At 39.5% G+C, this 144,179-nt stretch overlaps 1 protein-coding gene and 1 non-coding gene across 4 annotated transcripts; both read left to right on the forward strand.

The window, feature by feature from the left end:
* The first annotated feature begins 31,312 nt into the window (after positions 1-31,312).
* On the forward strand, positions 31,313-116,963 carry LOC142423798 (sodium channel protein type 3 subunit alpha). 3 transcript variants are annotated; one of them, XM_075528878.1, is made up of 27 exons: positions 31,313-31,576; positions 40,054-40,172; positions 41,869-41,958; positions 48,685-48,813; positions 49,469-49,560; positions 50,597-50,869; positions 51,073-51,136; positions 55,372-55,513; positions 56,440-56,646; positions 59,013-59,015; positions 63,734-64,021; positions 72,966-73,313; positions 74,304-74,436; positions 76,755-76,993; positions 82,485-82,658; positions 83,717-84,073; positions 85,911-86,381; positions 97,413-97,533; positions 98,597-98,751; positions 101,208-101,381; positions 106,792-106,914; positions 109,767-110,039; positions 111,005-111,058; positions 111,853-111,990; positions 113,072-113,176; positions 115,064-115,334; positions 115,774-116,963. In XM_075528878.1, the coding sequence occupies exons 1-27, from the start codon at positions 31,313-31,315 to the stop codon at positions 116,961-116,963; spliced, it is 5,997 nt and encodes a 1,998-aa protein (XP_075384993.1). The 3 variants fall into 3 exon arrangements, with proteins under 3 accessions (XP_075384993.1, XP_075384994.1, XP_075384995.1); XM_075528879.1 differs by lacking the exon at positions 59,013-59,015; XM_075528880.1 differs by lacking the exon at positions 59,013-59,015 and having other exon boundaries at positions 72,966-73,166.
* Positions 65,715-65,858, forward strand: LOC142425271 (small nucleolar RNA SNORA48). The gene has a single exon (XR_012779620.1). It is a non-coding gene; the product is annotated as a small nucleolar RNA SNORA48 (small nucleolar RNA).
* Positions 116,964-144,179: the final 27,216 nt, after the last annotated feature.

Genomic DNA, 144,179 nt, shown 5'->3' on the forward strand with positions numbered 1-144,179 from the left:
AGGGCAAGCATATGTCCTTTAGCTGCGAAATGGCAGAAATATTATTGAGAGTATGTTTGCATGTCCTTGAATACTATATGGGCTCAAAGTTGTAAAATTTATTATAGATATACGCCAAAAATTACAGTATACTATTACACTAGCATTGGAAGAGGCGCTAGTATAACCCACAACCAAACTATCTTCTCTTTATTGGTATAAAACTTGGGTAGTGTTGCAGGAGCATACAAGTAACATAAACGTACCTGGTATGAAAAATTTGGGATCAGAAAATGGAAACGCAAATAGAAAAAAAATCTGAATTCTGTATAAATATAAATAAATGAACACACACATAATGCGTTATGAAAACACCACTGATTAAACATGATGGGAGAGAACACAGCTGCAGGGGGACAAGATGTGCAAATATCCAGAGGTCAAACTCGTGTGAGCTGCTTCAGCAAATGACCCGCTCCTCTCCCTGCACCTTAGGACCACTGGAGGCAGTGCTTGGCCTCACTTCACATCAATTTTATTAGATCTTCTGGGACTTCTCCCAGAGAGAGGTATTTGTTTAAAAGTCTACAAGTATAATTCAAATGTGAAGCCAAGTTTAAGAACCAATGAACTAGAGGAAGGCAGAGAAAAATCAGGGAAGTTAATAAATGATGGGCTAGCAAAGGAAGAGATTGCTAAGAACTAACTTTCAAATGTTCACTTAAAAATGAGGGAACATGTATGCTCATAAAACATTTAAAAGAGACATGTGTGTTTCCCCCTTAGTGAAACAAGGTAGGACTTGGTTTATATTACTTTTGTATTAGTTTAAGCTGTTTTATATTTTACACGATCAAGTCTTGACCCTTAAGTCTGATCCAACAGCAGCTATGGCATCTTTTGTAAAAGGATGACATAAACAATTAGGTACATTTGGAAATAACCATCCATCTTATGCAATTTGGACCCACCAGAGATTCGTCCTTCATTTTCTTCTACATCTGATACATTGTTCCCTTGAGATTTAAGTTTTAACCAATCAAGAGTGTCTATTAAAAGATAATTCTTTGAATGTCTGGGTCATCCGGTTGGAAACCAAACACACAAACCTTCCATTTGTTAATTACAAGGATGGCAGACTTTGGAAGAAAGGCAGGTTCTGGAAATGAACAAAAAATGTGAACGTCAGACTGCATGCTGAGAAGTATTTTCAGAAAATGGCATGTCTGCGACAGAAATGGGTTAACCTAATAGCTTGGTGGGATTAATAATTAATTGCATTCCTTAAAAGTCATTCCATTATAAAGGTGAATCAGATTTTTCAGCTCTTTAAGGAAACATTTGGTAGGCTAACTCCCCAGGGGCTTCTCCTTGCCAGTGTCCCACATCCTGTACATAGTTAGGGAGGACCCAAGGTAGCCATTTTTAAAACAATTCTCTGTGAGCTTTGGGGCAGATTACGTTCCACAGTCTTTCTTCAGGAGGACAGTCATGCAGTAGGACTAACTGATGCTTTCTTCATGACCTCTACTATTCTGCCCCCCTGGTCACTCAAATTATGTGCCAGAGGGAAGATCCGGGAAGACTGAGGAGAAAGACACCCATCATTTGAAGCTGTGGCTGTTGCTTCTGTCATAAACAGACGAGAGACAGTGTCATTTTGAGGTCAGACCCATGAGGGACATCCGAACTAGTGCTTGGGCTTACCAGCAGTGATTGGATCATTTGTTTCTTCAATATGGACATTCTATCTTTACATGCTATGCACCTGGGCAATTAAGAATAAAAATAGAGGTCATTGAGCAGTAAGATTTTAAAGGATGAATGAAAACAGGGAAGGAATATTTTTGTTTGTTTCTTTGTTTGTTTTTGCACAGAAATCACCATAACACACTTATCCAGCGAGAGACTGAATGATTTCCAGTTGAGTGAACCAGTCCCTTCACAACTCAGTAACATGAGAACTACCTTGGTTCTGTTGGGAAATGAATCCCCATTTGCAACTCAAAAGCATTTAGTACATTTTGAAAAGGGAAATGGTTAAGCTTGGGACTAAATGAAAACTGACCATGATCATCAAATCATGGTGTAGATCTGCAAACAGTAACACAAGAGATTTAAGATATAAGATCAAAACAATGGTGAACTCTCTCTTACATGTTTTCTACTCCATCTCTTAAAATTATCCTTAATTATTGAAAACCATTTTTCAAAAATATCCTATTGAGTATGCCACAGTGGGGTCAAGTGTTACACAATACTTTGAGGTCAATTGGATCACAAAACAATGCTCATTTTCCCTAAGAATCCATATTCCTGAGGAAAACTACATTTGAGGATTTTTATACCTGACCAAATACTTTCTATTTATTCTCTTAATTATTCCTGAATTAAAAAGCTGAAAACCAAAAATTTAAGATATTGAGAAGGGGGCACTTGAAGAACCTATGGATCCATTGCCCTATTGTCTTCAGGCAATTTATCCGACTCCCATTTATCCCTGTGTCTAAAACGATAATTCAAGTGCTGTACCTGTCACCTTGCAGAGACTCAACAAATGCCTGTTCTGTCTCCACTGTCTCCTTCCTGGGCTCTCAGAAAGCTCTGCATCGCAATCGTGCCCTTGTCCTGCCTGCCTCGCCTCCTCATCCCCCGTCATGGAGAAGAACGGAGAAGACACGTAGGCGGGGCCACTCTTCTCGCTTACTCTGAGCACTGTGGGCATTGCTGTCCTTGTCTTAAACACAATGTTGTATTACATGTAAGTTTCTCTTACCTGTGTGAGCCCATCGGTCCTTCCCTGTAACCTCTTGAGAACTGAATGCTGAAGCACCCTCCTCCGAATGCAGCCACCTCCCGCTGGCTGGCTCCGCTGCAGTAAAAGGTGCCATCAACACCTAAACCAGGGCGGGCATTGCAGTCCCTTGCTCTATTTTGGCGACACTGATGTTCTCAGCAACTGAAGGGGGGTGGTGGGTGGGGGGAAATGATCCTAAGAAAGCACGATTCCCTTTCTTTTTATTTCAGAAGACCCTGTTTGGGGAAGGGGCGCTACAACCATGTGACTTCAGATTGTGTCAGAAACCATATAGTTATGTGGGTTGGTTCAACTGTTTTTTTATACAATCTCTCACATCAGAAGACTTTTATATGAGCATTTCAAGAAATCATGCATATAGAATTGAAAATCTAGTTAGGAAGGATTCAAGAGGATAGTACTTTTAGCAACAATAATTCTTCATGTTTACCCCAAATATTCATCCTATTCTTTAATCATCATTTATTTTTGAGCTGGAGAATATCATTGCAAAATCCTAGTTCACTGAAGAATTCTTTTAAAAAGTCAGTATCTTGTAATAGGTATTGCAGAGCCTGCCTCAGTAACGCTCAGTGTCATGACCCTCGAGCAGTCAGCTGCATTGCTATTGCTCTGCCCTAAAGCCCTTCTCTCTCAGGACAAACATCTGCATATGCCTAGGAGAGTGTTCTAGAAGCTGCACACGAGTATTAGAGCATTCGAGACCAGAGTACTGAGGAAGAAACTAGTCAGCTTCCCTTCCCTCCCCTTTTTTATACAGATGCGGACCCCGAACCTCGGAGCCATGGAGTGACTTTCTCAGTGTATCACAGGAAGTGGTGGGAGAAGCGCGGCTAGAATGCACATTGCTTACATTGTACTTGCCATTCTACTGTGTCTTCCTCCTCTCTTCTTCATCTTTTTATGAAACCTACTTCTTGGCAGTAGTGGGGGATGGATCTGTCTTTTGGTTGGTTTTGTTTTATCACCTTACAGCGTCTCTTGTGGATATGCCTCAGGTAACCAGATGCCCCAGCGTTATCACCCTAGGTTCCTGGGGGCAGGTTTTGCCTGAAGAAAGAATCACTTGGCAGACAAAGTTCAGCCCCAGGTCTGTGCTCAAGTAGAATTTATCACCAGCACAGATCTGAAGGCATTGATTAAAATATCTGTGCTCCAGGCTAGAGAATCTCCAATCCTCTGTACTTTCAATTTCAATGCAATGCACATAAGAATGTAAAGAAGACAGATTATAAACACTATCATTTTGAGGTAACCCAAGTCGTACCTCAAGATCACCATCCTAGTTCCTTAGGTTGCCAAGAGGGGGGAGGAAAGGCATCCGGATGCTTAACACTCGGTTGGTAAAACAGTAGGCTGTCATTTTGATTACCGTCAGTAAACAGTCTGTGTTTGCCTGGAAGGAAACTGCCTAAAGCATACAGTATCCGCGAAGAGATGTGACTGAGGCAATTCAATGGCTTTCTATTTTGGCTGGAGCAAAACTGATGTGGAAACATGGCTATGGAGGATTGGCTATTCATCTCAGCTTGCTGTTTGCCACATAACCAGTTGATTTCCAAACAGCTAGCCTGTTGTCGTCGTTATATTCAAATTTGCATGTGTTTTCTGTTGCACTTGCACACACAAACACAGAACATGGGCTTGTGGAAAGTGGTACTTTTTCACTGTCATGATATTTGGTCCAAAATATCTTTGACTTAAGGACAAAAACAACCATCTGAACATGTAAAATAGAAATAAAAACTACCTACTAAGAGAAGGTCACTCCTTTAAATCTCAGAAATCTCAGAAAGCTCGGAATAGGAAACAACTGCCCTACACTTACTTCCTCCATTGATCATTAGGGTTGATCACTTCCAAGGGGGTGACGAGATAGGGGCATATTATACACTGCGCCAGGGTTACCTAATAGAAATACAATGATATTAACATACGGATATCTTAAGATGGCCAGATGCCAACAGTTTTTAAAAGGGGGCATGTAAAGATGGGAAGTTAAATTTATTAATAAAATATCTTATTTAATCACTCTACCCATAATATTACTAATGTGACATTTGGCTTTGGCCACACTTCCTGTCTTCAAAAGCTACTAATATAGCAGCAAGTGGCTACCATATTGATTGGGGGCAGCTCTAGGGTTGTTGTTTTAATGTAGTATATATACCAACAGATACCTAATAATTTCCTATTTGTAGTAGTGAGTGCTCAATTAGTCCTGAACCTCAAGGAATTCAATAATAAGCATGGCAGAAGCAAGAGGTACAATATTCCAGAACCTGTACGAATTTCAGCCACAGTCTGTGTATCCAGAGAGGTGAAAGGAAGACAGAATCACCAAGCCTAGCCAAATTGGGGTCTAATGAACTTTGAAATCGAGGTAAGATTTCAGCAGGCAAGAACGGGTGATGAATGATATTTCTGGCAGGGAGATTTTTTAGATCCAGAGATGAGAGAAAGGGAACTTCGGGAGAATGACAAATAGTTTGACTAGACTCACTTGCCTGAGAGAATAAAGAGGGAGCGGTTGATTGATAAACTATTTTTAGAGAAACTTTATTACTTTTCCCAAAGAGAAGGGTGGGGGAGCCTTTGAACTGGTGACAGCATTTACTAGCTCCATGACCTTGTAGAAGTTCCTTATTCTTCCTGACCCTTACAGTTTACTTATAACCAAAGCGATAATCATAGTATTTATCTCATAGGGTTGATGTGAAGATTAAATGAGCTAATCAGTGCCTGGCAAGCTTAATCAATGTTTTCTATTATCATTGGTATTACTTGTCAAAGATCTTACCCGGTTGGGAAACTCTCTGAATAAAACATTTGGTCCACAACTTGCTCCTTTTTAGAGAAAGTCTAGGGCGCTTCTTAGCATAGTTAACACAGAGATCTTTGAGCTAAACAGGATGGCAGTTCATGCATGTTGGTAAACATTGAATAGGAGAGTGCTATTGGGAAATAATACGGAGTCTGGAGGGCTGCTATTTTGATGCTATCCATAGGGTTTTGTTTTTTGTTTTTCTTTTGCCCATAAGAGTGTAAGTGGTTAATTCCTCTAAAATGGACAGCCTATTCTTTCTTAGTCATCTGTTCGTAGTCTGGAAGCTTTGCTGAACCTCGCTCCCTTTGTGTGACCCTGCTGGTATTTGCAAGGCCAGTGACATAGCACCCAGCCTCACAGCGTAGTGCCACAGACTAACAGACAAACAGCGGCTATTTCAGAGTTTTCCCTAGATATTACTAAAATAACAGTTCCTTCTTGACTTTCTAAAATCCTTGTGGGCAGATGTCTAAATATTAAAGCTGAATAAGCAAAATTTTATGAAACCTTTCATTTATTAAAAAAACATTTTTGAAGTTTTTTGAGCACTGTCTTAGTTTTGTAAGATGACAGGTATTGTAGTTACCTAGTGGGCTGCTTGCCAAAAAACTCAGTAGGTAAAGCCCATCAGGTACTCCAGGGGAGAAGGAAGATGCTCTCCAGGCCCATCAAGCTTTACAGCCTGGGAATCATTATATAAAGTCACTCTGCCTGGGGATCCATCAACAATAATGAGTTTTGGTACTTGGTTTGAGTCTTAGCTATCTATCAGTGCTCTTATAATAGAAATATCACAAGCGAATGGCTTTAATAAATACATTTGTTTTCCCAGTTTAGAAGACTAGAAGTACAAATTTAGGGGGCAGCTCTGGGATGGGGCTTTCTATTTCTGGGGGCTTTTGGAAAGGCTCTGTCTGCTCAGGCTGTGTCTTGGTTCCGGGAGGCCCCTGTGGTGTAGCGTCTATTGCTATCACTGCTTCTCGGCCTTGCTGGTTTCGTCTCTTTGATATCTCAGAAGAGAATGAGGAGACATTTACCCTATGTTGGTCCTGCTTCATTAACATGACAAAAGCCCACTCCTAAATGGGATTATAACCACAGGCATACAGGTTAGGAATTAAAACACTAGTTTGATTTTTTTTTATGTGGAGGGTCACAATTCAATCCATAGGAAGCACCTGATATTAGAATCTCATAAAATAGTTGCCATAACCATTTGAAGTAACCTTTATGACTTGAATTTAACTGGCTCAGTAGATCCTCTTGGAAGCTACTGATTTGATTGGACTTTTTATTTTGAAGCACTCTATTAAGAGTGCATGTTTGTAGTTCTCCCCTGATCACAGAGATATGTTTTAATTTAATTTAATAAATGTTTAAAGACATCTAATTTGAAATAAATCTGTGCAAGTATTAATTGGAACCCAGATAGCAATACTTTTTGGCTTACCCGCATCTATGCTCCCAATAAAATAAAATAAAATAATTAACTTTGGGTTCTATACACCAGCTTCTGAGGCGTGTGGGGTAGCAGAAGCAGCGGTATTCTCGATGCACTCGTAAAACTGTGTGTATTCAATAAGTGAATTAGTAATTCTGGGGTGGCCTCAGCAAATTGCTTTAACTAGTCTGCCACATGATTTGGATACCAAATCTAAACTATCACTAATATAAACTCTAGATTTGTGAAACTCAGTGGCCTGAAAGATCTGCTCCAATTCCAAATCCTTTGCTTCCTCATTCAGTTTATTTATGTTATAGACTTATATATAGTCTTTGAGAAAAATGCTTATTAGAATTCTACACTGCAGTTTTAAGAACAAATGAATCTTACAAAGTCACACGTTTAGAGGGGTTTGATTTTCATTTATTACATCCCATCCTTGTAGAAAAGCAATATAAAGTGGTACCTACGTCAAAACCAAAGACATTGCTGTCCAGTTGATTCCAACTCATGGGGACCCTAAAAGATCGAGTAAAATTGCCACCCACCGTGTCCCAGGTTGTGATTCCTTACTGGCAGGTGCCCTCTAGAAAACCCTGTGGGATCTTCAGCAAGTGGCTTTGGATCTGTCTGTTCGAGCTCTTGCATAAACAATGTGTTTCCTAAGTCCCCAACGTTTTACATTCTAATACGTGATAGAAAAGTTTTGGACTGGAAAATTCGGAACCAGTTATGTACAATGAAAAAAGTCATTGAACCAGATAGTAAGATTAAAAAACATGTAGCTCCATTTAATGCAGCCAGGTGAGCCCCCTAAGTTGGAAGACACTGGAAATACACAGTGGCCCCAACAGTGGACCAGCTCAGGAACAACCGTGAAGACAGTGCAGGACAGTGTCTGTGTCCACGTTGCAGAAGTTTGCCATCACTCAGGGTCAATTCCACCGTGATTCGCAATATTAACAAGATGAAAAATAATAATAATGGGTCTACATGATCTTAATAAATTGTCAAGATAAAGTAACACAACACAAAAGGGGAATAAGAATAATCAAGCCCATCACTAGAAAATGATATTGTTTATATACAGTTATCTTTAATGAAATTAATCCTACAAATAGAATGGGTTAATCACAACACAATTTGGGCAACATGTTCTTGAAGGGCCTCAGTTGGCGACATCTGCACTCAACAGAGGAAAATCCTTTTCATGCTTTCTGAGCTGCCACTGACTTAATTTAGAATGAAGTGTCTCTTCATTTCACATTTGCTGGTCTAATTCTTATATTTGTTAGTCCCAAAATAAATTTTCTGAGCCATCTCAGCCCCTTCTAAGAGGACTTTTTTTTTTTTTACTGTCTCGCCAACTGCAGCCCATGTATAATGTGCACCAATTTCACTTGGCAAGCTTATTAGAAATGTGGGTCCCTGGACCTTGGCCCAGACTTGTTTTTTCAGAATTCCCAGCGAGTGACTAGAAATTTGCTTCTTAAACAAGGAGCCCAAATGACTCGTAGGCCCACTCAAGGTCAGAATTACTTTAAATAGTCCTCACCCTCCTCTTAACTCAATGAGTCCAATTTTTATCATGGGTAATCTGTAAATCATGACCTCTTTTTAAAGGTGAATGACCTAGAGAGCCGATTAACCGTTAATGGACTAAACTGGAGCGTGCAACCCTGACCAGACTCTACAGCTATTTCCCATGGCGACTGGAATGAAAATCACAAACCCTCTCCCATTTAGAGCCTAGGGCATAAGATATAGTGTCCCTCTTCTGTAACTCCATGATTTTCCTAAATAAACAATGACGAAAGCTCAAGCAAACCAGAAACTTTGGGATGCTTTCTGAACTTCAACGCTTCTGTCCGTCCTCGGCTTCTTCCCCTCCCTGCATTCCTCCTGCGATATCCTGTGCTCCATCCCCAATGAAAGCATTCAACTGTTTGGACGCAGTGTCTACACGGATGTTTGGGCCATTTGACATAATGTTCTCTGTTGGGCTGTACACTCACCACACCAGACCCCTTGCTGTCCAGTTGACTCTAGCTCACAGCAACCTTATATGACAAAGTAGAATTGTCCCACAAGGTTTCTAGGACTGTCGTATTAATGGAAGCAGATCTTTCTGTTTACAGCTAAGTACCGAATCCCTGTGCCACCAGGGCATTGAAAACCTTGTGTGTTGTGAAGACAAGTGACTGGAAATTTCTTAACTTTTGCTGGTGAATTATCATCCACTGAACGGCTATATATTTATTTGGAGTGCTGATAGCCTCATGGGCGCATGTTGTGTGGCTCACCGCAAAGTCAGCAGTTCAAACCCACCAGTCCCTCTGCAGGAGAAAGATGAGACTTTCTGCTCCCGTCAAGACCGGCAGCTTGGAAAACCGCCGAGGTGGTTCTCCTCTGAGTAGAGGGTTGCTGTGAGCCAGACTGAACTCTACTGCAACTTCTTTTTGTATTGGATATGATTATTAATATTATTGTCCTTTTATTAAACAAGATCATTGCAGTTCAGGTAGTTAAGTAATTTTCCAAGGTCTCACAGTGTTAATTAAAAGGAGATAGGATATAAGATGAATTATTATCGTATCATTTTACTAATATTATGACTATCTGTCATTATGACAGAGGGAGGCAGGTAAGACTGTGTGCTCCAGCGCTGATCTCTGTACTCAGAAATCTTGGCCACTGTGTGTTGGAATGGACTAGATGGAAACAGGTCGTGTTACTACCACTAGTAACACCCAACACCTCCTTTTATAGGAAGTCACAACTTTTGGTGCAGTGGTTAATGTACTTGGCTCATTACACAAAGGTTGGAGGTTCAATTTACAGCAGTCTATGTAAAGACTCATCAACCGCTCTGCAGATGAGAAAGACCAGGCTCTCCGCGCCTTTAAAAAGACTTAGAGCCCCTGAAACCCTCTATGGAGCTGCTATGTGTTGCAATCAATTTGATGGCACTTCCATTTAAATTGGCAGTCATGGAAACTCTATGGGGCTTCCATTTATGTCTTATTTCATTCCAACGACAATTTGCTTTGTCTCAGTTTAATTCTGGCAACAAGCCTATTCTGCTGCTTATGATAATTTTCATCAACAAAATGAAAACAAAAAACTGGATGGTCTAAGGACCATGCTTGGTAGCAGATAGTAAGTGAAGGGCAGAATCATGGCCATACTGCTGGGTAAGAGAGGAGAGGTACTTGAACATTCTTCCAAAGTGACTGTAAATCATTGAGAGCCAGCGCCAGATTTTAATAAAGGTAGGGTATATATTTTAGGAAAGATCATTCTGGGAGCAAATAGAGAACAGACTGTGATGTAAGAGAGACGATTCATCTCACAACAAATAATCGAATTGATTATGTGTGAAATAAAAGTAAATTTTGAAAACTGAGTTCTAATGGTTTGGGTGACTTGCAAAATGAAATGTATCTTGGTGAAAATCCTTGAGTGGTTTGGTGGAGAGCATTGCCTAAGTGAAGTGGATAAAGACCATTTTCAAGGTCTTGGTGCTAGAAGCATACATACGTACATACTTACACACTTTAACTGGGCTGTCATTGCTAATATGTACAGGTGAGTGGAGGAAAAGTCTAATTGTTATGTGTAGGTTAGTATGATACACCTTAGTTTAGTACACTTAACTTTTTGCCTTAGCTTGTCTGAAATGTACTTTTAAAAGTCATTGAATATGACCGACCAAGCACGCTTTTAGGTAGAAAGAAAACTGGAATAGTCACGGAACTGGAAACTGACCCACAACTCCAGCACCGAGCACATGTGCCACACGTCTGCTTCTTTGGCTTTGGGGGTATTTGGGGAAAAGAAAGAAAGAGGAAGAACTGAAAAGAGCAAAAGAAGTCGGAAGTGAAAACAGAGAACTTCTTGGAGCTTCAGAATGAATTCCGAAATGAGTCAATGCATCAAGGTTGTCAAAGAAAGGAAGAGACACCCACCCAGCCCCAACCCCACACCCCACCCACCACCCTCACACCAACAGAGTCCCCACCGCCGCTCCCATCCTCGCTGATGTCTGCAAGGGAGCACTCATGTAAAGAATCAAATATCTAGATATGCAGTTCCCTTGCTTTCTTGACCTAAGGCTCTAAGTAAAACAAACAAGCAAAAATAGTACTGAAACTTGGATGTCCACTTCATTCAAAATGCCAAAGCTGCTTGACTAACGTCACCTTGTGTTCTCTTTCTGCGCAGATCATGGAGCAAGGACGCAGTCGGGAAGCCCCATCACAGCCCCTGAGGGACGAGAGCGAGATCTGTCAAGGATTTGTGGCGGAGTGAAACACAAACCATCGAAAACACACAGAATCTCTTCTAGGGATATTACACGAGCCAATGAGCTCATTCACGGGAGGGGCCTGGCACTTTTCCTGAAGAAGGTGCTGTGACTCTCTAAGGTACCAAAGCAGCCACGGAGTGTGCACTTGTGTCTACGAAACGGGAACGAAATCTCTGCTAGCTAAGGTGCGCAGCTGTGCTAGAACGAAAAAGAAGGCATTACAGTGATTCCCTTCTCTCTTCATTCATCTTTTCCTCCAAAGAGGTAAACTTAGTGGAGTTATGGGGAGGATGACCTCAGAGAATGGAATGATGCCAACGAAAGAGAGATGTTATCCCACATGTTTTTCTTCTAACGGAGTCATCCATCTTGTGCGTTTAGTAAATGACCCACGATTATATGTACTTTAAATTTCCTTAGATGCTTTTGGAAATTGGATGCGCAGCTTACCTGTTTGCATGGAGTAAAAGACATCAAATATGTAGGTAGGATTTGGGTGTGAGCTGAGCTCCGAACTGACCAAGTGCTTTAGACAATCAAGGAATACTTGTTTGGTGTAACAGCTGCAACTAGCAGAAAAGCTTTCTAAAAGTGTTTTTGTCAAGAAAGACTTTCATTGAGCATAGCAAGCAGTGCAGAAGTTGTTTGGGTCCAATGGCTGGGTGGTCCATCCAAATGCCCAAGGGTGGATGTGTCTGCGGTCTGCCACACGCACAGCCTTGGCCCTGTCCTCCGAGAGGCTTCCCTTGTGGCTTTAAAGATGCTGAAGGAGTGCTGTGTATCAATACATCATATCCTGACGTGGTAGGGGCCAGAGGCAGCATGCTCGCTCCTTTACCATCTCTTTCTTAGGAATGAGAAAGCCTTTCCGTAGACACTCAGTTGGCAGGAGTGTCGTTCCTCTTGTGGGCCAGAATTGGATCACTTGCCTATTCCTTAGCCAGCGACTAGAAAGAAGTTTAAAGGAGGCTTTGAGAGAGGAGACGGGGGGAATCAAATACGCAACTTATGTATGCGCAAATATGCAGTAGAAAAATATACGGTATAATAAAAGCAATCATGAGATTTGTTTATTTCAAAGTTGACTTAATTGTTGTCATTAGTTAGCAGTTGTCTCTCTGAGCTTATAGCTGTCTGGTAAAGACAAAGCCACGAAAACACCATACCCTAAAAGCAAATTATTATTTCCAAGACAGAAAATAGTTTTTAAAACAAACATGAGCTTTGCACTTAGCTATTTCTTTTCAAAGCATGACATTGGCTCCAAGTTATTAACTTGGTGACTAGATTTTAACATTGGTAAAGCAGGCCACCAGCGGCACACCATTGATAAAAATAATATTCTGGAGAAATAGCCACATGGCAGCTGAAAACCGTATACCCTAGGTTGTCGTGCATTCTTTCCAAAAATCGGGACTTTTTTGAAATGCCGCAGGACACGGGAAAAATGGTTAAAAATCGGGACTGTCCCTCCAAAAGCGGGACATCTGGTCACCTTATTCCTGCTTATCAATTAACAAATAATATTTTATATAAAAAACAATGGAAGTTAGCTAATAGGAAAAGACCAGGATAGGGAAATTCTAAATAGGCTTTCGATTGGAACGTGGCACAGTTTCTCTGTGCTATGGGTTTATTTTCCAGTTCATTGATCCAGCAATAAGGTCGCAGACTATGGCATTCCTTGACAAGAGGCTGACAGCACGAGGTCTAAGGCACAGGTGAAACTAGCCTAGGCTTTTTAATATCCCTTTACGTAACTTCAATGTGCTAAACATAGATCTAGAGGTTCTGGTTGCTAGGTGCGGTCCAATTGGTTTTGACTCAGAATGACAGAGACACCGCTGAATAAGACACAGCTTGGTCCTGCACCCGCTCACAATCGTTTCTTCACTGGAGGCCCTGGTTGAAGTCACGCCAGGTACCTCCTTGAGGGCCTTCCTCTTGTTTGGCAGTCTTCAACTTTACCAAGTATGACGTCCTTCTGTAGGGATAAATGTCCAAAGCGCTACCTTTTTAAAAAGGCAGATTCGTTTGTTCTGTTAGCAGTCCATGGTCTATTCAAGATTCTTCCCCAATACCACAATCCAATTCCTGGGTCGCTTTACTGTCTTCATGGTCTAGCTTTCATATGTACCCAACACAGTTAAAAATACCCTGGCTGAGTCAGCAGCACCTTAGTCGTCCCAGTGACGTTTATTGCTCTTTATTTACTTATTTGTTTGTTTGAACCTGGCTTGTCTGTCACAAAGGAATGCAAGCTGGTTTCAATTTTACTTGTGTCACCACGCAGGCCAGCGTTTAGATGTGAGCAGTACGGAATCTGGAGGATTTTCACCTTTCTCTCTCTTTAAAAAAAAATGCTTACTCACTGCATTCTTATCTTCCTTTTTATTGGCGGAATAGAAGATGTCGACACAAACATGCACCACATCGTGTGGCCCAGCCGCGCTCCTCAGAACAGTGACGGGGCTTCAGATGCGAGCGTCCAGCGATGTGAGCCTTTTCTTCTTCTTTCTCCTTTGCTTTTCCCGCCAAATTTCCTTCCTTTCCAGCTCTTCCTTCCCCCTCCTTCAGTTCTGGCTTTAGTCTTCAAAATCTTTCCCTGTGGAGTGAAAAATCATTTTCCTTGCTTACTTTATAATAATGGTATCAGAAAATATTTACCTTTCTGAGCTGGACTAACCTTGCAGAGCAGAATCCCCTCCATGTCATGAGGTGGTGCACAGCTTTGTCACTGTTTCTTAAGAGTGTATATTATCCCAGTGTGGATACTTTTGCTTTTTAAAGAGAATTTTTGAAGCAGATTTTCCCGTTGAAATACATAGTTTTTTGTTTTGTTTTTTAATGCTACTTCCATGTACATGGGTGATGGATGCAAGTTAAATGGAATCCCTAATTCAATATTTTTTCTCTTTATTAAGATGTTATTTGTTGGTCCAGTTGTGAGGATATCTGTTTGCTTTAGGTTGAGCTGTAACCAATACTGAAGGCTGTAGTCTTCCCCCTTTCTTCATCAGCAAGCGCTTCAAGTCCTCCTCACTTTCAGCAAGCAAGGCTGTGTCTCTACAAGTCATAGGTTGTAAATGAGACTACTTCCAATCTTGATGCCACATACCACTTAATGTCATCAGATTCTCAGATAACTCACTCAGCATAGACAGTAAATAAATATGGTGAGATGATATACCCGATGCACATTGTTCCTTGTTCGAAACCATGCACTATACCTTTGTTCTATCTTATGTACCGTGCAGATTCCACATGAGCACAATTAAGTCTTCGGTTCTGGAATTCCCATTCAATGTTACCCAAAATTTGCTATGAAAGACATCGTGAAAGTACCCTCATATAGGCAATAAAACACAGGTAAACATCTTTTGAGGATTCTTTGCTTTCAGCCATGATCCATCTGACCTCAGTAATCCTTCTATCGCCTCTTCTGAATCTGACTTCATTTTTGGTGATTCTGGCTCAATGTACTAAGGCAGTCATTTTAAAGTAATCTTCACCAAAATTCTTCTTCTGTGTAATATTAATAATATAAATATAGAGATGTATAGGTATATAAATATGCCAAAATCATATATATTATTGTCTCCTAATAAGGTTGTTGACTCTATCATAATTTTATTTTTGAAAATATATACTTAAATATTTTATTTTTATAGGTGTGCAGACTCCAAATTTCTTGTCAAACCAAGTTTAAGTATTTATGTCTTCACTTACTAACTTTGGGATTTAGGCAAGTGATCTATCTACATGTACCTAAGTTTCATGATCTGTAAAATGAGAATAATCATGCTAACTTCATAAGACTATAATGGTGAACAAAAGTGCTAATATGCATTAATTACTTCGTGGCATACCTGACCACTATTGGGTGCTGTGAGGTGCTGTTTAGGTGGTTCTGACTCACAGGGTTCCTACAACAGAACAGAACACAGCCTGGTCATGCACCATCCTCACCCCTGTTCTTAACTTTGGGCCCATTGTTGCAGCCACTCTGCCAATCCATCTTGTCCGGAGTCTTTTCACTGCCTCTCTATTTTCCCAAGCATGGTCTTTTTCTCCTGATAACATTTCCAAAGTATGTAAAACAAAGGCGCACCATCTTTGCCTCTAAAATGTATTCTGCCTGTATTTCTTCTAAGACCTGGCACTTTCAGTATTCTTCGCCAGCCCTATAATTCTAATTTATCAGTTCTTCTTTGGTCTTCCGTATTCAATGTCCAACTTTCACATGCATATGAAGGGATTGAAAGTACCCTGGCTTGGGTCAGGCACACCTTAGTGCTCAAAGTAACACCCTTGCTTTCCAACACTTTAAAGAGGTTTGTGCAGCAGAACTGCCCAAATCAACGTGTCCTTGGTTCTCTTTGTTGCTGCTTCCATGAACATTGATCAGGATCCAAGCAAGATGAAATCCTTGACAACTTCAAACTCTTCTCGAGTCATCTTGATGTTGACTATTGGCCAACTGTGAGGATTTTTGTTTTCTTACCATTTAGTTGTAATCCACACTGAAGGCTGAAATCTTCAATCTTCGTTAGCCAGGGCTTCACGTCTTCCGCACTTTCAGCTGGCAAAGTTGTGCCATCCGCAGAGTGCGAGTTGGAAATAAATCTTCTTCCAATTCTGATGCCACTTTCTCCTTCATATAATCAAGATTTTCTGAATATTTGCTCAGCACACCCTCTGAATAAGTATGGTGAGGGCCTACAACCCTGACTCACACTTTTCTGTCTTTTAGACAATGCAGCTCCCATCGTTCTGCCCTCACAACAGGCACAGGCTCCACGTGAGCACAACAATGTTCTGGAATTCCCATTTTTCTCGAGGCTAACCATGTATGGTGTGGTTTTCTAAAGACCCACACAGTCGAATGCCTTAGCACTGTCACTGGAACACAAGCCAACACCTCACTGGCACTCGCTGCTTGCTTTCAAGATCCCTCTGACATTAAAAACAATGTGCCTTTACCACACCCTCTTCTGCACCCAGCCTGAATCTCTGGCACCTCCTTATCAATGTCACACTCTAAGCATTATTGCATGATCTTTCACCTACGAGTGATATCAGTTATGTTGTTTTACAATCTGCCAATTCTTCTGTGTCACCTGCACATATGGATCTCTTCCAATTAGTCAAGAAGCTGCCTTCCAAATTCTCAGCATACACTAGTGACTCACCAGAGGGTTAAAACATTTCTATTGGTATTTTATCAATGGTTAGAGTCTTGTTTGGGGGTATTTCTTTCAGTGCAGCTTGGACATCTTCTTTCACGAATATTCATTCTTGATCCTAAGCTGCCTCTTAAAACGGTTGAAGGTTGACTGGTTCTTTTGGTACAGGTACTCCGTGTAGAGAGTCCTGGTAGTTTGGCTGCTAACCACAGGGTCAAGAATTCTAAATCAGCAGCTGCTCCATGGGAGAAAAAGGAGGCTTTCAACTTCTCTAAAGAGTTACAATCTCTGAATCCCATGAGGGAAGGCATGCCTTCCTATAGGGTCCCTCTGAGTCCAAATCGACTCAATGGCAGAGAGGTTTTTGTTTGTTGGTTGGTTGGTTTGATGCTGTGTATTTGGTCCAAATTCTTTTGATGCTTCCTGCCTCATTTCCATCCAATCTTTTAATATTGTAACTGGACGCTTGAATTTTTCTTTTGTTTTTTTCAACATAATATATGCTCAGTCTGCTGTTCATTTTTGGTTTTCTAACTTTAGGACTTTGCAAATTTCTTTGTAAGATTTTACTTAGTCTTCTCCAGCTGCCCCTTGAAATTTCTGTCCAGTTCTTTGGCTTCATCATTTTGTCCATTTGTCTTACCTACTCTATGTTTAAGAATAACTTTCGGAGACTCTTCTGATACCGCTTTGGCCTTTTCTTGTGTTTTTAGTGACATTATGTTTTCTTCTGTGTGATGTCGTCCCACAGCTCCGCAGGTCTCTGTCAATAGTGTCCAATGTGTCGAATCTGTTCGTGATATGTTCTTGAAATTCAGGTGGGGTAGACTCAAGGTCATATTTTGATTCTTGAGGACTTGTTTCCATTTTCTTCAGCTTCAACTTGAACTTACATAAGAAAAGTGATGGTATGTCCAAAATGAGCCCCTGATCTTATTTCCACTTCTGATGTTGAGCCGCTCCATTATCTCTTCCCACAGATATAGTCAATTTGGTTTTTTGGTATTTTATCTGATGAAGTCCATCTTTATAATTGCCTTGGTATTGTTGAAAAAAAAGTTTCTGCAATGAGGAGGTTGTTGGTCTTGCAAACTTCTAGCCTGTGATCTCTAGTTTCATTTCTATCACCAAGATCATATTTTGCAGCTACTGTTCCTTCTTCCTTGTGTCCAACTTTTGTATCCCAATCATCAGTAATTATCAATGCAGCTTGATTGCATGTTTGATCTATTTCAGATTCAAGATGTTGGTGGAATTCTCCATTTTCTGCATCACTAGCTTTGGTGGTTGGTGTGTAATAGATGTATTGACTGGATTTCCTTGTAAGCAGGTAGATGGTATCCTATCACAGACAGCATTGCACTTCAGGACAGGTCAGGTGGTCTTTTTAATGATGCACACAACACCATTCCTCTAGAATCTGTCCTTCTTGGTATAGAAAATAATATGATTGTCTGATTGAAAATAACCAATACTTATGCATTTCAGTTCAGCAGCATCTAGGAGATTGAACTTTATGCACTCTATTTTATCTTTGAAAACAGTTATTAATCGATGTTTGCGTCTGTTTCTTCTCATTTTGACTTATTAGCAAATGAAAGTCCCCAAGATTTGACTCCTGTAGACGCCACTCCCTCATGGTCACCACGGTTGACTTTGCTTTGAGAAGGCGGCTCTTCCTCGTCAGAGTTTGAGGGTCTTCCCACCCAGGGCCCACCTGTGGCACTATTTCTGACAGCGTCCTGCTTGCTGTTGTTAGGCCTTGCATACATAGCTGCAATGGTCCAATGCTCTCGATAAGATTTTCAGGGCCTAATTCTCCAGTAGGGGCAAGCCTGTTCCTTCTTCACAGTCTGTTCTTAGTCTAAAAGCTCTGCTGAGACCTGCTGGCATTTGAAAATCCCGGTGGCACAGCTTCCAGCACCACAGCAACACACCAGCCACCACAGCATGACACACTGACAGGCGAGTGATGGTCTGAGGGAATAATCGTTATAAACGTGCTATGTATTATTTTATTACAAATTTTAATTAAACCATTTTACTGGGGGCTTGTACAACTCTTATCACAATCTACACATATTTCCATTGTGTCAATCACTTTACTACATTTGTTGCCCTCATCATTCTCAAAACATTTGCTTCCTACTTGAGGCCCTGGTATTTGCTCCTCATTTCCCCTCCCTTCCCGCTCTCCTTTCCCCCATGAACCCTTGATAATTTATAAATTATTGTTATTTTGTCATATGTTATAGCTATGTTTTATTCTTTGATATTCAAAGCTAACTGAAAGTAAGCACACAAACCAGGTATCATCATTTCAAGACTCTCTTAAAATCAGAAAATAATACTTAGTTTCTGCCTTGAAGATTGTACAATAGCAATCTTTATAATATATTAAGTATTCTAAAAATGCCTTAGAAAAGTTATATTTGTTATATATACCACCTGAGAACATATAATAAACATATCTAATGATTATCCCTAAATGAAAAATTCCTTGGAAAAAAATCAATAATTTTACCCAACAGAAAAATAATTAATTGCCCTATCATCATGTCTTTTAAATAATGCAAATATTAAAAATCCATAGAATTTACTTTCCTCCCTCAGAAATGGAGTCAGTTCTTCCTAGATAATTCCCAGTCTCGTCATCAAGGACAGGAAATAGCAGATTTCTTTTTCTTTCTTTTTTTTTTTTAATTTTCCCTACTTTATCAAGTTGTGTGACAAAGATCAACCATCTATCCTTGAAGATGGAAAATTTACAGCCTACTGACATCACTTTGTTTCCATGGGAACAGACCAGAACAAATCAATTTTGTCTGCAACATACTCATAAAAACCCCTACAGGGAGTGAGAGACTATTTGTATTAATAGGTTATAGACTGATACAATGCATGAACTACCTGCTATTCCAGAAAAATATTCAGGATGAAAGCACATCATCTAAGGAATAGAAAAATAAATTCTTTCTGTCTTTGCCTCTGTAATGTTACAGCATATTCTAAATGTTTAATATGTCATTTTATCAAGTTTTGATTTCTTAAAAATATTGGTTTTGTATTTATAATATTGGTTGGCATTGTATAGTTTTATAAACCCTTGTTAGTGTCACACAAACTGTTGTGTAAGCCTAGGAATCTGAATTGGGCTATAAAATCTATTTTCTATATTTATTCCCCATAGACCATTGATTATTTAATTAAAAAGTCATATAATAGTAGTTTCAAAAGTGAGGAGCTCTACAGAAACATGAAGTTGGTTCTAAATAGAATGCACTGAGAGAGTTTCCCTTCAAGGGAACCATTTGTCAGTAGACATTTCACTGATGATTACTTAGCTTCTTCGAGACGGGTTCCTCCATTAATTTAAGGACAGAGAGCTGCACTAAATGTCACATCCAAAGCATGCCTTTCAATTAGCATCTTGGAAATGTCCCTTTTGACCTCCATGTACTATAATGGTTTCATTTTCCAATATGTTCTGTGCTCATTTACTTAAAATATTGCTGGTCATAAGAATCCTGACGTCACATCTCTGCCCCACCCCTGGCAATAGCATGCATATTCTAAATTTCAGCTTCAACCACTGACCCTTAATCGACATTTCCCCAGCCCAAGCAGCTTTCCTGAGTCTCAGACTCACATTTCAATTACATACCCACATATCTTATGGTCAAGTAGAATGCATTGTTTCCCACGTCTCTATTTAAGCCAGACACCTGGGAGTGAGTTTAAGTTGTTATTCTTTGGCATCCATCAGATCACAAAATCTCATCAACTTCTCGCTCTGAAGTGTGCGTTGAATATATTCCTCTGGCATCGTTTGTTTTCTCCATAACTTATTGAGACGTCAGGCACTGTGCTGAATCGCTGGGACACTTTCTCTCTTCAATGTCACAGTATCTTTGAAGGATGCACTGCCTTCTCTTTCACCAGCTCCATCACACAAATACCTCCTCACCCACAGCCAGTGAGTCCGTTCTGACGCATGAGTAGATTCTGACTTACACATGACCGAGAACTGTGCATAGCGCTTCTGAATTTATAAATCTTGATGCAAACAGTTCATCTTTCTCCAACAGAGCAATGTAGGTTTGAACAGCTGACCTTGCTGTTAACGGAATAATGCTTAATCCGTTTCTCTATTGGGGTTCTTCTTATACAGGTAGGGACTCTGAATGCTTTGTCTAAAATCCACAGCCATCCAGTCCACTCCTCCTCCTCAGGATCTGATGAATCAGAGAAGAGCTGACCAATCAGGTTCCAAGGCGATCCTCTGTAGCGAAACAGACAGTCACATCTTCCTCCCATGATGGGTTTGAACTAGTGGTTTTTCTGTTAGCCACCCAGTGCTTTAACCATTGCACAACCAAGCCTCTTGAAAATTATGAAGTGCAAGTGAATTGTAGGAGCCTCGATGGAGGCAGGTGTTGAGGTATTTGGCTGCTAACAAAAGGATTGGTGCTGCAAAGCCGTCAGCGGCTCCTGGGGGAGAAAAATGAGACTGCGCCCACACAGATTTACCGCCTCAGGAGTCCTATATAGGATCGCTGTGATTGGAGTCGACTCAGATGGCAGTGGGCATGGGGTTCCATAAGTAGGACTTGATGTCAGTGGGGCTTTAAAATGAATTGCCCCAAACTAGACTGCCAGAACACAGCAAACGCAGTATGAAATTCCAGCCCTGACTCACGCCATGCTCTTGTTGTGATACACGCAGCCTGGAAAACCCACACAGGCAGTTCCACCCTGTCCTCTAGGGTTGCTTTGAGTCTGACTTGACTCTGTGGTATTGGATTTGTTTGGGTTTGGGGTTTGGTCTTAAGGAGAGCCGGTGACACTGAAGGGTAAGTACTGGGCTGAAAATTGCAACGTTGGTGGTTCGCCCACCAACCTCTCTGTGGGAGGAAGAAGAAGCTGTGTTCGCCCGTAAACAGTTACCGTCTCAAACAGCCCATGTAGGGTAGCCGGGAATAGGATTCAATGGCAGTGGAATTGGGTGAGCTCGAAACTCTTTTCATTATAAAAACAAAATCCATTGCTAACAACTCCATTCGTATTCAGGGCAACCCACGTGTGGAGCAGTGAAGCCATACTCCTCAGGGGCTTCCAGGCTGGAAACTTCTGGAAGCCAATCTTTTTTTTTTTTTGAGGTATCTTGAAATGGATTGGAACTCCCAATCTTAAGATTAGGTAGCCAGGTACTTAACTGTTTGCGCCAATCACGGACTTGTTCTCATAGTAATATGGGTTGTTCTGTGTCGTTCAGTCTATTTCAAATCGATGCTCAAGGACAGACTATCGCACCCTCGGAGGGTTTTCTAGAGTGCAATTAAAAAAATCATTTTATTGGGGACTTCTACAACTCATAACATTCTATACATCAATTGAGCATATTTGTACATATGTTGCCATCATCATTTTCTAAACATTTACTTTCTATTTGAGCCCTTGGTACCAGCTCCTCTTTTTTCCCTCCCTCCCCCTTCCCACCCTCATGACTCCTTGATAATTTATAGATTATTATTGTTTTCGTGTCCTCCACTGACTGCTTTAGACTGCATATCTTTAAGGGAACAAATTGCCCGGTGTTTGCTCCCACGGAACCAGGGATGGGTTCAAACTTTCAACCTCTCAGTGAGCAGCCAGCATTAACCATGGTACCACCAGGGCCCCGTTGTAATAACACCAAGATGTGGTTCATCTTTCTTTACTCTCTTGGCATACACGTGATAGTATAAAAGGAGAGGGGTACACTGGCTCGTGCCTTACCAGGAATTGAGACGATGCTGCCACACTGTAACCGTAGCCCTTGTATTTGTCACAGCCATACACCATCATTAAGGGGGGAAGGGCTAGTGGGGAGGAAGAGATACCAGTGTCACTTGGGTTCTTCTTTGACGATGAGGCAGTAAAAACGATACATGGAATTTTGTGATTTAATCTCAGCCCTGGAGAACATATGTGTTTAATGCTGTGTAAGAGCAATGGGAAGGCTACAAAAGCATATCTATTGCAGACTAAGCACAAACTTGTCTCAGGGAAAAGTACTATGCGGTTATTTAACTCAGGAGCTAAACAAACCACTTATTTTACACAGAAAAGTGCTCTGCTGAAAGAATGACTGGCAAACTATGGTTATTCAGACTTTGATATGTGGCAGGTATTTCCTTAAAAAGCAAAGGAAACGTGTCACTTGAGGCAAAGCAAATGACACATTCATTCCCAGTGATAAAATTTGAGCTTTCAAGTGGAAATCTGAAGTTTAGAAAACTTCTATCTACCACTGGGAGCTTGACATCCTCCCAATACATGATCTTTTCTGGTGAGATCAGTAGTGATATGGGCAAATGTGAGTTTTAGATATGAGATCATTAAATTTGTCAAAATCTAAAAGAATCGCAGAACATTAGATCAATATTTTCTAAATGATCTATACATAATGGTATAGATCAAAATAATGCATGTTTAGAATATTCACTTAAAGGGCAAACTCAAAAGCCCATTGGTATGGTTTCAGATTCCACATTTAAATTAACTTCGATGTAACATCAAAGAAGAATATTCACAAATACCTGATAAAGTAATTAAAATATCTTTAAATCATTTTATTGGAGGCTCATACAACTCTTATCACAATCCATCCATCCATTGTGTCAAGCACATTTGTACATTCATTGTCCTCATCATTCTCAAAAGATTTGTTCTCCATTTAAGCCCTTGGTATCAGCTCCTCATTTCCCCTCTCCCTCCCCACTCCGCCCTCTCTCATGAATCCTTGATAATTTATAAATTATTATTATTTTGTCATATCTTAAACTGTCTGACATCTCCCTCTCTTCATCCACTTTTAAGTTGTCCATCCCCTAGGGAGGAAGTTATATGTAGATCCTTATAACTGGTTCCCCCTTTTCACCCCACCCTCCCTCTCACCACTCGTCCTGAAAGGATCATCTGTCCTGGATCCCTGTGTTTCTGGTTCCTATCTGTACCAGTGTACATCCTTGGGTCTAGCTGGATTTGTAAGGTAGAATTGGGATCATGATAGTGGGAGGTAGGAAGCATTTAAGAACTAGAGGAAAGATGTATGTTTCATTGTTGCTATACTGTTTTCTTTATATACTTAAATCTAAACAGGTCACCACAGATTGACACAAAAGTAAGTATGTTATAGTCTCATTAAATTATTTTATTTTGGAGTTGTATAATTATTTTATTGAAAATATGTTTATGTAAACATTCAAGAATTTATAATTTTAAGTAAATTAGTAAACCCGTTACATATTTTTTAATTAATGACATATATGAGTAGAGCAATTCCTCCATCAACAAAGGATTTTGTATTAATAAATAATTTCTAAGAGTTCAAAAGGAGCCATTATACTTGGATTTTTCCCACCTGTCCACTCTTTATACTGATACCAAAACCTGCTAATCAAATTGATTATGTTACTCCCCATTAATGCCTTTTATGTTGTATGGGAGCTTTGGTCATCAGTATCCTGCCTAGCTTTTCAGTATTACCTCTTACTACAACCTGCTGTGCAGGCTGGTCTCCATAGTGAATCTCTTTTCGTTCTTTTCAAACACATTATACGATTCTTTTTTATCTCTTTCGTCATGAACATAGTGTTTCCTTGCCTAGCATGCCCCTTACGCTGTGCTGTTCCATCAACTATCCTCTTACTACCCCCATCAACCTACTCTCAAGTTCTAGCTAAGCTACCAAAAAACCTACTTCATATCACTTCACTAGGGAGCCTCTACTCTTCCCCTGCGTGTACCTCATACAATCAGTTATAGTGTAGAATCTCATGTAATTGTTTATGTAAACAGTTACGTCTTATTAGATGATTTCTGAGATCTCTTTCAGTTTTCAATGTCTATGGTTCCGTTTAAGCCATAACCTTTGTATTGATTAGGAGAGGGACTCATGGACTTGCACATATTTAGGTTCTTTGGTTTGAACCAACGAAGCACAGTGAACAATCGCTCTGATTTTATTATATTTTTTGGGGGTGGGGTTTGTAAGGATCCACTGCCCTCAAATCAATTTCAACTTATATCAATCCTATAGACTTATATAAATTTGGAATGTCAAATTGTATGTATCTAAATAAATTACAATGGCTACATTAATTAGTAAGATATATTCCACACCAAGGCGTTGGTAGGAATTTTTAAAAGACTGTTCTAATATGGATATGAAATTATGTAAGAGCTCTCTATAATAAATTCATAAGGATCAAGAGAGCAGAGGGGGGAGACAAAGTTGAAATGGAACTTCCAAAGATCTCTGAAAGGTTTCTTAGCAGCAGTGTGTCAGCAGGCTTTGGGAAACAGTGCGCAGTGTATTCTTTAATGTCTCACTTTCTGCAGAAAGTAGACCTACCCCAAGACCCCGCCACAAGGAAAAGGCTGCATGGCACGCACTAGTCTCTCTTCTCTGAATTTAGAAAACTTAATATGGGGAAATATTATAGATAGTTCTTTAACTCCCTTTGACCTAGATTTAACTTCTTTATTGGAACTATTAATAAGTGAGCCAGAAGTTTGAAATAAATTTATCCTTAAACAAAGTATATTGATTTGATGATGTTACCTGGTTCCAGGTCTTTAAGATCTATAACATTATCTCTTGATAATCTGGTTACTTTTGAAAATGTGGGGACCAAGAGACTAGGTTAAATGAAGCATAACAAGAGTTATTTCTCCATAGTTCAATGTTAGCACAAATATGCAAAACTACTGAAGGACACTGAGGTTGAGGGAGGTTACGTGAGATGAGCAGTTACAGACTCAATATCAACACAGATCTCTGATTCCAATTACTGTTTATATTTTTCATCCTCTTGTACATTTCAAAAACAAAATGTGTTCAAATAAATGCTCATGTACAAAATTTACCTCTCTTTTCCTCTAAGAAGGCAAACATGTCCCGTATGATTTCTTTATGACATGTTGGTCATACTGTTTCCTTTTTATTTGTCATATTTGTAGAACCCTAACCTTTAAATTCAAGACAGGTGGTGTGAGGAAAGTGGGTTAAATATCTCTGGGCATTTAAAGTTTAGAAATAATGTTTAAACCTTCCCACATTCCAAAGTATGAAAGTTATGATTTTACCACACAGCCTGGAGCTGATCAACTATGTGACCATCAAACTGGACATAACATGACTGGAAACATTCATTCAACTCTGTTGCCATCTGCCATACATTTATACAACACAAAATAAATGGTTGATTTTTTTAATTAAATAGGAAAAAAATTTATATCCTTCTTCTAGTTCCTGGATGCTTTCTCCCCACCACTACCATGACCCAGTTCTGCCTTACAAATCCAGGTATACTGGAGTACACGTGTGTTAGTCTGGGTAGACTAGAGAAACAAATTCATAGACATTCATATGTGTATAGGAAAGAGCTTTATATAAGGAGCAATTGTACATTAAGAATACATCCCAGTCCAGTCCAGATCAATATCTTAAGTCCGATGTTAGCCCATATGTCCACTATCAATCTATAAAATCCTCTTCAGACTCATGCAACACATGAAATGATGCTGAATTCATAGGCTGGTGGTTAGAAAATCTTGTGGATCCAGTGATGGTAGAAGCATCTCAGCGTTGGTGTGGGGCTCCACATGACTCCTCCAGCTCAGGGCTCCAAGGCTCTGGCTCTCAGCTTAGCTTCATGTGACTCGTCAACAGGAATGTCTCACAGAGAGAGAGAAAGAGAGAGAGTGTGTGTGTATATATGTGAATGTCCTGCCACCAGCGAACTATTTATCTCCTTAGCACCACCAAATGAGGTCTGTAACCTGATTGACAGGCTAAACTCCATCCCTTCACTCTTAAGAGTCTCAAGTTGACACTCAATTATGTGATTACCACAGACCACCATTTATTACCTTCACATATTCAAACAACTTTTCAGTCATATGTAATTTTCAAACAAACAACAAGATCATATCTGTATCTAACAGGTTAAAACTAAAATGCATACAACTAAAATATGTCACCCCTACTTAAATATAGCATTCTATAAGTGAACAAAACAAAAAATATTCTATACTTATATGAACACCTACACCATAATCCTACGAACATAATCCCCCAGCTATGAAAGTTTGTAAGTCAGCCACTTCATGCCTTTATCGACCCCATTCTGGGTATCCCATTTCTATACTGCCCACTACTTACATCAACCCAGTGCTCTGAGGAAACAATCATTATCTGATGAGAAGAATCTTCATTCTAGTTGGAACTGTGTAAAGTCTGCATCCATAATCAAAGTCAAATCAGGACAGGTCATCCATAAAGTCAGCAACAATATGCACCAATTCACAGGCTCAAAAATTGCTTCATCTGGTCAGGTTCTAGTCAACTCAATGTGGGCTGCCTCACTTAGCCTCACCAGGGTTTCCATTGGTTGCCTTAGGCTAGGTCATGAACTTCAGACCAGTCAACCCACTCTCGTTTTCTCCTCTAATCCCTGTGAACCAGGTCCATGGGTGTCAGTAGTCAGACTCAACCCGTCTCTTTATTGCTGCATTTCTCCCACTTCCACTCTAAAAGTGGATCCAGGTGGGCACCTAGCAAGCATTTCAGCCTGCCCATGGGTTCCCTTTAATGTTCAGTCCTACAGAGGTATTTTCTTCATAGTTCCAGATTTTTTTTCCAGCATCTGACAAAAACTACTATTTCAAAATTCAGAAATCCAGAGTTTCTTCTTTTCTTCAATCATCAACAGCCCCCTAGGCAAGCCTCTTTACCTTTGAATGTCCTAAGCACTCAAGACACTGGGCGGGGTTTAGCTTTTCAGAGCCTTTGCAGGCGTTTCCTAAACCCATTTAAAGATTTCTTCTGGTTGAAGGCAAGGCTTACAAACTCTTTATTTTCATAAATACCCCAAAATAATTTCTATCAATCATTATTACAGCAATAGCAGAAGAAATCAATATAAGCAAAGTAGAATCAGATCCTAAACTCCACTGTTAAAACAGTCAAATTCAATTTTATCTACTTTATCTTAATCCTTATCTAAATTATTCCATTAATACAAAATGTGGTCTTCGGTCTGACTGCATCAAAATAGGGTGGGGCCTTCTGTCAGCCATTTTGACCTTCTGTCAGCCATTTTGACCTTCTGTCAGCCATTTTCACTAAGTAGATGGTCTCTTAGAAATTCAAGGGGTGTTTCTATTCCTGAGCCCAAAATAAATAGTAACAACATTCATTTTCACCATTTCAAACAGAAATAACCAGACAATAACCAAACAAAAGAATCAAAACTGTAACTTTCCATATTCTTTCCAGAAACAACCCGGTAAACTGCATGGCCATTTCTGACCTCCAGCTATCCAAAGAAAAAAGACTTCCATGAGGCAGGGGTCAAACAAGCATCCATTCTCCATCTTTATGATTTGTTTCCCTAGTACCCCACTCCTGGTACCATAGTATGTTAGTCCAGAAACACTAGAAAAACAAATCCAGAGAGACTCATGTGTATAAGAAAGAACTTTATATAAATAATAATCGTATGTTAACAGAACATCTCAGCCTAGTCCAGGTCAAGTCTATAATCCAATATTAGCCCATATGTCTGTTACCAATTTATAAATTCTTCTTCAGATTCACACAGCACATGCAATGATGCCAAATGTAGGAAGAAAGATCACAGGCCACTGGGAGGAAATTCTTGTGGATCCAGTTGTGGTGGAAGTCTCTCAGTGCCAGTCTTCATGTGGCTACTCTAGCCCCACGGCTCTGGCTCCATCACTGTAGCACATCTGGCTTGTCAGCAGGAGGGCAAAACAGAGAGAGAGAGTGGTGTCTCTTCTCCAGTGAGCTATTAATCTCCTTCCTGCTTCCAAATGAGGCCATCAAGCTATAACTTGACTCACAGGCTAGACCCCACCCCTTTGCAAGTTGACAGGAGATTATGAAACTACCACAACACACATTGGTACAGATAAGAGGTTCTGACACATGGAATTCAGGATAAAGCCCTCAGGAAAAGTAATGGGAGTAGCGGGATCATGAGGGTAGGGAGATGGGGGGTCAGTGGGGGGTGGTAAAGGGGAACCCGTCACAGGTTGGATACATAGTCCATCCCCCAGGGGAATGAATAGCAAACAGAAATGTGAGTGAAAGGGGACAACAGACACTGTAAGAGATGAAATAATAACAATAATATATAATTGATCAAGGATTCACGAGGGTAGGAAGGTGGGGGAGGGAAGGAAAAACTGAAGAGCAGATACCAAGGGCTCAATTAGCAAGCAAATGTTTTAGAAATGTTGATAGCAACCTATGTACCCGTGTGCTTAATACAGTTGAATGATGGCTTGTTGTAAGAGTTGTAAGAGCCCACACTAAAATGATTAATGAAAAATTTTAAAAAGAACAAATTTTCTCAAACACCTTGATCTAGGCACTACTTCATGCAATAAAAGAAAAGAAAAAGTCATGCCCCAGCACAAAACATTTCTGTAACAGAAATAATAGAAGAAAATGATTAATTTTTGGACAAATCTGATGTTTGTTTTTTAATTTATTTAGAACATACATAATAGTAGCAACAAATATGCTAAATATGTCAATGATATTACAAATAATAATCCAATGAAAAGGGACACATATAAAAAACATGTATTCATCAGATCAGGCCAGATAAATAGTAATTTAGGTTTAAATTCAATAAACAGGCACTTGTTTATATAGTGTTCCTTATGTGTCTAAAACATCCAGAAGCTCTCGTTCATAAGCTCAATATAGCCATGCAAATAACTGCCAAGAATTACAAGGACATTTAGGGATAAACGACTGTGGAAGTAGAAAAGGTGTGGGCGCAGGGATCAGGGGAGTGTGGGCAAGAAGAAAATGTCACAGCGTACTCTGATGTTTACTCGGGGAGGCTGATCCCTCCCCAGCGCGACGGAAGTGATGCACGCATCCTATTTTGTTTTTCTTGTCATTTCTATTTTCCATCCTGATTTTTTTAAGGGTGATTTTTGGGCACAGAACAAAATAAGAATAACTGTCACTTACCCTTTCACAATTTATGTAACTGAGTCAATTGCTTTTGACAGTTCTATCACATTTCCTAAAGAAAGAGGTCTCCTTACTTCCTGGGCAGTGAAGTCTACCTTCCCCCTCCTCTCCCAGCCATGTGAGCGACACACGCACGTGACCCTGTGCTCTGCACTTCTCAGTCAGTTCCCAGCGTTGTGTCCAACTGCGGTGACAGCAGGCGGGGAGCTTGTTGAAAAGGGAGTGGTTGGAATGGTGACAATGTTTGAAACCCGACAGGAGAAACAAGGCTGGAGGAACTGAGGAAAATTCGTTAAGGATTGATTGTAAAACAATGCCTCGTGTATCCCGGGAAATTCTCTAAACGCTTGACGTAAATCAACTCATGTCTTTCTTACAGCATGCTTGGGAGACACGTTTTATCATGAGCTCCATTTTGCAGATGGACATTTGAAGCCCGGGGATGTAAATTGTCTGAGGTCACATAGCAAGGGCAGGGTTTAGAACAGAAGTGTACCTTGACCATCATGCTCTTTCCCGCTGTGCAGTGGAAGACACGGTCAGACTATAATAGTGACCAGGGAAAAGATGAAGGACAGCAGGCCAGAACAGAAAATCAGCATATTGTGTCAGGCCAAGTCATGGTGGTCCCATGGAGCTCAGAGTACAACTGGCCTCATGGTGTTTTCAGTGGTTGATTTTTTTCTTTTTTTGGAAAAAGATCAGGGAGCCTTTCTTTTTCCCCAGACTGTTCTGAATGGACTTGTGCTTCCAACTTTTGGGCTACCAGACCACCGCCTGACCTGCAGCACCAAGGTGCTTTGTAAGGACGCGCGCTGAAAACTGAAGGGAAACAAAGCCTGGCGCCCTGGGCGCACAGGGCATCTTGGCGAGAGGGTCTGGGGTCAGAGCCCACTGTTCACCTGTGGCCACCCCTGCTTTAGAGAATCGATTTTCTGCGATGGTGACAACCGTAGTTTGGTTCGGTCACTTTCAGATTTTTATGAGTCAGAATTAAGCACTGTTTTTCCATAGTCACCAGGATTCTTTATTTGGGGGAGCTAGTAAGTGGTGTGGGTGGGGGGGGGGTGGATTAGAAAGAATGAGCTGTTACGCAGTTTCTTTGTCAAGTGTTATTGCCATTAACTTTTGACCAAAAGTATAAAGCGAGTCCCCGGTGCAATAAGGGTTACCTACTGAACGATTACCGCAAGGTTGGTGGTTCAAGGCCACTGACAGGGGCTTGAAACTAAGGCCTGGCCATCAGCTCCTTGGAATTGACTCGATGGCTGCTGGGTTGGTCCTTTTTGTTATATCTTGACTATAAAACCTCAGAGCAGGTTTACAACAAAGTTGTAAAATTGGCTCATTCAAAATTAGATTGCATGGTGGTTTCCAAGTAAAAATAATGGGGTGGGGAGGGGAAAACTGGAAAATCTTCATGGGGAAAAAATTCCATGATATTGTCATGCCGTTTTTCCATGAGCCCTTGGATGTCTCATCACAGGTGGTGCGGGACTAGAAGCACCCCTTGATGTTCACTCGCTGTTTAAAACGCCCCAAAACCCTGACCGCTAGGAGAGGCACCGAAGGGGAGCCTGCTGACTTTCTTATTCTCTCACTTGCTTTCCTGTCATGTCTTTTATCTTTACTGTAGGCAATTCTTATGCAAGAAGCTAAACGTAATTAAATGTGCAGGATGAAAAGATGGCACAGGCCCTGCTGGTACCCCCGGGACCTGAAAGCTTCCGCCTTTTTACTAGAGAATCTCTTGCTGCTATCGAGAAACGTGCTGCTGAAGAGAAAGCCAAGAAACCCAAAAAAGAGCAAGAAACCGATGATGAGAACAAACCAAAGCCAAACAGTGACTTGGAAGCTGGAAAGAACCTTCCATTTATTTATGGAGACATTCCCCCAGGGATGGTGTCGGAACCGCTGGAGGACCTGGACCCGTTCTATATCAATAAGAAAGTGAGTGCTTAATACTTCCTATCACTCTTTTTATCTTATTTCATTTTAATAAAAAATTTCTGGAGCTTACACATACTGCACTATAGTTAATCTTCTACTTGTGAAGCACAGTATAATCAGCAGAAGCATTTATGAGGAATGATATAAATGGTTGGCTACAGTGAAGAGACAGGAAGAGATGAATAATTCCGAGTTTTACAGCAATTGAGATGGTTACCATTAAAACCAACAAGAATAAAGCAACAATTCTGCTGTTGCTGAAACAATAACCTTTGAGCCCGTGTTAGATCATTGGATCATAGGGAGGCAAATGAGAGTCATGGACAGATATTATGTTTCTGGGATTTGAGTTCAACTGTTGGCTCGAGTTTCTTCCACAATTGAGCTGTCTTTTGTTGCTGCTGCGATGCCTTGTTGGACGGACACACGGCAACCCTCTCCTGCGTACACAGATGGAGACACTGGCCAAGCCTGCACCATTCTCACAGTTTTATGTTTGAGACCATTGTTATAGCCTGTTGGTCCGTCTTGTTCATGTCCTCCTCGTCCTCACTGACACTCTGCTTTATCAAACAGAATGTCTTTCTCCGGAGGCTGGTCTCTCCTGAGAGTATGGGCACCTGAGGCCATGTGTCTCCATCCTCACTTCTAAGGAGTATTCTGGCTGTCTCTCCTCCAAGACAGTTGTCTGTTCTTCTGGCAGCCCACGATGCTTTCCAAATTCCAAATCCCATACACCATGATCCAACTGTATCGGTTCTTCGCTGGTCACCTTTATATCTTGTCCTGCTTTCACTTGCACAGGAGGCAATTAAAAATACGATGACACGGGTTAGGTGCCTCTTAGTTCTCAAAAGGACATCTTGCTCTCTAACATTTCAGCAGATAACTCAATTTGCTCATGTAATACATCATCTGGTTTCTTGTCTGCTGCTTCCATGAGTAGTGGTTATGCATCCAATTACAGTAGAATCTTTTACAACTTCAGTCTTTTCTCTGCTTATCATGATGTTGTCTATCTGGTTTTTAACTGAAAAATAACCCTAACTTCTTGCCATCAAACAGATTATGACTCATATTGACCCTCTAAGGGAAAATGAAACTCCCATGGTGGGTCTCTAAGTCTGTAAATCTTACGGAGGTAGAAAGCCTCACCTTTCTCCTGAGAAGTAGCTGATGGTTCCAAACAGCTGTGACCCCGACACCAGGGAGTGATAGAGAAGCTGCTATTGAACATTCTCCTGGAAGATGCAAGGAGCCTGGGGTTGGGGTGGGGAGTGCAAACGGTTAATGTGCTCCTCTGCCAACTAAAAGTTTGGCAATTTGAGTTCACCCACAGGTGCCTCTGAATAAAATCTGACCATCGCCTTCCAAATTTTCAATCCACTTCCACAAAGTCAGCATCACAATGACACATACAAGGCTCCCACCATTGAGAATGGGTTCAATGGCAACTCATTGTCTTGAAGAGGAAGGGAAAGCATTGAGAAGCCTGTTCTCCTAGAGCTACTGGGAGATGAGGACAGGTACTAAGGGGATTGGGATGCAATCTACTGGGGAACTTCTGTTATCCTTACTTCATTTGTCTCATTCTGGAACACAGGCACATCGTCCAATATTACCTTGAAGGATCGGCTTTCCGTTTTCACCACCCACTTGATTCAAATCCCCAATTTGATAATGCCAACAATAATCACATAATACTGTCATCATTTGTTGATTTTGTATTTTTTGTCTTTAAACCAGCTGTGTGGTATTTTAGAAAGAGTGCAAAATAAATGGATGATAATCAGCTCTGCAGTTATCTTGGCATCTTCTACTCCATGTTGTATTTCATATGCACAAGCATAAAAGAGCTCTCTAAAAGATAAGTTAATATCACCATGAGTTGATTGCTTATGAATGAAAATATTATTCAACATTTTTATTCATTGAAGCCCACCTTTTTTAAAAAAAATGGCTGACAAAAGCATCTTCTTTAAGCAACACATGATTTAATTTTATGAGATTGGTATTCCTATTGCGTGCCCTTTCAGTTGATTCTGACTAAGAGGGCTCCTCCCGGACAAAGTAGAACTGCCTCATGGGGCCCCTTAGGCTGCAGATCTTTCCAAGAGCTGGCTACCATCTCTGTTCTCCTACTGACTGCCAGGAGATGGAACCTTCAAATTTTCAGAGCTAATTGTTTAGCTATTGTAGAATCAGAGCTCCTAACTTCATAAAACTGTTGTTGTTGATGATGCTGTTGATGTTGTTAGGTGTCACTGAGCTGGCTCAGACCCATAGCGACCTTATGCACAACAGAAGGAAACACTGCATGGTCCTGGGCCATCCTCATAATGCCCTTACTAAAACTCGTAAGGGCTATATGAAATGGCACCTAACTAGTTAGCTATGGAACTAGCCCTATTACTCTTAAGCAGTGTGTCTCAAAGTTGCAGGCATATGCACATCGACCAAGGATCTTGTTCGAGTGTAGATTCAGATTCCATGGGTCTGTGAAGAGGCCCGGTTCCTTTATTCCCAACTAGCTCCTGGGTGACACTAACAGTGCTGGTACAGGAGCCACGTCTGGGTAGTAAAACTTCAATGTGTTTTGTTGAAAGTCACAAAACATATTTAACTAAACGATGTGTGAGTGCTTTTTGTTTGCTTGTATTGCTTTTAAGCTAGTTCTATGAGAAAAGAAATCTTAACTTGTTGCCATTGGGTTGAGTCCACTCCTGGTGATGCCATGGCTCACGGAGGAAAACTGCTCTCTAGGGTTTCTCAGCTGGAGTCTTTGTGGAAGTAGGCCCACCAAGGCCTATTTCCTGGTGATGATGGGTGGATTTGAACCATGCACTTTTAGGTTCATCGTCAGGCAGAGACCATATATTCCATGCAGAGACTTTAGTTTCATGAAAGGTGGTATTTAATACATACATACTCACCTATTCCAATAACTTAGTATGATATTGAGAGACAATTTTGAAATGGAATTCCTGAGTTTTTTCATACACACACACACACACACACACACACACACACACAGAGTAATAACGCTCAGACACAGGGGGAGAATTCTCCTCTGAGAAATCTTGAGTGGTCAAAGTGAACATTTGCAGAGATACATTCTGAAACAGGACCATGACTTACTTTGACATGATTAAAAGTGTTTATTTTTTTACTTAAAGAAATAAAGTACCTTAAGGAGAGGACTCCGTCACCTTGGCAGCATTAAACCCACTGCCACAGAGACAATTTTGACTCTTGGCAGCTCTATATAGGCTTTAAATATTTATGGGAGAAATGGCCTCCTCTCTCTCTTGAGGAGCAGCTGGTAGATTTGAACTACCGAGTTTGTGATTAGCAGTCCAAAGCATACCTGATCCCGCCACCACAGCTCCTTGGAGAAACTAAGGGGGTCAACATAGAGAATATGAAAACCTAAGTATTTTTTCTACAGGTAAGACATTAGAGCAACCTTCAGCAACATACCTGAAAGCATTGTCCTAGAGAGGGCTATGCGCGAGGCTTCCTAACTGAACTATCTACATCACGTTGACTAAGTAACCAGCTTGCTTACACTCCAGGCTCAGCAAGGAACACTGCGATTTTAATTTCCATCCATTACCAGTCTGCTTAAATGAAGAGAACATGTGGATTGTGCTGATACACGCACTTCAGCGCATGTGATAGTAATATACCTCCCTGTAAATGAGGCTACGGAAGCCTGGATTTATACAACAGACTTATTAAGCTAGTCCTCTGAATGCTGATTGAGTCCATTGTCATTGCCTCCATGGAGGAGGGCCAGGCACCCATTATGAGTGAGCACATCTCATACTGGGAAACATTTAGTCCGCATCTACACCGCCTTCTCCTACAGGCTCATTGCTTTTCATTGGCAGCTGTCTATAAGGATGAAAAGTGGGGTGTTATTGAGGGAAAGGGTAGTTTTTGATGCATCTAGAAGGAGATAATGCAAGAAGCTAATGAAAGAACTGCTGGGATGGAAAATGGTCTGAAGTTTCTATTGACCAAGTGAAAGAAGAAAGCATCATGGGAGTATCTGGCTGGCGCAACAAACAGTTTAGTGCTTCGCTGGTTGCTTGAACCCATCCAAAGGCCCTAGGAAGGCAAGCCGAGCGATGTCCTGCTGCAAGGTCACAGCCTTGGAAACAAGGCGCGCACACAGGGCGACCCTCCCCCTCCCCCAACCATCGGTCATCAGGTGTCAGATTAGGAAGGGACAACACAGTAACAATAACCACGAGCCATGGGGGCTGCCATTAATCAATGATACATTTTTCATAGTTAATTAGATGAGTCGTACGATGCATTTTTAATAGTGTGAAGTGGATCGCAATAATGGCTTAGGGAAAGTAACCATAAAAATACTATCTTTTTTCCTTTCTTCTTTTGCATGTATTCTGTGCCAGACATTGTTTGAGTCCTTCCACTGACATAAATCATTTCAAATAACCAGTGAGGCAAGTGCTACTCTTGCTCTTGTCTTACAGATGGGAAAATGAAGCTGAAAGAAGCCCACACCCTTATTTTTTTTTGCTTTCTATTCATTTTTTAAAAAAAATCATTTTATTGGAGACTCGTACAACTCGTCTCACATTCTATATAAACATCCATTGTGTCAAGCACATTTACACATCTGTTGCCCTCATCATTCTCAAAACATTTGCTTTCCACTTGAGCCCTTGGTATCAGCTCTGCCAACACCTTTAAATCTTTAGACTCTAGAACCAGACCTCTAGAACCAGTCCCTCTTAACTACTCAACAAAACTAGACCTGGTTTTATGAATCCAATAAAAGGGACTGTTAAAAAAAATCAGTTACATTGGTTTTTTAATTTTCTGATAGATGTAATCCTTCGGTAATTGCCTTCAGTAATAAAAATTTGAATATACTTTGAAGGTACGTTTTTTTTTCAGGGAAAATGAAACAGAGGCTTTGTAGTATTGAAAATAACTAATTTAACATACTGACAGCTATCATATGCCTGACCTCATACGACATAGGTAGTGGTATTTTTGTTGTTCTTTAAAGTATATCCTTACATTTCATCACTTCTAAACCAAACTTTAGAATTTATATTATGTATCATCCCCCTCCCCCCCCCCCGCCTCCCCCCTCCCCCTTCCCCACTCCCTCCCCCAACCCCCCCACCCCCAACAAGCTGTGGTTCTCTCGGGCGTTTTTCAGGTTAGGAACATTTCTCAATAAAGCAGAGTCCCAAATTACAAACATATTCCTTGGCCCCTCTTCAGCATAAGCCAGAGGCAATTCGCTGCCATCGAGTCAATCCCGACCCATAGTGACCCTACAGGAAGTGCCCCTGTGGTTTTCTGTGACTTAACTGCTTACCGGGGTAGAAAGCCTGTCTCTCCCCCATCACTGCACCGGAAAATATAATTAGGCGATTCCTCATTTATCAGAACTCGAAGTCTTCTTTGTATTAAATTGTTTTCCTGGAGAAATATGTTGGCTTGTGTGAAAACTCCCAAACCTACTGCCACTGTGCTGGCCATAGGGCTCCGAAGCTCCATTCAAGAGCTTGTAAACTCAGGCAGGAGGTCAGGCTTCACGCCAATATTGCAGCAGAAGCGGGGGAGGGGGAGGGGCAGCATTATGTTTAAAGAATGGAAAAATGTTCACTCTGATTTGGGAGATCATTCAGAGCAAAATTCTCTCCCAATGTTATCAGTAGAAATTGCTTTTTCAGGAAAAAAATGATTCATATTCAAATACCCACACACACACACACGATTAACATTGGTAAAGCGGGACACCAGCGGGACACCATTGATGAAACTCATATCCTGGCAAATAGCCACATGGCAGCCGAAAACCGTATACCCCAGCTTGTCGTGCATTCTTTCCAAAAATCGGAACTTATTTAAAATGCCATAGGACATGGGAAAATGTTAAAAATTGGGACTGCCCCGCCAAAAGCGGGACACCTGATCACCTTAGCACAACTGAAATCATGTTAAAGTTTTTATATGTTACTACTGACCTTGACTGCCTAATTTTTTGGAGCATTTTATTGTGTTGTGGCTGAACGTGTACATAGCAAATTAGTTGTCCCATCAATAATCGCACATTTCGAGACTGGTTGCCATCCCCACTGCCCTGCCGCCTGCATTGTATCCGCCACTCCCGGCTTCTGCTTTCAGTCATGTGCATTCCCTCCCTTCCTGCCTCCCCATTTTTGGTTGGGGGCAAGTGTTGATCTTTTGGTCTCCAATAGTGTCTCATCTCTACAGATTGTTTCAAGAAGCACAGTCTTTCTTAGTGTAACTGTTTATTTTATAGGCCCATCCATTACTTGAGTAAGAGGCAGCCTTTGGAAGTGTCTTGAGTTTTCCATGAAAAGGCTGTTTGAGGACCATCAATCACCTTGGGAGTTTCCTCCAGTTTCTTTCAGCCCCATACATTTGGTCACCATCATCTTTTCCTCTTTCTTTTCGAATTTGACCTTTGTTCTCCATTTTGACCCATGGCAGACCAGCCCTCCAATGGGACCCTGCTCAGCATGTATGGCGGTGGTAGCTTGACACCATCTAATTACTTCTTCCAGTCTGAGGGCAGAGGAGCTGGTGGGTCATGGGCTATTATTGATTGCTTGCTAGTCTTTTGTTTGCTTCATTTTCCTTTGTTGTAGGTGGGATCTAGTTGCTTAGATATAAAAATTTTGACTGCTAATATTACATAGTCTAATCTTATGAATTAAAAATGAAAACCCCGCCGCCTTAGCAGTGTCACCTGTGCCCGGTGGATGATCCTAATGCTAGTTAGGAAGAGTTTGCTGATACCTCATCACAGAGTCAGTCAAATGTATAGCTTGCGATTTATAAAGAAAACAAATGCTCAATTCCATGGTCTTAGGTACAAAAAGTAAAGTGAAGAAAAACTGCCTTTCCTGCCTTTTATACTCACAATTCAACAATCCTACCTATCCAAATGGAGCTTGTTAGCCATGGATCTGAATGTATGGAATCAAGCTCTTAGTTAAAGGGTAAAACCTACTATTAAGTAAATGGATATGTAAAATACATGTATTAAAGGTGAACAGCATCTTAAAGGTAAACCCACATTTAATTAAAGCAAGTATTTATTTGCGTTAATTTAAAAATTGTGGGGGGAAATGTAGATTGCAGGCTCTCTAGATTCAATGGCTTATAATAACTTCTAGTCCTCAGGGGAACAAGCCCTACACATAAATTGCCACTTGGCTATAATTATAAGCAACATGGAAGCCAGTACAAATTAATATACGAAGACTTACTGGTAAAGGAAAACAATTAGGGAGTATCCAAAGGCAGTGCGATTTATCTGGAAAGAGGATGGAGGAGGTGTTTTTGATGGTTAAGTCCGTTCCCAGAGAGCAAGGAGTCTTAAATCTGACTGCACACTGCAATCATTTGGAGAGGTTTGTTTTGTTTTTTAATACTCATGTTTGTGCCCATCCATCAGAATTTCTGGATTCAGTCAGTCTGGGGTGGGATCCAAGTATTGGCAAGCTAAATATCTCCCTGGGAGATTCAAAGAGGCAGTCATGCTTAAGAAATGCTGATACAATGATGGGTCATTCTAAATGGAACCTTATTGTGAGGGGAAATTGGAAGGAGTTTGCATTAGATGGTTTCTCAGGTAGCACCTCATGCTAGGATTCTATGAAGCTTGTTATTTTCAAGGTCACAGAGGGAGAGGTTGACAAGTCATGGATGTGATTGGCAAGTGGGTTGAGTTGGCTGAAGCAGCAATGCCCCTGACTGGATAAATTAAAGGTAACCCAGGAGATAAGTGGCAGGTAATCACAGATTGCTGAAGCATAAATGCTAAATTCATGATCCTAGATATCAGGGGGGTATGATTTTAGCCCAGATTGCATAAGAAATGAGGTATTGTTTTTAGCTTGATTCTCAATGTATCTGCCCCTTCTCCATGTTATCAGCATTTCTGTAGACTTGGGAAAACAGGATTATGGTTTCAAAGCCGAAGTACTTCAGGAACAATGGGAAGCCATCATAAACGTTGGAGTTAAAAAGAACTGATGTACTTGAAACATTTATAAACAAATATATTGGGCAATGGGTATAGATTAATTTTAAAAGTTACAAAAGATGGAAGAATTGGAGTCTGTAAAGCCGCCCTACAACTTGGTTTAAAAATATATTTTTTAAAGAAAAGAAACGTGTAGGACTCATAGTTTGTGTTAGTAAATTGGAAACATAGAGATAGATTAGATAATAGTCATTCTTGCCTTTGTTTTTAGCTACCTGTTAACTTAGTGGGTGAAGCACATGTTTATAGTTGTGCTATACAAACTTGTTTAAATGAACTATTGTGAATCAAATCAATTTTGAATTTTAAGCTATTTTGCATAAAGTAAAAAAATTCTTCATGTATGTAAGCACTCTGATAAACCACATGCTAATGTAGTAATTTCTATCTCTCATATGTTTTCTTTCAGACTTTTATAGTATTGAATAAAGGGAAGGCAATTTTCCGATTCAGTGCCACCTCTGCCTTGTATATCTTAACTCCACTAAACCCTGTTAGAAAAATTGCTATTAAGATTTTGGTACATTCATATCCTTTTCCTGTGGATTGTCTAAATGCTGTTTCTAGTGACTGGTTTTGAAAAAATGCCATTCTTATTTTAAACATGCACAATAGTCTTTGAAATTAATTGCACCACGGTTGGTTTAATTTGTGCTCATTGGTCTTCTGCTATTTCTAACAAGGTCATCAAAGGATGACTATTCTAAAGTAAAAAAGTAATCATAATAGTGATTATATAAGTGAAATGCATTTTAGTAGTAGGGACAACAGCATACTTTTATTACCCGCACTTATATCACACATAGCCACTGCCGAAGAAACAGAATCTGTGAGGTACATTATCAAATGCTCAAATGTTTGTGCGCTAATTGGCTCTGTTTCTCTAGCACCTAGTTTATTCATTCATTCACAGTTGAAAAGTCTTCTTTAAGATCCAACAATGGGCTTTTGCGCCTGGTTTCAAATATATTTAAAAGTTAATGAATTTAAGACTCTAAGGGCGGCACTGAAAATGTATTTACTCAAGAGATGACTTGGTGTGGGTTACAAGAACGTTCTCAGGTAAGCAATGATAAAATAAAAAGATGATCCTCTCAGCGAGTGCTCAAGAATGGGCATTCTGAAAAGGCACACCCAAAAGCCTAAGTCAAAGCGGAAAGAATAGATGGAGGACCAGGTGCTCAATAACCTTCGGGTACAACTAAGTGCTTTCATGCTATGAGTCGGTATCGGAAGCTATTGACATTTTAAAGTAAAGTAAATCACATTAAAATAAGGATAAATGTCCCTGAAGTCTGGATTAGGATTCCAAGAGAAATTGTGCAACCCATTTTCAGGAAGCTTCACAATTGGCTCTTAACTGTGGGATATTTTTGGTATGATACGAACTAGACACAGGTAGACAAGTATAGGACTTGTTGGATTTCGCCACAGTCTACACCAGAAATTAAAAGGTCAGCTATAACACTAACTCAACAGCAAAAAAAGTAATAATTTCCTTTATGTTTATGTTAACTCAAAACTCGCTGCCATCGAGTTGACGCTGACTCATAATGACTCTACAGGGCAGGATTGAGCTGCCTCTCTGAGTTTCCGTGCCTGTAACTCCATCTTTCTCCTGCAGAGAGACAGTGTTTCCAACAGCCAATCTTGCAGTTAACAGCCCACAGTGTAACAAGCACACCACTGAGGCTTCTATACGCTTAGGTTATCATCCCTTAAAGAACTAGTTATAGGATTGCTACGTGTCTTACAAAATATCTTCCTATGAAATTCAGTCATACAGGAAAAAATATATCAATGTAATCTTTTAATATACTGGACTATCCCTTCCAGTGATATTTTATTCATTAACCTTATGTGAGTCCTGGAGATTTAAAATTACACAACTTTCACACTTTCACCATTCTATGAACTTGCTATACAAGGGTCATTTCTCTCCCTGTGCTATTTATTTCACATAATTGTTTAGCATGCAACGTAACACTCATTGGCCTCAAATAGAGCTCTTTCTCAATTACAGTGAGTTGTGTGAGGCGACTCAGTAAAATGGAAGGAAAAAGAGTGGACCAAGACTCTATGGCCAACTTTAAAGTTTCCTATTATGCTTACCATTGTTTTAAAATAAGTAAAATTAATTTCAGTTAATTCATTATAACTAATACTTTTTATATTGTAATAGTCCTGATAATGTACTTGCATTTATTCCTTAACGACAATCTACTTTATTCAGCATGCTAATCATGTGCACTATTCTGACCAACTGTGTATTTATGACCTTGAGTAACCCCCCCGACTGGACGAAGAATGTGGAGTAAGTAGGAGTAACTTCTGGGAAGGAGGGCGCACACTCACATTCTCTCTAGCAGTCTTCTTATGCCGCTAGTCTGACGTACGGTCTCCACTCTGTCTAAGAGAATGTTAGTTCCATAATGTGAAAGAAGATAAGGGGAATTCTTTGGGGAAGTTTTCTGCAGTGAGGTAAGTATGTTTCCTAAGAGATTCAATGATACTATCTGTATAAGAGAGCTGGTATACAAAACCTATCACGTAGCCCACACGTTAGGAATCAACCACAATTATTAATGTTGAATAAAAGATGATGTGCCTTTGAGTAAATGGATGAAATTATTATTTTATTAGAATATATGTATATTCTTAGAATAATAATGAAATTATTACTTTATTAGAATTTTGCATCTGACCAAATCTTTTTAGGTAGTTATCTCGATATTACTATACTAGACATGTTGATTGTATGACTTGTTATGTTTGCTATATTACTGAAAAATGCATTTATTAATTTCAGTTTATTAAATATTTGGGTTTTATTTAAATAAGTTCTCCAGGTGTGTTCTGCGAAGGAAATAAAATGTCCTTTGCAAAACTGCAATGAAAAGAAATGGGCCTTATGGAGAAGAATGATTAAGGGTAGATCGCTCAACACTGAAAAAGTTTTATAAACAGATCAAAACAATTACAAGCCACATTAAAAAATACACTGATCCTGTTAAATTCACGGCTAGTCTCTGTGGCAGAAAGACATAAAGATCAGCTCCCGTTAAATTATGACCTAGAAGACTTTCAGGGCAAGTCAGTTGGTGCAGGACGTCACCGGGAGCTGAAGTGGACTCTCCGGCACCACACTCTGGCCACCGTGCTTCTCTGCCTTACATTTGCCTTTCACCTTTCCTGCCTGGGGATGGAGGCCCTCGTGGCCTCTGTACAACATCATCATAACTGGCTTCAAAGTGGCTCAAATCAATTTCAGTCACATCCAACACAGTCACATCAGAGCAATTTTTAATTTTGAAAATTTGGGTGAAGAGGAATGATGACCGGAAGGGGAAACATGACAAGTTGAAGTCCTGAAATCCAACGCCTTTAGAGGGGCATCGTCAGCTCTTTCAGAGGCCTGATTCTGGAGAGTGGGCTTTTGCCGGGACTGTGGAGAGCAACACGTATTCAAAGCAGAGAGGTCAAGTTGGCATCTTTGCCCTCCACATTGCTATCCCCACTCAGCTGGTCAAGAGGTTTAATTGCTGCGCATTTCACCTGCTGCATTCGTCTTCCAAGAGGAGATTATGTTGCCAGCAGGGTGTCAACCCCTAAGTCCCCCTATTCTATTTTGCCAGTGTACACACAGTTTACCAATTCAGGTCCATTCTAGTTTCACTAGGAAAAACTGGTTTGAAGCTCTGCATCAAAATAAAACATTTTATTCAATATTTAATACAAGGAGAAGGTTTTAGGAGCAGTTCTTGAGAACACTAAACCAGACCTTGCTTGAATTAAAAGAAGGCCTTCTGATGGTTTTTAGAATTTGTAATATGGTTGTTTTTGATTTTCAATTGCTAAGTTCTTCTCTTTAAATGTGAGAAAACTTGTCCTGATATTTTGGTAACATCAATATGTTGGGTACAAGTGGCTGTCCGTACGTATTTCTGAATAACAACATTATTCTTTTATTTGTCAGTCATGTGAGGTTATTTATATAAACATATGGAGTTATGCATGCCAAAGAATCATGTTATAGTATACAACAAAATGTGTTTAGGCTAGAGCCTATATATGTATACTATAATACAATGATGAGGTGTTTGTTTTTATTCTCAGAATAAAAAAATAACTAGTGTCATATAGAAAATAAGATTATCATGACATAAATGATCGGTTTTTATTTCTAACTTTTTAATGATTTGATGATAATTTATTCTAAGTCACTTTTGTCAGTGATTTGATTGGTTACATAATTTTTAATAACTTGAAAATGTTCCCTCAAAATTATGACAGCAAAGCCTGTTTTCATATTGAGGCAAAAATCTTAATTATGATTTGGACTTTAATGAATGGAAATACTTATATAAAGTATTTTGTTGGCTTTTTCCAACTGGGATCATCAAAACATTTAAGCATATATAAATAGCATTTACTTGTATAACATCATTAAGAGATAAAGGATCCAATTGAATTTGTAAGACTCTCTTTTTTAAAGTAATCATACCAGCTTAGAGATAAAGTTGTGATTTCCCTCACATGAAAATATTCTTAGCCTTATAAACATTTTCCACTTGACTTTTGCAGTAGGAAAACGTTGCAAAGTTTCCTGCTCAATTATGTCTAGCCACTTAATAGCAAGGTAACAGAAACATAACATGTTAGCTGTTACTGCTAAAAATAATTCCAAAGGAAAGAAAAAAAATAAAGAAGTTCTGAGATGAAAACAGACGTTATTGATAATACAAGAATGGGCCTGTACAAAGGCATACCCAACAACATGAAATACAGCAAGGGTAGTATTGTACAAGGAAAGATACTCATAGATAGAATAAGTACAGGGAGAAAAAAAATTTTTTAATCTGTGATGATAAAATCCACAGCAAGATTAGGAGCTGAGTTGGAAAAGAGCCCTGAAATATCAAGGTCCCCTGAGACCCAATTATGTGTTTAATCTTGTTTGGGAATAGAAACTTTTGCACCCCCTGCTCTCTGCATAGCTCTGCCTCAAATGCTAAACTCTAAGACTTCCTTCCCTGGAACTCAGTGCTCACCATCTACTCCAAATGCCCCATAAATTAACTTTTTCAAAAACAATAATAGGAGTAGGGACCGTCGTCTAACAGTAACTCTATCAAAGCCAACCAAACTTACTGTCATCAAATCGATCCCAACTCTTAGTGACTCAGTAAGATAGGACAGGACTGCCTCGTGGGTTTCCAAGACATTAACTCTTCACGGAAACAGACAGCTCCATCCTTCTCCCACATAGTTGGCTGGTGGTTTTGAACTACGGACCTTGCGATGAACAGCTCAACACATAACCACTATGTCACCAGGACTCCTCAGTAATTCTATATCCAAAAACAGGCTCATTGCCATCGAGTCAATGCCAACTCAGAACAACCTTATAGAACAGAGTGGAATTGCTCCTGCGAGTTTCAGAGACTGTAACTCTTTACAAAGTAGAGAGCCTTGTCTCTTCCTCAGAGCAGCTAGGGGTTTCTAACTGCTGATCTTACATTCAGCAGCCCAGTGCATAACCACTACACCACCAGTGCTCCTCAGTATATCTAGAGAAAACTCTGAATTACCTGAGCACAGACCACAGGGCATGAGCCATGCCTGTGGTAAGCAGCATATACATACAAGGTGTCTCTTATGCCCTTTCATGGTAACAACTCTCTCCACAAGCAGAAACAGCATGGTTGTTATGTTTACTACACAACAATCCCAAGTAAAACACAAGTTAACATAAGCTTTGGGCAAGAGAATATACTTCTCCCTACTGACGCCAGCTTTTCCTATCAAGAAGACTTAGAAATCATGATTGTACCTCATGATCGCAGTTGAGTTGGCAGTGGAAAAAGAGCAAGAATGCAATGATATGAAGCTGTAGATGTGAAGAATTCAGTGTCTGTTTTCCCTTGATGTCATTGTTGCCTCATCTGTCAAAAGTCACTGCTTGAGAGACTGTAGGCAGCCAAGAAGAGGATGCAGATCTGCACAGTTGGGACCTCCCTGTACACCTCACACCACGTGCCCACTTTCTGACAACCCTGAAGAAGGTGTTGGCGCTGCAGAGAAAGGGATCAGAGAAGAAATCTCAGGAAGAAACATGGATAAAGTGACAGCTCCAAGCAAACTTTCTCACAATTACCCAGAAGAAAACACAGAAAAAGTACCTCCAGAGCCAGAGGAGCGCTCGGGCAAGTGCATTGAACCTTGGAATAACCAAGAAACCTGGAATGTCCTCCAGGAATGCCAATGCCTTAAACATGAGGTACACCTGGATGTGAGGAACAGAAATACAGTGCTTTCAAATGCAATATTTAAGAACTCAGACTCGGGACATCAAGAAGCAGTGGTGACAATGTTGAGGCATGCTGGCAGACCTTCAGGACTTATACAGGATGCTCTCCAGGCGGCCAACCTATATTCTCTCTGGTGTCCTAATGGAGATGCTGGCGTAGCATCCTGCAACACAATCCCTAGGGCAAAGTCTACTGAGCCCCTCTGTGTGTAGGCGTGGCTAACATCCCATATCCTGTGGACTGTCCGCACACCACACTCTGGATCCCAAGTAGCCTTACCGGACCCATGGATGCTGAGCCCCTCGAAGTCATCTCCATCCCTGTGTCCTTTCTTTATCCCTGAGATCCCCAATATTGTAGCAACTGTGGTCTACCAGTAACAGATCCAAATTCCTAGGAGAATCAGTGGAATACTGGAAAAGGCTGGGTGGTAGAGTGGGAAATGTACTGGGCTACTAACCGCTAAGCCAGCAGTTCAAAACCACCAGCTGCTTGGCATTAGAAGGACGCATTTCCCTTAAAGAGTCACAGACTCTGAAACCCAAAGGAGCAGTGCTACCCGGTCCCACTAGGTTGCTATGAGTCAGAATTAACCCGATGGCAGCAAGTACAATATACTCATGACTCCTAATAGCCCCCAAATCCAAAGGTATTATTTAGCATAAAGATATAACACGTATAATGACAGGAAATGTGAATCTTGAAAAGGCTATGCTGAATGTACACCTGAAGTAAAAACTTTTTTTTTGTTTTTGTTTTAAACATTTTATTAGGGGCTCATACAACTCTTATCACAGTCCATACATATACATACATCAATTGTATAAAGCACATCTGTACATTCTTTGTCCTAATTATTTTCTTTTCTTTCTTTCTTTTCCCTTTTCTTTTTTTACATTTTATTAGGGACTCATACAACTCTTATCACAATCCATACATATACATACATCAATTGTATAAAGCACATCCATACATTCCCCGCCCCAATCATTCTCAAAGCATTTGCTCTCCACTTAAGCCCTTTGCATCAGGTCCTCTTTTTTTTCCCCCTCCCTCCCCGCTCCCCCCTCCCTCATGTGCCCTTTTTAATTTATACATCGTTATTTTGTCATATCTTGCTCTATCCGGAGTCTCCCTTCCCCCCCTTCTCTGTCGTCTCTCTCCCAGGGAGGAGATCACATGTTAACACATTAATATTATGAAGAATCACTCTATCCCTACTTTAAATAAATTTCCAAACATTTATTTAGGACATTTTGAATTGTATCAAAAGGCTTTTGATATCTGTCGATGTCCAGATACTGTACTTATTTTCTTTCTTTCTTTTTTTTTAAGTAAAATGATGTTTTTAATACAATTATATCTATCCAGCTATAAGAAAATGCAATCAATACAACTGCTATTGAAATCTATGCACCAACCACAAAGCCAGTGATGAAGAAATTGACAATTTAATATAGATTTTTGTAAGTAAAAGAAGGAGCTAGTACATGTATAAAATACATACTACCCGTACTCCTTGATATGTAATTTGCTAAGAGGTTAGGAAAGAAATGAATTTTAATAAGAAAGGACCAAATCTTTGTGGCTGGCTGAAGTACTCTGAAGGCTAAATTTAAATCGCAATTTTGAAAAGAATACAACATTGGGGAAAAAATAACAAAACACTCTCAATTACTTCTTGAAGAAACAGAACTAGAAATGATTTATATTTCTGACCCTTGAGGGAAAGAAATGTGCTATATCAACAACAGACAGAAAAGTCTTCCTACGTCTTGGAGAGAGAAGTGTGAATTTTTGCAAGGTTAAATGATGGGTCGCATTGCACAGAATTTGTTAGTTACTGCTGCATTGTAAAGTTCAGGTATTCTGTTTTATTCGTGAATTTTGATATGTATAGGTACATATATAAAATACTCAAAAACTCACGGCCATCAAGTTGGTACTGACTCATAGTGACCCTATAAGACAGGGTAGAACTGCTCTGGTGAATGTCTGAGCCTGTCGCGGTTAATGGTAACAGAAAGTTTGCCTGCCCCCTTAGAGCAGTATAAACACTAGAGAACTAAAGTAGTTCTGTGGTTATATGTAGGAATATGAATAGAAGCACAGGTCTATCTTTCTGACTTTATTAACTATGTGTGAATCTTAAAAATACTACTGAGAAGTGGATTTTCTATACAAAACATGTAAAATATTCCTGAGAATAAAACTGATCATTGACAAACTAGGAATATTTCATTTCAATAAATGCATCCCAAAAAATCTCTAAAGCTATGCTGTAGCAAGTAGCCATTAGTCTAAATGGTTGAAATAAAAAAATGTTAAATTAATTAGTTCCCTTAAATATAGCATTAAGATTAAGCTCCTATTTTTATTGCAGGCTTCAAGAACTTTTAAAACTACATATATGTTTTCCACTCTGTTTCTATCAGCCTTATCACAACGGGCCGAGGCTTGATGCTGTTCATAAAATACAAGCCAAAATGGAAATAGTCTTAAAAAGTTAGATCAGTTTGTTTTCATCATCAGAATAAGCTATCAGTTTAATTTGGCCATCTACTCACGTTTGTAAGATGAATTCAACTAGAGGGTGCTGTGGGAAATACAAGCACAGAGCCAGGTGGTAGTGAATTGAAACACTGCAAAAGTATAGGATCGTCTGTATTTGTAAATGACTCTAATAATCCAAACAGGTTTCATCACTTTGGCTTGAACACCTTCCCTAGGTACACGTTCACTGGAATCTACACCTTTGAGTCGCTTATAAAAATCTTGGCAAGAGGGTTTTGTCTCGAGCATTTTACCTTCCTCCGAGATCCGTGGAACTGGCTGGATTTCAGCGTCATCGTGATGGCGTGAGTGTGGTTTGAACACGGGAGGGGCTGCTTCACGGGTGCGACGGTGCTGAGGGGCACACGTGAACCGTGGCGTTTTCTTGTTAGCTCAATAAACTACACGCCTCATAAGCTTTGAGACTACAAATAAGAATACATATTGCAAGATAAATACATTTGGGAAATAAACTATTCCTGGAATTACTGTCTCCTCATCAAAATGAAGTTATTCATTGACTATAGTTTAATAGCTTCCAACTGTACCATTATTAGTTTTACAAACAAACCTGTTTCTATGAGTGGAAGTTACATTTGAATTACAGCAACCAAATTTAAGTTCATCAAAGCATCTGTGTGCAGCCTGTGCAGTCCCCTGGCGCCTATTTTAATCCCCTTGTTAAACTCCTGGGTCCCGATATGCCAAACCAGCCTTCAGCCTTTACATAGCACCAACCTTGCCTGAACATCCAAACTCTGATTTAATTCTGCAGGTCCGTGACAGAATGCGTAAACCTAGACAATGTTACTGCTTTTTGAACTTTCAGAGTCTCGAGGGCTCTGAAAACTATTTGTGTAATTCCAGGTAAAGAAGTATCGGGTGTAAGGTGGTAGATCCTTTATATCTCCAATTTTTCTTTTGTGTTCTTGTGTTCGTGTGTGAACTCCCCGACTACAGATATGTGACAGAGTTTGTGGACCTGGGCAATGTCTCCGCCTTGAGAACGTTCAGAGTTCTCCGGGCACTGAAAACCATCTCCGTCATTCCAGGTGAGAGCGAGGCGACACATTGAGGTTGCGTTTAAATGTACTGCCATCATCTGGAAGGAATGTTGGGGGCACGGTGGGTTAAGCATGGGCCAGCTAGCCAAAGGTTGGCAGTTTGAGCCCCTCGACAGGAGAAAGATAAAGCAATCTGCTCCACTCAAGATTGACAGTCTCAGACAGCCTAGGGAGCAATTTCACTCTCTCCTGGACATCACTGTGAGCCCGATTCAACTTGGCGATAGGCTTCTTACACTTTGGGATTGTAAGGAAATTGAGGCTGAAGTCACTTATCTCATTAGATTTATTACTTAGTGTTCTGCTTAGTCTAACTCCAGAACACAAAGTGACATTTCAATACCAGGTGAATCCCTAAAATTTTAGACATGACAAGCTTATTTATAAATCAGCCATTGAGTCTGAGTCAATTTTAGGTCACATTGATAAAAATACTAAGTTTGCTCTTTGGGGTTTGCTTTTTGGTTTGCATTTCTGATGTGTTTTTTTTTGCATTGAGAAAATGATTTATTATGAGGGGGTTGCTAATTCATTTGGATACTATAACTCACTGTAAATCTATTTTGAAAATGAATCTCCTCTAAAGGCGGGCAATTATTATTGAAAACATGCAATTTTTATTATCTAAAATGTATTTCCTCCTCTAAATCACTGCTGTGTCTCAGCCAATATAAAAAAATAAGTTGGTGGGAAATATCCTAATAATATACAAAATAAGACGTGAAAAATAACTAAACTTTTCACATTTTGTGGTAGAACATAAAAGGAACATCCCCCCCCCCAAAAAAAAAATACCTGCCTAGACATTTAAACATTCATATTGACTCTCCAGGAAGCATGCTGTTCATAAATAAAGCTTACTCCTCATCCATTTTTCCAAGCTATGAGCCTGCCCATAAAACTCTATTGTCTAAATAGTCCGAGCCATCTTTTGGAGGAAGAAGGAGAGGAAAATGGATGTGTTTGTAAACGTATATTGTGTTTACGGCAGACTTTGGAAGATGACCTTTCATTCTTTACTCAGGCTTAAAGACCATCGTGGGGGCCCTGATCCAGTCTGTGAAGAAACTCTCTGACGTCATGATCTTGACCGTGTTCTGTCTCAGTGTCTTTGCCCTGATCGGACTGCAGCTGTTCATGGGCAACCTGAGGAATAAGTGCTTGCAGTGGCCGCCAAGCGATTCGGCGTTTGACACCAACATCACTGACTACTTTAATGGGACAAGGGATTCAAACGGGACCTCCGTTAATCAAACAGTGAGGCCATTTAGCTGGAAGGATTACATTGATGACGACAGTAAGATGTATTGCTAAGTTTGGTTAACCGTTTACGTTGCTAAACACATTTTCACTATAGATAGCTTTGACTACTGGTTTCAGGCTATCATTATAAATGCCTTTCATTGATGACAACTTTTTAAATAATTTAGACAGGGAAACACATTTATCCTATTGTGCTTAGAATTAATAGGCAATGAAATCTTTTCTTTCTATTAATAGGTCACTTTTACGTTTTGGATGGCCAAAAAGACCCTTTACTCTGTGGGAATGGTTCCGATGCAGGGTAAGGAAAAAAATTGTTGTTTGTAGCTATATAACCATTTTCCAAGAGGTAGATAGTGAAAAATAAACAAATGTAGTCTTACAGATATCTAACAGCGTGGTGCTGTTAATGTAGAAAGTACTTTCTTTGGCTTGTTGGACTGAATATCCCTTTGACTTTCCTCCAGAATTTCACAGGTATGACATTGCTAAAATATTCCTCCAAAGACTTAAGTTTCATAATCAGTCTCTTGTGTAAAAACATGGGCTTGGGAAATACGGGGAAGGAACACATGATGGCCACATTCTGATTGATATGACTATGCATTGGCAGGTTGACTTTTGTAGTAGTTGGAAAAGATCTAGGCTGGAGCATGCGCTCCAAGGTGCAAGGACTAAGGGGGGAACTGAATTGGGTTTATTTTTACTCTATTACTTCCCAATAGCCCACTTGATTATTTGATTTTATTGTTGTTGACAATATACACAGAAAACAGACACCTCTTCAACTGTTTGTACATACACAATTCCGTGACATTAATTCCATTAAGTTGTGCAACAATTCTGGTCCTTTTCTGAGTTGCTCCTTTTCCATAAAAAATCAATGACCCCTAAATTTCCTATCTCATCTTTCAAGTTTCTAAAGTCAATTTGATTTCACACAGATATATGTTAAAAAGAAAACAACACTTAAGCAGATTTTCTTTATTGGTTAAGTTAAATTATGGTTTGGGCATACGAAGTCTTCTGTGTTTGTGTATTTTTTCATTTTTTCCCCTGAATTCGATGAAGGTGCATAGAGAAGATAATCAATTTTACCTTCAACTATTCATATGCATTTTGTTTCAACACATACATTGCAGTAGCCTCAATAGACCATCACTTATCCAACTTCCTACTTATGTTTATTTCTGTTGCTCCTTTTTTTCTTCTAAACTTTGTCATTGGGTAAATGCTGTCCTTTTGAGCTTAAATCTTTTATTGTTCTAATGTGGAGCTGAGTTCAGGTCCTGAACTGAAGGGTAACTGGGGATTCCACAAGCCTCTCTCAGACTAGTGAGCTTCATCTCTCTTAATGACTTGGAGTTCAAGTGTTTTTCCCTCTCTATCTTGGTCCTTCTAATGCAGTGGTCCTCAACCTTCCTAGAGCCGCAGCACTTTAATTCAGTTCCTCGTGTTGTGGTGACCCCACGACCATAAAATTATTTTTGTTGCTAACTGTCATTTTGCTACTGTTATGAATCGGGTGACCCCTGTGAAAGGGTCGTTTGACCCCTGTGTTAGTCTGGGTATATTAGAGAAACAAATCCACAGAAACTCATATGCATAAGAGAGTTTTATATAAAGGGTAAGTGCCCATCAAGAAAACATCCCAACCCAGTGCTGCCCAAGCCCACAAGCCCAACATTAACCTATATGTCCAACACCAAACCACATAATCCTCCTCCATCTCACAAAACAGATGCAATGACAACAAATGCAGGAGGAAAGCCGAGTAAGTATACGTGTACGCATCTCAGCCTGGCAGGGGTCTCCACATGGCTGCAACAGTACCCAGGGCTGCATCGGGGTAGGTCCATGTGGCTTCTCCTCAGGGATGTCTTGCAGGAAGTGAGCCCTGCCAGCTGAAGCAGGGAACTAGCTAAAGCAGGTGCACCCTGGTCTGATCATCAGAAAACAAGAGACCCGAGAACTTGAAAGGCAAGGCTCACCAAGCCATTTATCCCCTCCCCTTCAATTAGTCCCATGTGTTTATTGGCCAGGTTAGCACAATAACCTTAACTATCTCAACCCCCAAAAGGGTTGCGACCAACAGGTTGAGATCCGCTGTTCTAATGTGATCCTTGACGAATAAGGGATAGTACTGGTCTTGTGGCTGTGGAGACTGATGTTTCTGTGAACCATGAGTCCACTGTACTAATTGTTTCTGCCTATCTTTTGATTTTTATCACACTTCTTTCTTCTGGATTGGGAGAAAATAATAAATATTTACTCCTTAGATGGCTACTCACGAGCTTTAAAGACCCGAGATCCTACTCCCCAAACTAGGAGGTGGAACCCTGTTTTCATGAACCAGGTTATGCTAGCTGAGCTTGGTACCCCCAGAGACCATGATTCTAAACCCCCAGGCCCAGCGGCTCAGTCCTTCCGGGTGTTGGATTATTTCTAAGGTTTCTTAACTTTACCCCCTGGCTGCTCCACCGCATCCATGTGTATATTATAAATACACAGATACAAATATCCTCTGGGGAAAGCTCTCTGTTTGTCTCCATGACTATACGCCCACTCTTCCTCCCACACTTGTTCAGCTCTCACGCCTATCCAAAGATCTGCTTGCACCGTTTTCGCTAAAAGCAATCCAAAGGGAACTGTTGCTTTCATGCAAATAAACAGAGGCTCACAGCAAACTATTGGTCAGTTTTTGTTCTGTGGCAATCGTAAAGAGGCAGCACTCACCTTGAATGGTGAGAGCAAGCTGCTGGGCGCCTTCCCCGGGCAGTGCGCTCAGCACGTCAGCATCAAGCCCCTGTAGTTTTGCTAGCATTATTTTAGATGGGACGTGTTATTTACTAGGATTTAACAAGTTATTTTGGGGGTTTGGGAATGCCCACAATTTTTTGCCATATAAATTAATAGTAATTGCTTCTTTACTTGATACCATTTTAACTTACACAAGGTTTCATAGGAAGGCTGTACCTTTGGATCGCGGTGGATTAGAATGTGCTGTAAGAAGAGCAGACAAACCCCCAAACCATAGTTATTTTCAAGGGACACAACATCAAACTGAAAATGTTCCCAAGGATCGAAACTGATACCATTTGAACAATAAAATAATCATTGGACCATAATCCAAAGTATCGAATAAATATGCCCAAACGCACATTGTCATAAATAAAATGATTGACCATAAATACATCAATTAATAAATAAGGAATAGACTGATTTCTTGTGCAAAAAAAGAATAAAAATTCAACTAATTTATATAGATACTCTATCATTAGGTAGTGAATCTTATCACCCCATTCCTTAACTGTGGGCCACTCATGGTGACTTTCTCCCAAAGAGGACAGTAAGGACAAGGAGAGGGCCTAGAAGAGGACTTTTGCAATGAAGATGCCTTGAAAGACGTTTCAAGCCAAGTGATCAAGGTTAGCATCTACAGAGATGAGTCACATTGACAGTCTGTGATGTAGTCAAAATGACACTTTACCTCCTCCTACCAGCCCATAACCCTAAACTAATCATGAGAAAAAGAACAGATACATTCTTACGGGAAAGATTTTTACAAAATACCTGACCAGTGCTTTTCACAACTGCCAAGGCCGTAGAAAATAAAGAACATCTAAGAAACGGTCCCCACCAAAAAGTGCCTACAGAAACCGTGAACTATAATGTGGCATGATCGACGGTACCCCGTGACACAAAAAGTACTAGGGACACAAAGAGGCAATCTCAATAAAGTATGGTCTTTGGTTTTTACTTGGTGTCTCTGAGTGGGGCAAGCAGTGAATGTGCTAAGCGACGAACTGGGAAGTGAGCAGTTCAAGTCCACAAAGAGGCATGTTGGCACGCAAGGCTGACTCTCCATCCAAAACCGCAGTTACTGAAACCTGGCGGAGCCAGGTCTGCTCGGACACATTTGGCATTCCCATGAGTCATAATTGACTCAGCAACTATTGTTTGTTTGCTTTTTCAGTTAATAATGTATCAATGTTGATATAGGGTCCCTGTGAGTCAGAATAGACTAAATGATATTTAAACTAATTAAACAATATATGATTGTAAGGTAATGATAAGGAACAGTTGACACAGAGCATATGAGAACACTGTACTATCTTCATAATTTTTCCATAAATCTAAAGTGATCCTCAAACATTTTATACAAATAATCCTACAGAAATAGCTAGTGCAGTCATTGATTCCGTGGTTCCCTGCCTTTTGTCTGTTTTCTGACTTTTCCGTTTTAATCATTAATCTGCGCTACTTTGTACAAATGAGTTACAGAGGGTATTGAAGGGTTAGAACCTCTCTTCCTTTCCAGATGTCCATAAACCTGACACTTTGCAACAATTGTTTTTACTGGTTTTCCGCAGGAGCCTCTTCCGATAGCAGTTTCACTCTATGCAGTCACCTGAAGTGGTCGGGAAATGAAGGCAAGGAACTTCCTTGTGAACTGCAGCTCCGAGTTTTGACAGTTCCTACAAATCAGTATCCATTGAAATCGCAATGCTCACTTTACCTCTCTCTCCACTGTAGCCAGTGTCCAGAAGGCTACGTCTGCGTGAAAGCTGGGAGAAACCCTAACTATGGCTACACGAGCTTTGACACCTTCAGTTGGGCCTTCTTGTCTCTATTTCGCCTCATGACTCAAGACTACTGGGAAAACCTTTACCAGTTGGTAAGGCCCAAATTCATGATTATATGTGAAATTATTTATATGGATATTTATGTATAACATGCAGGTATGCTTCTAGGAGTCTTGGTGGAGAGTGGTTGCATGTTGGGCTGCTAATTTCAAGGTCAGCAGTTCAGAACCACTAGCCACTGCCAGGAAGACAGATCTCATCAAAAAGCTACTGTGGCAGAAACTCACAGGGCCAGTTCTATCCTGTCCTGTAGTCTCTTTGAGTCCGAATAGACTTAATGGCAGTGGATTTGAGTTTCATTTGGTGGGGAGGCCGCTAGCACTTTGAGCCATAGAGGAGGGTCCACCGAGTGTTCCTAAGATCCCAGTTGTGCGTTCAATCAACAGATATGTAAATATGAAGCTTCACATATAAAAGGCATTCTGCTAAGTACTGTGACAGACTCAAAAATGTTCATGACAACGAGGAGTCTATTGACTGGTTGTGGCACTAAGAGCAACATGTCAAAAATAAGAACACCAAAGCAATGATGTCAATATTTTCATTTAAATCGATAGTCAACAGGGGCCAGAGGAGGGGGGCAGGGCAAGTCATCTCTAGATGAGGCAGAGAGTGGGCGGTCATGGGAACGAGACTCCGTAGAAAGAAATGGAAGACAGACATAGGATTCTCACTTGCAGTAGGATGTTGCAACATGGACCCTAAGGTAAGCAATGTGATGGGGCTCAGTGCATATCCACTATAGACTAATTTGTATACGTGTATTTTATGTCCAATGACAATGTAGTCATGCCTCAGATAATGAAATTATTGTTATACATTTGAACACAAAAGGAAAAATAATCTTGGTCAGCAGTATCTATTAAAATCACTAGTCATCTCATGATGGTAAGCAGATCTTTATTTGGGAGACATTATATTAAAATAATGATTACATTTCCCTTCTTTTTCTCCCTAGACATTGCGTGCTGCTGGGAAAACATACATGATCTTTTTTGTCCTGGTGATCTTCTTGGGCTCTTTCTATCTGGTAAACTTGATTCTGGCCGTGGTGGCCATGGCCTACGAAGAACAAAATCAGGCCACGTTGGAAGAGGCAGAGCAGAAGGAGGCTGAATTTCAGCAGATGCTGGAACAGCTGAAAAAGCAGCAGGAGGAAGCTCAGGTACCAACTCCATGATAACAAACCACACTTCACTTATCATTTTTACTCTTCCAATTTCTCAACAAGTATTTGTTACCAAAGAAGTCAAATATGGGAGTAGAAAGCTTTCTCTTTCTCCTGTGGAGTAACTGGTGGCTTTGAACTGCTAACCTTGCAGGTAGCAGCCCTGTGTGGAACCACAATGCCACCAGGGTTCTTGGGCAAGGAAGTCAAATATAAGCATGCTTTTCACTTGATTCAAAGTATTGCCATCGAAAAGAGAATGATATTCGAACCTAAAATCGTTTTTGAAACTGACATGAAAGGAATTTTAAAGAAATTACATAAAATAAAATAACCATGGCTGCTGAATTGATTTGAACTCATAGCCACAGAATGCTACTGCCCTGTCACAGGGCAGGTTTCGACTCAGTGTCCTCGTGGAATCAATGGCTGGGGCTTTGCTCCTGAGAGGTGGATGGTGGGTCCGAATCACCAGCCTTTCTGCCAGCAGCCTGGAATGTGTTGCTGCTCCGCCAGCGTTCCTCCTAAGGACAGTTGAGTGAAAAAAGCCCTACATTTTGGGATACGGTTGACTACACAGTTGATGCCAGACACCTGGTGGCAGCTGAAAGATGAGTCTGATCTTATATCTAATTTGGGAAAAGAAATATCACATATTTTCAATTACTAGTGTGCCATCTCTAATGACATCTATGATTTCATTTGGTTAATCTCATCTATGACTTCATTTGGTTAATCGCAAAGGTTAATGATAAAACTTCCTGTATGCCTATTCGAACATGTTTGGGGAGATTTCTGTAGCCCAGAATGTGTTTGCTACCTCGCGCGCATTAGCCATCAGCAAGGCAATGGATAGAAACAGAGTATCTGATTTAAAAACAAACAAACAAACAAAACATAAAGGTATTGAGAGTAACAATGTGATTCTTGCCAGTGAAAGTTATTATTTCTCCAACTTCACCGGCATTAGCTACAACCAGTGTTTTCATTTTAGAAATTCCAATAAATTTGCATTTTAGTAATGGCGAATGGTGTTGAAAAAGGAGCCTGGCAGTACGGGAGATCACTGCTCACTGAACTGATGGGGATTCAATGCCGGAGCCATGTCCTCCTGCCACATTCAGGTCAACACCGCCCGGAATCCAATACAATGCAAAGAGTCCTCAAAACAATGCAAATATAGAGGAGGAGCCAAGACAATCGTAAACCCACAAAAATAAATAAAGTTCTGTTTTCAGCCAACCCCATCTGACAGCGGCCCCCGTCTGCTTTGTTGCACCTCCTCTTCTGGCTCCACTTGAGTCCCTGGCTACCCTCGGTTGCTGTGCTGCAGCAACCGCTCTGGATTTCTTTGGTAAAATTGGGCTTGCATGTGAGCTGCATGATGTAGTTTGATACTTTCCCCGTGCTGTTGGGTCACCTTCCCTTGGACTGAGGCCATAGATAGATCTCTGCCAAATTTTGACATAGATGACTGAGTATGTCCAACCTTGGATCTTATCGGTCATTATCCAATCCATCCGAGAGCCTTATTTTTAGCCTTTGCCTTCAATGAAGCTTGGGCTTATTCCTTCAGGACCTTGATTCTGGATCAAATGCTATTGACTTTGAAATGGGTGAATAGCAACCACGTCACCTTGGTACAGTGACTCCGTGTCTGCCTTCTCTCTCCTTTTGAAGCTTTGTCCATTCAACTACTCTATCATTTACCTATGGAATCCTTCACTGTTGAAATAGTAGACTAGATTTTTTTCCCACCAAGTTCTATCAGCTTGAGATATGCTGAACATGTTTTTCCGTTTTGATTTTCTTACTCCAGGTTTTTTCCTGTTATATTAAAGTGCTTCCTTTGCCTTCTTGAGCTTTCTTCTGAAAATTTCTGTTCAGTTCTTACTTCATCTTTTCTTCCATTCACTTTGCCTATCCTTGTATTAGTCTGGGTAGACTAGAGAAAGAAATCCATGGATACACATATGTATACATGGAAGAGGCTTATATAAAAGAGCAATTGCACATCAAGAAAACATCCCAGCCCAGTCCAGATCAAGTCTATAAGTCTGATATTAGCCCATATTTAGATATCAATCCATAAAGTCCTCTTCAGACTCACGAAATACATGCAATGGTGCCAAATGCAGAAGATTCTAGGCCAGTGGGTAGAAAGTCTTTGGATCCAGTGGCGTTGTAAGCATCTCAGTGCTGGCAGGGGTCTCTTTGTGGTTTCTCTGGCTTCTGAGGTCTGGTTGTGTCCATGTGACTTGTCTTCTGCAGTGTCTCCCAGAGAGTAGCAGAGAAAGAGAGAGAGAGAGTAGTCTTCCACTCCAAGATGGAAGTACCAGATTTCCCAGAATTCTCAGGAGAAGGCTGTGCCCACAGAAGTCTCATTGGCTATCTCCAGATTGACAGCCTAGACTCCACCCCTACACTCTTAATCCTTCAATTGACACCAGTTTAGGTGACTACCACAACCCTGCTTTAAGAAATCATATTTTAAAATTGCATATAACTGTATTTCAAGATTTGGGTTATCTTATCAAAATTATAATGGCTGAAAATACTGCTCAGAAGTATCCAGAAGTAAAAGTGATATTCTGAAGCATAATAACTTGAGGGCAAAATATAGCATCAATCAAGAATAATTTCTTAAATTTATAATAAAAATATACTATATGCATATTTATTAGGAGGTGAAAAATATATAATTATCCACATAATTCTCAGCAAAAATATTACACCAATTCTTTTCATTTAATAAAAGTCAGTTATTGGATGCCAGTGACTAAATCATCAAGATTTTACTCACTTTTGACTTCCCACATTCAAAAATTAATTTTGTTTGTGAAAAGTATATTAACCTAGTAGGAGCATTGGTGATAGTGTTGTTGGGCTGCTAACTCCCATACAAATTTACTATCTATAAACCCACAGGTCAGTTCTACTCTGTCCTATAGAGTCACTATGAGTCAGAATAGGCAAGAGGATAGTGAATTTGTTTTGAGTCTTGGATGGCACAGTATCCACATTTCAGTTCCTTATGGACCACGTAGTTAACAATGACCATATTGTAGCCAATATGAAAACAAATAGAGAGGGTTGGAGGCAAACAAAGAAACTTCAATCTACCTAACAGGGCATTTATTTTCCAGTGCAATCAAAGTCTTGCTAAACCGCCTATTCAAAAACTTCCTGTTGTCGACCATCATTTTTAATCTTCTATAGTATCTGTTGAGTTACCTCTTTGTGCTAGTCAGTGTTTGGCCATGGGGGGAAAACATAAGCTAAACACAATAGCAGTTGTTAAGGACTGGACTGCTAACTGCAACGTCGTCGATTCTAGCTCACTATAGACTCCATGAAAGAGAGAGATCGGCAGCCCCCATTCGTAAATATGAGAGCCCTAGAATCTTGCCTTGGAAAATAGGGCACTTCGAATCTGCATCACAGGTGCCCAGTGAATCAGAACAAAACTGGCAGGTGCTCTAAGGTCCCTGAACTCACAAGTCAAATGTAGTTTAAACAAGCCCCTAAAATGAAATCAATGTTTTGTCTCAAAGATTTCTTAAATGTACAATACCACCAAGTTTAGAATAACCTGGACTGTGTTAAAGAACTCAGACTGGGCTTTGTGACAGAATTCGTGTTATTTAAGATACTCAATATAATCAGAGATAGAATTGAAACAGGTGTTATTAATATAGTTTTGAATGAGACTTTATGTTTAAAATGAACTTCTCTTAAAAATGAATGATCACCACAAACACAAACATGCTTACATTTTTATAGCACATACAGATATGCAGATTCATAGAAGAATTTCCATAATCACACACCAGTGTTTTCAGAAGAAAACATTCCCTGTGCTAACTAAGCCCGTATGTGATATTTTTCAAAGTAAAATTAACCAAGTCAGTTGTAAAAGTGACACAGTCATCCGGGGTAAGCAGGATATTGGCAATGTTATAGAACTGTATATAAACAGACACTCCGAAATGGAAGATGACAGGAAACATCTGCCTTTCAGGAAGTGGGCAGATCTCTGGAAATGGAACAAGTGACAGATTTGAATAGACGAGTGACATAGAAAATCAGAGGTTACCTTTGTGGCCTGAGAAATCTGTTTTGATTTTATCTGAACCGTTACCCAGAATAGGTAGGGAGAGCCTGTTTTATGCAAAACAAATTCCGGAAGTTATTGAAATGAACATGTGTTTCAGGGTTATGGCAAGGGAGTATTAGCACAACTTCCTTAGTGTCTAGTGCTGCTGTTGTTAGGTGTCCTCACGTCCGCTCTGACTCACTGTGACCCTGTGTACAACACAATAAAGCATCGCCCAGTCCTGCACCATCGCACCATTGTGCCCACGTCTCAGCCCATTGCTGCAGCCACCGTGTCCATCCACCTTGTCCAGGATCTTCCTCTCTTTCACTGCCCCTCTGCTTTTTTTTTTTTGAGTACTAAAATGTCAGCAAATGCTTACAATTGTGTGTTTTGTATTTGTAGCTAGACAAAGTGGAAAGGTGAATTAAGGTTTTTATTTGGATAAAAGGGAATATATGTATATTCAATATTTTACTAAATTCATTAACTTTTAGTAAATGCATTCTTTTAATAAATGCATGTGTACCAACTATACACTGATTATGATGTAACTATTTGGTCACTTTATTTTACATACATAGAATCTTCTACATTTTCTCCGCTGTCATCATGGATGATAGGAGAAGTGATCCTAATGATCAATAGTTCAATAGAAACCAAGCTATCTGACAACGCACACATCCTATACACACCCAAATTCTGAAGTTGTGTTTCATTTTTATATCAAATCTTGGAAATGGATTTCGCACATAAACAAATTTGTACATTGTAAATGCTCCTTAGGAGTGAGTTGACGAATCTCTAAAAATCAAACTAGCACCTCAAGTACTTCAGACATGTTATGGGGAGGGACCCGTCCTTGGAGAAAAACACCATCTGGTAAAGCAGAGCATCAGCGAAAAGAGGAAGACTCTCATTCAAATATACTGACACCATGGCTACAATCATGAACTTCAACCGTGCTATCATTGTGAGAATGGTGCAGGGCCAGGCAGTGTTATAGTCTATCATATAGACGACAGTCACTATTTAAGTCAGAACAAACTCGTTGGCACCTAACAACCTTATTAGTCCAATACATAAATCTGTTACAATATTTAATACCATACTGCACATCACTGGAACCATGTTAGTCCTAGAGAATCCAAAGCATAGCACCTTTAGTTGACTTTAAAAAAAAAGTTTTTGTTGAGTTGGAACTTGTTGAGAGGGTTCACTTAGCAGGAAGAAGGCAACAAATTACAATTTTTGTCAGAGAATTATGAATGGGTTTTATTTCACTCTTTCCTAAACTATTTTACTGTTAAAAAATTCTTACACACATATTTTTTGAGATCTTAACATGTCAAGGCTAAGCACTTCCCCGTTTGCTTCCACATCTAAAACAATTGACACTGTCTTGATACATTTTTTTAACAAACATTCATTGAGTCCTTTTAATGTCAAGTGTCATTCTAGGCAGTAAGCGTGCAAGTTCGGTGACAGAAAGTCGTTCTAGTTTACAATCTAGTGAAGGGGAGAACAGAACACAGTGCTTGATAAATTAGAATTGTTTTTATTTAATAATGACATCTGCATAAACCTTAACTAAGATTCTCATAAGCTGATCATGTCTTTTGCTGTGGTTATGTTTAGAAACAGGCATATGCTTAATGAGGATATGGTTTGTACTGTATTAGGACATCTACAGTCGTGCTTAGATCATGTCCACCCTGAAAATACTATTCACATAAGCCCTAGCTGTGCTTGTTTCATCAGTAGATATAGAAATTGAAAGTAATTAGGATACTTTAAATGTGTGGAAAGAAAACATTTAACATCCTTATAGGCTTTTGAATGATTGCTTAAGGTGCTTATTCATTGGTGGTTTAATAGCTTTTTATTGGTAACCATAAACAATTATAAACACATAAAATGTAAAAATAAAGGTGCTATATGATAAATTCTCTAAAGTTAATATGATTCCTGGAATATTAACTATAGTACTAAATGTAGTTCAAATAATGGACAAGGGTAAGCCAGCCAATACATTCCCACTCCATCTATTAGGGAGAAAATAGACACACATGAATGCTTTGAGTTCAGAAAAAATATATAAAAGAAGCAGCCGTTGCCCAAGGTGTAGATAGGAGAAAAACACCACTCCATTATTACCAGTACCATTCGAGAGCAACAAGACTGCAGATGTGATTGGACCAGGAAAGCAGACCAGTCATCCTCTTAATTTTATAGGAATGACATTCTATCCTCCCAGTCCCCCCACCCGGCAACCACCACTAAGCTATCATTTGCTTTTAAAGTGTAGAAGAGGTTTCAGAGAGCCAGGCCCTCCCTAAGGCTAATATCAACAGAGTGAGGGAAAAAAACTTGGGGGAGAGGTTCAAAGCCAGGCTTTCCTTGATCCACTGCATACGCTGGAATATTCTTGCATGTCGTTTTAAGACTAAAGAGCGCACAGCCAATGAGTTGATGGTAGAACTGCCCCATGAGTTTCTAAGGCCATCATGGTTTATGGGCGTATAAAGCCCAGTCTTTCTCGCATTTTAAGACTCGCTCACTGCCATTCTCAATGTTGACTAATAGCGGCCCCCTGTGGGTTTCCAAGACGGGAGTAGAAAGCCTGGTCTTCCTCCTGCGGAGCTGCTGGTAGTTCTGAACTGTTGACCATGCAGATCGCAGCCCAACGCTTAACCATGAATCTCTCCGGGCTCCTTATTTGAAGACAAAGGAACATTAATTAAGTAAACTCCATGGACTAAGACACACCAACAATCGTGGAGAGGTCGCAGGAGCAGGCAGCATTTTGTTCTGTTTGGTTACCATGCATTGGAACAGTCTCACCAGCAACTAATCACAACCATCATGTCTTAGCTTCTTGCGATACAACACAATGAATTGATAAGAGTGTTACAGGACATTTGTAGCATTGTTGACTGTTTCCAAAGTTATCTCTTCTAAACAGAGCTTGGCTTTGTTTCACGACAGGCGGTAGCAGCAGCATCGGCTGCTTCGAGAGACTTCAGTGGGATAGGCGGATTAGGAGAGCTCTTAGAGAGTTCTTCGGAAGCGTCTAAATTAAGCTCCAAAAGTGCTAAGGAATGGAGGAACCGGAGGAAGAAAAGGAGACAGAGGGAGCACGTTGATGGAAGTAACCGAGAGGGAGATCGGTTTCCCAAATCAGAATCTGAAGACAGTGTCAAAAGAAGAAGCTTCCTTTTCTCCATGGACGGAAACCGACTGAGTGGTGAAAAGAAATTCTGTTCTCCTCATCAGGTAAGACTCTCTACTAATTGGTCTGGTTTTTGCTGGTGGCGTTTGGTTTGCTTTTGTAATTGCTTTAATATATTTTGGGTATAGTTTGGCCACACCGAATGTAAGTAAAAGTTAGGAACCTAATTTGATTCTTTAAATTCTTAGAATATGTTCTCTTTAAAGAAAGTTCCATTAAAACAAAACCAACTACATTAAGTTTTTAAAATTATTTTGAGACCTGCTTCATAATCTGTATTATTATTAACTATGTATCCAGAGTCTTTTCTCTTCAGTGAGGCTGCTTCTCAATCTCTTGTTTATCTTTTCCATCTTACAACCTCAGATGAACTTATCGTTTGTGTTTATGAGTTTCTGCCTCTTCCACTTACAGTTACGATGATACTGCATGCATGAAGTTTTAAAAGAAATGTCTCTTTGTGATTTGCCTTTATCGCCTGACATGACAACGGTCGTATCATGAGCCTGTCTTATACTGGTAGGGTGTCGTTCTATGATACATTCAAGTGAAGTTATCTAAGTGCTCTAGAAGATAATGCAATTGGAGGAAGTCTGCTTTCCCTCTGAGTTCACGCTGGCTACTCAATTCTTCAATATATTGTCATCTCTAATAGGAAAGGCTAGTCTCACCTCTGTCATGTTCAATGGAGTCGTCTTAGAGGCTCCACAAAGTAACGCGATTGTATTTTCAATTGCCTTATGTGCATGTTAAAGTTGGACAAATAAGAATTGATACCTTTTGAATTATGGTGTAAAAGAAGCGTACTGAATATACCATGGACTGCCAGGATAAGAAACAATTCTGTCCTGGAAGAAGGACAGCCAGAATATGCCTTAAAAATGAAGCTGATGGGACTCTGTCTCACACGCGTTGGACATCTACTCAGGAGGCAGAGTCCCTGAAGAGGCACACTACATGTAGTGAAAAGAGGGCCACCAAAAGGAGGAAGCCCCTCAGCAAGACAGACGGACTCAGTGCTTCTACCACTGGGCTCAGATATGAGAACACTTGTGATGGTGGCAGGAGCCCTGATGGTTTTGCCTTCTGTTGGAGATCGGGTGGTTTTGTGTGAAAATCAACACCATGGCACCGAATGACAACATATGTAAAAGTTATTAAAAATCTGTGATCTGTGTAGCTATGGATATGAACACTCCATTTGATTCCATTAGAATTCCATCCTTAGGAATAATTGACTCTTCATTACAATATTAATCTGAACTAGGTCCAGGACATCCTCTCTAAGTCAGTGGTTCTCAACCTGTGGGTTGCGACCCCTCTGGGAGTCGAACGACCTTTTCACAGGGGTCATCCAATTCATAACAGTAGCAAAATGACAGTTATGAAGTAGCAATGAAAATAATTTTATGGTTGGGGGTCACCACCACATGAGGAACTGTATGAAAGGGTCGTGGCACTAGGAAGGTTGAGAACCACTGCTCTAAGTAATATTTTGAGGTGCATACCACATAAATAACTCACACAGAAAAAAATGGATCTCAACTAACCTGTATAATATTCTTTTTAGAAGTACAGAAACCAAAAAAATAGTAGTCAGACATGATAAGCTAAAAAGTCAGTACAGTATTTAGCTTTTGTTTGGGAGAAAAGGGGATATTCAACTATTTTTAGATGTTTATATTACAATTTACATTGACCTACAACTAAAACTTTTTAATGAAAAACAAAAATAGAATCCCCTGGCTGTGGGCAAAGAGACCCCTGATTGGTGGTGGTGCTCTTATCTCAGTCAGGGGCAGAGCAGACTGGCAGCCCTTTGTTCATCCTAGCTTGATGCCCAGATTGTGGCCAGAGCTTTTTCATGCCTAGGGCACATTAAAAAAAAAAAGAATCTATATTACTAATCAAATCCTTGAATTCTCATGTTAGATAACACACATAGATAACACACATAGACATCTACTAAATTATAGAAACTTTACTGCACTCTATTTTAATATTTAATTCAAATACCACTTCCTTCCATAATAAAATACCTTGAATACAATGTGATGTTTACTAAGTAATCTATATTTAGGGTTAACTTGAGGCACTGTAAGACAACTCAGTTTCTCAGACCAGATTTCTTTTTCTGGCTTAAACTTATTCCCTTGATAATTTTTCATTATTCATACAGTTAGAAGTCATTAGAAGGACTTGCCACTGCAGCGTAATGACTGATTCCATGAAAACTTGTGCTCTACATTAGTTTGATCACCTGGGTCGAGTCACTCATACTTTATAAGGTTGCTGTGAACTGGGGTGTCATTGTCGTGATTAGGTGCCGTTCAGTAAGTTCTGACCCCGATTGGCTCCTCGTTTTTGTGGTGTTTGAGCTCACCCAGAATTTGCATTAATCCTTCTAATTAAGCATCTGCTTCTTTTACATTGACCCTCCACATTACCAACTGTGATGTGCTTCTCCAGAAATCAGTCCCTCTGGAAAACATGCCCAAGTTACAGAGATGAAGTCTTGCAATTCTGCCATACTTCTTTCCAAGGAGAATTCTTCCAAGACAGCTTTGTTCATTCTCAGGGAAGTCATGGTTTATTTAATATCTCTTCCCAATATCGTAATTCAAAGACATCAATCCTTCTTCAGTCTTCCTCATTTGTTTCCCAGCTTCTCACTGCAGGTGATGAGTTGATTGAAGATACCATGGCTTGGGTTGGGTACACCTGAATCTTCAAAGTGACCGCCTTGCCATTTAACACATTATAAAGATCTTTTACAGCAGATTTGCCCTCTGCCATGCATCGTTTGATTTATTGCCTGTGTCTCCTTCGTGGCTTCTGTCTTTTCTGTGATCATCATGATGTTGCTTATTGGTCTCCTTGTAAGGATTTTTGATTCCGTTATGTTCCACAAATCATATGGAAGGCTGCAGCCTTTGATCTTCATCAGTAAATGTTTCAAGTTTCCCTTGCTTTCAGCAAGAAATGGAATATGAACACTTAGAGTCCTTGTGGGCAATAAAGTGATATACAAAGGGGCTTCAAAGGTTCATGGGAAAGTCCCCCTATCTTTTCATTTCATTTATCCTTGAACTTTTTGAAGCTCTCTCATATAGAATACCTCAACTGTTAAGGAGTTCTAGTAGTGTACTGGTTAAGCCTGGGCTGCCCACTGAAAGGTCAGTGGTTCGAACCCACCAGCTGTACTCTGGGAGGAAGATGAGCCAGTCTCCAGGACCTTGGGAACCACTTGGAGCAGTTTTCCTCTGCTGGACTTCACGGTAGTGAGTGTGATTTGGTTGGGGCTTTACAACAGCTAGTTTGGTTGTTGCTACGTTACAGTGGACAAATTCACCCCCAAAGAAGGAAACAGAAAAACTTCTTTGAGTGGCTCTGATTCGCTATAAATGTATACGCATATGTAGCACGATTTCCATGGAGGTATTTACATGCTTCTGAAAATAATTATTTCCATCATTGCACTGAAAAATTGGTGAATTCGCTCCATCAGTGCATCAACTATTCACTGAACGTTTACTGTATGTCAGGGATAGCTCTGTAAGACGGAAGGCCTCCAAGAACAAAGCAACAGCTCTCTGACTGCGTGGAACTTATATTCCAAAGAAGGAAGGGGACAGACAGTAACCAAACAAGGAAGTGACCGGCTGCCCTAGATGGTGCTATCATCCCATCCCAGGCTGCTGAGTGGATTCGGACTCAAAGCAACCCTGGAGGACAGAGTAGAACCCCTCACAGGGGTTTCCAGGCTACACATTTAAAAATCACTTTATTGGAGGGTCATGCAACTCTTATAACAATCCATACATCCATCCATCATCTTAAGTATATTTGTACATATGTTGCCATCATCATTTTCCAAAGCATTTTCTTTCTACTTGAGCCCTTGGTATCAGTTCCTCATTATTTCCCCTGCCTTCCCTCCCTCCTCTTTCTCCCTCCCTCCCTCATTAATCCTTGATAATTTACAAATGATTATTTTTTCATGTCATGTACTGTCTGATGTCTCCCCCCACCCCCTTGTCTGTTGTTCATCCCCTTGGAAGGGGATTATAGGTAGGCCATTGTGATTGGTTCCCCCTTTCTCTAATCACCTTCCCCTTACCATCCTGGTATGGCTACTCTATTGTTCCAAAGGAGTTTATCTGTCCGTATTCCCTGTGTTTCCAGCTCTTATCTGAACATTTTTATAGACCAGACTGTCACATCTTTGTTCCAGGGAGCAGCTACTGGGATTGAAATAGCAAACATTCTGTGAGCTACTGAGTGCTTTGACCACTGTGCCACCAGAGCTCCTGATAAGCATCCATGCCCTAGAACAAAATAGAATCCACTGCCATTGAATAGCTCTAAAAGTTTTCTGAAATGGGAGTAAAAATCCTCATCTTTCTCCAAGAGAGCGGCTTTCACTCACTGCCATCAAATCGATCTTGATCTCAACTCATAATTAGCCTGTGCTCACTGCCATCAAGTAATGCTGACTCAGTGACCCCTGTGGGTTTCCGAGACTGCAATTGTTTACAGGAGTAGAAAGCCCCGAGGAGCTGCTGGTGGTTTCCAATGACCGACCGTGTGGATTGCAGCCCAATCTGTAACCACTATAGCACCAGCGCTCCCTGTAATGACCCGAGGGCAGAGCCAAACTGCCCTGTGGGTTTCCAAGATGCTAACATGTTACAGGATTGGAAATCCTCATCTCTCTCCTGTGGAGCAGTTGGTGGTTTCAAACTGCTGACCTTGAGGTATAACCAGGCCTTCCCGCAGAGGTGGGTTTGAAATTCCAACCTAACGGTGAGCAAGGTCCAAGCCTTTTTTCACAGACCCACCAGGGCTTCCAACCAGGGAAAGATGGCCAAGAGTGCTAATGGGAGGTGGAAGTTTTAATCGATGCTGTGGGCAAACTGCCTGGTAAAATGGGCTATTGAACAAACCTGTAGAGGAGGTCTATCAGGCTGTGGAAGAGTGACCACAAAGGCCCGGATGCAGTCATATGCCTGAGAGGCCTGCCTTGTTGGGGTTAAGGGAGCCACAGAAAGGCGGCAGTTGAGAGAAGTTAGTTGACAACATAAACCCAAGATGAAAAATAGCATCATTAAACTGGAGATGTGGCTAGATCAAGGAATGGAGGCTTTAGGTATATCAAATGGTTAAATGCTTACTGCTAACTGACAGCGTGGAGAGTCATTCCACCCTGAAGCCCCGGGTGAGAATGGACCTCCTAAAGAGAAACTGCAAAGAGCTCTCTGGAGAGCAGTTCTCCGCTGACCCACATGTGAGTCACCATGAATGGAAGTCACTTACGAGCAAATGGTTTTAGATTTCAAGTAGAGAGGTAGATCAACCCTCCATAACTAGATACTATTCCAATAGCAAATCCTATAGCCTGATAAAGGTGAAAGTTACCTTTCCCAGTAAAGACAGGTAGCTAGCACGAGCACCACTCAGAAAATGAACTGTTCTGTCAGCGATTTACAATTCCTGGTTTGCCAGGGACAGAAAGGCCTCTTGCTAGCAGGTAAGAGAATCAGTAGGGGTTGTGTGGCCCAGAAGAGAAAGACAGACAGGGTTCACTGTAGAAAACCAAACGTCTTCTGAAAATGTCAGAGCAGAGAGGACCAAGAAAACAAAACAAAAACTGTGTGCCCTGCCTTCTAACATAATTTTCAAAATGTTACTTTATTTTTGAATAGAACATGCATTTTCAGAACACAAAATGTAAACATGTTTAAAGGCTTAAAATGGAAAGTGAGTCTCTGTCTTATTCTATTCCCAGATATTTTCTCTATGTCAAGTGGACATCCCAAGTCAATTCCATTTTGCCCAGAGCATCTTAACTATAGTCAAGTGCAGTTGTTGACTTCTTGATGGCATTTTTAAGGGGCCCGGAGTTACCTTGACATTCTGAGTGCCTCCAAGAAGTTCCACACATCATCTTCAATTGTGACTTCTCGTCACCCACAAAGTCCAATTCTTCCATGTAACATTGTGCTTACAGACTTAATTACTTATCTTTTCCCCCTTGTTACCAAAAATGAAGAGAACCCATACTCATATATTTTTAAATCATTTTATTGGAGATTCATCCCACTCATCGCAATCCATATATACATCCATGTGTCGAGCACATTTGTACATAAGTTGCCATCATCGTTTTCAAAGCATTATCTTTCTACTTGAGCCCTTGGTATCAGCTCCTCATTTTTATCCACTCCCTCTCTTATGAACCCATGATAATTTATAAATTGCTATTATTTTTCATGTCTTGCATTGTCCTGTGTCTCCCTTTATCCCCTTGTGTATTGTCCATCCCCCTGGGAGGGGGTTATAGGTAGGTAATTGTGATAGGTTCCCCCTTTTTCCCACCTTCCCCTTCCTCTCCTAGTATAGCTACTCTCAATATTGGTGCTGAGGAGTTTATCTGTCCTGGATTCCCTGTGTTTCCAGCTCTTATCTGTACCCATGTACATGCTCTAGTCTAGCCAGATTTGTAAGGTAGAATTAGGGTCATGATAGTTGGGGGGGGGAGCATTAAAGAACCAGAGGAAAGCTGTATGTTTCATTGGTGCTATACTGTACCCTGATGCCCATCCTCCTATTTATCTTCTTTGTACAAGGTCAAAAATAAACAAGCAAAACTAGAATTTATGTTTGGGCCTGTCTGTGGCAGGATGGGACGGCCTTCAGACCCTTAAGGCAGCGAGGCTCGTGTCCCTGGAGACAGGGCTGGCACAGCTGCGGGTATTCCCTCCACTCGGCTACTTCTTCTAGCGTGTTATTTTTGGTTTATTTTCTCTGAATACTATTTTTGTTATCTTCTTTTTCTGTCTCTGTTGCCTTGAAAGCTGTGCTCACACCCATTATTATAGTTTCCAAAGAGTGAATAGAACTTTCAAATAAATTCAAAGATCTGGCACGCCTTTGAACACACTCCAGCATGAAAAAACGCCAATGAAAGGCACGTACCAGACACCTTCTGGGAGCGCGTCCATACTCCCAACTGACTTTACGTGGACAGAGTGTCGGCTTCCAGAGATAGTTTCAGATTATAGGTATTCTCAGATGGTTTCATTGACCCATTTTAGGGAATAAAGTATGACCAAGTTATTCTTTCTCTAGCTGTACGCATACATTCAAGTCATCAGAAATGTGTGTGAAAATTCAGATTCCAGAGACCGACTACTTACTTCAACATCAAGAACCCCACTGCCATCAAATAGATGCCCCCAACTTATCAAATTCCAAGTCCTAAAATCAGAGACCTAGAAAATAGACTCAAAATGACCCATTTGCACACAAGAGTTTCGAAACACCAGTTCCAAATATATTAGAAAAGTTATAATGCTAATTTAAATGGAATTAGAGAAGATGTTTAATGGAACTCTTATTAGTGGGGAGGGGTGAATTAATGAATTCACACAGTTTACTCTCAATCACAGTAATGGTTAGAAAAGCAGTCAAACTACTATCAGACATTGGGGAGTTGAACGCAACATAGACACAGCTTCCAGTTGAACAAGCTAGACACCCATGACACCATAGACTGTGAAGAATACGCTCAAGTCCAAAGAAACCAGTGTATTTCTTAATGAGTAATCTGTCTGGAAAATCACTGAGACAACGAGCAATGAGGATCAGTCTGGGGCTTTGCCGTCTGCGAAAAGGAGGCCAAAGAAAATCAGCCTGGATGTTATTAGGCAAGGGGATGGAAGCTAAAGGAAGACAGTCTGCCGTGCATTTTTATTTTCTATGGAGACTATTTTAATAGTTTTACACTGAAACAGAAAGAGAAGGTTGGCTGCCGATTCTGATTCTCTGTCTCTTACTATGTGTGTGTGTGTGTGTGTGTGTGTGTGTGTGTGTGTGTGTGTGTGTGTGTGTGATGCTGGCTGTGAATAGAGGTAGGAGAGAGGAGAGCAGGAGAGACGTCATGCTTAAAGGAAGGGAGTAAACAAGGGTTCTGAAGACCTAAGAGACTATCATTGAGACTGAAAGGAGGGCAGGGGAATTTGGTGCTGCCAGTTTAAGATCCACTCAAAAAGTCAAAGAAGAACTGCATGTGAATCCCTCTTCTCCCACCTAGAAATAACATATGCACCTAGTTAATAATAAAAGTTTCGGAAACCTGTGATTCATTCTGGTATAATTGAAACGAGATGCGAAGGATAAGCACTTTGGTTAAGTCATGTTTCTATGTGTTGCTTTTTAAAATGAATGTCCATGTTTAAAGATGACTAATAATTTATACAGCAATTAAGGAATCATTTATTTGTGTTTGCCACGACATATATTCTTTCAAAAAAAAGTGAGCCATTGATAGTCATTTGAGAAACTGTAAGCAAACTTGGAAGATTGCCTCCTAGGGAAGCATCCTGAATATTATTCCCTATGGATCTAGACAGACCAATCCAGAAAAGAGTTGAACCCATTCCTTTTGAAATCAGGCAGAAGGAGAGAGCAGAGATAATGGTGTGTTCGAAACAATCATTCTGTGGAGGCAGATTATTGGGGGTGATATTTTCCATTTGAACCAACAGTCTTGTTGGAGTCGTAACTCATTCTCCAATCTGCATGCCCCTCACACCATTGCTTCACCTTGTGCCACCATCAGCAGCAGCAGGAGAGTCTTCTCCACTGGGTCACTAGACAGGTCCTCCCCTGAGAGAGGGACAAACAAGCTGCCCCCTCACACCCTGATTAAACAGATTGGCTACACGCCTAGTAAACTACACATTTGAATCGCTAAACAGGAAAGAAAAAAAAAGGAGCTTTCTTTAAAGGTCAATGTGAGTAAGTTCTTAGATAGAAAACATGAAAACATACGTGTTCTCTACCACTGTGCTTACTTATGTTCTAGTCGTCTATTCTAATCCCTGGGCAAATGGATTGTGCGCCATGGGAAGACGGCATTCACAGACTGTGCCATGTGAAGACGTGTATTCGCTCACTGGTCCTCTCCCCCTTCCCTCTCCTCAGTCTCTGCTGAGCATCCGGGGCTCCCTGTTTTCCCCAAGGCGCAACAGCAAAACAAGCATTTTCAGCTTCAGAGGTCGCGCGAAGGACGTTGGTTCTGAAAACGACTTTGCGGACGATGAGCACAGCACCTTTGAAGACAGCGAGAGCAGGAGAGATTCGCTGTTCGTGCCGCACAGACACGGAGAGCGACGCAACAGTAACGTTAGTCAGGCCAGTATGTCATCCAGGATGGTGCCAGGGCTTCCAGCGAGTGGGAAGATGCACAGCACTGTGGATTGCAATGGTGTGGTTTCCTTGGTGGGTGGACCCCCCGCCCTAACTTCACCTACTGGACAACTTCCCCCAGAGGTGATCATAGATAAATGAGCTACTACTGACAGCGTACATCAATTTGAAATATGCAATGCCTGGGCAGTTTAGCCTGTTTTCCCAAAAGAAACCCTTTAAAAATAATGTCTGATCAGTTGGGTAGAATTCAATGGAATCTTTATAATGAGTTGAATTATTAAAATAAAATCTTTAAATTTCATGTGCAGTAAGTCAAAAGGACTCCATATTTGGAGTCTGGGATGAAATACACATTGAACATGCAGTAGACCCACCAGAACAAGACTCTTAACTTTTTGACAACTTAATCTTTATTAAAATGGATGTTCACCCAGAGTTGTATAATTATCCATAATGTGCACAATTTGACATATGTAAATTGCATAATCACCGCTAAAAAATGAAAATGGGCATTTTTCTACAACTGTCTATTACGGTACTATTTTAAAATAGCTCTAATATAAATGTGATTTTTTTATAGGATGACAAATAGAAATAATGAAATCTCAGGAAAGCACACACATTTCATTGTACATCTGTGTTTGTGCATGGAAAATAATTGGCCTTTATGTCAGTATTGTCAGTAAGAGTCAAAGAAGAAAACCTCAGCCTTAGACCTATTTAATAATTTGTTGTTGTTGTTGTTGTTTGGGGGGGATTACTCAGATTATAGTAATCGCTAACATAAGCTGTACCAATCATTTGTGTTTGAATGGCATAAAGTAATACCTGACTTTAGCATGCTCCTGAAATAACCCTGGAAAGTTATCACAAATTAATGAAAATAATTTATAGCACAATTTCCCTAACAGGTGAATCCTTGCTTAAAGATATCACTTGTGGTTGTGGTTATTTTTAAAGCATACACTAACAAATTAAAATCATATTGTAATATTACTTGAAAGTGATTATCTGGCAACTTGCATGGAGCACGATTTTCCAAAGAGATGCAGTGTGGCCTTGCGTTATTCATCAAAGGGGTGGTTTGAGCCATAAGTATTTGGTTTGCAGGGCACCACGACTGAAACAGACTTGAGAAAGAGAAGGCTAAGTTCTTATCAGATTTCAATGGAGATGCTGGAGGATTCTTCTGGAAGGCAAAGAGCCATGAGCATCGCTAGCATCTTGACCAACACAATGGAGGGTAAGTATCAGGCCCTGGAATAGCCCACGGTCTATGATTGTTTCCCTAAAGCAAGGTCTGGAGAACTTTTCATCTTAGCCTAAAATTACTCAAGTCAATTATTCAGGGCAAAATAGTTCACAGGGATGTGGAACAATCATACAATTGAGACCCAAGAGCAGAACTATATAACAGATCTATGTATGCATATATGAAATGCATTACTGTTACTTTGACTAAGACATAATGTTGGCCTGAACTCTTCTTACCTGAGTTCATGTTTGTTTATAGAGCCAGGTTCCACTGTTGCTAGTTGTCATCAAGTTGATTCCAATGCATGAAGACCCCAGATGTGCAGAGGAACTGCTTCATAGATGTTTCAAGGCTGTGACCTTTCAGAAACAGGAAGCTGAACAGACCAACCATTTGTGTTACCAGGGACTCCTGATGTGATATCACTGGGAATTTTATTCTTCAACAATTAAACACATCCCTTTTTATGAACAGTCTTATTGGGCGATCATTCAAATAGCACACAATTCAATCATATCAAAAAGGGCTGTATCATCATTCTTTTATAAGTGAAAATACAAGACACAGAGATGGTGACAGGACTGAAGGGGTGGCATCGTTAAGTCTGGCAAATTAAAACATGCGCTCCACTCGCATGGGAAATCTAGAAGCGATGTCCCCGCTTCCATATGACACACGCAGCGCAAACACTACTTTCCTCGAAAGGATAGCTGACACGAACGTGCATGGCTTTTGACACACAGAAGGGGCTACTGCTCCCTTGTCCATTCACTGAACAGAGTACTCAGTCTTAAAAGTTGGTGAGTGACTATGTCAGGTGTCACCATTGGTTTCTCCATTTCTGGAGCAAAGAAGAGTAAAAACGTCAAACCCTCAAGAAGACAATTAGTCAAAGGACTAATGGGCCATTTCAAGCTCAGCTTCTACTACCCTAAAACCGGAAGAACTAGATGGTGCTCGATTATGACTACGGATCACTCTGGTGGTGATCACAATAGCAGGTTCTGTGTAGAGTGAGGGAAAAGGGTGGAATAAAAGCCAAAATCATAAGAAGACCAGATTTATTGGTCTAATGGAGACTGGTGGAACCCCTGGTAATACGGCCTTTAGACACCATTCAGTTAACTGTTACTGACAGTCTACACCAATTTGAAATAGGCAAAGCAGAAGTGGCATGGAATGGAACTCACTCCATAGCTCTGCTTTCAGTCCCACAACAGGCCCCTGCACTAACACCAGGAGGGAGCTGTATCCACGGTCGTTAGTTGCGATCAAGTTGACTGCAACTCAGGAAGACTCCTTAGAAGAGTGATGCAGAGGAGATCAAAAGGGGAGTGCTGGCCCAACAGCAAACTCAGACAGGCAGGAACAGGAAAGAAGGCAAATGGAAGTGGGGAAGACAAGAAGGAAGTGGGGAGAGTGTTGGTCCATTGTGGGGATGGCAAACAATGTCATGAAACAAAATGCGTATAAAACAACTGAACGGACAACTAATTTACTCTGCAAGCTTTCATCAGAACCATAATGAAAAGTTAAAAACAAGGAAGAAACTCCCCCCTCAAGCACACAAGCAAACACCTCTACCCTTTGGAAGTTGAAAGGATACTACCTTTCACTGTGATTTTTTCAGTCAGTTTTATAAAGCCAGTGTTCTTCAGGAAAAACTAATTGCATGTGGTCTTTGTCCTATGGGTGTATTGAATATCTGAGCACTCACATGATGATTATTTTATAACTGGATTTATCCACCCAAATTACTAGTAACTTTTATACATCCTAGGCTAAAGTTCTAAAATATATATGTAAATATGAATCATAGATGTTGGTCTGGGTCTGAAGCAATACTGAAAGTATTGAGTGCAAGAAAGCTGGAGATGTGCAGGCAGTTAGAGCTCAGAAGGGTCATACATATTAATAAAGATCACGGCTGTAAGTAATATTTTACTTACATGGTATTTTCAGAAGAAATAATAATTATGTAATATATTTAATGTTCCTATAAGGTTTACTAAAAATTGTATTTTGCTAGTGAGGATAGAACAACTTAATTAACCATTACCTACTTAACTATTTGGGAACAAAATGCTTATATTTTATATTTCATCAAAAGAGAAAGTCCATCTACAGGACATTTTTCATGAACATTTTGTGAAAATATTTAATGATTGTCTTCTCAAACGTGTCAGTCTTACGAGTATAATATCCATAGTCAAGTAAAAGAATCTGTTTAACCAAAGAATAATAATGTAGGCACAATAATTCATATTTATTGGTTTCTAATATATTCCTCTTTTTTATACCACCAGAACTCGAAGAGTCTAGACAAAAATGTCCACCGTGCTGGTACAGATTTGCCAATATGTTCTTGATCTGGGATTGCTGTGAGGCATGGTTAAAAGTGAAGCATCTTATGAATTTAATCGTGATGGACCCGTTTGTGGACCTGGCTATCACCATCTGCATCGTCTTAAATACGCTCTTCATGGCCATGGAGCACTACCCCATGACGGAGCAGTTCAGCAGGGTGCTCACTGTCGGGAACCTGGTAAGCTGATGGATTTTCATTTATTTCTGAAAGAAGTGGAGGCTATAAATCTAACTAAATAAATATAAATATGCTACACTCAAGAAACGTGATGTATTCTCTCTTCACAGGAAGAAATATCTATAAGAATGTCACAGAAATCTCATAAATCAATCCAAAATGTGGTTCACAGTAATGCTGGTTTTGTATCAGTGCTGGGTCATCATGGTGCCTTACCAGTTTATAAACTTGTAAAACTCTTGACCTACCTTTAAATTTTCAGGGAAATCAGAAGAACTATTTAGTTCCATAACTCTGAAGTTTTAGTGTACAGAGCCACTGAAGAAATCATGCCTAATCAAGGGAAAAGTCAATGAATCATGTTGATGCAGAAGAGTACAGTTGTTTCAAGTGTAATTACCTGAAAACCCAGTTTTGTGACATTCATGTAAGGGAAGAAATAGTCGGTACAATGCACTTATACTTTTGGTTCAAATCACTTAGGCCTGAGTAGACTCTCATGTGCGTGCCCACTGGCAGTTTCTTCTGCATCTTTACGAAGAAATTGAGATGAAGTCACAGAAAAGAAACGGGTCTCTGGTTTATGGGTATGGAAGACAGACGAATGCTGAACTCACGCTAGCATGAGTCGAGGTTGACTCGTGGAATCTGGTAAAGGCAAACTACCAAATAATACGTAAGGCAAAATTGCAGTTGGACTCACAGGACAACTTTAACCAAGGATTTGGAAGTTACCCAAGCCTACAGTGCTTTTGTTTTTTTCTAAATTAGGAAACATTCTCAATGGCTTTCCATCTTATGCTGTCTGCACTGGCAAATTGACTTATGGATGTCTCAGCTCTGGTTCAGACTCTCATGAAAGAACTGGTTGACAGAGCTTGGGTCAGATGCTCAACTGTAGATTAATGATTTGTTGCATAATTGAGGACTGTGTGAACTTGGCAGATAATTGCATAAAGTCTCACAATCTTAATAAGTGATCTCAACTTGTTGGCATCATTTGACTTAGTTGAACAGCCATTGTTTTTTTTTTCTTGGCTTTTTTCCCCCATCTTTGACAATAATGATATTGATCTTTCTTCTGATTTGTTTATCTTTTAAGCCCTCCATCTGTCTCCTGTTTTAGACTTCTCTCCTTTATGCTTATATTTTCCACTTAATGTTCCTATGCTCCTATGTATTCGATAACTCTTGAAATGATCTACTCCAGTGAGATCAATGTTCCAGCCTGTAGCTACAACTTTTACTGATCATTGCCTCAAGGACTACCTTGGACACGGCACCACCGGAAGACTACATTTCACTCGAGTTGTTTTAAAAGCCTACGAATCCCACCTCAGTCTTGTCTAACTGACAGTTGTGGCATTCCAGATTCCAAGCACAGAGATTTGATTACTATTTTGACTTTCTTTTTCTTTATTTCTTATGTACAACTCAATACAAAGACCTATTGTCTCTCCTTTCAAGGGGTCTCCTTTTTAAATACAATAACTACTATGAAAATAATAATTCCCTAATACTCTGCACTGAGTACGTTTTCGCTTCACTAGAGCATTTGTTACCTGTAATTATGATTCAACATTTAATTTTTCAAGACTCCACATCTGAGTCCACCCTTCTTTACCATTTGTTGCTCACGGTTTTCAGATTAGCCAGCTTTGGTTTTGTCAGAATCATTTAAATGTTTGCATGCAAGAAACATACCTTCCTACAAGGTCCTCTGCATTCAGATCTAGAGTGTTCTGTCTCAACTCACCTGATCTGTATGATTCATATTATTCAAGGGTTAGCTCGAGCCCCATCTCCTCCAGCCTTACACCAACCCCACGTTGAAATTCTTATCTTAACTTCCAGTGCATGTGAGTCAAATATAGCTATGTATCAACCATTTGCTTGCTGCATCTTACTTTTTGGTTTTAAATCTATCACAACTTACTCGATGGCCAGATCTCAATTTTCTTTCACACCTCCTACGGGTTCTTTCCATGTCCATCACAATCTGTTTACTTCCTGCTTAAAATGACTGCTTCTGTGAGAAGGTTGTAGTGTAAGAACACAGGTGGTAGAACTCAGTGAACTCGACTTTGACCTCAGTTGCCAGAACCAACCAACACTCTGGTCTGTGCATGAGCCTCACAAACAGTCTGAGTCGTTATTGTCCATCTCCTGGTTTTGTTTTGAAAGTCAGATGAGGTAAAGCGAAAACACCTAGAACTGTGTCTAGAATCGGACGCTCTCCATAAACACTTTCCTTCCTCTGTATGGGCTATTAACCTGTCGAACTTTCTTTGAAATATTCATGGAAAATTTTCTGCTCTGGTTCTTTTATTTTTTTTTCCAGGATACTGGATAATTAGGGAAGTTAAACAAGTGAAGGGGAAAAAATTGGAAAGTTGCCAGAGTAAACCAGGAAATTGAGGTTTCATCGAATTCCGATGTTGAGGATGTTGAGTAGGGAAGCAAAGGTTGAGAGACTCTGGATAATCAAATAGAAAATTAAAGCACCAAGTCTGAACCCAGGGCTAAGTGCTCATGCTAAAGATCTATGTGATTCTCACAATCACTTGTTTTAGATTCGTAGAGCTGTTTTCTCATGAGAACAATAAGTACCCCAGACTAAGTGACGTTTTATGCTTCTTGAGGTATTAAAGTTCCATGGTTCTGTGAGTAATGACAGAGTAAGTAAGGTAAGCAAGTACAGAGGAAGATTGATGAATGCTACAGTGTTTGCGATAGAACCACTGGGAAGTTCAAATGAGTGATGGGGCAATAAGATGGACTACATAGGTGACAGGGAACAGATTCAAGTTTTCAATTCATATCCACAAAAATTGGAGCTCATGCGAACTATGTTTGTTAACTAAAAAACCTGATTCTTATTAATATTGATATGTATAAACTATTCCAGAGTTTACAAAGTAAGATCCCATATAATTTCTTATTGATACCCAGGACAAACTGTGTAGTAAAGATGTATATGTAAAATAACACACACATGCACATATATATGAGCCCTGGTGGCATAATAGTTATACATTAGACTGCTAACTGCAAGGTCAGCAGTTCCAAACCACTAGCAGTTCTGCTTGAGAATGATGAGGCTCTCTACTCCCAGAAAGAGTCAGTCTTTAAAGCCCACAGAGGTAGTTCTGCTCTGTCCTATAGGGTTACTGTGTGAGTTGGAATTGACTCAAGAGTGTGTGTGTGTGTGTGTGTATACATACATATTTATAAAATTTGGTATTATACACCATGAGTGGTGCATAATAAAAAAGCAGTGTATAATTTGTTCATTAAAATAATATAAATGTAGGATCTATGCTCAGAAGGTTACTTATTGTCTTATTGATTAGAACTTAAAAATGTTGTTCACGTAATACCAAAGGATGACACATAAAATAATTGTGGATATTTCCATCTTAGCACAGTTTGGATTTTTGTTTTGTATCATGTTTTAGCAGCATATAAAAATTTTATCATTTTCCTAGATTATCAAGAGGCCTCACCTCTCCTTTGAATTTCTCCAGTTTTTTTGGCATTTTTGTGTGGTTTGGGGCTTTTTTTAGGAGAGGGGTATTATTATAAAAATCCATGTAACTACCTTATGGATTCTGTGAGCAAGAAATTTTGCATCAAGCATAGTAGGCTAGACAAAATCTTCATCATCTAAACACTTCAAATTACATTGTAAGTCTTCCTTCAGGGAATATGGAGCTTTTTAATTTCTCAACTGGTGATTTTTTTCTGATTATAATTCTGAGTAATCAGTGATTAAGGGTCATTGTGTGTCCCTATTCTATACCTGAAAGGATCCTAGAGTGTGGGACCTGTCCTAACATGCTTAACTTTAAAGGAGTACGTGTAATTATCAAAATAACTTTCAATGCAAAGGTATTGTATGAATATTAATGTTAGAGGGAAAATACTCTTATTTATTGAAAGAAAAGCAATCAAGAGAAAAATTCTAAACTTCATTTGCAAGTCTTTTTACTCCAGTGAAGGAATATTATTTTGTCATCTAACTAACTGTCCTTTTCTAAAAAATATTAAAAATTCCCTCTCATCCCCAAAGAAATTCATTTTAGAGAATTTCTGTGCAATAAATAATTGTTATGCAATTTCCAAATAAAATATTTGAAACTTGAAAATCCAAGACAATTAGATGGGGAATTGATAAATAATCTAAATAAACATCCTCACATACTATATGAACAAGATGAAAAGGGCAAATGCTAAATGATTTCTCACCTATTTCCTTTTAATATACTTCAACATCCTCCCAAAAATGCATTATTCAAGATAAAAGAATTAAAGATGCTTATTCAAAGGGCATGGGAATTTTTTTTTTTTAAAAGAGGAAATTAAGAATGATAGGGCAGAATTTAGTCAGACTCTCTAGGATGCAAGGAAACATCATTCCGGGGGGGAAAACAGAACAAAAACAAAACTCCTTGCTATCGAGTCAGTTCTGACTCACAGTGCCGCATAGACAGAAGAGAACTGCCCCTGTGGGTTTCTGAGACTATAGCCCTTTGCCCCAGTAGAAGGCCCTGTCTGTCTCCTGCAGAGCTGGCTAGAGGCTTCCAACTCCTGACTTGTGATTAGCAGCCCAACTGGTAACCACCATACCTCAGGGCACCTCAAGCATCTTTCTAAGCAAGGAGCCATTCTGCCGAGCAAACTGATCAAAATTGAAATATCACTCTTTAGCATGTCTATATTATTAGCAGAACTTCCCTCTTCTATCTGAAGTCAATCATCAGGAATGGATGTCCCTACACAGAGACCTGGATTCTCTCACGTTTTTGACCACTTTATTGCCTACTCCAAATCTTCCAAATTTCTTTGCTCTATATCCAGACTCAGGGTTGGTCCTTTGCAATAAATCTTACTAGTTATCAAATATCGACATGTGAAACAGCTTAGGAACTTTCCACTGAACTCATTGCCTAGTAAATTGATTTTTCACTAAAAATTGAACAACCTCCATGTAATCTTGAGTGGCGTGTTTTAATTACTATTAAATAAGCGGTGGCGCAGTGGGTTATACACTGGGCTGCAATCACGAAGGCCAGCAGTTTGAAGCTGCTCCTCGGGAGAAAGATGTGCTTTCTACTTTCCCCTATCAGCGCCAGAAACCGAGAGGCAGCTCGACTCTGTCTTACAGGGTCATTCTGAGTTGTTGGGATCGATGCAATAACAGCGAGTTTGGTTTTTGAGGTAATTGATATTATACACTCCATGCTTCTCATGATGCCTAGCATTTAGGAGATGCTCAGTACATCCAATAGATCAATCGACGCAAAATTTGTTAATACACATCCACTTAAAGTGGTCCTCTGTAAAGGAACTAACATTGACTTGTCACTAGTTTTACAATGTGAATTCTAGGTTCGCTTTATTCATGCCTGTGCAATGCTCTTCCTCACAAATGTTTCCAGTGTCAACTGTGTTTCAGTGCTTTGAAGCCCTGACCTGTGCTTTATTTCAGGTCTTCACGGGGATCTTCACAGCGGAAATGGTCCTCAAGGTCATTGCCATGCATCCGTACTACTACTTCCAAGAGGGCTGGAATGTCTTTGATGGAATTATTGTCAGCTTAAGTTTAATGGAGCTGGGCCTGTCAAACGTGGACGGACTGTCGGTCCTGCGATCTTTCCGACTGGTAGCTGCATAGATTTTTGTCTTGTTTTGGCTTTACTGTTATACTTTGGAACTGAATCGATGTGTATTTTTTGCTGTTTATTTTAAGTTATGTCAATGATTATTTTTAATACAGATAAAACATTTGATGCACTTTAAAATAGTAGTTGTGTAAGGCTCACGAAAAAGCAACTAAGTGCTTCTAAAACTAATTTTTAAAATCATGGTTGGTATTTTTTTTTGGTTAGGTTTGGTATTGTATTTTTTAGATCTAAAGTCTGGCAAGAGAAGAAAATAAATATCTCAGGCCCCAATTAATATCTACTTTCTATTAATCCTATTAGTGGTCATGACTTTCAAACTACAAATATATGGGAAAATATGTGACCCCATCAGCATAATAAATAATAATATTAAAAATTTTTAAACTATGGCAAACATATTTATTGGCATATTATATTGTCAGTTTGATTTTAATTGTATATTTTCAAATGATGGAAAATGTTTCTCACTTAACTCACTGCTAGCCATTTGATTCTGACTCACTGTCCCTCGGGCTTTCAGGTCTGTAAGTCTGAACCAAAGTGGAAAGCCTCATCATTCTTCCGCAGGGTGGTTGATGGTTTGCAACTGCTGACCTTGAGCTCAGCCGCCCCACACAAAACCGCGATAACACCAAGGCTCCTCTAGAGTTCAATAAATTAGCTTGCTTCATAGTGGCTCTTGAAAAATACACAACTCATAAATTTTAAGATTACTCTTTTGTGAGCCGCTGGGCTGAGGATAACATTTTAAATGTCTCAAATAAATATTCTAATTTTTTCATGGGCATACCTGTTGATGTTGCAAAAGTGTTTTATTACTTGTGAAATGCTATATTTTTTGCATCTTAATTATATGATTTGGTTTTCAAGTCCGATTATTAGCTCCTGGTTTCCTGGGTTTGAATTGGTTTAGGAGATTGCAAGGTTTCGTATCTCTCAGAGGTGGGTTTTCAATTTGGTCTATTAATGAGATGATGTCTACCTCCCATAGCTACTTCAGGATCGCTGCTAACAGTGTCTTTCCTCTTGATTATAGCTCCGAGTTTTCAAGCTGGCAAAATCGTGGCCCACACTGAACATGTTGATAAAGATCATTGGCAACTCGGTGGGGGCGCTGGGAAACCTCACCTTGGTCTTGGCCATCATCGTCTTCATTTTTGCCGTGGTCGGCATGCAGCTCTTCGGTAAGAGCTACAAAGATTGTGTCTGCAAGATCTCCAGCGACTGTGAGCTCCCACGCTGGCACATGCACGACTTCTTCCACTCCTTCCTCATCGTGTTCCGAGTGCTGTGTGGGGAGTGGATCGAGACCATGTGGGACTGCATGGAGGTCGCTGGCCAACCCATGTGCCTTACTGTCTTCATGATGGTCATGGTCATCGGGAACCTGGTGGTACGTATGTTTTATAAGAATGCTCAGAAAGAAGAACAGTTCGGGATCCAAGAGTAGCTAGGAAGATGGCCTGAGGCAATAGACATATCTCTGATCTGTTCTTGTTTTGCAATTGAAATCAGCAACCCTGTAGTTAGCAGTCCAATGCTTCCTGCTGCCATGAGAACTCCCTGTTCAGTTAAAAAGGCCTAGAATGGAATTCCAAAGTCATGTCTTGCTCTCTGATCATGGGCAATTTACTTAACATCTCATAGAGTAAGGGACCCTCTATGAAACTAGAATAATACAGCTTAAATTTTCAGATTTACAGGAGAATTAAATTAAGTGATATCTATGAAAACTTAAGGGGCATGAATGTCAGGGTTTTTTCCATGATTTTCTTCAAATAAAAGGTATCTTTACCATCAAGGCTAACGTTCTCTTATGATTTTGATAAGCTGATGATGACCAATACATTTAAAAGACAATTGCCTATGAAATATCAAAATCATTCTTTATATGTTGTAGTTCATATTTCTTGCTTATACATAAAAGAATAAGTTGCATTTTAACAAAATCTTAAGATAATTTTCCATGAACTATGGCAGTACGTTTTAGCTATGTGTTGTACTATTCCAATCTCTTGAACGGGGCTGCTCTCTTCTCTCCCAAGCTTACTTTATTCAAAGAAAATTAATTATTTTAAATTGAGTTAGTCATATAGAGACAGGGACCAGATGAACCAGATTTAAAATGTTTGTTTTTAGCTGTAATTTAAACACATCACTGTGAGCTCACAATTTATGCTTTCATGCTTATATTTATGTATTTCAATGCTTGAATGCCTCCATCATGGTGGATAAACATTTCTTTATGTTGCATACGTTCACTGGAGGGGTAATTTTCAAGGGAGATTATTCTACATAAGGTAAATGAGTGTGTGACCTATGGACCTTTTTTTTTTCCCTAGAGCAGTAAATTAAGCAGTTGTAGATTCTGAATAGAATCCGATCTGGAAATAAGCCAAATCCTTGCATTTCCTGTGCCTTCATAATTTGTAATATAATGTGAAACTTGATAAAGACATCTCAAGCTAAAAATATTCCTTTAAATTAGTTTTACTTTTACAACAGCTATTAAAAAACCATTCCTGCTTTAGTTCATCAGAAAATTGGTCAGTTTTTCTCTATGTATTCCAATGATATGCTGAGTTTTATGAATTCCTCATAATCTCTCCATAAGAACAGCAAAGGGAAATAATTTGCATTGTGTGGCTCTAGTCTAAGTGGTGTAGCAATTTGAGATTTTCTCTAGCTAGCTGGCTATTGGAACACATAGACGCAAAGTGTGTTTGATGAAAAACCAGTCAAAACTTAAATCAATTGCTATTGAACATTTCTGACTTTTAAAAAAGATTGAGTTGATTGGACTAATAGAATTTGTTGGTGTTATGTATATTTTGACTTATATTAGCAGGCTACGTAAATATATTCATTTTTTACAAAGCAATACATTCCTACACAGACTAGTAGGATGAAGTAAAATGATTAAAATGAAAATATCACTTTTTTTCTCAATTGGCAAAACAATAAAAAGGAATTTTGTCTTTTCATTGGCAAGCTTTCCTGAATAAACACAATTTAAATAATCCTAATGCCTCTGACTTCTGGCTGTCCTCACAGGGGGGAAAGGTGTCTGTTTACTCTTTTGCCCTTGAGGCAGTAAAAGGTGTCAGGTCCTTTCAATCACATATGGCTTAGATGTGTCTGAAATACAGTAAGCTCTTAAGAAGCACTTACTGTAGTCAACATCTTGATGCTTGGTATTCACGTAGCCATTTTTCTTTCTGTGCTTGTAGGTCCTGAACCTCTTCCTGGCCTTATTGCTGAGTTCATTCAGTTCCGACAACCTGGCTGCCACTGATGACGATAATGAGATGAACAATCTCCAGATTGCCATCGGGAGGATGCAAAGGGGAATAGATTACGTGAAAAATAAGATACGAGAATGCTGCCAAAGGGTCTGTTTTGGGAAGCCAAAAGTTATAGAAATTCATGAAGGGAACAAAATCGACAGTTGCATGTCCAATAATACTGGAATTGAAATAAGCAAAGAGCTAAATTACCTTAAAGATGGAAATGGGACGACCAGTGGTGTAGGGACTGGAAGTAGTGTTGAAAAATACGTAATCGATGAAAACGACTACATGTCATTCATCAACAACCCCAGCCTCACGGTGACAGTGCCCATCGCTGTTGGAGAGTCTGACTTTGAGAACTTGAACACCGAAGAGTTCAGCAGTGAGTCAGAACTGGAAGAAAGTAAAGAGGTAAGAGCAATGTTACAGTGTTGTTGTATTTCCCATAGCAACCATGCAATATAATTCTTGAATAGTCTCTCTCTATGCATTTGCATTATTATCATATAAATAATTCATACTGATATTAATATATATGGTAATTTTAGACAAACCATAAGATATTACTTACTGGAGGATCTAGTTTTATAAATATCAATTTCCCATATCAAAGTAATCAGTTTGAACAATTAGAATATTTGTTCTTGATAATTTGAAAGTCTGATTTTAAAATGTTTTCAAAAAAGAGGGGCTAGTGGAAGAGCTGGGGAAGGAGGGAAGAAAGAGGAGCTGATACTAGGTGCTCAATCAGAAAGTAAATGTTTAGAAAATGATGAGGGCAACATATGTACAGATATGCTTAATACAATTGATGTGTGAATTTTTATAAGAGCTTTAAGAGACCCCAATAAAATTAGCTTTAAAATGGGGGGTCTGATTACTTAAAAGATTCTACTCTGCATTGCATTAGGCCCTGAAGAAAATCAGGATGACATTTTATTGATTACAATGAATGTGTCACCTCCTTAATCTGGATAGGTTTTAATGAGATTTTTAAGTGAAAGTTTTATGCGATTCTATTCACCTCTGAATGTTTTAGTCACAACAATCAAAGCACATTCCTTTATGAGAGTGCTATCCATATTTTTAAAGTACAAGGAGCCCTAATTTGATGACGCCCCACTCAAATGACAAGCAAGTCCACAGGTCGTTCAAATTAACTCCAAAAGACAGAGAAGTGCTGGAAAGAAACTCTCCTTTAGGATGACAATTAGATGGTAGGCTGAAAGGCTGTTCGCACTGTCATATTAATAGTGCTTCCAAAAGACAGAGATGAGAAAACAATATTTATACTCTAGGAGTGGAATGCCTAGAATACTACAGTCTCAGTAGCTCGCTGGTGTTAACTCTACAACGCTATTGTGGAAAACAGGATTAGAATTGCTCACTCATAATTATTTTTGGATTTCTTGTAAACCACTAGGAAGTTAAGTGCCACACAGATGGAGTCAATAAAAACATATTCTTACTTGAGAGCATAATATTGACATCATAGAAATTAGGTCAGTGATGCTGTTTTGTAAGCATATTTTAGAACCAGCCTTTCTAATAAGCAGATCAACATTTACCCTGAAATTCTTACACATAAGTAACTGACCATGCTAGAATCAATAGTTTCCAGATCTTGTCTGGCATCTCACAGTTGAAATAGAATCATAAATGTGAGAACACTCTGAAAATGGTCAAAGTACAGTAGAAAATAAGATAGGAATATTTTTCCTCTTACTTCTACTCCAAGTCAACGCAGTGGGGTCAATTTTAGTTGTCTAATTCTCTAGACCAAGAATTGAATTCTAATTTTGCTTTCCAACACTGCAAAAATGTATTTAAGAAAAACTTCAATGACCAGACATCTATTGAATAGTTGTTATAAACTTCAAACTCTGCTGGCCGTGCAGGGTTCACCCACTTGCTTCGGTCAGTTCTGACCCACAGTGACCCTACAGGACACAGTAGAACTGCCCCTGTTGGTTCCCAGGACTGTAACTCTTAGCTGGAGTAAAAAAGACATACCCTTATTTCATGGAGTGGCTGATATAGCAGCCCAATGTGTAACCAAAGATTAGGAAGAGTTAAAGTGACCTATACAGCGTAACTTTTCCCTTTTTATAGAAATCGCAGCATTTTTTTTCAAAAGCTAATATTCATAGAATTATTGAAGCTCTAACCCTGCAGGAATTAATAAAAAGGTCAATAGATTTCTTGTTAAAGAGATAAAATGGAGTTTCAAGTTTGAGTCAAATATAGATTAACAGAAAGCGAAAAGCAGAAACCTGATAAAACGAAGTCAGAGCTGGGAGTGGGTTTAGTAGTCCAGTAATGCAGTGGTGCAGTTAACATGAATGAAGTATTGGTTAGGGGGTCTTGTTTCAATATGGAAAGTCTGTGAAGTAAGCCCCAAAACTTTCGAATTGGTTGTGTACTCTACTACACAATTGGTTGTGTAATCTACAACCAACAGTTATTGTCTGTTCTGAAGCAAGGTAATAGGAGAGTCATGCTTTGAGGAAGTGTATTTGATATAAATGAGTAAAACAGTTTCGACTAGAGATAAGAGAGACTATTGAGGGAGTGTGATAAGAACCATTTGATAGCAGTACAGTGGTGAAAACTGAGACCAAGTGGAAACTTGGCAAATCTTGTAAAGACTCAAGGAAAATGGTTATCCAGACTTACATGGGAAGAGGAGGGGCTTAGATGGACTATTCTGAATTAGACATGACAGTGTTGAGAACTAGAGCCTGGGTGAGAACTCAAGATCCAAAAACAGATTCAAAACTATGGATTTCCTAGGTATCCACTGCCTTAAAATAGAGGCACTCCCCCAAAACAGAAGTATGAAGAGTAAACACACACACACACACACACACCATGGAATCTAGGAGAGTTAGGAAAGTCAAAGAGATAGACACACTTGTGTTCAGTTAATTCACTTAATATCATAGATTTTGGTCACATAAATCTATGGAAAGTACACATCTTAATTCCCTTCTATCAAATGCTTGACTTCCAGAATCCTTCAAACACTACTTAGTGTGCGCAGATACTTCAAGTGTCCGATTAGAAGGATACTGCCCAATTGCTCTATCTAGGACTGAAAAACAACAAATTTGGAGTAATGAAAATCCAATGCCTCCCTTATCAACTACTGGAAAACATTTTATTTTCTGAACAGAAAGTCCTTATAAGATAATGTTATTAGAACCATTCTATCCTCATTCAATCTAATTTTGAGTACATAAAATCCATTTTCAGGATGTAATGAAATTGTTAAATGTACAGATATTTTGGTAGACCTATTTTTCAAAAATGAATTCACATATATAGGTATTTTTCTAAATGTAGGAGGAAATATCAAAGTGTCATCTATATAACTATTAACTTCGATCATAAATTCTATGTAAATGATTTCATAAAATAAATATCAACCCCCCTGACATGAAAACAGCCATCATTATATATGCTCAACCACAAGATAAGAAGACATAGTTATTAAAAATCAAACTAAAATCAGTACGTTCCAATATTATAGAGTGGATTTAACTTCTAGCTAAACACAGTTTTTACTTGAAATGTAAATTTCTGAAAATGGTTGGCAGTTAACACTAGTGACATTTTAGACATACACTTACTTTGGTCATGTGATTAGTTTTTAATAGCTCTCCAAGAGACAGACAGACCTTTTAGTTCATGAACCTTTTAGTTCAGCTTTTTGACAAACAGTAAAAGAACATTGAGCACTGGTTTAGATGGCAGGCTAGTCTTCTCTGATAAATCGAGCATTCAAACAGAAATAACCCTCCAGAAACATTCCTCATTAATATTTTTTAAAAGGCAACAAATGTTTGCTTTAAGATAGGTAGTAAATTAGTCACTGATTTAAATGGTGTTTGAAAACTATGGCTACACTAATCCTTCCATTCAGTTTATATAATAGAGTTTAGCTAATTAGTAGTGCAGCAGGGGAGAAATGATCAGGATTTTACAGGGATTGAAAACACGAATTTCTCTTCTATTCTGGACCTCTACCGTATCAGACTAATATGGAAACATACAAAGCTCTACATGAAAAAAAAGTAGGAGAATTCAAATAATGGATTCCAGAGTGATGATTTTATTTTTTAATCTTTGTACAACGTCAAATTGTACAAATCATATGCCAAGCCATAAAGCAGAATTTCGTTTTTGTCATTTTAAAGTTTACATAACTATGGTTACTTGAATTTTACATTTAACTGGATTTAATCGTTCATTCCTAAAAGAGTGTTGGTTTAATTATCATTTGTGTTTGTAAGCGAGGGATATAGAGTAAATGTTTTTAAAAATCATATTTGAAGTTGAATTCCAAAGCAAAATCTAGCACTATTGTACTATGACCTTCATTGCTTACCGTTCTTACTTCTCACAGGAGTAAAATCAAGCCGGAGCAACCAAGGATGCAGCTCTGGTGGTTTTAACCAGCCAGAGACTCGCGCCACCATTTCACCCAGGTTACCCAAGCAAGTGGTACATGTACAATCACTTTCTAAATGAGTATCGACTGGCCTGCATGCGTCTCAGCTCTGTTCCTTGCCCTGCCAGTGCTGGATGGGCCCCGCTGCTCTCTGCTGAATCACGTGACACATCCAGGCATGGTCAGGCGAGACCAGCAGCCCTGATGCTGCTACTGAGTTTTCAAGTTTAATATATAATTTTTTTAAAAAACAGTAATTGCATGCTCAATAGATTTATATCTATTTTTAACATGATAGGAATGTTGATAGTTCAATACGGTCAAAGGACTTAAGAGAGAGCATGCATTTTTTAAATTATTATTTCATTGCTTTTTTCCCCCCTATCAAAATAAGACCACAACTTTTTTGTTGATTCAGCCCTTATAATTAAATTACAAGCCTACTTGGGTTTTTTTTTTCTGATAGTGCTGCCATTTTCAAAATATTATATTCAGATCCATGAATATAATTTGCCACCCATCCAAATCACATACTCCTGATGGAAATGTTTGCTTTAGTGCTGCGGGCAGAGGTTCTCTAAAATGGAATAGGGTGGCTGTGCATTTCTGAGATTTGAAGGGCCATAGTCTGCAAGATATGAAGCACCACATATCTTGGATTTTCATGGTGTTCGGGAAAGTTGTAAAGCATCAGATGTCTGCAAAACCATAAGTGTTCATTGTAAAGTAATTAAATGAAGAAACGCTTCACTACAGAAAGCGCAAAAAGTCCATTGCATTTTGCTGATTGGCCCAGTGTTCCCTCCTTTTGAGTCAGAATTTCCCTGATCCGGGGCAATTTCTCCCTTCAATATTCTGCCTCACTGCCGAGCAAGGAGAACATGAATGGGTCAAATATATGTTTAATTATTAGAAATTGCCTTCAGCTTTATGAGGAGTAAACATACCAGCCAACATACGTGGCTATTTTGTGGACCAACACAACGATTCGCTTATTTTCTTGACTCAAATTTCCATTGATTTCATTCCTTGGAATTTCAGCCACAGTGTGGGCCCTGGGAAGGAATGTACGAATCCAAAGTGAAAAAGTGTAGAAATATTAGTAGTTTTCAAGACTTAATTATGAAAACAAAGGAATGTCAAAATACAGCCTGAAGACGTCTGGAGGTGAACACATACAGGCTTTCTTCCTTTTGCGGAAACACTGAGGTTTTGCGGTAGAATACGCCAGGTCCAGGATAACGCTATGAATGGGAAATCACTGCTGCTGCTGAGTCACGTGACACAAAATAAGACACAAAATACAGGTCCTGGTGATTTAAATAGCTTTTACTTAGCACTGTGCTTATAGCCACTTTACAGTAGATGTGTCATCATTTTCTTTACAAAATAAATAGGAATAAATGGTACCGGCAAAAATCACCATTCTAACAGAATTAGCTTTTTGAAAATTTAAAAAATCCCTATGGCAACTTTGAAAATCGATGCCTACCTGAGTCCCAAGCATATACCCTTCTGGACAGGGGACTGGGTTCTGCTTTCAAAATTGAGATCAATTAGAGAATGAGTCCGGCTTTCATTTTCCTTTAAGACGCCGTGAATGTCTTCCAGTGGGTCTTTGTGAAAGTGAGGCCACTCTTGGGAGGAACAGAGGAGTGTGTGCATCTTTCCTGAACTTTAGAGTCCTGTCATAATTCTGTCGTGTCCTTGTGCAGACACAAACCCACGCCTCGCTCGGATGGAACTCTTTCTTTCTTCCCAAGATCAACTGTCTTCTTTTGTCATCTTGCTGCTTTTGTATCCTTCCCTTCAGCTATGACAGTTATTTTCAGTGTCCCAATTGTGTCCCTCATAAAGCTATTTCAAGATAAAAGGAGCACCAGGGGTGTTGGCCATTTAAAATGTGTGGAAGTCAAACCACATGGAATTGGTTTATGTGATTAACCATTTGGTAAGGTATCCAAAAAGGAAAAAAGAGAGAGAGCTCACTTGTTATTAGACCAACAGCCAAATGGCCTCATTTTGTGTCCGTCTGTTCTTCAAATGAAATATGAAAGTCAAGATATGAACATGCAAATCCAAAAGATCAGACTGAGCCCTGATAGTATTGTTTGACCAAAGATTTTCTTCTTCTACTTACAAGACACAATCCTTCTGCTTTGAGAGAAATGGCTAGATTTTAAAGGCAATCTGTAATGGCTGAATCTTTTATTTTGCCTTTTGACTCTCATGGCCATTTGTGAGAGTCAAACACGTAATAGTTGGTTGAAAACAAATGAAATTTGAGCGCATTTCCGTGGAAGTAGGCCAGTTGTGAACATTCTCTTCTATCTCAGAAAGTTAAAATTCATTATTTCATTGGATATGAATCAAGACTCATTTGAAGCACGGGAGGGGAGTTCTCTGTGTCCGTGTGATGAGGGGGAAATAGTGTCGTGGGTACACTCCTGGCTGCTTTGGGGGCTGATTCTCTCTCTCTCTCTCTCTCTCTCTCTCTCTCTCTCTCTTTGTACGTTGAATTAACTCATGCCTCTGAGTGGCATTTATGGCTAACCTTCTTGAAAACTTCATATTCAGGCACCATGTCTTTGAACACATGGTCTTGGATGAGCGTGCTGCTTCCACAGCATTGCGCCAGGCTTCTGCTACATACAGCCAGGCATGTTTTCTGTGGCTGAATTAGGCCCAGAGAATGTTGCATCTTAAAAACTGCTTTCCAACGTGCATCTGTAGAGCATAAGCTGTCATCATCCCTCTGTAGACTCTTTAGTTTCTACAAGGGATGGAAGAATCTGACTCTTAAGTTCTATAAATACTATAAGGGTAGAGGAAAAACAGTACAAGAAAGACAGCTTGAACTTGTACTATGTGGTTTTATGTGGAAATTTACTATTGGAATGCCTATATGCCCAGTTATTTTTTCCTAACTACTTCAGATCAAATATTAACTTTAGATATTTAGTATGGTTGTCAAGTTCCTTAATATGGCAAATTTCTTTCCAGGTTTCTTTTTAATTTTATACCCTTGTATTATCACAGCTATGGAAATGTAAAGAAAGTAAGTTATTCATTGTTTCTATCATCAGACACTTGCTTTTAAATCAGTGACATGTTTTAAAATAAATTTAGAAATAATTTGGATCACACTGAATATATCATCACAAGCTACCATCTTGGACTTAACAAGAAAATATTTAGATTTTTTAGAAGGAATTATATCAATGTATAGAATTCAAAATGTTTGACTGGTTTTCTAGAGTGTAAATGTGTGACTTAGAATTGTATCAGTAACATTCTTCATGTATTCAGTGACTAAAGCCGAGCAGGCCAAATTTCACAATTGGTAAGTCAGTATAATTTAATATCAACATAAGTCTGGTTTTAATTTACAAATGTAGATGGTGATATTTTTATGTAGTTTATATAATAATTTCACAGAATAAGTCATATACATTTCTTTAACACAATGTGGTAGTGGGATTTTAAAACAGCAGAATGATATTTCAGAATTAAAAGGTTAAATATAAACAAGATTAATTCTCTAATGAAAAGACAACTCAGAGAGCAGGTAGCCTCCCTGACACCATCTTTCCCTTGAAAGAACGCTAGTCTGCCAATTATTTGCTAAGGACTTCGTGCTGAGTCACCCCTGGGTCTTGTCAACACTCTCCCTGTCCGTAGCTCTCCAAAGATTCCTTGAGACCTCTCCCGAGGAGAGGTTTTTAAAATGTATGTTCTCCTCTTTCAAGAGAATACGAGCAAAATATTTGTTCCCTGTGTGCCTTCAAATGACATCATGTCCCTCGTCAGACCAGGCAGACAGAGCGAACTGACGGTTGTCCCTTCCTTCTTTAAGATAAATGAATGTATTCCCTCTTTTGTCATCAAGCAAATTGGACTTATTTATATTTCAACTAGTCAGTCAAATTCCTAAATGCTTACAACATAAAGTCAGTACCAATAACAAAAACATATCCAGAAACTAAAGATCCATACTTAGCAATCTATTTGATTGCAATTCATGTTAGTGGCAAGGATTATGTGTGGTAAAGGGTTTGCTTTGAATAAATACTTTTATTCAAATAAAAATCACCTGTATAACATATGGCAGACATACATAATGTGAGGAATAAAAGAGCTCACACTTATATCAATAAGTGGTGAAATGGGAAGTTACAAGTGAGTACATGTTTTCAATGAAAATGATTTTCTAATGAAAAAGAATATGCAGAGATAAGAGATACCCTTATCACTTTGCTTATTAAATGTCTGCCAAAATTTAGAGAACCATTTAGGAATTATTTGAGTCACTGAAATATGAAATGATTTCTGTTTAATCAAAATGTATTTTCCATTATTATTTTTTATGGTCACAATTATGGTCATTATTATATAATGGAGAGATTAAAGTATCCAAATGCTATAGTTCTCTCTGCAAAAATGATATATAAAGTATGCACTGATTCATTCATTTATTTAAAATTCATAAAATGAACAAAACTAGCACCGATCGTGTGCTTGGTTATGTATTGGATCCATTATTTTTAATTCCATTCATCCACAAAAGTTTTCAGGCTCCCTCTTCTATGTATGTATATGTATACAGTGTGTATATGTATATATGCACATATATGTGAATACATGTGTGCATTTGCACATCAGTGGTATGTAAATGGAAGCATGGAGACAACTCCCTGCCATCAGGTGGATTCTGACTCTGAGTAGCCTTACAGAACAGAGTAGAACCATACGGTCTCCAAGATTATAATCTTTACAGAGGCAAACTGCCACAGCTTTCTCCCACAGAAAGGCTGGTGAGTTTGAACTGCCAGCCTTGCGGTTAGCAACCAAGGCCTCAACTACTACATGATCAAGCCAGGCCGACCAATCCCACGGCCGGCTCATAGCAACCCTACATAGGTTCCTAGACTTAAAGATCTGTACAGGAGCAAAGCACCTCATTGTTTCCTGTGGAGATGGTATGTTTGAAGTACCTGGCAGGGGAGGGGTGAGAGGAGGACACATGAGGAAGATTCAAAAGGTCATGGGAAAATGTCAGTACCTTTTAGTTCCCTTTGTGAAGTCCCCTCTTTCGTGTGTGTGTGCGTGTATTTACGACTATGTAGTTAAATACTGTCAACTAGCGATGCCATAAAATTTATCAGGGCAGCAAGGTGGAGAAATTGGTCAAGAAAGCAAGCTTTCCTGGAGGAAGTGGACTGTGATTCAGGCTGGGAAGGTTTTGACCTTGGATTAAGCAAGAAGAAGAAAGAGAAAGGAAAACCCAAACCCGAAACAGATCATCTGGTACCTAACTGCCAATAACATTGTGTTTCACTCGCGCTGATTGTGCAGTGGACAGGATGGCCGCCACGTCTCACCAGTCATGGTATACAGTGCAGAAATCGTGAGTGAACTCGGAGGAGAAGAACCATTTGCTGAGCCCAATCGCACAGTATGTTCTTGGTTCTTCCAGAAGCTGCCACAGTGCTATCCAACAGTAGCTTCCCTGGGACTTTCTTAAAATAATAAAGGTATTCTGGCTGTACAAATAGGGGAAAACCCAAGAGAAGAAAAATTTGTGGCTATCCTATTTCTCCAAGGACTAAAGGAATTTAATGGTAGAACCCTGACTGCCATCAGCCAAAACACATGGGCTTAGTTCTCGGTCTAGCACACTCGAGAGCAAGAGGTGCTGGCTACAGATTTATAGTGTGACATAAATGAATCTTCCTCATGTATTTAGTTGGACATGGTTAATGTCACCCTCTAAGTAACAACGTAGAAAGAATCATCTTGATGCTATTTTGTTCACATTCTAAAATATTAAGCGATATTTCATTATGATGTCAGTAAATCAGGGATTTGAGCCAGTTTCCCCCCACCTCCACCCCTTGTCCTGGGGTTTAGGGAGTCATTTAGACATTTCTGAATAATATACTAACTCTTTTAGAATATTAAGGCAGAGTCACACTGCCACTCAGTTACTGGAATTAGTGGGGTCTTTGAGACCACTGACATGCCCATGCACAAAAGCTTGACATTACTTAGGTTGTGCTATGTGTCGTGTGTTGCATTGATTTTCATAAAGCATTGCACATTCATAATGTCTTCCCAAGTGCTCTCAGAGTTCTTATTAGATACTTATCCTTGTAACATTAAAGAGGCTCTTTCCAGCCATGTGCGTGTCACCATGATTGATTTAAAGGAAAAATCCACAGCCTGAGAACATACTGAATTCAGAATGTGCTCCTAAGGAACATCTCTGCAGATTCTGGACAATGCCATTTATGAAGAAATTTCCATTTCACTTGGAGTTCTTTGTCAAGTATCAAGTTCATTTTGGGGGTTTAAAAAAAGAAAGAAAGAAAAAGAGATCCATCATTTGTCTGCTAGTGAAATAAGAAAATTATGTAAGCGAGAGAAAAATATAGCTCAAAGTTAAAATATAATGACCGTGACCGATGGCAATGTGCTGCTCTCCCTTTCTAAAATTACAGAAACATGGACGATACTTAGAAACAGCTGGTCATGCTCTTTGCCCTCTAAAAATTTCCGCCTGAAGAGGTGGAAGCTACAATTTGATCTGAGGTCTTTTAATTAATATCATCAGTAGATGTCAGCATATCAAATTTTTATTAAACTCGGTTTTGTCTAGGTACCAATTTATAACGATATTATGGTATGGTATTCATGTACAAAGAGAGGTCATCAAACAATTAAATTAGCATAATCCATCCTTTCTAAATTACCCACACTGAATACTGTCTAAACTTAATATTATAAATTATATGTATAAATCAGGTCAATAGTTACATTATTTTAAAGAGTGGGACTTTAATTACGGTAAACTATTAGCACGTAATTGTCAGTGATGTTAATCATGTCAAACGCTGCCATGACCATCTTTCCACACTATGACAGAGCTGTCCAAATTAGTTTTAAAATAAGAGAGAAATCACATCGTTGCAACGGGATTTTGTTTCTAGAAACTCAATGCAACCAGCTCGTCTGAAGGAAGCACGGTTGATGTGGCTCCACCCCGAGAAGGTGAACAAGCGGAAACTGAACCCGAGGAAGATCTCAAACCAGAAGCGTGTTTTACTGAAGGTAACCAAACTCTGCTAAGGTTCAATGCAATGCCCCCCAGTCCTTAAACAGATCATATGGACTTCCTTTAATATAAGTGGCAGCATTACGATTATCTTTGTTTGCCTCTTTGTCTGCCTGCATTTCCATATTATACTATATCAGTAGCTGTGCCTGGACAATTTAGCAGATGCCAAGTCTTTTATCCCCCACCCCTTCCCACAATGTGGGGATCTGAACACTCTGAGATTAAATATATACTGCAATGTTATCACTTTTATATCTTCTGACCTCATTGGCAATAGAGTGCTTTAATTTATAGATGCTACAATAATTCAAACTTAACCCTTACAGTTTCAAGTGTGGTTTGTTTGTTCTATGTCCAGAGCTGCTTGGGGACATAGGTGGTTATAGCACCTTGCCAGGCAGACCTGTCGTTACTCTCCCAGTGACCAGTAAAACGTCTTGCACAACCATCAATAAAGACGTGTTGATTTGATGTGAGTGATTAATCCAATGAGTCATAGTTCAGAGAGAGCAAAAGAGTGGATGCAGGTTATAAATAATATGAAAGCTAGAGGAGGAACACAGAGGAATAAGGTACTGACGGATGAGATGAGTCATAGGTGTGACGAAGGAAAGCATTGAGACTGGAAACAAGTCAGCTGGGGGACATTGACAGTGGCTGATACTTGGGAAGAGGAGATTTTCTGTTTGTGTGAAAAAGGGAATAAAAATCCAGACGCCCATACAAGTGTGAAGAATACATAGTTTGGGCCCAAATCTGAGGGATGTATCTGGAACATGATTCCATCAGTAACCAGGAGAAAAATACAGACACCGTCTTGAAGAATAAATCCATTTAATCCCAAAATATTCTGGCTAAAGTAAATCCATCACCTCTAGGTGGCTGGCTGAACATACAAGTCTAGGAATAATTTGTTCCATGAGGAGGGAGACTGAGGAGCATAGGTAATGAGTAGCCAGTTGTCCTATAAAATGAACAACCTAAGAAGGAAAGAAAGATGGTTTTTCCTACTAATATTACAATATATTTCCCTACTTTATTATATTAATATTTTAGGATGCATTAAAAAGTTTCCATTTTGTCAAGTAAGTACAGAAGAAGGCAAAGGGAAAATATGGTGGAACCTTCGGAAAACGTGCTACAGCATCGTGGAGCACAACTGGTTTGAGACCTTCATTGTCTTCATGATCCTCCTCAGCAGTGGGGCTCTGGTAGGTGACAGGCATGTGGGTGGCTGGCTTTTGTTGGACGCCACCCAGCTGGCTCTGACCAATAGTGAGCCTCTGCCCAACAGAATGAAACACTCTTCTCACAAGCCTCAGCCCATGGTTGCAGCCATGGGGTCCATCCATCTTGTCCCGGGCCTTCTTCTTTGTCACTGCCCCTCCACTTTTCTGAGCATGATGTCCTTCTCCATGGACTCGTCTCTCCTGATGACATGTCCAAAGTATGTAGGATGAACTCTCACCATCCTTCCATCTTAGGACACTCTAGCTGTGCTTTTTCCAAGACAAACTTGTTTGTCCTTTTGGAAGTCTATGGTCCTTTCCATATTCTTTCCAGCACTACAATTCAATGCATTAATTCTTGTGTGTGTGTATTTTCCCCAGGGTTTTTGCTACTCATATTCTTTGTTGTTGTTGTTGTTGATCATTTTATTGGGGGCTCTTACAGATATTGTAACAATCTGTATTTCAATTAGATCAAGCATAACTGTACAAATATATTAAGATAGGTGTATTTGTCTATGTATGCCTATATATGTAATACAACAAGGAAGCAGGTGGATTTGGGGCTTCTACTTAAATATTACCCCAGTATAAGAACGGTTTGCTCTAATAATGTGCTACTGTATGATATTCACCTTCCCAACACGATCACTGAAGGCTGAAGACAAAATGGGTGCATAAGCAAATGTGATGAAAAAAGCTGATGGTGTCCGGCTATTAAATGATAGTGTATCTGGGGTCTTAAAGGCTTGAAGTTAAAAAGAGCAGTCATCTAGCAGGGAATCAACTAAGCCCACAATTAAGAAGCACACCATCCTGTGTGATTGTGAGGTGTCGAGGGGTAGAGGGATCAGAAGTTCAAAAACAAACCATCAAATTGATGGAAAGGAGGGTGGACAAAGTGAAGACCCAAAGCCCACCTGTAAGATAATTGGACAGTCCCTACAGAAGAGCCACATGGGATGGATAATAAATATAGGAAACAGGATAGCACTGATGAAACACATAACCATCCTCTGGTGTTTTCAATATTTCCTCCCCTTAGTATTGTGGTCTTTGTTTTACCACATTAACCTTGTTAAACCTGCATATGTTCATTTGTATGTTTAAGAATGGTGGATACATGAAAGCCAAAAGAGATAACCCTTGAGAAACAGTAGCAGGATTAATGATTCCCTGAGGGTACAAGAAGAGGTGGGCGTGGGGAAGAGGGAAATGGGGAGCTGACAGCCATGATGACTGTATAATTCTACTCAAGGGGAATGAATAACAAAATTGCAAGTGAACAGATATATGGGATGATGTAAGATACGACAAATAATAATAATATATAACAATAAGGGTTCCTGGGGGGCAGGGATAAAGGAGAGGTGATATCAAATAGTTCAAGGAGAAAGAAAATGTATTGAAACCGATGGTGGCAGCAAATGCTGTCTTCCTTGCTCCATGTCTGACTTTCACTTGTATGTGAGGCGATGGAAAATACCATGGCTTGGGTCAGGAACACCTTCGTCTTCAAAGTAACGTCCTTGCTTTTCAGTACTCTGGAGAAATCTTATGCAGCTAGACTGCTGCTTCCATGAGTATGGGTTGTGGATCCAAGTAGGACCACACCCTTGACAACCTCAACCCTTGTCTCTGTATCATGATGTTACCTGTTGGTCCAGTTTTGAGGATTTGGGATGTTGGAAAGAATCTTACTCTAGTGAAGTAGATTACCACCCCAAAATACCACAAGAATTTAAAGAAAAAGCATATGCATGCCTTGTGAAGCTTGGCAACCAAAGGTTTATGCAGAATTCTGTGCTGAACAAATCAGGCCAATGAAATAGCCAGATGGTATTTTCATCTGGTGTTTATCTAGCAGATGTTTCCTTCACCGAGGCGACCATTTGCACATTCTCTCTCTGCAGCTCCTTCCTTGTCAAATACCATCCAGTTTCCCTCAATAAATCATATTAACAAAATTTTTGAAATCAAAATGTGCTTTGTTTTCTTCCTGGCTAATCAACTTATTTTATCAAAAAATCCAGACCATTCATAAAAATATAGAACTTACTCTTGGAATAGACCAATATTATCCCTCATTAGTAGAATCTCTGGTCATCTTCTAAGTTCATAATTCCCTAAAACATGTGTTTGTAGCAGTAATTGAGATACAGACTTTGGAGGGAAAGACAGACGGGGGGAAAAAAGTATGCTTAAATATCAATTTATAAAGATACAACGATTTGTAAAGTGAGTAAAAAACACTGACATTTTCATGCCAATATTTTGCCACTGTTTTCATCATTTTTATACATTTTGTGTTTATCAGAGTTTGATTGCTATTACCCAGTATTCATTAAATTACTGCTTTGTGCTCTGTAAACAACTGTATCAAATGCTTGCAGTAGGCAAACAGTTAATTAAAATAAAAACGTATTTTTGATTAACAGGCTTTTGAAGATATATACATTGAACAGCGAAAGACTATCAAAACCATGCTAGAATACGCAGACAAGGTCTTCACTTATATATTCATTCTGGAAATGCTTCTCAAGTGGGTGGCCTATGGATTTCAAACATATTTCACTAATGCCTGGTGCTGGCTGGATTTCTTGATTGTTGATGTAAGTATTCTGGATGATTGTTATGAAAATATCCTTAAAAGGGACACGATTGGCATTATGTACTTGCTTAGCATTAAAGCCTTGATTTCTGAGAGCGTAGTTGCAATAATGCTGAAAACAATTACGTAATTTGAGTTGTTTTTTTAATTCAACTGCCAGAAGTGCAACAACGGGGGATATTCCATAGATAGAAAGTGTGGATGGGGGAAAGGGAAAATAAAAGGAGACAGATTTTCTCTAGACAACAAGCGGAGCATTCTTTGATGTTCCCACAGAGGAAGGAACAGCTCAATAATTTGCTCATTGGCAGATCTAAGCACTAACCTATTAACAGTTTCTTTTTTCTAGAAGGTAAAATCAAACCAGATTTAGGGTCAAGAATTATGATATTTTCACTTTAGTCTGACTCTATTACCAGCTTGTATGTGACTAACTCATATTAAATGAACACATTTACTGCAGCCATTCAGTCACATGCCCATAGGGGCATAAAGATCTACGCAGGCACTTAATTCCATAGTTAGATAGACAAGAACTAATCAGGGAGTTACTGTGCAGAGAGTTAGGAACACGAGTCCAGTTTTGAGTCCAACTTCCCTGGGGCGAGAAATCATAGAAACATTGCCAATCAAGGGTCCTCTCTAACTCGAAGCTTATTCTTTTAATTCTATGTAATACAGAGACTCTGGCATAAAATGGCAATCATCCGGTTTGCTGTAGTCTGTGCTACTCCTGCGCAGACTTTGCAGCCTTCCAGCAAAACACAGTGGTAGAAGCACAGGCTCGAGCTGGTTCTTGGCGATCACAAACCACTTTATTTTTAGCTTCTAACGCTTGCCAATATGAATCAATGATCACTAGATGTGTGCATTCATTTGACAAATCTGGGACTATCTTTCATCCTCTTTGACAAATCTGGAACTATCTAACTTCCATTCTTCCTCCTACCTCACACACATACTCACACATCTATAACCAAAAATGTGTTTATCCCTTTAAATTGATGGGAAATCTTCCAAGTAGGTTTTAATAAGACACAAATGACTTTATTATCCATGGCTGGTCTTTCGTGAACAATAGAGATAAATCTCAGAATTGTTCTAAAAAGTTACCCCTCCAGGGAAGTTAAAAATACCCTTACATTCTACAGCTGTAAAGTACCTCCAAGAATATCTAGACTTAATTTTAATCATTAGGAAATTCTTCAGATACCATAACTGCACATTAACAAGTAAATGGGAGAGGGTAGTCCTTCAACCTCACCCTGGATATATTTATTATTAAGTAGTACAACTACTTAGTAATAGAGAAATCCCAGAGAAGATAGTCCTCACTCCTGCCTTCCATATATTTATGGTCAACTTTATCAAAGGGTCCAGAGAGGGCAAAAAATAAAAATATAAAGGATGTATTACTGGATCTGGTAAGATAAAGGATGAAGCTGGCTCAGGGATGAAACTCTAATTGTCCTGGCAATTGGAGGAACAGTGCATGCAGCTCTCGAGGCAGCAAGGATGATAATTCAAGTTGCGTTTCTGCACTGTTACTCATGTCTGTCTGTCAGATTTTGGCACTAGATGGACTACTTGTTCTGATGGAATGTTATTCTTTTCTTCTTATCTAAAGGTCAAAAATATAATATCTTCAAATGGAAACCATATAAATCCAATTCTTGGCTATGTAATGAAATAAAATGCATAACTTATTAGAATTTTTGAGAATTATTACAGTTCAATAGAATTTGCATACATACAACCTTGGGGAGATTCATCTAGGAATTTACACTACAACATCAACAGTGACTCGATATTATTCCAAGGTGCTAATGTGCCCAAAACACACAACACTAGGACACTCAACTATGAGGAGCTACTTTTTTTGCCTACTAGTGACTTCTATCTTACAGATTTCACAGGTTGCTCAGATGGCTCGATCGTTCCTGTTTTGAATATCAACTTCCTACTCACTGACAAAAACTGAATACAAACCCGACCTGATCCTAAACTGTATTTCAACACTTTTAGAACCTAGTGATTTCTGCCTTCACACTTGACATTGTTCTTGGACTATTGGCATCCTCAATAATGAAGCTAGAATGGTTTCTGTTAGCAGCAGTACCAAAATTTAATGTCCAACACATCATCAACACTCATTGTGAGAACAGAAGGGGAAGTTAAAAAATTCTACTATGAGATTCCAGTTCATACATCAAAAAAACTGCTTTTCTCAAGTGAAATTTAAATTCCACAACACTGGTAAAACTATTGATACTATCAGTAGAATTATCTTATGCCCCATGTCTCCAATAAATGTTCTCCAATAAAATGACGCTGCTGTCTCTAAAATCTACCTGGGACATAAATGAACCATGGATATATGATAGGACTTTAGGTTCACACTTAATCATAGCCCTAATTTAAAAACAATAAGTTCTTAAGACATGCCCTACTCTATACTTGCCCTCGTGGAAAGATCACTGAAGGTACACATGCTATAGCAAAGCGTGCTGAAGGAAAAAAATCAGATGGTGCCCAGCTATCAGAAAGAATGGCACTGGGGATCTTAAAGGCTAGTCTCAAAACAAGCAGCCATCTAAGTGAGGGGTTGACAAAGTTCACATAGAAGAAGCACACAAACCTGTATGATCCAAAGGTTATAAATAATAAAATCCAAATCCATAGGAGGAAATCATATCAGAGCTCAAATTCTGAACACCCAATTTGCAAAGGGGACAGATGATAGTTGAAATCCAAAATCCATTAGCACTTTCCCATGAAGTCTCTGATCACCATCCACAGCTGGGAATAGCCTTGCTCTCAGACAGAAAGCATCGGCAAGTCACGGCGTTTGATTCCATTAGGAAACCTGAAACAGCTCACCAGTTGATTTTCCTTTTGGCCCCTTTGACCTTTTTACAGTTTTTAATGTTTTCTGCTTTCTTTTTGGTTAAGGATTTTCTCTGTTCTATTTTGGTCATTGCTGCTGGGCTTTGTTCATGTGTTTCTGGATTTTATTTTATGTTTTTCTATGCATGAAATCCAGGATAGAGTCAATAATTAACTTAATAATTACTGAAGGATATATGGCAGGGGATTAGGGTGGAGGGGCTGGGGGAATGAGGGGCTATCAAAAATAACTGCAAGAAAGAAGAAAATATCCTAAAAGGGATTGTGGTGGTGATTGCATAACTCTTCTTAATATGATCGACCTATTGCATTGAATTATGTGTGCATTCTATGTCAATAATATAAAAAATTAAAAACCCTGCATGCCATTGAATCCAGTGCAACTGATAGCAACCCTAGTAGAACTTCCCCTGTGGGCTTCTGAGATTGTTAGAGAAGAGACTGTGAAGTAGAAAGTGACATCTTTCTCCCACAGAACAACTGAGAGTTTTGAACTGTTGACTTCCTAGTAGCCACCAACCTATAACCCACCACACCACCAGAGACCCTACAAAGCCTGGTTCAACCTGTCTGCCGAAGACGAATTCTTAGTCTCATTAGGTTACCTACACCAAAAGGATACACTTGTGTCCTTGGGGCGGGGGGAGTGATTTTGAGGCCAGGGCTAATATAAAAATTTTAAGACAACTCAAATGAACATCCTCTTACATCACAGAAGCTTTGTACCATGTGTACAAAAATGCTGCCCCACATAAAACAACATTTTAGATCAATCAAGGATTTTAAGAACGCTCATGAAGACCTCAGAGAGGAGTCGAGAGAGAGAAGACAGTCAAGCTGGGCAATGAGGAAAGTGGCTGAATCCCTGAGACTCGTGGAAGAAGACCACAGATCCACAACCAGTGCAACAGCTACTGAAGTAGGGGTCTCACGTCGTTCAGTATTTTCCATTTTAAGTCAACATTTTCCATTTTGAAGCTTGATGGGTACCAAAAATGTTGCATCTGAGCTTTCTACTAGATTTTTTCATTAAGACTATCGCTAAGGAAAGTGATTCCGTAGAACAAATCATAATCAGGGGTGAGTCCTGGGTCCACCCGCATGGTCAATGTGATCCGGAGAACAAGGCCTGGCCAAACCTGGGGCTTCCAAAGAAAACTGGCCACTAGGACTCAAGGCAGAGAGCTCATATCACAGGATTGTAGCCACCATTTCGTGGAATCCCAACAATTTAATATAAATACTTTATTTGAAAGACATGTAGAGATTACAGGGGCTTATCACTTAAAAGTTTTCAGAAAAATTAAAATGGCATGGGTGAGAACAAGCCAGCAGGATTTTCCCCGTTGTGATGATACGCATGCGCGTTTTTCACAGCGCGAAGAGCTGTCCTACGAGAATATCCTTGGAAACCTTTATTACAGCTGACAGTTCCCTGCAGCATCTCCTGGACCCTAAGCCTCAAAGAATGCAGAAAGGAACCGCGGCTTAAAGGCCTGGAGGCCAAAGCTTCCATGTGGAGGCTCCTTTTATGTCCAAGCTAGAAATCGTCAGAGCACCGTTTGCGGTGTGGCGCTGGCCTTCTGAAGTGCAGAGATGTGTGGATGGAGGGCATCGTGAGAAAATATAGCTTCACGTTTTGATATCCCTTTATTTAATGAGCATTTTTATGATTTTGAAACCATCTGTTTTTATTTCTTCTTGTAGGTCATCGTGATCAATCGAGCATGGGCTGCCATGGGCACTAAAGGGTGTTAAATTATAGCCAGTATTGTCCAGAGGTCGGGTCAGGTAGAGCACTCTGGGTAAAATCTAATTTTAAAGCCAGATTTTCTGAGCTCATCCCCAGTTCCACCTCTTATTAATTGTGCACTTTCCCCCTCAATTTTATTTTGCCCGTGAAAAGGAGAAAGCAAAAATAATATCTACTTATTAGGAACTTTACATAGGAGACATTAAGGAGACAGTAGATCTAACACAGAGTAAATGCTCAATCAGTGATATTACATTGAAGTAAACTCCAGGTAAATAAAAATGCCCCTTCCCCACCCTATCCCTGCCAAAGGATGCGAAACCTAACTCAACTGACTATATCACAAAGTCAAGGTCTCCAGTCAACAGGACCAAGATGCTATGTAGCTAAAGGAAAACAGAATCACTTCTAACCAGTGAATCTGAGCACAGCTCCATGGAAATGCCCACCTGAGCCCAAATCATCAATTACTGGTGGATTACGAATAGGCTGAAGTAAACCTCACATGGGAAAATATCTAAAATTTGGATTTTAAGTGCAAGGCTTCAAAAATATTTATTAATAAATGGAAAAGACTCAGGGCAAGGAAAGCAATAGCTTAAGGCAAGGCTAGTAGAGCAAGCTAATTCTACTATGTGGAAGAGGACGGCTGCCGAGATAGATGTCTTTGCCCAGCTCAAGGGAATGATAGTGCATTTTATGCCATTGATCAACAGTTTCCTGATGGTTATGATTTTGTTTCCTTTTATAGGTTTCTTTGGTTAGCTTAGTTGCCAATGCTCTTGGTTACTCAGAACTTGGTGCCATCAAATCCCTACGGACACTCCGCGCTTTAAGACCTCTAAGAGCCTTATCCCGATTTGAAGGCATGAGGGTAAGATGCATAAACGCACTTGGGTGATTCATGGTTAAAAAAATACATCTATGTTTTTTAAATTACATAATTTAAAAGCAGGGAGGAGCTATACACGTCTGATTATTCTTTCATAGAGTTAGGAACTTTCTTAGCAGGAATCATCAAGATCCTCACCGAGTGTCCAGGAATGGATCCTTATTTAAAGAGGTCCTACGAAATTGTTTCATGGCTGAGCCAGAACTAGACTCCATGCGTCTTTCGATCGGTGTTCAAGGATGTCTCCACAACCTCTAAAAGCACGCTTTTCATTGAGTCCCAGGGAGCTTTCCATTCCCCATGGTTCCCGTTTGCCTGTTTGCTGTTAACAAGAATTAGAATTCTGCTCCATAGTTTTCCCGGTCAATTGAGACCCTTGTCAGAATGCTCAATGGCAGTCATAGTCAAGCACCATGTCATTTGGTGGTCACAGAATAGAGGAGATTGGGCCTCCCTTATGACTACTGGTTCTGGGCAAGCGGAGACCCATAGTTAGGTCTTTGATGACTCCCTAACATCACTGGACACTCTAGTCACCACTAACTGCATTTGGATGCAGATCAAATTTTTGTGATCTGTTATTCCAATTGACAGAGTTGCCCCATGGGACTATAGTCTTAAGACTTCAAATCCCCAAATATCACCCTAGGAAGATGTTTGATTATGTCTGTGAACATGATCCACATCTATATCTTCAATGAGTATATATGTGCCTTCAACCATGTACTTGTATTTACATGAAAATACAGCCATTTCCGTTCTTACCTATGTATATTCCTACATGTAATTGTACACCAATTTACCTGTGCCCATCCATATGTGCTCACACGCTCCTTGTCACTTTGGTGGTGCTGTGTTCACTACTTCGAAATGCAGTGTCACTTTTGCCATCACCGAGAAGAACACGTGTCTGTGGTCTAAAACACATTTCCCTCCCCCGGGGAACCGTGCTTTGAATATTTGTCTTTAGATGCTTGGCGTGTTTCCCTATGTGCATTCCTTCTCGAATTAATATCAGTAATACACATAACCACTATATAAGAAAACAGCCTTAAATTGTAGCCTCTGCCAAACCTATACGGTCTAAGTCAAATAGAGGGCTAGGATAATTCCCTGGGCAGCCACTGAGGTCTGCTTTGCTGTGCTTTCTGTTCCCCGAGCATTCCGAAGGCACTTCACTTTTTCCATCGTGCTGGCTCTTTCCTCCACAACACTCATCCTTAGCATATATTTTACATGTCTAAATAAAATACATACTTCTACAGCTGGAAGCCCACTTGTCAAGCCCTCAAAATGCTAGTTACCGCAAAGACCAGCTTTGTTTATCCAGCTCGCACATACATATGGATATTGAATTCCTTCTAGGCCAAAAGGCCTTCATGGGAGGAGGTGGTTTGTTTGGGGCAATAGCACATTGCAGCCTTAATTTCAAATTTCACTCATCAAAGCAAGTAAAGCCCCGCTCCAGCCTTCCTAGGAGCACTGTAAGAACACACTTTGTTTCACACTTTAAATTAATTTCGATTACTGTTCACTAAACAGTGACAAAGCCAGGTAAAACCCATACAAGCATCGCACAACTTCAAGTACTTTTCACACCAACCTTTTAAAATTACTTACATTACTTAAGCTTTCTGCTTGTATTGTTTTCTATCTATAATGTTCTTTTGTGAGGAGACAGAAAGTGGAAAAAATTAAATGCTTCTACATTTGTTCAAATCTGAATACGTTCTCCATTTTGCCAAGTAAATACAGTTATTTGGTAGAATTTTAAAATCCTATGGAAAAAATGCGCGAAACGCCATGTGTACTTAGAAAATAAAAGATCTCACAGATAATATATGACACAAATTTAAGTTGGAACAAAATGGCAAGTATGATATCTGTGACTTTATCATTTTTTTGAGATAATGGAGCACAGGGAACGCTTAGAATTTGGATTTCAAGTTTGACCTGTCAATTTAAAATTCTTTGTATCAATTTCTAAATGTTACCATATTTTAACATAATAATTTTATTTAATACCATTCCTTAACAAAGTAGTCCAATATTCTAGATTAAAGTAAAGAAGAAAAGGTAGTTTCCACTTCCTAGAGATTTCAAAAAACATTTTGATCTTTCTGAACTTCACAAAATAGAAAATGAATGAATTTTCTCTTCATGAAATAAGTTAACCTGGGTTGGGTAAAATATATGATTATATGCCCCCAAAATGAACTTTTAAGTCATAGTGTATTCATGGAGAAACATAGTCAGTACTTCTTTGTCAAAGAAAAATTCAACTTCATTTCTTAATACTCTTTTACTTGAATTTTTTATTTAGATTTGTACATTTCTGATCTTAGTCCACACAGACATAAAAAGTTTATCTGAAGACACACTTTGATATGTTCTTATGCTTAATTTTTATACATTATAATACTTCATTTTAAAGAATTTGTTTAATCAGTATTTCAAATAATCATTTCTTAAAATTCAAATATATTGCTTAATGATGAGGAGTTCTTTTGTTGATGTCTAACGAGTCTTCCCCCCACCCCCAACACCCCCCCACCAGGGCATACAAACTTTTTCTGACTCCATCTTATTCAACAGTGGCATTTCTTGCCACACAATGGCATTTCTTGCTTTCAGTCAACCCTTGAGTCCTTTAGTTGTGTCACTCTTTGCATTCCCTCATCAAGTAGGAATTAGAAAACATCAGAAGAAACAACTTTTCCACCTAGATTTTATTTCACATTGTTCAAACGCATCTTAGTACTGAGTAATTAAGTGCAAAGACTAGTTTCCTCTGGCTGATGTGTAAACTGCCTGATTCCCGTTTCTTCCTGAAGGTGGTTGTGAATGCTCTTGTTGGAGCAATCCCATCGATCATGAACGTGCTCTTGGTGTGTCTCATCTTCTGGCTGATCTTCAGCATCATGGGTGTGAATCTGTTTGCTGGCAAGTTCTACTACTGTGTTAACATGACAACGGGCGACGTGTTTGACGCTCGGGAAGTCAACAATTTGAGCGATTGTCAGGCTCTTGGCAAGCAAGCTCGGTGGAAAAATGTGAAAGTGAACTTTGACAATGTCGGCGCCGGTTACCTTGCATTGCTTCAAGTGGTAAGTGGCCACGGTATACATTTTGAAATGTTCAAACTATTTCAAGTAAGATCATTTCTCCGATTTTGATTATTTGAATTACTATTTGAAAGTAGAGCAGTAGTTCATGATAAAAAGCAGGTGTCAGAATTCATTCTGACCCTTAAGAACCCCAAGTGTGTCAGAGTAGAACTGCGTCTCACAGGATTTCCTGCTGAACTAGTGGCTGCTTTCAGGGAATATACTGTCCAGCCTTTCGTCCAAGGTGTTGCTAAGTGCACTTGGCTTCTAACCTTTCCGGTAACAACGACACTGATTAACCATTTGTACCACCCAGTTTTTTACAATTCATATAGACTCCAACTTACTTGACTGTAAAGATGTTGCATAATAATATCAGAATGCATTTTTCCGTGAAATATTTTACATATGATTTTTTACATCTCCTTTTGTTTGATTCATTTTATATTATTGAACCTTACTGACCGTTATTATCCCTTTTAGCTGACACCATCATTGTCAAAGTAGCCATTCTATGTATTAAAATAATAATATGAATATTGTACTGATGGAGGATCCTTTATAATACCAATGGTAAAGAGCATGACTATGCTGTATGTGTGGAAGTTTATATCTTAATGGGTAGGTTTTAAAATGTGCAATCTTTAATAATTAGAGCCCAATCGAGTTTTGTTTAAACAAAAACATAACTTTGAATCATAGAGTTTTCTTTTAGCATGAGATATTTGATACCAAGGTGGGAGTTTCAGGAATCAATCTTATTAAACTGCAGTGTGGAAGGAATATAATCTCTTTCCAGAGGAACAAAGGAAATGCAGTTCCTTACTCTAAATAAAAATCTAGTGCCCCAATAGAATGTCCAAATAGCACAAAAACATAGTCTGCAATACCAAATCTTCATCTGGTAAAATGCTGTATTTTCAGAGGAGGGTTTTATGCTTAATACAAATGTATGTTATTTATAGGCCACATTTAAAGGCTGGATGGATATTATGTATGCAGCTGTTGATTCACGAGACGTAAGTATCATTTACAATACTACAGATAGCTACTAGAATTTGCATTTGTGATCATTTAGCTGACAGTTCCAGAATTTTGTATTAGAGGAAAGTATGTATTTATCACTGCGCATAAAAATTACCCTTTTCAGTCAATACACTTTAATTTTCATGATATTTTGTTAACACATGTCTAATATATAATACATATTCAATATGGAAGATACCATAGACAAGACTCTTCAGTGCGGAAAAGATGTTCAGGAGAATTGTGTTTCTCCCTGTCACTAGAGGGGCTGACAAGCCAGCATCTATGACACAGTTTCCAAGAGTATCATGATATGGAAAAGCAACCATGTTTGGGGAAGACTTGATGTGAAAGTGGAAATAAAAGTAATTCCTCAAACATCCTTGTTTATACTGAATTTTCCTTTTAGAAATGATATTCTTTTACCAAAATACATTATTTCCAAACCCAATTATAAAGAGAAGGGGGGGGGGAGAAGCACTGATTTGCTCCAAATATTTAGCCTTGTTTATTTCATTGTGATATACTCAAAAGAGCATCTTATGGGTCTTACAAGTAAGAAAAATAGAAAAAACATATTTAAGAACAATCATAAAATGTAAACTGCTATTATACAAGAATATGGTAGCTGGAGGGGGTGGGGTGGAGAAATCATTTTGCAGATTTTCCAAGGGAAAAAAAAAAGAGTTCTTACATTAAGTAACAATACTCATGAAATTGTAACACTTTCCTAAATATCCATTGTGTTTTGTTTACGATTTTAAAACGTATTTTCCACATTACTTAGGTTAAACTTCAACCTGTATATGAAGACAATTTGTACATGTATTTGTACTTTGTCATCTTCATCATCTTCGGGTCATTCTTCACTCTGAATCTGTTCATCGGAGTCATCATTGATAACTTCAACCAGCAGAAGAAGAAGATAAGTATCCTCAACTCTCAACGGTCTCTGTTGGGAGTCTGTCTGTCACACAAGCACATAGGGAAACAGCCCGCCCGGTAGCTCACGCAGTCGGGGACCATGTTCACAGTATTTTACAGCTGACTGCCCGGTGACTTACTACGGACATTCCCCCCACTGCTCTGGCCACTCTCCAGGTTCCTCCTCTGCATACATGCGGAAGTATTTTTTTTTCCAATTCAAAAATGTGATAGATTTTTCTGTTACCACTGTTTGAAACACCCGGTGCTTTGTAACTCAGCTTAGGGAGAGAGATTTTCAAGCACCACCCGCACTCTCTTTTCTGGCTTATCCTGCTCCCACATATCACTTTCTACGTACGAGTGTATACTTCCCTACTCGCCAGCACCCTACACCCACCGAAGCAACCCCCACCACCGTCACCTGCTATGCACGCTATTTTCGGACTATATTCGATGTTCTCTTCTTTCCTGAACAAGCCAAGCTCGTATTCAAAAGACTTTGCATGTGATCATTTATCTTCCTGAAATGCTTTGCCTACTAAGCCCTAATTGTCCTTTAAGGTCTAGCTTCCATGGACCTTCCTTTGGAAAGCTCATCTCTGACTCAGAGTTCACTGTTGCCACACAGTGCAGTTTTGTTGATATATCTCTATGGATTTTCCACTTTTGTGTTTTTTTAGTCTCCTACCCCACTGACACCCTGCATGCTATGTCTTCTTTGTATTTCTATGTAATGCTTACATACATTGTCTAGCACAAAGGAACTGGTCAAAAACAAATGAATTTAAATTAATTTTTAAAATTACTTTTAATCAAAGAATTTGGGACCCCTAATCCTCCTTCTAACCATTAAAAAAAATCAAACTAAGAACCCCTGCTACTCAGAATTGATTATGGAGCTTGAATATTTTAAAGTATTCATAATTTCACTTAGTTAGAAAAAGGGAAATATATATAAAGCAGTGCTATATCAACATAAAAATTGAGAAGTGATCAAAGGAAAAAACAGAAATATTTTTATAAAAAGTACTATTGTAAAATATATTGGGATTTTAACCAGTTTTCCACTGTGTCTTTACTTTGGAGGTCAAGACATCTTTATGACAGAAGAACAGAAAAAATATTACAATGCAATGAAGAAGCTTGGATCCAAGAAACCTCAGAAACCCATACCTCGGCCAGCAGTAAGAATTTTTCATCTTCTGTAAAATTCCCGGGTCTTATTTCTATGTTAGCAAAGCTTATGGATTAAAATATGTTTGGTAATATCACCAATACAGTCCATACTAAGTAACACAAGCCACAATTGCTAATAAGTTGTTTAAAAGGAAGTCATATTGTGTATTTTCTACAACATGAAAATGAACATGCCTATAGCTTAAAACAGATTTAAAGGGTACTAACTTAAAAGTCTACTCTCATTTTTCTTGAACTTTCAACCCTGGTTCCAAATGGCCACTTCCCAAAGAAGACTCATGCTCTTCTTCAATCTGCTACTCAGCACCCCGTCTGACTCCGGCTCCTCCGTCTGTGTTATGGCATTTTGTTTACCTTCCACAGAGAAGGACAGTTTCCTGATGGGCTCCCTCTTCCTGTTGGCTTTGTTCACTTGTACGACTAGAGTTCACTCCAATGGAAAAAAAAAAAAACAGAAAGAGAAGACGAAGCGTACTACTCCTGTAAATAATTAGTGTCTGAAACCCACGGGAGCAGTTCTCCTCTGTCCTGTGGGTTCGTTATGACTCAAGGACAGTGGTTTGGGTTTGACTAAAGTATCCACAAATGCTGCGAATACAAAGGGTCTTATCAAATAGCTCATTTGTTCACCAAATACACTGAAAGAGGACACTTCTTATTGGAGGCTGTGCTCTATACAGCTTCATAATAACGGAACGGCATGTTAACAGCACCGCCTGTTCCCTGCGCTGGTTTCTAACTCATAACTGCTGCCCACATTAGAGAACTGTCTTACTCAAAGTCCCAGAGCCCGTGATTCCATAACTAGACTTGAGATCTTGGGAATTCTAATGCCTTCAATTTTCACATGTTATAAATTAGCTGCAGCTAACATGTGGTGACAACCACCACTAGGGCTCTGGTCGTGTAGTGGGTACACGCTGGGCTGTGAGCTGCATGGTCGGCAGTTCAAAACCACCAGCATCTCCATGAGAGAAAGACCGGGCTTTCTACTACTTTAAACAGTTACAGAAACCCACAGGGGTTGCTATGATTCAGCATTGACTCACTGGCAGTGAGTTTAGAGGGTGTGGTGATATGGGATGGAACATAGAAGGTGCTGAATATCACTTAGATATTATAGTTAGGACAAGAAAGGTTGATCTGTTCATGTTTGGGGGGTTTGGGGGGCCAATTAAATTTTATTTTATATGAAATTATTAAAATTTTATTTTAGTAACAATTATACTCAACAGTAATATGGACATAGGAATAATTTAAAGCATGAGGTTCTAGAGATCAACGTTAAAACACAAAGAAAAATTTTTAAACAGCACATATATTTTTGTTGAAGCATAGGTTCAGAAGGCAAGATGAAAGGCTAAATAGGTACATTTAAAACATTAGCACAGAGAAGAGGTCTAATGAAATTGAAAAGAGGCCAGCCTATCTGGAAGGTAAATTTATAAAATACTGATAAGTAAATTGAGGTATACATCCATTCTAAAGTATGTCTATAAAAACTTATTTTATAGATAAATGCTCATTATTGATTGTCATTTTAAAAATTATAATAGTTAATTCAAGCAGACTCTACAAATTATCAACCAAATTGCCACCAGCTTATCTTATTCTGTTTTCTCTTCCTATGGGACCTAACTGAACCAAACTTCTTCTGTTCTTGTCATGATTTGTTGTTATTGTTGTTTTTAAAAGCCCAGAAAAAAAGACAACACACAAAATTGTTTGTGCAAATGAGAGGGATATGTATATTACAGCGAGTTGTGGAAAGACTTCAGTCATATTATTGGATCATTATTTCTGAAACATATTTTTAATAAATATAATGATCCTTTCATGTTTCCTTCCCTCCTTCACCTTCTCTCTCTTTCTAGAATAAATTCCAAGGAATGGTCTTCGATTTTGTAACGAGACAAGTCTTTGATATCAGCATCATGATCCTCATCTGCCTCAACATGGTGACCATGATGGTGGAAACGGATGACCAGAGTAAATACATGACTCTGGTTTTGTCTCGCATCAACCTGGTGTTCATTGTGCTCTTCACTGGAGAATTCGTGCTGAAGCTCGTGTCCCTCCGATACTATTACTTCACTATCGGCTGGAACATCTTTGATTTTGTAGTGGTGATTCTCTCCATTGTGGGTAAGAACGCTTTCCTTACCCTGAGGTACAGTCATGGGGAATGGCCCCCAAAGCCCGACAGCGGTGCGACATGGGCATTAGGCCTTAGGATCACAGTATGTAGAGGTCTGAAGTTCAGTACTCGTGTCTTTTAATAAAAACTCTCAAGACCTGGGTTTACTGACAGACTTACTTGACTGAAACTACACCATGAATATTGGCCACGAGGAATGGATGAACAAGAATCAGACCCATTAGATGCACTCATGCTTCTACGCAAAATAACACACAGATGAAAAGTGGAGGCAGATATCAAATTTTTAAAAGGAATTATTGTAAAAAAAATGGTACCACAAACTATAATGTTCAATAACAAACGTATTGATTCCATTAGCCTTGCAAAGATAAAGATACAGGCTTAAGCTATTCAGAGTTTACTGTTTCTTCTATTTTTCCACAGGTATGTTTCTGGCTGAAATGATAGAAAAGTACTTTGTGTCCCCTACCCTGTTCCGAGTGATCCGCCTCGCCAGGATCGGCCGAATCCTGCGTCTGATCAAAGGGGCCAAGGGGATCCGGACACTGCTCTTCGCTTTGATGATGTCCCTTCCTGCGCTCTTTAACATCGGCCTCCTGCTCTTCCTGGTCATGTTCATCTATGCCATCTTTGGGATGTCCAACTTTGCCTATGTTAAGAAGGAAGCTGGGATTGATGACATGTTCAACTTCGAGACCTTTGGCAACAGCATGATCTGCCTCTTCCAAATCACCACCTCTGCTGGCTGGGATGGCTTGTTAGCACCCATCCTCAACAGTGCACCCCCAGACTGTGACCCTGACACAATTCACCCCGGGAGCTCAGTGAAGGGAGACTGCGGCAACCCCTCCGTGGGGATTTTCTTCTTCGTCAGCTACATCATCATCTCCTTCCTAGTGGTGGTGAACATGTACATCGCTGTCATCCTGGAGAACTTCAGCGTGGCCACGGAGGAGAGTGCGGAGCCCCTGAGCGAGGACGACTTCGAGATGTTTTACGAGGTTTGGGAGAAATTTGATCCTGACGCCACCCAGTTCATCGAGTTTGCCAAACTCTCGGATTTTGCGGCTGCCCTGGACCCGCCGCTTCTCATCGCCAAACCCAACAAAGTCCAGCTCATCGCCATGGACCTGCCCATGGTCAGTGGGGACCGGATCCACTGCCTCGACATCCTGTTTGCCTTCACCAAGCGGGTTCTGGGGGAGAGCGGGGAGATGGATGCCCTTCGGATACAGATGGAAGATCGATTCATGGCATCGAATCCCTCCAAAGTCTCCTACGAGCCCATCACCACCACTCTGAAACGGAAACAAGAGGAGGTGTCTGCTTCTATCATTCAGCGTAATTTCAGATGTTATCTTTTAAAGCAAAGGTTAAAAAAGGTATCGAGGGAATATAACAAAGAGGCGATCAAAGGGAGGATTGACTTACCTATAAAAGAAGATTTGATTATTGACAAATTAAATGGGAATTCCACCCCAGAAAAAACAGATGGAAGTTCTTCTACCACCTCCCCTCCTTCCTATGATAGTGTAACAAAGCCAGACAAAGAAAAGTTTGAGAAAGACAAAATTGAAAAGGAAAGCAAAGGAAAAGGGGTTCAAGAAAATTAAAAGTCAAAAAAAAAAAGAAATCATTCTCTTTGTGATCAATTGTTTACAGCCTATGAAGGTAAAGTGTCTTGTGTCAACTGGACTACGGAGATCTATGCCAAGAGGCGATCTATGCCAAACTGACTGTTCCAACAACTACTAATGGTCAGTGCCTATAACACAACAGTGGCCTCTGTCGCTGCCTCTCTGTGAGACAGGGTATCAACGATGACACGAGGTTGCTGTTTTCACTACCAGACGACACTGCTGAGCAGAAGCTCAATGGCTACCTAGCCTGTAGGGATCATTGTGCAAAGTGATCATTGTAACCACACCAAACACCTTTAGTACATTACTCACATCGCTCTATTTTTAACATCCATATCTGCCATATTTTTACAAAATTTATTCCGGGGGATTTTCCTCATCCCTAATGCATAGGTTGTACATGACACTTGGCTGTTATTTTTGTAAACGAGGTTTAAGTTGGGGAAAGTGCTCAAGAACCCTGTGTTCCTCTTCTATAATCCACTCAAGCAAGCAGACAAAAGGCTTGCCTGAACACTGCTCATCACCAGGAAAAAATTCCAACATCAACACCGTTTCTTCCACTCTCCTGAGAGCTCTAATTTTGAAACTGTTTTAGTCTGTTCTGTTTGTTTATATCTGAACAGTTATGTGCCTGTAAAGTCTCCTCTAATTTTTAAAGATTATTTTTATGCAAAGTATTCTGTTTCAGCAAGTGCAAATTTTATTCTAAGTTCCAGAGCTCTATATTTAATTTTGGTTAAACGCTTTTCAAAATGTAATTTAATAAATCTGTTCTAGAAAAGTATCTAAAGTATTGCTTCAGAATAGTCGTTCCACTTCTGCTGCACTATTGCTTTGCCATTTTCTGCTCTTAGCAAAGCTGACATTTATGTCAATTAAACACCCTTTATGTAAATATGTAGTTATTTTATCCTGTGGTGCATGTTTGGGCAAGTGTCATATATATATATATGTATACATATACATATATATATCTCACAGGCATATATATATACATATATATGTATATCCTGATAAACAACTCCTAGTAAATCAAATATGTACCACAGTATGTGTGTGTTTTGCAAGCTTCCCACAGAGGCGTATTCTGTACCATTCATCAAACATAGTTTGAGGCGATCACGAATGCATGTTAATATTGCTATGCTGCTCTATTTTATTCAGTCCATTCTTCAGGAGTCTTGGTCAGAGGAAGTCACACATTGGTGGTAGAGTGAATTCAAATGCTCAACCAGACCGTAGCCTACTCTGTCAAGCAGAGTAGTTTGAAGTTATTTAAACACACCTTAATTTTGCATTTTTAATGCAACTTAACTATCACATGGTGTATCTCTAAATTTCAAGGTAACACACTACATACTGCCTATTGTCAAAACCTACACTTCATATTTTACTAACACTACGTTAAAATATGTTTAAATATAAATAATGTAAAAATATAATCAATTTTATTTGTCAGCATTTTGTACATAAGAAAATTATTTTCAGGTTGATTACTTGGCAATTTATTTTACTTTATGCTTTTGCTTTTTTTTTAATCACAAGTCCAGATTTTTGAATCCATAAGAATTTTCAATGGATAATTTCCTATAATAACAGTTAGACAATGGGTTTTGTGGATTTCTTTGAATATATTTTCTACCAATCCAAGGAGATACATTTTCAAAATTTACACCTACCTTATTTTCTACCAACTATGGTGGCCTAAAATGTAACTCTTTATTCATGAAAGTTTTGGATTTTTGTTGTTGTTTTTTTTAACTTAACTTTTGTAGTATTTGCTTATGCAGACTAGTCTTATTTTTTTAATTCCTGCTGCACTAAAGTCGTTACTGATTTAAAGTGGGCTATGTTGACACTTATTAGCCATGAACAAAGTGGCAAGGTTGTGCAATTACCTAACATGATATAATTCTTTTGTTTTTGCACAAACCAAAAGTTTATATTAATTCATTTTACAAAACTATATACTTGTAGTGTATTGATAAACTGCATGCAGGGAATTGCTATTACTAAAAGGAATGGTGAACTACGTCATTATTGAGCCAAAAGAATAAATATTTCATTTTTTATTGCATTTAATTTCTTGGCATCTGGGTCTTTTTTATTGTTAGCGTTTTAAATGTATATATAATGATTAAAATCTGTACTTGATTTAACATTTGTATACATAAACGTTCACACTACTTTTATAACAATCTAATGCATGATCTACCAAAGGATAAGACTGAATAAAGGCTGATTAAAAGAATTTTTTGAACATTTGTGTGTGCAAAGGATGAGACCTACATGCTCCAACTTGCAGGTTCAATGTAATCCTAATAATTCCAATGAATTATGTTGGCTTTAAGCATTCTAATCTCTTGTCAATAGAATTGAGCCTGTCCCCAATTTCTTGATGGCTAGAAAATGTTATGAAACTTATTACTTAACTACATTCTAAGGCATTCTTATTTACACGTATAAATCATTAGTGATGCAGTGGGTAAGAAATCTCATTAATATTCTTTAGGTATCCTGTATGTCAAACTAAGCTAGTCTTAGTGAAAAAACTCAAGTTAAAACATATTTTTAAGATAACATTCATCTAAAATAAATTTTATCTATCACCAAGATAATTAATATAAGGTCACCCAATTTAAAGTAATTTGTATCTTTTTGTTCAAGTCCATTTATGCACCATTTGTTAATTGGCCTGCATTCTATCCAAGTAGTAATCGTCCAAAATACTCAAAAAGATCCTTGAGTCAAAAAATACATTTTAGAAATATAACATGTTTTAAGAATACACTTTACACTGTACAGTTAAAATATATATAATTTGATAATTTTTTGAAAGAACTTCTACAAGAAAAACTATTCTATTATTAGATTTCATGGTAAATGTCTGTTTTGAAAGGACTCTATAGTTAATCAAACTGTCCATAGAAAGAACCAAAATCCATGGAGTCATAGAGACCCTGTAGGACCGAGTAGAGCTGCCCCACTGGATTTTCCAGGCAGCCAACTCTAGGGCAGCCAATTGGCGCATCTCTGCTGAGGAGTGGCTGCTAAGATCACACTGCTGAGCCTGTGCCTAGCAGCTGAGATCGCAACCACAGTGCCACCAAGTCTCCCAGTGGAATGCCACTCACACTCAGTGCCACAGAGCTGACTCCGACTCACAGAGACCAACCCGATAGGTTATAGAATGGCTGTATGATGAAATCAAAGAAATTAAATTCACCAATCAATTATACTGCTCTTTTGTAGAGAAAACTGAGCTGCATTAGGAGAAAAATGGCAATTCGCATTTTCCAAATATGGTAGCTCCCTAAGTGTAAGTGCCTTGAGAATTTTCCAGTAACTAGAATAAAATAGTGTGTGAACCATTCTCGTGCTTTTCAAACCACTTAGCAGTAACAATAAAGAAAATGTTTGCTGATCATTTTGGTGTCGTAGAAAGGACTGAGCCAAGACTATCTGATGAGTATTGAATTCCATTTCTGACATCAAATTAGATGTGTGAAAACAGGTAAATCCAATTGCGGCGCCTCAGATTCCACTTCTATTAAATGAGAAAATTAGATTAGGATGTGGTCCTGAGATACCTAAAAGTCTACCTTTTTTCCATTCAAAATCAAATTGCCTTTCAAAGTGAATACATGCCTTAAATGGCTAATATGTACTGAAAAAATTATGTATTAGTGATATGCCTTTGAAAACAATATTCAGACAGCTGTAAACTAACAAAATGACAGCATTTGTTCTTGAAGTTCCATTCCAATTCATGACAAACCTAAAGTCTCAGAGTAGAATGGTGCTCTGCCTCGTCCCACCCGCGGCTGCATTTAGGCTGACTGCCTGCTGCTTCTCGAGAGTTGCCTCAGAGTGGACACAAACTCCCAAGCGTAACTGTTTGCCCACCCTTGTCTTCATTGTAAGTTTATTTTTTAAATATTCTTGTGCTCAAAAATTGTATGCCCCTGATTTCATTGATAGTTTTTAAAAATAAAATTGTGGCAATTATATCTTCTTTATGATGTTATAAATTTTTAAAGATAAAATCTGATATAGAACAAAAAGAGATTAAGGCTAAGATTGCATTAGTCATTTGTTTAAAAAAAATCAAATCACAAGTATTTATTTCTTCGGAATAACATTTCCTATAGTACTTTAAGAAACTGGACTTATGTTTTGAGCTTTTGGAATCTTTCATTACATGCAAAAATATACATTCTTCTCTTGTAGTAGCCTAGAGAACATGGTGTTCTTTTCACAGGTGACAGGATTGCTGACACACTGCCTTCGAGCATGTGCCGCCAGTGACTTCTTTGGAGTACTCTTCACTGGAGGACCTGAGGTTGGCAAGAGTCGGAATTGACTTGGAGGCAACTGACCATCACCGGAATCCTTCTGACAGTAGTATTTCTGATTTTCTCTTCTCTCCAGCTCTCGCTGCCCAACATCCTTTTACCAGGAGATTTATTTCTCTTCTTCACCAGAATACTTACATATCTGCAACATTCTAAAGGGATGGCGGGACATTGTCCAGTGACTCCATTTTCCTGTCCTATGTGGTACACAAAACTGCATAAAACACCCCTCGTATCTCCCACTGCTATCTTCTATCACTAGTGATGGCATCACAGACAGAATCACATAATTCCTAAAAGCACAATATTTTCATGTATCCTCTCTCTTTAGATCTGTTATTCTCTCCACGCGGAATGGTTTTCTTTTTGTTTTGTTTTCTCTCTTTTGGTTAATAATTACTGACACTTCAATAACAGGATCAACCGTCATGATCTTTTTTTAGGAAGCCCAGATTTCCCCAATTGAGGAAACCATTTTTTTTCCTCAGCAATTCTACTGCACATCTACTGCCTATCATAAAGCAAAAAAGACCAAATTGATGACTATTGAGTTGATTTTGACTCATAATGAAACAAGAGTATCAAGTACAACTGGATTTCCAAGGCTGTAAATCTTTATGATGACTGACAGCCACATGTTTCACTTCTTTTCTTTCTCTCCAAGATCTCTGCCCCAAATTTGCCAACATCATTTACTGTGAAGTGCCTCATGGGTTTGAATTCCTGACCCTATGGATAGTAGCCTAGTGTTTTAACCACTCCGCCACCAGCATGCTTGGTACTTTTTGTAACCTCCAAACCCACCACTATTGAATTAATTACAACCCATAGCAACTACAGAGCAGGATTCCTGAGACTAAATCTTTACCAGGGAAGATAGCCATTTTCTCCCGCAGAGGAGCTGTTTTTTCAGCGATGCCCAGAACTAGCAGGAGGGGGACTGTGCATATGAATATATATTGCTGTAAGAATAGATTCTTTCAGGAATATACTAAAACAGTCATTGTTTTAGGCAACTATCCAATATACCAGCATCTTGTTCAGAGAATCCATTTTACAATCAATTGAAGACACAAAAATATTGGAAATAATGTGAACTGTGCAATTGCGGTTCACAAATAAAATACCACCTAACATAAAATATGACAAAAATTTTTAAGCCAAGCTTACTGCCCATGAGTCAGTTTTGACTATTTTGACTCATCGTGAACCTAAAGGACATGGTAGAACTGTCCTTGTAGGTTTATGAAACTGTACTTCTTAAAGGTAGAGAGCCTCATGTTTCTCCTGTGGAGTGGCTCCTGGTTTTGAACTGCTGATTTTATTATTAGAAGGCCAGTTCATGACCCACTAGACTGCCAAGGCTACCTTCATCATTTATGTATTCTTGACTGTAATGCAAATAAGACAGTGATTGGGTTTTGATATCTGGATATATATTTCCAGCATTATAATGAAAACCTACCATTAAAATGTCATTTAAAAAGATTATAATACATTTCAAATACCATTATAATGAATAATTGGGCTTTTAATAAAAAAGGAAATCCCCTGGGCAGTACAACAAACATAAAATCACAAGAAGAAAATGAAAAAACAAAGTAGAATCAGCTGCAGAATGAAACTGAGAAACTACACCCTCAAAGTCTTCAGATATAGAATGTTAGAATATTTCATAGTAAAGAGAGAAAATTTGAAATGGATCTTATGAATAAGAGATAATAAAAATTCTGAGATCCGGTAGGGCATGCACCGCAGCCAGGGGAAAAAAAAAATTCTGAGATATATGTGAACAGCAGTATTATGCTATAGCTAGAAACAAAGATTATTATAACAGAAATTTTAAAATGAATGAAAACACTGAACATTTTGTCCTAAAGTACAGCATACATAAAAACAAACATTGATCTAATTGCCACATGATATGTAGAACACACAAATAGAAAATATATTCATGGATACCAGGAGATGAGGTAAGTGCAATAGAAAATGATTCCTTCATGGGTACATAGCTTTCAGGTGATTAAAATGTTTTAGAAACAGTGGTAACAGTTGTACACACTGGGAATGGAATTAAGGCTACTGGACTGTATAATAGAAAACTATTTTTAACAGGCAAATTTTAAGTTTATCTTTTTGTTTTGTAGGATTTTGTTGTGTTGAACATTTCTTTTCTTAATTCATCATTTTATGGGGAGCTATTACAGATATTGTAACATTCCATAGTTCAATTACATGAGCATTATTGTACAATGCCTACCACAATTTGTTTCAAAACATTTTCTCTCTTCTTGAACTCCTGTATATCAGCTCCCCATTCTCCTACAATTCCTCTCGAGTGGGGTTATACAGTCACCAATGCTATGAGCCCCCCCTTCCCCCCGTTCCCCCACCTCTCTTTCTGTTCCCACAGGGAGCCATTACTCCCGTCACTGTATCCAAAGGGTTATCTATCTTGGCTTTCCTGAATTGAATACTCTTAAATATACAAATGAACATATGCAAGTCTAGCAAGATTAATGAGGTAAAACAAAAACCATCATAGTAAAGGAAGGAAATATTAAAGAACTCGAGGATAAAGTTTCATCAGTACTAAACTGCCCCCTGGATTGATCATCCCTTCCATGTGGCCCTTCTGAGTAGGACTGGCCAATCATCTTCCAGGTGGGCTTTGGGTCTCCACTACCGCCACACCCCTCCACAGCGATTTGGTTGCTTGTTTATGAACTTCTGATACCCGATCCCATTGACACTACATGGATCACACAGGCTGGTGTGCTTCTTCCTTGTGGGCTTTGTTGCTTCCCTGCTAGATGGCCGCTTGTTTAACTACAAACCTTTAAGACGCCAGACGCTATATCTTTTAATAGACAGGTTCCATCAGCTTTCTTCACCACATTTGTTTACGCACCCATTTGTCTCAGCAATATTGGAAAGGTGAGTATCATACATTGTCCCATTACTAGAACACACTGTTCTTCTACTTAGGTAAGATTTAAGTAGAGGCCCAAAGACCATCTGCTTCCTACTTGTGCATGTGTGTGTGTGTGTGTGTGTGTGTGTGTGTGTGTACAATTACACCTATATTTGTATATTTATCTATATTTTTCTTTCATCTTTCTTTTTTTCTCTTCTTCCCCACTATCATATTTACTCATCATTTTGCCTCCTCCCACCTCCTCCCTTATCATCCCCCACACCCCCAATCATCAGTCCTGTTGCTGTCTCCTTAGGATTGCTTATCCTACCTATCTTGTATAGATAAACCACCACCACCACCCCGAAAACAAGAGAGAAAGACCATATAGTCCCACATTAAACAGGGATCCTGAACCAGGGTAGATGAATCTTTCTCTATTAAATAGAGAGAAGGACATGTTAGAAACCATCAGTCCTTTCCCTGTTTCTTTCAGGTGCCATACCCTGAGTCCTACTTACCCAACAGCAAAACACCCTTTTAGCCTTCAGCATTCATTTTGAAAAGAGCACTTCCTTAAAGTCCCCATTGCTATTCCTGCAGCCAGGGATGGTGTGTTCTAGTGCCCCCCACCCCCGTTACACCTTTAGACTTCAGTGTGACCCCCTTTGCTCCCACCCCGTTACACCTTTAGAATTTCAGTGTGGCCCGTCTCTTTATTGCTACACTTCTCCCACTTCCACTCAACAAGTAGATCCAGGTGGTCCCTAGCAAGCATTTCAGCCTGCTCACAGGCTCCCTTCAACATTCAGTGCTAGAGAGGAGGTTTCCTCATGGTTCCAGGATTTTTTTCAGCCTTTAACAAAGACTACTGGTTACTGAGTACTCCAAAGCACTGGGTGGGGCACATCTTTCTTTGCATAGCTTTCTTTGCAAGTGTGGCCTAAACCCATCTAAAGATCAAATTTTAATGGCTGAAACAAGTGGGCTTATAAATTTTCTCTTTTCATAATTGCTATATTTCCCCCCCAAAACAGCCAAGTAAACAGTGTGGCTTTATCTGACCTCTGGGTAGACAAAGAAGAAAATCTACCAAGAGAGAGAGATCAAGCAAATATCTACTCTCCATTTTATGATTTGTTTCTCCAGTACCCCACTGCCAAGGTACAATAATGTGTTCGTCTGGGAACATTAGAGAAACAAATCCACAGAAACCTCACATGTATAAGAGAGAGTTTTATATAAAGGGTAAATGCACATCAAGAAAGCATCTCAACCTAGTGCGGCCCAAGCTCACAAGTCCAACATTAGCCCATTTGTCGGACACCAATCCACAAAGTCCTCCTCCATCTCACAAAACACATACAATGATGCTGGCTGCAAGAGGAAAGCTGAGTCAGTGAACGTGTAAGCATCTCAGCACTGGCAGGGGTCTCCACATGGCTGCTCCAGCACCCAGGGCTGCATTGGGGTAGGTCCATGTGGCTTCTCCTCAGGGATGCCTTGCACAAAGTGAACCTTGCCAGCTGGAGCAGGGACCTACTAAGGCAGCTGCATCCTGGTCTGACCATCAGAAAGCAATAGACCTGAGAACTAGAACTCAAAAGGCAAGGCTAACTGAGCCATTTATCCCTCCGCCCTTCAATTAAACCCACATGTGTTTTTCAGTCAGGTTGACACAATAAACTTTAACTCTATCAGTGAATATTTCCCAACCAGTTCAGATGAGGTACCAAGTGCTGCCCCTCCATTTCCCCCAAGTCAGAAGTTTACAATCAGAATTCCTTGGGCACTCCGTGGCTTCATTCCCATTACTGGTCTGTTTCACTCCCCTCTTGGTTTCTCCCTATGTGGCTTCTCCCCTAACCGTATCTTCAAGGCTGTTAAATATCTTTTAGCAACTGTGGCGAGTAGGATATGGTGCTTTCTAAAACAACAGGGATTGGAAATATATGGTCCACCAATCCTAAACTTACTAGATACTCTGAAGAAGTAAAAGCCATAGCTTAAATAGATATAGCACACACTATTCTAAAGATCAAGACGATGGAATTAGCCTAAATTCCTATCCATAGAAGAATGATTTTAAAAACTTTGGTGCACAGACTTCAACCTGGTACACCAAAATGTGAATGCTACATACCAGCATGATGCAGGGAACCAATAAAGAGGTCTGTGGGCCTCCCCCAATCTCAACTACACAGGACACCACCCCCAGAAGAATGCGCTTTAGAGGACAACACTGAAGCTGCAGCTCTTGGAGAGGGGTGCATTTGATCAGAGCACACAGGAGCAAATGAAGAGGGAAGGAGAGAGAATGGAGCACACCCTGGCCCACCAAGACCCGAGGATATTCCTGCTCAGAGCAGCCAATGCCGAGTGGACCATGGGACCAGCCCCACCACAAGACACAGACACAACTTCCTTCACTGACTCATAGCACTATGGGTGACAATACTGGAGACAGTTGGGGAATTGTACCTGACCTGACCCCATCACTGGGGTGAAATACAAAGGGTGTGCAACAAAGCAGCAAGGGGAACAAAGCAATGAAGTCTCCAGGGAACACCAAAAATACACTTTGAGACCAGGGTGTGGCACCATCAGGTTCAACTGGAAAACACTACTAAAAATTCACAAACAGCCCTAGGAATATTTATAGGCTTTTCTTTTATTGTCGTTTTGTTGTTGTTCTTGTTGTTGTTTTATTTTGCTTTGTCTTGTTTTTGTCCTTATTATTGTCTCTCCATGTCTATTTAGATAAGATAGGCAGGATAAATAATCCAGAGGAGAAAACAACTGGACCAATGGTTCTAGGGGTGGACAAAGGAGGTGGGGGCAGGGGAAAGGAAGAGGGCGTTAACAAACTCAGGGACAAGGGAACAACAAGTAATCTAAAATCAATGGCTAAGAGGGCATAGGATGCCTGGTGGGGCTTAATCAAGGGTAAGGTAGCAAGGAGGAATTATTGAAACCCAAATGAAGGCTGAACATGATAGTGGGACAAGAGCAAAGTAAAAGGAAATAGAGGAAAGAACTAGGAAGCAAAGAATATTTACAGAGGTTTAAATACATGCCTATACATATGTAAATATATTTACATATAATGATAGGGAAATAGATCTATGTACACATATTCATATGTTAAGTATTAAGGTAGCAGACAGAAATTGGGTCTCTACTCAAGTACTCCCTCAACACAAGAACACTTTGTTCTAATAATGCAGCATTCTGTGATACTCACCTTCCAGACATGACCGCTGAAGAAAAATGGGTGCATAAACAAATGTTGTGGAGAAAGCTGATGGTGCCCAGCTATCAAAAGATATAGTGTCTGGGATCTTAAAGGCTTGACGATAAACAAGTGGTCATCTAGCTGAGAAGCAACAAAGCCCAGTGGAGGAAGCACATCAGTCTGTGTGATATAAGGTGTTGATGGGATCTGGTATCAGGCATTAAAGACCCCAAACAAAAACTCATATCAATGTGAATGAAGGGGAATCAGAGTGGAGACCTGATGCCCATCTGTAGACAATTGGACATTCCCTTATAGATGGGTCACAAGGACGAGATGAGTCAATCGGAGAGTAGTAATGCACTGATGAAACATACAACTTTCCTCTAGTTCAGCAGTTCTCAACCTGTGGGTCGTGACTCCTTTGGGGGTCAAATGACTCTTTCATAGGGGTTGCCTGATTCATTAGAGTAGCAAAATTACAGTTTATGAAGTAGCAATGAAAATAATTTTATGGTTAGGCGGGGTCACAACAACATGAGGAACTCTATCAAAGGGTCGTGGCATTAGGAAAGATGAGAACCACTGCTCAAGTTCTTTAATTCTTTCTCCCCCAACTATCATGACCCCAATTCTACCTTACAAATCCGGATAGACCAGAACATGTACACTGCTACAGGTAAGAACTCACAACACAGGGAATCCAGGACAGATGAACCCCTCAGAACCAATAATGAGAATAGAGATATCAGGATGGGAAGGGGAAGTTGGGGGGACAAAGTGGGACCTGATCACAATGATCTACATATAACCCCTTCCCAGGGGACAGACAACAGAAAAGTGGGTGAAGGGAGAGAGCAGTCAATGTAAGACATAAATAAATTATCAATTATCAAGGGCTCGTGAGGGAGGGTGGGGGTGGGGGAAAATGAGGATCTGATATCAAGGGCTCAAGTAGAAAGAAAAAGTGTGGGAAATGAAGATGGCAACAAATGTACGAATGTGCCTGACACAATGGATGGATGGATGAATTGTGATAAGAGCTGTAAGAGCCCCCAATAAAATGATTTTTTTAAATTTTGGTACATACACACAATGGAACACTGTGCATCACTAATGATGAAATTGTGAAACGTTTCATGACATGGATAAATTGGGAGGATATTGTGCTGAGAGAAGTTCATTCATTGCAAAAGGACAAATATTGTATGAGACCATTATTATCAAATACAAATTCAAGATACAGATTTTTATAACAAGGGAAACTGATGTGATAGTTACCGAGGGTGGGAGGGGTCGGGGGGGCGGGGTAAAGGAAGTGATAGTCTAGAGTGAAGGTTGGCAAACTGAAGCAGCTACAGAACCATATGGGGCTCTGTCAGGACAAAGTGTGGCTCTGAAGTAAAATTGAAAATTAAAATAAAACTACTATATCATCATTGCATTTATTTAAAAAAATAAAGGATTTGGATTCAGATAATCTTGATATCAGTTGTTTATAAAAATATATTTAAGGATCTCGAATAATTTTTAAATTTGGGGGAGGTGAGAAATTTAAAGTTTATCGTGCCCACCTGGCCAATAAAAACGTGTAGGGTTAATTGAAGGCAGAGAGATAAATGTCTCAGTGAGCCTCGCCTTTCTAGTTCTCGGATCTCTTGTTCTCTGATGGTCAGACCAGGGTGCAGCTGCCTTAGCCAGTTCCCTGCTTCAGCTGGCAAAGTTCACTTCCTGCAAGACATCCCCAAGGAGAAGCCACATGGACCTACCCCGATGCAGCCCTGGGTGCAGGAGCAGCCGTGTAGTGATCCCTGCAGCATTGAGATGTTTACACGTTCACGGATTGGCTTTCCTCCTGCAGTTGGCATCATAGTGTGTGTTTAGCGAGATGAAGGAAGACTTTGTGGATTGGTGTCGGACATATCGGTTACTGTTGGACTTGTGGGCTTGGGCAGCACTGGGTTGGGATGTTTTCCTGATGTGCACTTAACCTTTATATAAAACTCTCTCTTACACATATGAGTTTCTGTGGATTTCTTTCTCCAATGTACCCAGACGAACACAGGAGGGACAGGATTGGCTTCTGTTTCAAAAATTGCTGACCCCCGGGCTGGTGGGTAGACTGGTAATATCTAAGGTGCAAGGATGTGATTTTGTAGGTTAATTTTAGAGTCTGGCAGTGCTACAAATTCCCATGTAAATTAATAATTACTTTTGATCTTATATAATGTTGGTTTCCAAAGGGTCTCACTGATGCCCTTTGCTTTCACATAGCGGTGGGAAATGTATTAGCTGTTAGGATGAAACAAGTATGCTAAGGGCAGTAGCACAGAGATCCCTGACAGTAGAATTGTGGTTTCCGAGGAAACATTAGAGAGTAGCAGATCAATAGTAAGACTGCTGCAAACCTGTTGATATTCCATTAATTCCTGAATAGCCAACCTCTATGATTAGACTGGATAGCTGGAGGCCCTGGAGTGCTACAAGGACGGGAGTAGGAGACCCCTGCAACATGAGAAGGAAATCCTGAACAACAGGGACAGGCCCGCCTGCCTTCCCATTGAAGTGGTGAAGAGGGGCCTCCTCAGGATTTCCATGTCTCTACTTCATTTTAATGGGTTGTGATGGTAACAACCACCTGCATCTGTGAACATAGTAGCCCACAATGTGAAAGATGAAGGCATGTGGGTGGAGATGAATTAGGGATATATATTTATTTCAGTGAATGATTGTTTCTTCTAAACAGCACATTATCTCCCTTTTTGCATCTAAACCTACTTCTCCATGGTAGGTTTTGGAGGATCGGGTAAACTCAGAATTTCCCATGTGGATTACAGCGGGATCTTCATTAGTAAACTCCACCAATGTTGTTGTTTTAGTACGTTGTAAAAAGGTAAACTTTATTGCTGACACTGTAGCTCTAATATCAACTAAAAATTTGCAAGTTTCTGCATGCACATAGAGAGATGTTTCACTTGTGAATCCACTGGCACAAAGGATAAAGTGCTTGTTTATCTCCAGATGTAAACAAATGGAATGTTGATTTGGCAGGGTTCTTATTTGGATTGTTTCTTTGGGTGGCTCTTAAAAAAATAACCATGCTCTTTTTTTTTAACAATTTACTAAATTTAATTTTTAAAAATCATTTTATTGAGGCTTGTACAACTCTTACCACAATCCATACAGACACCCATTGTGCCAAGCACATTTGTTGCCATCATCATTCTCAAAACATTTGCATTCTACTTGAGCCCTTGGTATCAGCTCATTTTCCCCTCCCTCACCATCTCCCTCCCCTATGAACCCTTGATAACTTATAACTTATTATTATTTTGGCATATATTATACTGTCTGATGTCTCCCTTCACCCACTTTTCTGTTGTCCATCCCTCAGGGAGGAGGTTATATGTAGATCCCTGTAATCAGTTCCCCCTTTCCACCTCACCTCACGATATTGCCACTCTCAGCACTGGTCCAGAAGGGACCATCCATCCTGGATTTCCTGTGTTTCCAGTTCCTATCTGTACCAGTGTACAACCTCTGGTCTAGCCAGATTTGTAAGGTAGGGTTGGGATCATGATGTGGGGCAGGGGAGGAAGCATTTAGGAACTAGAGGTAAGTTGTATGTTTCATCGTTGCTACCCTGCACCTGACTGGCTCGTCTCCTCCCGTGACCCTTCGTTTTCCAGTGTCCATGGCTCTGCCAATGACTGCAGGCTCCAGTTCAAAGACCCTGAAAGATTCAGAGTTGTTTAGACTGAGAAGATTGTTCACTATTTCAAATGTAAAGAAATTGGGTTGCTTTCTTGAGTTTATGTCTTCTGTTCTAGAGATTGTCTAGAAGTGTATTCTAGAATTTAATTTAAAGGTTCATTCAATTATTGAACATAGCCCCATGTAATTTATGATGTGTGACTCATTTCTATAACCCCAGGGATCATCCATTCTGAGACATGGAATTGAAGGGTCTTTCAGCTCCTTTTTCAAATTCATCAACTCTGGAAGGCTTAGCAAAAACCATAACAAAATGATCTCTACAATTATATACATTATAATCATTTTCATGTTAGAGTTTTGGACTTTTAACAATCCATTTCTTGTGACAAGACTTCAGGAATCATATTTAGAAGATCTTTGGCCACAGCGTTGCTTAGAGTCAGTAGTTCTACACAGTAGGAGTACTAATAATAAGAGATTTTTCTGTGAGTATCTAAGTTGCTTCCTTCATTCATAACTGGTGGTTTCTTGGTTCCACTAATATATTGTTGTTTTTGTTAGGTGCCATTGCGTCAGCTCCCACCCATAGTGACCCTAGGCACAACAGAACTAAGCAATGGACAGTCTTCTCACAATTGCTCCCAGGCCTGAGCCAATTTTTGCACTCCCTGTGTCAATTCATCTCATTGTGGACTTTCTTCTTTTTCACCACCCTTCCACTTCAGAAAGCATGCTGTCCTTCTCCAGAAACCAGTCTCTCTTGACAATCTGTCCAAAATACGTAAGACAAAGTCTTGCCATCCTTGCCTTTAAGGAGCACTGGGGCCTTAGCCTTACTTCTTCCAATAGAGATCTGTTTGTCCTTTCAGCGGTCCATGGTACTTTCAATATTCTTCTCTAACCAAAATTATTGACATCTTCTCCAACACCAAAATTCAAATGTATCAATTCATCTATGGTCTTCCTGATTCAATGTCCAATGGTCACATGCATATGATGCAATGGAGAATTCATGGCTTGGATCAGATATGCCTTCGTTCTCAAAGTAACATCCTTGCTCTTCAACACTCTTAAGAGGTCTTGTGCACCAGATTCACCTAACACACTGTGTTTTGATCTTTTACCTCCTGCTTTCATGAGCATTGATTATGGATCTAAGGAAGACAAAATCCTTGACAACATCAACCTTTTCTCCTTTTACCATGATGTCAGCTAGTGGTCACGTCGTAAAGATTTGGTCTTCCTTACATTGCATTGTGGTCCATAATAAAGGTTACAATCCGTGATCTTCATCATCAAGTACTTCACAAGTACCTTACTCCTCACTTTCAGCGAGCAAGGTTGTGTCAGCTGCATATCACAAGTTGTTAATAAACCTCTAATTCTGATGTCATACTTTTCTTCATATAGTCTAGTTTCACTGATGATTTTCTCAGCATCCAGATTGAACAACTACATGCAGAGGAGACTCCCTGACACACACCTTTCCTGATTTTAAATTATGCAGTACTCCCTTGTTCTGTCTGCACAAATTCCTCTTGATCCATACACAAGTTTTGAATGAGCACAATGAAGTGTTCTGGAATTCCCATTTTCTCAAAGTTATCCACAGTTTATTATGGTCCACAAAGTTGAATGCCTTTGCATAGTCAATGAAACACAACTAACATCTCTCTGGTAACCCCTGCTCTCGTCCAACTCCATCTGCCATCAGGAAGGATGCTCCACATCTTCTTCTGAACCAGCCTGAACTTCTGGCAGTTCCCTGTCAATGTACTGTGGCAACCATTGTTGGATGATTTTAAGCAAAGTCTTGATTGTGTGTGATACCAATGATATCATTCTAGAGCTCGAGCATTCTGTTGGGTCACCTTTCTTTGGAAGAGCACAAATATGGATCTCTTCCAGTCAGTTGGCCAAGTAGCTGCCTTCAAAATTTCTGAGCATAGATAAATCAATGCATCCAGTGCTTCTTCAGCTTTCTGAGACATTTCAATAAAAATTACTGTTATTAAAGCTCTGGTTTATACATGCACAGGTTTATTCTAAATGAAATGTGTTTAAAATGTAAATTTACCGGGGTATATTTAAAAGTGTAAATATATCAGGAGGGTGGAGGGAAGGTGAGGGAGAAGGGGGGAACAAATTACAAAGATATACATAAAACATCCTCCCTGGGGGATGGACAGGGGATAGATAGGGGGGTGAAGGGAGACATTGGACAGTGTGAGATATGACAAAATAATAATAATTTATAAATTATCCAGGGTTCATGGGGGAAGGGGGATTGGGGAGGAATGGGGAAAAATGAGGAGCTGATACCAAGGGCTCAAGTAGAAAGTAAATGTTTTGAGAATAATGAGGGAAACAAATGTACAGAGTGCTTGACACAATGAATGGATGTGTGGATTGTGATGAGTTGTACAAGCCCCCAATAAAATGATTTCATTATTTTAAAAATGTAAATTTATACAATTACCCCTTTGGAATCCCAAAGAGTAGACATCATACCCTTCTGAATTGACCTTTTTGCCTTGACTTAAATTATCCCAATAGATCCCTTCAGAAGCCACTCTCTGAATTGCTCTGCAGTTAGGTTTCAAGACAGGTTCTCTCAATCATAGACTAATCTTAGACCTTGTCGATAAAAGCAGCACCGGCATCAAGCTGGTTCAATGGGATGCCTACTTAATTGGTACTTCAACGCTTCTAAAAGATAACATGAAAGTCAATTTTCTTCAGGTAAAGATGCTGTTTTTCACTAGATAAAATACTGACTAACATGAAGACAAAGTGTTCCTTCTGAGCCTCCAGGGGTACTCTACTGTTTACTTTTCTGACAACATTTTATCAAAACTACCTTTCTTTCCTAAGGAGCCAATGAAAAAAATTTCTTTATAAACCTATCCTTGTGGCCTTTTCTGAATTTCCCTTAAAACGAAATGTCACTAAGAAGTTAAAAGCCTCTGCAAGTTATTTTTCTCCTTGGTTCAAAAAGAAACTTTGTGCAGTAGTAAAATAGTTCCCTAATTCCCATGGAGATCCCTAAACACTTACAATGGAATGTAGTGTTTTAATAGAGATGTGTAAGCCTGAATTATCTGACTAGTATACAGTCCTGGGTGCCGGAGGAGCCGTGTAGAGACAGACCCCTGCCAGTGCTGAGATGCTTACACGTTCACTGATTCTGCTTTCCTCCTGCAGTTGACATCATTGCCTGTGTTTTGTGAGATGGAGGAGGACTTTGTGGATTGGTGTTGGACATAGGGGTTAATGTTGGACTTGTGGGCTTGGGCAGGACTGGGTCGGGATGTTTTCTTGATGTACACTTAACCTTTATATAAAACTCCCTCTTATACATATGAATTTCTGTGGATTTGCTTCTCTACAGTAGCCAAACTAACACATTGATCCATTAATCATTCTGTGTCCTTAGAGAAAATCTATCAAGCTTACCGCTCTGGATCACTGATGAATCTGAGAATCCCAAAGTGAGATGATTCTTCAAACCTCCCTTAGGGAGGAATGCCAACTAGAAAGAAAAGGCACAGACTGAAGTGCCACCTATTCCCATGTCTAATGAGCTGGGGTCAGATAGGGAGGAACCAGTCTGCCCTGGGAACTGGTATTTTCCAGATATAAAAGGAAATCTGAATAAATTAAAATCCATTTAGATATTAGCCTTGAATGACCCTTTCACAGGAGTCGCCCGATTCATAACAGTAGCAAAATGACAGTTATGAAGTAGCAACAGAATAATTTTATAGTTGGGGGGTCACCACAACATCAGGTCCTGTATGAAAGCGTGGCGGCATTAGGAAGGTTGAGAACCACTGCCCTAAGTGTCTTGGTAAAGGAAGATCGAAGCTTCTAAATGATTCAATCAAAATGAAACTGGCTTCGTGAAGAAGAAAAAACCCCTACAATAAGCATGGGGCACTTCAACACAAGATCGTGGAGGTTCAATGCCAACAGCTCGCTCCCCTGGAGCAGGCCCTGCAGACTCTCTGTGTCTCTGGAGATACAGAGACCCCAACTGGCTCTGCTGGTACTGAGAACCTGGATTCCCAGAACCCTACGGGACACAACAAGCAGTGGACATTCAGGATTCATTTCAAACATTAGCAATATTAAGTAACAGTCACACACAAAAAAACCATAGTTTAATGCTCAACAGAAGATATATCTGTTATCGAAATAAGAACATAGTTTAGGGAAAACATTTAAGTGAAAGCAATTCACTGAGTGCCCTAGAGCTATTAAATCACAGGGTTTTATAGGAGCAAAAATGGAAGAAAATTGTGGCACTCTTCTTCTGCAAAGATTTACAACCATAGAAACCTTCGGTGAAGGTTCCTCTCCTCCTGCCAGGTTGTTGAATCAAGGACTTGGAATCAATTCAATGGCAATGAGCTTGCATTTATTGTTGTTTTTTGTAATTGTTGTTTCTTGCTTGCTTGCTTATTTTGTTTTTTCTAAAGGCAAAAATCACAAATGTGAAAGACAGATTGAGAAGTACCATGGTGTTTACATAAAGTTCTTCACGAATAATTTTCATTGGTAACTGGAGATAAATTGAGCATTATAACTGCAGGAGGCAGATATTGACTACCTGCAAGCTTCCTGGAAGAATTCAAAAATAAACTTGACAATACAGGGCGACACATGACAGCCGTTTTAATCTTTGTACACCGCAACACCTGTGAGAATGTTTTCTAAGAATCTTCAAAGTAGAAGTGACGTTTGAGAAACAGGTTCACAAAGTCTAATTAGGCCAGGACGTTAGCTGGAAGCCTAAACAGTGTCTTGAATATTCAGGGTTTGTTACAAAGTGTCAGGGGAAGCCACTTCTGATCTCCTCCTACTTCACAAGGGGAAAGAGAATCAAACTGAGTATCAGCCGATGATCCATTCCCAGAAGGAGAGATCAAACCTGCCTTACCATTCTCCAGCCTGATTATCAAATCTAACAACAGCTGCCCTTTCCACCGAGCTTGACTTCTCTCTGGGCTTCATAATCCATTACACTGGCCACACAGACCCCACAGACAATACTCAAAATAATAATATGCATTTGGGAAGTTGACAGTTTATAATGCATGATGAGAAATGACACAACAGTTCTTGTCAGGAGTGCTACTTCTCAGTTGTACTAGCAGACACTTTTCTCTTTGTTCTTCATCCTCTCAGTCCCGTGGCCCCACGCTCAGGCAACTGTAAAAAGTTCCCGTAGCGCTGCTGAGAAATGCCCCAAAGACCCAGCACTCCGCCATAAGCCTGGTACTAAGGTCTCAGCTTTCCCTTACTCGGCACACCCACCCACCTCAGCCCCGCCCCAATAAAGTACCCAGAGGCCCCATACTCTGCAAGTGAGCCTCCAGCCCCAACACGGTCTGTCGGCAAGCCCCCCTGTCCCCGGCCATTGGTACTGCGCCTCCTTGCTGCTTCTCCAGCATCACAGCTCTGTCTCCTAGACAAGGATGACCCAGGTATGGGGATCTTGAGGCACCAAGGAGGGGCTTTGCTCCTGGCTCCCTTTTCTCAGTAAATTCCCAGTTCCTGCTTCTAATACTCATTTTATACCTATCAGAATGGCAGAATTGGCCAATCCCCCACATTAGAGCACCATACACCCTACTTGCATGATCTTACCCGGTCGTGTGCTGAGCGCTACAGACACGCCAACGAAAAGAGCCACAGGAAGTAACTCACAGCACCGCATAATACAGGAAAATAAAGGAGTATCACAATTTCACTCACCTTTTGGTTAGCATGTTTGTTATAGTATTTCCTTTTAAAGGGTATTCAAGGCAATAAAGAAAATAAAGACAATGGCCTCTGGAGAATGCACAATTTAAATGACTTTATGACTTTATAGTTAGAGCCTTTTCCTAAATTCTGAAAATGCTATAAAAATATGGCAGCAGAGAGTTTTGTTATAGCTGTATTCTATCTTTAAGATTGTTTATTTCTGAGAAAAGATTTTAATTTGTAGCATCAATGTTATTTTTCCTAGGCAGTGGCAAAGCGGGTTATGTGTTGGGCTGTTAGCTACAAGGTTAAGAGTGCAAACCTACCTACCCTGCAGGAGAAAGCTGAGGCTGTATGCATGCCACTATGGAGATTTACAGTCTCACCAATCCTGGGCGCAGTGACACTCTGTCTTATAGAATTGTTGTGAATGCAATGGGCGCAATGACAGTCTGCAGCGGGGGTGGGAGGCTGATTTGAAGAAAATACATATTAACTTCTGTCCCTGATTTATTTGATAGCACCAACAAAATTTACTTTAGTAGGTGTCAACACATGTACAAGCAACAAAACACTATTTAGCACATAATTTAAGTGGTTTTATTTCCTGAATTTATTTGCCATCATTGGAAGAAACCATTCAATGAATTAAAATAATTCCATATAAAAGCATCTCTGTGATAAGGGAGGCTACATATATTTATTGCTTCATTATGATTAATTTACGTTGAAAAATACATCAGGAACATTATCTCAAATTCGGCTTCAGGATATTCAAAAATCATTATTTTTTAAAGTTTAGATAATTGAGGCTTCCTCTACAATAAAGAATCAGAATTATGATTCAAACAGACGTAGGCCTGAGTTCTTACATCTGAGTTCATTGAGATATGGCCCTCAGCTGATTACTTCATCTCTGTAAGCCTTAATCTTTTCATCAGTAGAATAAAAATGTTATGTAGTACAACATGTGCAAACCTTTAATTATATACGCTTGGATATTTTTAAATGGCAACTACTTTCATGATTAAGTTACTATTTAAGGTAGAAAGAAAGGACATATCCAGATTTTAGCAACCTTTTACCCTTGGTACCAAAAATCTTTTGACTTGAAGGTATTTTCTTTTGTAAGTGGGAAGATGAAATATCAAAGTGGAGCCAACAAAGATCATAAAAAAGGTTCCTGCTGAATTAAAACACTTCTTTTTCCACCATTTCAGTAGGTTGTCACTCAGATTGCACCCCTGGATGTTGAGCTGATTTGCAAAAAGGGAATCATTTAGGCCAGGAGGGAGAGAGGCTGCTTTAGGAGCGTAGATCACTGCGGAGGAGGGCGAGCTGGACGGCTCTCACTGGCAGAGCAAGCTGACAATGCCTGAGGTCATTTACGATGACAGTAAGCAACGTGCAATGAACAGGAGAAGCAGCTCCCAAGGACGTGACAAAGCCTTTAAAGGCATGGCAACTAACGATTGCTTGTAATGGAGAAAGGGCGTGTGCAGGGTGGGTTCTTCATTTTATTTTTGCTGTGGGGAATTTTTATTTCTATGGTGCCTTCCCACCACTCTCACATGCACACTGCCTGCTGTTTCTCTCGCTGACCATCAACGTGTGCTAAGAGTACAAAAAACGCTACGTTGCCAAAATGCATTACAAAGAGCCAAGAGAAAGCATTCCCATCCAAAACATGCTGCAGGTTTCCTCGTGTCTTGTTCACTTTCTGTATTTTGCTCACTTATGATCTTTGAGGATATAGTTCATTCAAAATTAAGCTTTTAGATCACTTAATGTTCCCTTGATCTAAAATTGATGGTGCGGAAGGTGTAGGAGGCCTGGTAGCGTTTGATCAAGGGCAATGTAATTGAAAGGAATTCCTGAAACCCAAATGAAGGCTGAACATGATAGTGGAACCAGAGGAAAGTAAAAGGAAACAGAGGGAAGAACAAGGAGGCAAAGGTCATTTATAGAGGTCTAAAACAGGGACGTACCTATGTAAATATATTTATATATGACAATGGGGAAATAAATCTATGTACTTTTATTTATAGGTTTAGTATTAAAGTAGCCGATGGACATTGGGTCTCTACTCAAGTACTCCCTCAACGTAATAACACTTTGTTTTATTAACCTGGAATTCCATTTGATCACCTTCCCAACACAGTTGCTGAAAACAAAGTGGGTACATAAGCAAATGTGGTGAAGAAAGCTGATGGTGGCCAGCTACAAAAAATATAACGTCTGGGGTCTTAAAGGCTTAAAGATAAACAAGCGGCCATCTAACTGAAAAGCAACAAAGCCCACATGAAGGAAGCACACCAGCCTGTGTGATTGTGAGGTGTCAATGGGTTCAGGTATCAGGCAACAAAGACCCAGAACAAAATTTCATATCATTGTGAATGAGGGGGATTGAAGAGTGGAGACATAAAGCCCATCTGTACATAACTGGACATCCCATTACAGAAGGGACATGGGGAGGAGACAAGCCAGTCAGGATGTAGTATAGCACCGATGAAACATACAACTTTCCTCTAGTTCTTTAATGCTTCCCCACCACCACCACCACCACTAACATGATTCCAATTCTACCTTACAAATCCAACGAGACCAGAGGATATACATGGGTACAGATTAGAGCTGGAAACACAGGGAATCCAGGGCAGATAACCCCTCAGAACCATTATTGAGAGTAGCCATATCAGGAGGAGAAGGGGAAGGTGGGGGGAGATAGAGGGCATGATCACAATGTTTATATCTAACTCCCTCCCAGGGGATGGACAACAGAAAAGAGGGTGAAGGGAGACATCAATCAGAGTAAGGCATGAAAAAATAATAATAATAATCTATAAATTATCAAGGGTTCATGAGGGAGGGAGAATGGGAGAGGGAGAGTAAAAATGAGGAGCTGATACCAAGAGCTCAAGTGGAAAGAAAATGTTTTGAAAATGATGATGGCAACAAATATACAAATGGGCTTGACACAATGGATGGATGGTTGTGAAAAGAGTTGTATTAGTCCCAATAAAATTATTTATTTTTTTTAATTAAGCTTTAATCATGATCACTGTAAAAACTAGGAACTTCACTCTAAAGGTGAATGGAAGTGGTAAAAGTCTCATTTTTATGGCCTGAAAAATATTCAGTATTTGACTTTTAATTGTATTAATAGTAGCTCTTGAAAGATTCTTTTAATCTGATTAAATAATTTCTTCTCTGACAAGTTTGTTAACTTTAAAGTAAGCAAGAATTATTATAATATAGGTAAGAATTATTTTTCATCAATGGAAACTACATTTTAGAATTCATTTCCTTTATTAAAATGGTCATATGGTTCTTCTTTATTCTATTAAATAAAGAATTTCATCCTTTATTTGATGATGTGGATTTCATCATTTTAATGTTAAGTCCCTTTTGCAATTTAGATGCAAACCAAATTTAATTGTGTTGCATTCATTTTCACATAACTTAATTTACTGATATTTCATTTTAGAAATGTTATATAGAGATTTCTTGAGAAATTGTTTCTTTATAATTTCCATTTTAAAAATAATATTAATGGGAGGATGTAGGGTTTTGAATGATTTTGTAAGTAGATGGCCAGGCCAGGTGTCAGTACATGGATTAACTAATGAGAGAAAGATGCTAAAATCCACTATACTGTTCATCTGTTTATTTCTCCTTTAATTTTATTCAAGTTTTGATTTTACACTCACTCGGTCTGGCAGGGAATCCGCAAGGTGTGTGATCAGTAAGGAGATATCCCAGCCCAGTTGGGGACTCTGAGACACTGGAGTTACCTGGCTGCCCTGGGCCGATCTGATGAGAGCAGCAAGCCCGCCCTCACCTGAGCTCTGCATCCATCCTTTTCCTCAAATGTGGCTGCTGCTTCTGTGGCCTTTATGGACCACACGAAGTCAGAGTCTCCCCAGGAAGGGGATGGTGGGAAATGAAGTTCCTATGTATTCAGATTTGCCCTCAAAAGTAAAGTAAAGTGAAGAAGTCCTTTATAGAAATTATCATGCATTGCTATAAGTATAGCATGTTGGTTGAAACCCTGTGAGACTGGCAGAGAGCGCTAGGAGGCCACGTTCGAAGTTCAAAGGTAACTTTCATTACCCTTACCACAGGACAAGATCAAAGTTATATTCTGGGAACAGAAATAATTATATCTGTAAAATATTACTGAGAATCTGTGACAAACAGACTATAGATCAAATGCTCATACCTAATGTGCTACCTTGATACGTTCAAGTTTTTATAGTAACTATAACAGAGATCAGTTGCCTAATTGCAAAATGCACTTTTAACTATAATTTTACATTATACTACTTAGTCTTAAGGCAAAGAAACGCCTTTTTTATCTGTTCTAATATTCATAAGGTCTCCCAACACTATTCCCTGGATACTGGAAGGTCTAGTTGTCCAATGACCATTAATGTTTAAATGATCTCAGGGAACTGAATAGAGACAGAGTTAACAAAAAAGGGGAAAGATATGAAACTGCATAACAATGTAATTTTTTAATCCTGTGATGTGACCTATGTGATGTTTGGGTAACAGCATTAAGTAGAAAGCCCACAAAAGAGATGCAGTTCAGCAAACAGCATTGCGGCAAAGAAGAAAAATGTGGTGAGGTTTTCCTCAGAAGCAGCCCCTCCCCCAGCTCTCAGAAGCAGCTTCCCAGAGGACACACGGTTGTCATGGAGACGGGAAGGCCTCATCTTCTGCCCTCAGACAAAAACGCAGGGTTGACAGGGCTCATGCATGGGTACCCAGTAGTGAGACCTTTTGCTCCTTGCAGTAGCTAACAAGCTAATGACCTAATATTTGGAAAAAGGAAAGGAAAACAAGCAGCACCCCTAAACATACACATACACACCCTTCTGACATAATAAGATTAAGAATAATAAAGCCTTTGATCAGCTACTATTTACTTAGACAAAATGTAAATAGATCAAAGGGCTCTTTTGAGAAAAGTAAACTATGCTCCCAAGGTTCAATAAACGCCAAGCTGCAGCACTACTCTGATATAATTCACAATCGTACAAGAATATGTGATGTTTAAGAGTAAGGATAAAAAATTCATATAAAAAGAATATTTAAATAATTTCAATTGAATAGCAGTTAAATTATTGGAATGGTTCCGTTATTAAACATAATTATGTATGCAAAAATGTAAATCAAATTTTTTAATTTTAAGAATGATTAAATACAAGTATTAGATTTAAATAGAAGTAATCTATTAGATTTATTCTATCACCTGTTCACCTATATTATTAGGACAAATTCATTCAGCTAGAGTCAATAAAATTAGTAATTAAAGTGAAAATGTGAGTTTGGTGATATTTAATAATACTCTATGTTTCAGTTCTGGATGAGTATAAGTAAAATCTTTTCCTTTATTATGCAGTCTTGTTAAATTCAAAGTCCGTGTACTTTATCTAGAAAATCCATGGTGACATCCCTGATTTATGTGAACATCTTATGTCCTTCAGCAGAGAACGAAAACAGAAAAAGTAATAGGTAAATGTGAAAGGTTACTAATAAAAATACAATAATTTCATATGTCAATAATTTTTATTATCTCATTACTGCAAGGTACTGCTCTTGGGGAAAAGTTTAAGAGAAAATTTAAAATCATATTCTTGGATTTTTTAAAAATCCTTTTACAGAAATATGCATGTCTTGGTTTAGATAGTATTCAATAAGCATGAACTATATTCAACAGCAAAAGCATTCATATATATAAAAATAAATATATATAATGAATATTGCAGGTGCATTTGGGGACTTTAAGGAAGGAAATCTATCTTTATCCACTGATGGCTAAAGAAATGTATAACACATTGTCTCCCTAAATCCCCTGTGGAAAACAGGCAACATAGATAAGAAATAGCTAAATATCACAAAGAAATTGATCTAAGGAACTAAGAAAAGCAAGATTCCCTTATTAGAGTGCATTCATGCATACTTGCCTAACTTATTCTAAAAAACAAGAATATTTAATTCAAATCACAAAAATTAACAATATTCATCTTAACAATACATGAGCACATAAATAAAAATTCAGACCATTTATATTTAGTAAATCAGCTAACCCATTTGCATTACTTTCCATCACGCTAGACTTAAGATTGCTCTAACTTTCACTTTGAATCTTAAAACAAATGAAAACTTTCTTTCTGCTCTCTTTATTTCCCACCACACACCATTATATGTGTGTGTATGTCCACATGTACGTATATAATTATATAAAAATATATTAAAGAGAGAAATGTGTGTGTGCAAAAACATACATACAAATATGTTGTTTGGCACCATTTAATTGGGTTTCACCCGTAGCGACTTTGTGTACAGCAAAAAGAAAAGTTCCTGGTCCTACACCAGCTCAAAATTGTTGCGTGTTTGAGTCCTGTGTCGCAGTCACTGCGCCAGCCCATTTCTTTTTTTTTTTATAGGTATGTTTTGGCATTTTTACATCCAACCCCTCCCATCCCACCCCCCCAAGCCAGCCCATTTCATGGAGAGACTTTCTCTTCTCCACTGAAGCCTCGATGTCTACAGATTTACATGTATCTGAAATGCTGAAAAGCAAAGGTGTCGCATTGAGGACTAAGAGGCCCCTGAACCAGGCCACGATTTTCTAGTTGCCTGAGATGCATGTGAGAGTTGGGCCTGGAATAAGGAAGGCTGAAGAAGAATCGATACATTTGAACTACGGTGCTGGTAAGACTATTGAAGGTACTTCCAAAAACCAACCCCACGAGTCCGTCTTGGAAGAAGTACAGCCAGGATGCTCCTTAGAGGCCAGGGTGGGGGGTTTTGGTAGTTGCATAATTTCATGTCAACTTGAAGATATATAAAAGTGTAGGGAGGGAGCCAGTGTGATCATGAGGGGTCCATGGGATCAGGTATTAGGCATCAGAAGACCCAGAACAGTCATATGGATGCAAATGAGGGGAGATGAAAGGAGGAGTGGAGACCCAAAGCCCATCTGTAGGTAGCTGGGCATCCCCTCACAGAAGGCTCACAAAGGGGCAAGCCAGCCAGGGTGCAGTATAGCACTGACAAAACATACAACACTCTTCTAGTTCCTAAATGCTTCCTCCCCTCTACTATGATGACTCCAATTCTACCTTACAAATCCAGCTAGACCAGAGCATGTCCACTGGTACAGACAAGAGCTCTCGACAGATAAACCCCTCAGGAACAAT

This window comes from Tenrec ecaudatus, chromosome 13 (genome assembly GCF_050624435.1).
Source record: "Tenrec ecaudatus isolate mTenEca1 chromosome 13, mTenEca1.hap1, whole genome shotgun sequence".
NCBI lineage: Eukaryota > Metazoa > Chordata > Mammalia > Afrosoricida > Tenrecidae > Tenrec > Tenrec ecaudatus.

Coding starts and splice junctions, on each gene's coding strand:
- LOC142423798 (XM_075528878.1), top strand. CDS start 31,313: ATGGCACAGGCCCTGCTGGTACCCCCGGGACCTGAAAGCTTCCGCCTT. Junction 74,437..76,754: donor CTTGACCAACACAATGGAGG/GTAAGTATCAGG, acceptor TTATACCACCAG/AACTCGAAGAGTCTAGACAA. Junction 97,534..98,596: donor AGAAGCGTGTTTTACTGAAG/GTAACCAAACTC, acceptor TTAATATTTTAG/GATGCATTAAAAAGTTTCCA.